The sequence below is a fragment of the Salmo salar genome, chromosome ssa14 (assembly GCF_905237065.1).
Source record: "Salmo salar chromosome ssa14, Ssal_v3.1, whole genome shotgun sequence".
In the NCBI taxonomy this organism is placed as follows: domain Eukaryota; kingdom Metazoa; phylum Chordata; class Actinopteri; order Salmoniformes; family Salmonidae; genus Salmo; species Salmo salar.
This window is the reverse complement of record NC_059455.1, coordinates 65,721,108-65,845,685: the sequence shown is the minus strand read 5'-3', so window position 1 is coordinate 65,845,685 and position 124,578 is coordinate 65,721,108. Positions and strand designations below refer to the sequence as shown.

Below are 124,578 nucleotides of genomic sequence, written 5' to 3'. Positions count from 1 at the left end.
AGGTATTACAGCTGTTGAATATCTGCCTTTCAGCAGCTTTCAGTAAATCACTAATAACATTTTAATGTATGTTTTTGCAATCGATGATGGTTCACTTCCAACTCTCCCTGGAACATAATTAAATACATGAGGGGGTTCTTGCTCAATCTAAACACACACAGATCAGTCAAATGACACCTAGCATGTTGATTTATATAGGGGCCGATTCAGACTTAGGAAATGTACGCCTTTCCTACGCACCTCTCAGTATTTGGTATTCAGACGACCTTATCCAGTCACATAATGTGCTTTGCAGGTGTGTCTACCTTGCGTGCTCTGATCAATTTCATTCAACCACTGAAAACCCTCCCACTTGCTGGCCAACAGATTTTCTCGTGGAATTTTCATTCAATAGCACATTTATCTTAAGCCATCCCTTTAAATACATTGTACCTTTTAGTAAAAATGTTGTCGACAGGCTCACTAGAATATATTGAGAGAACTGGGTTCATATTATAGGGATCAATGAAAGAAAGCCATCCATCTATATGCATGTTCGTCTCTGTTTCATCAGATTTAAAAATACTCATCTTGTAGATTATTTAGGTTTAGGAAAGTATTTATGAATCATAAAAAACAGGTTTGGAGGGCCTGTTGCGAAAATAAAGAAAACAGTAGTTTGATTCATTCTAAAAATGGCCACATTCAGTTCTTCAACCCATGGTTATGTTGGAAGGTTAGTGTACATAGAATTATAATAGAGAGAATAGTGTACAATAGTAGGCTATACCCGTGTCTATTGCCTGCACTAACCATGGAACTGTGTGATAACACAGCCAAGTATTGCGCCATGCGTCGGGTTGAAACTGTTGCAGCTTGGTCTTCGCTCCATAGCGATTTAATTAGCCTGTCTTTTTTTATATTATCAACTTTTACTAATGATCCTCAGCAACAACCACACAGCCATGACAGCGTTTACAGAGGAAGCAAATTAAAGTAAATGAAACAATGTAATTAAATGTGATGATAGTGTAAACTTTACCAACAGAAAGGAACTAACAGTAAATTGGCAGTTGAATGTGTGTGGTTATTAGGCCTACTGATGGTCAATACTGATAGCAGCTAATATTTAACATAATAGAAATAGTAAACCGAGAAAGTCGGGGTAGCCTATACTGTAATTAAGACATTCGAGAGTACCCATCCCTGCAAGTTTTAAAAGGCCGTACAATTTAAATTCTGCATAATGGCACAGCATTTCATAAACTTTACTGTGGGAAAGTTGATATGCGTCAGTTTGCTGCCATGTGACTGTTTCACATTCGTGTCCAGCAATTATAAGGTCAAATTGATCTTAAACAAGTGTAATTTATATTTACAATTCACTTACCCAAACGGATGACTAATTTATTATCAAGTTGTAAATTACAGTGCATGAAGAATGATGTTATTTCTCTTGGAAAAAGTATTCTGAACAAAAATGTAAATGCAACAATTTCAACGATGTTACTGAATTACAGTTCATACTGTAGGAATTACAGTTCATACTGTAAGGAAATCACTCAACTGAAATAAATTAATTAGACCCTAATCTATGGATTTCACATGACTGGGCAGGGGCACAAGGATATAGGCCCACCCATTTGGGAGCCAGGCCACCCACTGGGGAGCCAAGCCCAGCAAATCTGAATGAATTTTTCCCCACAAAAGGGCTTTATTACACACAGAAATACTCCTCAGTTTCATCAGCTGTCCAAGTGGCTGGTCTCAGACTATCGCGCAGGTGAAGAAGCCAGATGTGGAGGTTCGGGGTTGGCGTGGTTACACGTGGTTGTGAGGCCGGTTGGATGTACTGCCAAATTCTCTAAAACAACATTAGAGGCAGCTTATGGTAGAGAAATTAACATTACATTCTCTGGCAACAGCTCCGGTGGACATTCCTGCAGTAAGCATGCCAATTGCATGCTTCCTCAAAACTTAAGACATCTGTGGCATTGTGTTGTGTGACAAAACTGCACATTTTAGAGTGTTCTTTTATTATCTCCAGCACAAGGTGCACCTGTGTAATGATCATGGTGTTTAAGCATATGCCATATCTGTCAGGTGGATGGATTATCTGGGAAAATGAGAAATGCTCACAAACAGGGATGTAAACAAATTTGTGCACAACATTTGGGAGGAATATGTTTTTTTGTGCTAATTGAACATTTCTGGGAACTTTTATTTAAAATCATGAAACATGGGACCAACACTTTACATGTTTTGTTTATATTTTTGATCAGTATAGATGCTTTTTCCACTTGGAACCGGTAGGTTCACTAGACCTTATTCATGGTTTCCTCGCGTATAAAGGTGGTGGAATTATTAGGGAATTAAGTCAAGGTTAGAATATGCCGTATCTGTAGACACACCTCCGCCACACCTTAATTTATTCGATCTCCACCCCAAACGACTAGCGGGTGAATAGCATGCTATTCTCAGAATACGCATATAGAGAAAAGTGCATAAAAAGGGAATTACATTTAATTTACAACCGCTTAACCTGGCTCGGAATTCCCCCCATATTGATTTGAGGGATGACTTAAATTCATTGTGGAAAAAAAGTGTATTTAATTATGAGTATCATATTTTTGGTTTGACTCCAATTGAAGGAACTTTCTTATGCCATGCTAACTTAATTCTCCATGCAAAGTTGGGGATAAAGCATTTATCTAAAAAAAAAGACAGACGACACACAATTAATCTTCTCCTTTCCCCCTTCTGATAACCAGGCGGCGAATCGCATCTCTGCATGTCTGTCAGACATATCAGTGTGGATGACGGATCACCAGCTCAAGCTGAACCTCGGCAAGACGGAGCTGCTCTTCCTCCCGGGGAAGGACTGCCCGTTCCATGATCTCGCCATCACGGTTGACAACTCCCTTGTGTCCTCCTCCCAGAGTGCTAAGAACCTTGGCGTGATCCTGGACAACACCCTGTCGTTCTCCACTAACATCAAGGCGGTGACCCGATCCTGTAGGTTCATGCTCTACAACATTCGCAGAGTACGACCCTGCCTAACACAGGAAGCGGCGCAGGTCCTAATCCAGGCACTTGTCATCTCCCGTCTGGATTACTGCAACTCGCTGTTGGCTGGGCTCCCTGCCTGTGCCATTAAACCCCTACAACTCATCCAGAACGCCGCAGCCCGTCTGGTGTTCAACCTTCCCAAGTTCTCTCACGTCACCCCGCTCCTCCGCTCTCTCCACTGGCTTCCAGTTGAAGCTCGCATCCGCTACAAGACCATGGTGATTGCCTACGGAGCTGTGAAGGGAACGGCACCTCCATACCTTCAGGCTCTGATCAGGCCCTACACCCAAACAAGGGCACTGCGTTCATCCACCACTGGCCTGCTGGCCCCCCTACCTCTGAGGAAGCACAGTTCCCGCTCAGCCCAGTCAAAACTGTTCGCTGCTCTGGCACCCCAATGGTGGAACAAGCTCCCTCACGACGCCAGGACAGCGGAGTCAATCACCACCTTCCGGAGACACCTGAAACCCCACCTCTTTAAGGAATACCTAGGATAGGATAAAGTAATCCTTCTACCCCCCCCCCTTAAAAGATTTAGATGCACTATTGTAAAGTGGTTGTTCCACTGGATATCATAAGGTGAATGCACCATTTTGTAAGTCGCTCTGGATAAGAGCGTCTGCTAAATGACTTAAATGTAAATGTAAATCTAGGACTTCACTGATTGACACCAGCAAGTGCTATTATGAGCAGTTGGAACCTGTTGGAAGATGGTGTAAACATAAACTACTTTTGAAGAGTAGCATGAAATGCTCTTCCCTAGGGGAAAATGGCATTTTCAAATGAGGTCAAGGAAAATGTATTTCAGGAATTGTAATCAGCTTCCAGTAAGAACACTTTAATAGTGTTGTTGTAAATGGTGTTTGCCCTCTCCACAGAATCCTCATTCCTTGCAGCAGCCATGACCTCAAGCACTTGTCTGGAACAGAAAGGTAAAGAAGGGATTGATATAAAACAAATCTGATATCATCCTGAACAACAACCATACATTCAGTTATCACAGGGTTAATCAAATCAATGCAGCTGGTAATGCTCAGATTAGCATGAATGAATGAATATATCTAGTTAGAGTCATCACAATAACATACTGTATGCCAGGGCTCCCCAATTTTATTTGGCCCACAAACTTTTCTGAAAAAAAAAATGTATTTTTTTGGTAAGACTGTACAAACACCAGGAAATCAGCTCCAAGTGATTTTAATTGAGAAAATCTGTTCCCAATTATTACCACGCATAATAGGGACATGGTCGTATACAAATGTACGTTTTGTACTTCTTGCCGTCAATTTGACATCTTATTTTTAATCATGTTCCGGCCCGCGGTTTTGTGCTTCTTGCCATCAAATTGGCCCGCGGCTGAAGTAGATGCTATCTTTCCCATTTTTTTGTGCGCAACTTCATTGTAAAACGTAATGCCAAATCGAAGACATCCAATGTCCCACAATCCTCGCCGCCGAAGGTGACAGCAAAGACAGTTTAAAAAGTAGTGACATTAAAAAATGGCAGTTTAAAAAGTAGTGACAGAAAAAAATGGCTACTGCTAACCTTACTCACAATCAAAAAGTCTTGAGGCACCTTGAATCATGGTGTATTTTTAGGTAAGCCAAAGTTGTTGTCGTTGGGATGGTGTTCAATGCTCTTATCGACTGCATGGAACCAACTAGAACCTAAATACAATAGCTAACTAGGTAGGTCACCCTGTTTTCCCGTGGGATTAATGTTACACTCGCTCACATGCTATCCAGCTGCTGGACAAACAAAATTAGCTAGTTAGCCAACTAGTTAACTATCTGTTCAAATTGGTGCTCTGTAACGTTACTCTGATCGTGTGTCTAACGTTAGTATACACAACTGAGTGTAGTAGCCTGTTATTGTTGGTACTACCCCTACTTATCTGGTTTACAGCGATAAATACCGCTTCTACGCGTGCATGTGAAGGGCACGCTTCGACAAGGCCATGGATGAGAAGGACATGGTCAAAGCCGCTATGATGCAGGAGAGGATGAAATCTGGTCTAACCAACACCCGCAGCCTTACCTGTTCCCTGACTTTCCAGGAGGAACTTCCTATGAAAGATATTAAATGTACAAGGTAGCTAAATTAGACATCCTAACTAAATTAGGATGTCTATTGTGCGTTGCGGATACATACAACTGATTCTCAAATATACCCCAGAATGTTTTTGCACCAACCTCGGGAAAGTGACGCACATTTTAATTTTCGCCCGAGGATGTTTCTGCATGAGTTTGATAGCCAACGTCCCCATGACATTGCCTACAAGCGTGAACTGCGATTTCTATTGGAGAAGTAGTGTCTTTGTGATCTTCATACTGTACGATCTTTGCTTATAATACTTTTATTTTTTTTAAAGGTAATATCTTCACAAGTGCCTAGTATAGTACCATCCATACTATGATTTCTGCCAAAGGTCTGGACCTTATGGCACAGGAGGTAGTGTGCTTGCTCTAATTACTGGGCTGCTGATTCAATCCTCTTTGCTGTTGACCCTCAAATGCTACAATAGTGAAGCCATGCATTGTCTGTTTCTGATTTTTTTGTATTGTTTTTGCAAGTCCCTGAGTTGTCTAGATCACTGGCATCCCTCAGAGTCGGCCATGTATCCTACTTTGCCAAGAGGGAGCAGTGGAAGAACCTGAGAATAGAGCTGGGACAGAGAGGTAGGCTACAGTCCCTTTTCCATAAATGGAATTCTGTCCATTCTCATATGTTCTTGTGAAAGTAAAATGTTCTGTGCTAAACAAAGCATCAAAGTTAAAGAATGCATGGTTTGATCACTTTTTTTTTTTTAAACATTTACATTTTAGTCATTAAGCAGAAGCTCTTATGCAGTGCGACTTAGTGCATTCATATATCTTTGTATTTGCTGACAAGTACACTCACCAATAACCTACATCCTCCAAAAAGGGCCTGAGTGGGAAGTCTGGGAACGTTTGATTTTATGCAATGTTCTTTCAAGGCATAATCAGGCTCTTGGCATATTTTCTTTTGAAGTTCTTCAATTACTTCCTTCCTGTTGGATTAGAAATATGACAGATTAACAATGTTCATGTTAATTAAATAACCCAATGAATCAATTGAGTATACTCACATCAGACTGCCTTATTAATCAATCTACATGAATTGTTGAAATTTGCACTGTTGGTGGTGTCATCTCGATTCAGGTCCAGGAGCTGCAGGGAGTGACCCTTGCCATTGGGCCCAAGTCGGAGGCCCTACCCCAAGCCCGCAAGGACCGCGACCTGCCCCTCTGTGGTGGCAGTACGTCACCCGCCCCAGGGAGGGCCCCGTCTAAGAGCCCCCGGATGATACTACCTGGTGATAACGCCATAACAGCACATGGCAGCTCACCACAGTACCTTCTACCACACAACAGCATGCAGATTCACCTCCTTGTGAATTACTGTCCCTCTGTAAAGATATTGATATAATGGAGTAGTTTTGGAAGAGGTTGCAGTATGCTTTGTCAGAAGGTATTCCACCCTGCCTGAATTGACAGTAAGTATTTAGTTGTAAAAGCGGGTGACTTTCAAATGTACTGTAGTTGTTATTTTCCTGTACAAGGACATCTGTTTAAATAAATTTGTATAATTATTGGGAAATGCTTAATGTCTCTTGATATGCATTGTGGTGTTACATTTACATTTGAGTCATTTAGCAGACGCTGTTATCCAGAGTGACTTACAGTAGTGAATGCATACATTTTTCTCCGTACTGGTCCCCCGTGGGAATCGAACCCACAACCCTGGCGTTGCAAACACCATGCTCTACCAACTGAGCTACACGGGAGCCTGATGAGTGTCTTGAGCAAGTGATACTGATTTTATGATCTCCATTCATTGTCAGGAAATCGTACTACACCAAAGAAGACATTTAGAAAGCAGAAAATCAAAGATACACTTTTAGAACCTTTTTCAACAGACTTACACTCTGCTACATCTTTATTTTTAGCTGAAACAACTGTTACATAGAAAATGGGAGACAGAATTCAGGAACTGAACAATTATCTTAGAACGCCAGTGGTACAGAAAGAGGTGAACTCTGTCCAAACATGTCTCTAGGTCATCAACAGACTTGCAAGGCTAGAGTACTAAAGTGTATGCCAATCTGTGTCCCAATGCTCCTTTCATTGCCTCTTTTCCCTCGTCAATGAACTTCAAGATGAACAGTTTACATCATATTACTTTTACCTGTCATATATGAGTAGGCTAAGACCTCTTGCATCTGGCCATGAAGGAAAGGAAACTGTTGCAGCCCATTGGGACAAAACCTTGTATTTACAAGGAGTGAGTCTTTTACCATGACCAAAAACAAACTTATTACTTCTAACCATTTAGCATACATAAGATTTGGCAACGTATCGCTACATCAACGGGGGAACTACAGTATATTACAGCTAAGTTTTACATGGACTATCAGACCATTGTATAGAATAATTGAGTCAGGAGCTATACAGGATTTTTAGCGTCATGTGCATATTGTTGCATCGGCCACACTTTAGTTTCCCCTGTTACCTATCTTTAGTTTCCCCTGTCTTGAATGGAAAAATAATCAGACTTCAGTCGTTATGCAGAAAGTACAACTGCTCTTAAATGGGGGAAATGTGTTGGGATAAATAGGTTCAGTATAAAAACGAGCTTTGACACTTATGAGTAAAAAATGTAAAATAACATGCATTACTCTATTTAGTTTAATGGGTTGTCTTGAAATTATGTTTGACAGTACCCCTGCGCTACAACTTACACACCACTAACTAAAGTATGGCGTTCGTGAGAAATAGTGGAAAAAGAACATTTTGGGTGTCTATACATATTAGGCCATGTCATCTTGTGAAATACTTTAGGTAGTCGCAATAGTGAATTCTGACTTCCTTCAGCTGACGGTGCTGAACACAAGCTAACACAAACTCGACTTTGTAACCTTTCCAACTCTTTTTTTTAAACATTTACTAATACTATTAGTTTACCGTGTTCGAATGAGTTGTAGTTACCAGTGATCACCACTAGAATAGCTTTCACAGAGTACTAGTATTTTCACAGCAGGACGAGCACTTTTTACGTTTTCCATTTACATTTGCGTATGAATCCTCTGTATGACATTTAGCACAGCATCACTTGTATTGAAATAAATGATAAATCTCAGCATAATGGGAACTTTCTTCTCTAATTATAGAGAAAAACATGAAATTAAAAAAGATTTCTATTCTATAGCCACCAATCAATGAGTGCTTCCACTGACACCAGAGTTGCATTCAAGGTAGAAACCTGTGCAACATATTACTATTGACAAATTATGTCACACCCGTTGATAACCACTGAGTAGATTGTTAAGGATTGCAGGTCCTTGTGTCCTTTGTTGACTAAGAAGCTTCCTATTGATAGTGGGATGTATTTAAACATATTTGTTCTCATTCTTTTGGAGTCTAATTTATTGGGGTGCAATTAATTGCAGTAGAACATGCCCATTTCTACATTTTTCATTGGTAAAAGAAAATAGCAAATATTTGATCTATTACAGAAAAGTAAAATACCGATTTCCATTGTGGTTATTTTCTTATGTACTCCTTTTCTGCACACAATCTTACCTTGTATGTATTTCTATCTCCATGAATGTTTGTTGTTGTTGCTATACCTTCTATGTGTTTTCACAAAAATTATTAATCCTATTCAGTAAAATAAAGTCATTTAAGTTAATTCAGCTCGAAGCCTTTTGGCACCTTTCATGACAATGTACGGGCAAAAGGAGAAAGTACGAAGAGGAGCATCGAACGCAAAACATACAAACGCATCAAAATATAAATATGTACATACAAATAAAAGATCTGATAATAGTCAAAGCAGTTGTCAGTCCGTTCCCTCCTCCCCTCCTTTCGTGCATATTTTCACGCATCTAGACTCCCACCCTTTTCTTAAACCTATAGGGCGAAGACACTGAGTTACTGTATGTAGCTGATTGAATCTGCTACATTGAGGGGAAGCCCAACCTCGCACTCTAAGCCTCTCACACTATTCGCGGAGCCGACCGGTCGTTGGACGTCGTCTTCTTCAGCTTGACCCCTCGCCGTATGGCCAAGAGCACATCTTCCCCCTCACCGCAGCCAGGCTCCTCCTCCTGAACCTCCGGCAGGGCCTCACGGTCCCACTCTGACAGCCTACTACCAGGCTGAGGTGGGGGAGTGGGTGGATCGGAGGAGGCCTGAGCATCCCAGGGTGCCTTGGGAGACACCAAGCCGTTGTCCCCCGCTGAAGAGAGTGGGCTCAGCGGTCCCCCTCCCTCGCTCTCTCCTCTGAAGAACAACCCGGGGTGCTCGGGAACAGTGGGCGTCTTGACAGGGATCATGGGGGGCTTGATGGGGATGGGGCCCAGACCCAGGCCTCCGGAGGATCGCCGCAGGTTGGGCTTGGAGGAGGGCGTGCGGCGGATGGTGGCCACCCCGGGGGTGACAATACTGCCGGGGGAGGGGGCTGTGGGGGGGATGCCCGCTGTGGAGGCTGGCCGCTTGGCCTGGAACATGCGGCGGTAGGACTGGCTGATGTCACTGTTGCGGGGGATGGTGGAGGACTTGTTGAAGTCGGGCTGGTCCGTCTCCTGGTCACCACCCACGGAGAAGTAGTCGTAGTCGGACACTGGTGGGACGAGATGATATGTGGATGAGGATCATTGTCACTTACACTTTTAACATGCAGTACACTTCAAATACACATTTTTCATCCGTATAGATGCTGATAACAAAATGCCATTAGACAAGAGGTTCAGATCCTGAATTCAAAACATGACTATTACCTACTATTGCTCACTATAATTCAAAGTGAGTGGATCCCTATCAAATATCCCATACATTGACTTTATACTGTATATATTAAGAACTGATGTTGATTACCCCTAACATGAGGTGGGAGACACACACATACACACTACAGTACCTTGTGAGGGTATGGTGTCCTCAGAGCAGCAGGGTGTGGTGTTCTGGGTGCTGTAGCCACTGGAGCACTGCAGGGAGTCCCTGCTGGAGTGCTGGATATCCAGCTGCAACCCGCGGGCCAGAGCCAGGGCCAGTTCCTCATGGGCCTCCGCCTCCTCCTGCTGACACATACATTAAGACATATAGCTTATACATACCTATGCAATATGGGCCCTATTCAGACTTGAGATAAGTTGCCTTAAAGGACAATTCCGCCACTTTTCAACCTCATGTTCATAATCTCCAACACACATGTCTGAAAACAGAGTGTTTCCATGATCTGTGGTTAAAAAGATAAGATGAAAGGTACTAAAAAAAAAATATTCTCTATCATTTTCTAGCCAGAGGGATGGTATTTTCTTGATCCCACGTCAACGCAAATCTCATACTGTTTGAAAATCACTGTCAAATGGTCTAACCTTTAATGATGTCATCGGGTAGAAGTTTTTAACTTCAAACTTAGAAATATGCCATTTTCACATATGTAGACAATGGTATTTTGCAGGAGATAACATAGACTTAAGTAAAAAATAAATTAAAAAAAATGTACAGTAAGTCCATGTTTTATTGACTTAAGTCCATGTTAAATCTACTTATCTCATGTCAGAATCAGACCCTATATAAATTCATATAACAGCAAGCATACAGCAATATACAGAGCATTCGGAAAGTATTCAGAGCCCTTGACTTTTCCACATTTTGTTACGTTACAGCCTTATTAGAGCCACCAAGGCTCTTCCTAGAGCTGGCCGCCCGGCCAAACTGAGCAATCGGGGGAAAGGGCCTTGGTCAGGGAGGTGACCAAGAACCCGATGGTCACTCTGACAGAGCTCCAGAGTTCCTCTATGGAGATGGGAGAACCTTCCAGAAGGACAACCATCACTGCAGCACTCCACCAATCAGGCCTTCATGGTAGAGTGACCAGACATAAGCCACTCCTCAGTAAAAAGCACATGACAACCCGCTTGGAGTTTGCCAAAAGGCACCTAAATATACTCAGACCATGAGAAACAAGATTCTCTGGTCTGATGGAACAAAGATCGAACTCTTTGGCCTGAATGCCAAGCATCACGTCTGGAGGAAACCTGGCACCATCCCTACGGTGAAGCATGGTGGTGGCAGAATCATGCTGTGGGGATGTTTTACAGCGGGAGGGACTGGGAGACTAGTCAGGATTCAGGGAAAGATGAACGGAGAAAAGTACAGAGAAATCCTTGATAAAAACCTGCTCCAGAACGCTAAAGACCTCAGACTGGGGGCGAAGGTTCACCTTCCAACAGGACAATGACACTAAGCACACAGCCAAGACAATGCATGTGTGGCTTCGGGACAAGTCTCTGAATGTCCTTGAGTGGCCCAGCCAGAGCCCGGACTTGAACCCAATCAAACATCTCTGGAGAGACCTGAAAATAGCTGCGCAGCGAGGCTCCCCATCCAACCTGACAGAGCTTGAGAAGATTTGTAGAGAAGAATAGGAGCAACTCCCCAAATACAGGTGTGCCAAGCTTGTAGCTTCATACCCAAGAAGACTCAAGTCTGTAATCGCTGCCAAATGTGCTTCAACAAAGTACTGAGTAAAGGGTCTGAATACTTATGTAAATGTGATATATCCGTGTTTTATTTTTAATACATTTGCAAAAATGTCTAAAATCCTGTTTTTGCTTTGTCATTATGTAGTATTGTGTGTAGATTGATGAGGGAAAAAAACGATATAATCCATTTTAGAATAAGGCTGTAACGCAACAAAATGTGGAAAAAGTCAAGGGGTCTGAAAACTTTATGAATGCACTGTATGTACTAAAAGCATATTTCACACCATACAGACAACTGCATTTAACAGTACAATAGACCTGGGTTAAATACTACATGAATACTATGTAAATATATTTTTTTAACTTAAGCTGTGCTTGATTGAGTTTTTCCTATAGTATACAGTAAATATTTGACATGTATAGGGCCCAGGTCTGTCGTACAATATAAACACATACATGGCATTCTAATGAAACATGGTCATAGAACACAGATTTATATACTGTATACCTCTACATTTGGGGTATTGATATCGGTATCCACATGTTTCTGAAATTATGGGTGTAGCTATATCTTTGTATATTTTACCTTGGCTGTTGTGACTGCATTGGTTCCCTTGGCTCTCTGGGGCTCGTCCCCTGGTGTGGTGGCCTGGGGGCTGCTGGGATTTGGAGTCTCCCTCTTCTCCTTGGTCCTCCTCAGGGTGTTCACCATGGGCTGGTCATAGGGCCCCGGCTTGGCCCAGTCCTGCACAACACAGAGAGACAAAGCTCTTGAGCAAAGCCTACAGAGAATAGCTCTGCTCTGTTGTGTTCATTAAGAAGGAAACTAAAGAAAAAGGACAAACTGATTGTATAGCATTCATGCCTTTATGAATGACATATGACTTTATGCTGTATGACTGACTCCACATATAAATACTAGCATAATGTAACCAGTGTTTGCAATCTCCCTGTGATTTGAAAAGTGTATCAGTGTCTGATCACCCACAGGGGAGACTGGAAGAGGAGAAAAAGAAGGAGGAAGAGGAGGAGGCAGTTGATGACAGAATGGACGCACCTTCCAGGTGGGGACCTTGGAGGAGGGGATCATGCCCGGCCCCAGGGCGCAATAGGGGGGGTAGTCCACCAGGAGGGCAGAACCTGGTCTCGACCATGCCCACACGGGGGAGGTGGGAGAGTAGGAGGATGAGGCGAGGGGGGTGGAGGGGGAGGATGGAGGGAGGTCGGGGTAGACCTCCTGCATGCCCCCGCCTGACAGATAGAGGGCGGTGGAGGGCCCGTGATGTTGATGATCGTGCACGTTTGACAGCTGAATGTGAGTGGAGGACAAAGTGACACAACAATGAGAAATGATAATTCAAAAGGGCGGCTGCTGGGAATGAAACAATAAGGTGAAAATAATGCATACGACTGAAATCAGATGGAATCTAATTATAATATCAAATCATGGTAGCAGGCACCTGTGTCATGTTCAGTAGGCACATTTTGAACCAAAGTGAAACGGAGAAGGTAGGCTACTACCTGAACTTATCCAATAAGAATGCTCCCGTATTTAAGGCCGACTGAACATGACCCTGTTGTCTATGTGACAGGAGTGAGGGAGGTTTGATCAACCAGCAAAACAGTGTATCTAATAATACTGCTCATGTTTTGGGGAGTATGTACGTGTCTGAGTGTCTAAGCGTGTGTGTGTTCACCTGTTCCACCCTAGTGCTGGAGCAGGTCTCCTTAGAGGAGGCAGGTGAGGAGGAGGAGGAGGAGGAGCAGCTGCCCTCACTGACAGGCTGGCAAGTTTCAGAGACGGCCGAGGATGAAGAGCCAGAGGTCTACAGCAAAGCCGTGCAGCAGGACAGAGAGGGACACACACACACACACACAAACACACACACAAATATATAAAGAAGCAGTTCAAAACAGAGCAGCCACGAAGAGACGCGTAAAAAAGACAAGATGCACAGACGGAAGGACAGAGAAAAAAAGAACAGAAGAAAAACATTATGGATTTGCAACCTCGATAAGAAGGAAAACATATTATACTGTATCATATAAAAACTATAAGCACTACAGCAAACCATGAAAGTTATGCATATAAGCGTGACATGTTACACACTAAACAGCTAACAGTATGCAGATGCAGAGATTACTATTATTAATAAAGTCCATTGCATAGTCATAGGTGCTTAGCAATGTTCCCTCCAAGCTGAGCACAGTAGCACCGAGACTGCCGTGCAGCTTGCCCAGGACTGCTGCACAGAAGAAATCTCCGCCCATGGAGAGAAGCACGTGACTGAACTTCACTTAAGTTTTACCCTGTTAGTGAACAGTATCAACGTTTCCCTTTATTAGCCACTTTCAATATAACATACCGAAACAAAATGAACTATGCAAGACTTAGTATGCAAAACAAACTATTCAAGAGATGTTGTTGTAGGCAGAACACATCGGAGTAGGATTCTATTGAATTGACACGCACCACTCAGGCCGTGCTCTACACAGCGCGGTGAGGCATAGTTCCTCTCTAGGTTTCTTCCTAGGTTTTGGCCTTTCTAGGGAGTTTTTCCTAGCCACCGTGCTTCTACACCTGCATTGCTTGCTGTTTGGGGTTTTAGGCTGGGTTTCTGTACAGCACTTTGATATACCAGCTGATGTAAGAAGGGCTATATAAATACATTTGATTTGATAACCAATCAGAGCTGCAGTAGACCTATATGCAAATAGACCATTGCCATACAGTTGAAGTTGGAAGTTAACATACACTTAGGTTGGAGTCATTAACACCAGTTTTTCAACCACTCCACAAATTTCTTGTTAACAAACTATAGTTTTGGCAAGTCGGTTAGGACATCTACTTTGTGCATGACACAAGTCATTTTTCCAACAACTGTTTACAGAGATTATTTCACTTATAATTCACTGTATCACAATTCCAGTGGGTCAGAAGTTTACATACACTAAGTTGACTGTGCCTTTAAACAGCTTGGAAAATTCCAGAAAATTATGTAATGGCTTTAGAAGCTTCTGATAGGCTAATTGACATAATTTGAGCCAATTGGAGGTATATCTGTGGATGTATTTCAAGGCCTACCTTCAAACTCAGTGCCTCTTTGCTTGACATCTTGGGAAAATCAAAAGAAATCAGCCAAGACCTCAGAAAAAAAATTGTAGACCACAAGTCTGGTTCATCCTTGGGAGCAATTTCCAAACATCTGAAGGTACCACGTTCAGCTGTACAAACAATAGTACGCAAGTATAAACACCATGGGACCACGCAGCTGTCATACCGCTCAGGAAGGAGACGTGTTCTGTCTCCTAGAGATGAACGTACTTGGGTGCGAAAAGTGCAAATCAAATCCCAGAGCAACAGCAAAGGACCTTGTGAAGATGCTGGAGGAAACAGGTACAAAAGTATCTATTTCCACAGTAAAACAAGTCCTATATCAACATAACCTGAAAGGCCGCTCAGCAAGGAAGAAGCCACTGCTCCAAAACCGCCAGAAAAAAGCCAGACTACGGTTTGCAACTGCACATGGGGGACAAAGATTGTACTTTTTGGAGAAATGTCTTCTGGTCTGATGAAACAAAAATAGAACGGTTTGGCCATAATGACCATCGTTATGTTTGGAGGAAAAAGGGGGAGGCTTGCAAGCCAAAGAACACCATCCTAACCGTGAAGCACGGGGGGGCAGCATCATGTTGTGGGGGTGCTTTGCTGCAGGAGGGACTGGTGCACTTCACAAAATAGATGGCATCATGAGGCAGGAAAATTATGTGGATATATTGAAGGAACATCTCAAGACATCAGTCAGGAAGTTAAAGCTTGGTCACAAATGTGTCTTCTAAATGGAAAATGACCCCAAGCATACTTCCAAAGTTGTGGCAAAATGGCTTAAGGACAACAAAGTCAAGGTATTGAAGTGGCCATCACAAAGCCCTGACCTCAATCCCATAGAACATTTGTGGGCAGAACTGAAAAAGCGTGTGCGAGCAAGGAGGCCTACAAACCTGACTCAGTTACACCAGCTCTGTCAGGAGGAATGGGTCAAAATTCACCCAATTTATTGTGGGAAGCTTGTGGAAGGCTACCCAAAACGTTTGACCCAAGTTAAACAATTTAAAGGCAATGCTACCAAATACTAATTGAGTGTATGTAAACTTCTGACCCACTGGGAATGTGATGAAAGAAATAAAAGCTGAAAGAAATAATTCTCTCTACTATTATTCTGACATTTCACATTCTTAAAATAAAGTGGTGATCCTAACTGCCCTAAGACACTAGGATTACTAGGATTAAATGTCAAGAATTGTGAAAAACTGAGTTTAAATGTATTTGTCTAAGGTGTATGTAAACTTCTGACTTCCACTGTATACGGATCTGTGCCATTCACTTTGAATTGGACTGTGTTTACAGCATGAGCGGTCGTGAGTAGATGCACTTGTTTTGAGATCAAAGCGAGAGCTGCATGTAGCCACGTGTGCACATTTTGTTCATATCCTTTGCTAGTTAGTGAGTTATTAGCCCAGTTATAGATCATTTGTAGTCAGCAATAGGGGAGTGATTGCTTCCTACAAGCACACAAACATGTACATTTCTTGACAACTTTGAAAAGCAAGTCAGGTAAAGAGCTTCTATTTGTCTTAAAGGGGCAGTGTTGTATTTTGAGACAGTGTCACGCCCTGACCATAGAGAGCCCTTGCTTCTCTATGGTGTAGTAGGTCAGGGCGTGACTAGGGGGTAGTCTTGTTTAATATTTCTATGTTGTGTTCTAGTTTATATTTTCTAGGTTGGTGTTTTCTATGATTCCCGGTTAGAGGCAGCTGGTAAGTATTGTCTCTAATTGGGGATCATATTTAAGTAGCTATTTTTCCCACCTCTGTTTGTGGGATATTGTTTTGTGTTTGTGCACCACGTAGTCACATTTAGTTGTTCATTTATTTGTTTTTGCTTGAAGTTTCACTTTGGAATAAAGATGTGGAACTATACATACGCTGCACCCTGGTCCCGTTCTTACGACAACTGTGACAGATAGGCTTGAATAAACTAAGTAGCCAATAGGCAGAGGGTAGCATAATTTCTCTGATTCTCTGTAATAATGGTATGGAAATAATAATGAATTGTTTTGTAAAGTGGTTTCTTGCTTCAAATACAACAACATTTTCAGTCACCTCCTTGTCTGAAGGACAAATGGATAAACAGGTTAATGTCAAGCCCTGCATGATTTTTTTTCAAAAGTCTCATGAAATGTAAGCCTACATTGAACACCACACATTGGCTGCTACTGTAGGCTGAATGATAGAACAGCCATTTCCATGTTAAAATGTTATAGGATGCATTTTCTCCAGTGTTTTTGATGGTAGGCCACTCTGGTAGGCCTACATTATAATCAAATAGCCACAGTATTCGACTTGGCCACTGTTAAAACTGTCACTTAAAACAACTGCACTTTTCAGCGATTAAAAGCCTTCCACATTAGCACAGCATTTTAATGGTAATTAGAACTACATAGGGCATTGTTTGAGTTGAGCAGCTACAAAGCAGGCATTTCTCCAGCCACCTGAGACCACACAAGCCTTACCTTGTATTCAAGCAACACTGTAGTTATCATACAGGTATACAGTACATAAGGCCTTTACATGATCTATGTACAGTGACTAAACACACTTGGTGTGTGTGTGTGTGTGTGTGTGTGTGTGTGTGTGTGTGTGTGTGTGTGTGTGTGTGTGCGTGCGTGCGTGCGTGCGTGTGCGTGTGCGTGCGTGCGTGTGCGTGCGTGCGTGCGTGTGTGTGTAATCAATCAGACCCAGGTGTCTGTTGGGCTAGCTCCCAGCTGCTCACTCCTGTGGCTCTACTGGTCTAATGTAATGTAATGGGGGTGTGACTGAGGATGACTCATCGAGATCTATCTGCACAGTCTCCCACAGCGACACCACCACTGCTGTCTCTAATGATCCCCGTTACCTAGCAACCTGGGATGATTCTCTCTGACCAGTAACAAAGCCCAGGTGGAGAGAGTGAAGTGTCGGTTGGAATACAATGTCTCTGTTACCGTGTGTGTGTGTGTGTGCATATGTTTCAGTTCATATGTTACTTCTTCAGAGTGGGTTTAGGGTTTCTGTAATATGTCTGTTTGAAGGGTGTAGATAAAGCAGTCATAACACCAAAAGGAGGGCCGAACACACCCCCATTCACATCGACGGGGCTGAAGTGGAACGAGTCGAGAGTTTCAAGTTCCTTGGTGTCGACCTCACCAACAAACTATCATGGTTCAAAAACATCAAGAAAGTCGTGAAGAGAGCACGACAACGCCTATTCCCCCTCAGGAGACTGAAAAGATCCTCAAAATGTTCTACAGCTGCACCATCGAGAGCATCCTGACCGGTTGCGTCACCACCTGGTATGGCAACTGCTCGGCATCCGACCGAAAGGCGCTACAGAAGGTAGTGCGTACGACCCAGTACATCACTGCGGTTAAGCTTCCTGACATCCAGGACCTATATTCTAGGCGGTGTCAGAGGAAGGCCCAAAAAATTGTCAAAGACACTAGTCACCAAAGTCATAGACTGTTCTCTCTGCTATCGCACGACAAGCGGTACCGGAGTGTCAAGTCTAGGTTCAAAAGGCTCCTTAACAGCCATAAGACTGCTGAACAATTAATCAAATGGCCACCTGGACTATTTACATTGACACCCCGCCCCCTTTGTTTTTACACTGCTGCTACTCGCTGTTTAATATCTATGCATAGTCACTTTACCCCTACCTACATGAACAAATTACCTCGACTAACCTGTACCCCCGCACATTGACTCGGTACCCCCTGTATATAGCCTCGTTATTGTTATTTTATTGTGTTACCTAAAAAAAAAATGTATTGAGTAAATATTTTCTTTACTCTATTTCTTGAACTGCATTGTTGGTTAAGGGCTTGTAAGTAAGCATTTCACAGTACGTTCTACACCTGTAGACAAATACAATTTGATTTGAATATGACCAGAGCCATAATTATTGTCACCACAAGTTCCTGTTTTCAGGCTCGTCTCTCTGTAGTACCTGTGGGTTGGTATCAGAGGGCATGGGCGAGGGAGACTTGGACTGGTAGGCATCCTGGGAGATGAAGCCAGAGTCATGGGAGGAGACACTGGAGAGGCGGGCGGGGCCTTGCTGAGGGAGGGCGGAGCTCCGGTAGCGGTAGTGGGAGGTGGGGGAGTGGCAGTGAGATCCGCTGGAGCGAGAGTCGCTGCTGTTGACGCTGTTCAGACTACTGCGAGAGATGAGGGGAGAACACAGTCATTTGGTTACTACGGATATTGGTAACTGGTTCTCAACTGTCTTAACTAAGTAAATAGATAAATAAATATAGATTCAAAACAATATTTACGGCTTTCCGTTTTTTTTTATGGGTTTACAAACCAGCTAAAATGTATCCACCCTTCCAGGAGAGCCAGTGTTTTTCTACTGAAAGACAGTTACTAGGCACATTGCAAACAGCTACAGTTTGAATATGTTACAGTGCCAGCCACAAGCAGCGGTTGCTAACAAGCTTGCCTGGAAAACAAATTGGATGGTCTCTCTGGCCCTAGCGCCTCACACAACAGGCCTCCTCGAAAATCATTGAGACAGTTAACTCGTTCATTTCGGAGAGGCCACTGCGGCCTCACATTTGTAAACATCCCAATTATGGCAATAATGCCAAAGCTGCAGTTCCAGCTCCAATCCATAAGATGACGGAGGAGGACTGATGCTAGGCTGATAGTAGCGACTCCCAGTCGACTCCCAGCTGAGAGGTTTTGGTGTAGTGGTGATTACTGGGCATGCTCACTAACCTGCACATGCTGGACTTCCTGGATGCTGTGGTGCTGGGGGAGGAAGGAGGGGTATGGTAGGACCAGCTGCTCTCAGATCCCTTCAGGTCCAGAATGACCTGGGAGGAAGAACGTCACAACAAGACAATTTATAAACCAAACATCTTGTAAAAAAAAGCAATTGGCAGCCCTATTTGTAGAGGGAAATAGATGTATTTACCATTGTACCTCCAATCATGTGAATCAGTAACACAGAGACACTTACAGTTATCCAGAACACGAGCGTAACATGCAAAAAGAGGACTATTAGCCCTGTCCTGAGGGTGCGGACCAAATCACTGACCTGCTCGCTGGTGGGGGGCAGCTTGTGCGGATCCATGGTCAGAGCCTTCAGGTCGTCAGTGAGGGTCTGCAGGTGAGTGATCTCCCCCAACATGGACATCTCCTCTTCCTGATGAACAAGAAAGGCAGGTTGGTGTAAGGGCCTGTGCTAACTTATAAATGTGGTATACACTTCAAATTTGAGCTTGTTCTCCATCGACTCAATAGTTCTACTTTTAGACTTCAGTGAAGTGAAGCAGGTCATCCCTCTAATGGGATTTTTCTGAATCTCTTTGGAGAGCAATATTCAATGGCAATAGAACAACTTAGAATAGATTACATTAATCACGTTCACAGGTGCAGAGGAGAAGTAAACTGACCAGCATGGACTAGCGCAGATTGTGTATACTTTCAGAATGAACATTTACTAACAAATGCAACATTTGGGTACACATACACCTTCATAAAAAAGAAATCTCCAAATAGTTCACTTTAAAAGGATGAGATGTAGAGGTCGACCGATTATGATTTTTCAACGCCGATACCTATACCGATTATTGGAGGGCCAAAAAAGCCGATGCCAATTAATCGGCCGATTTTTTTATTTATTTATTTGTAATAATGACAATTACAACAATACTGAATGAACACTTATTTTAACTTAATATAAACCATCAATAAAATCAATTTAGCCTCAAATAAATAATGAAACATGTTCAATTTGGTTTAAATAATGCAAAAACAAAGTGTTGGAGAAGAAAGTAAAAGTGCAATATGTGCCATGTAAAAAAGCTAACGTTTAAGTTCCTTACTCAGAACATGAGAACATATGAAAGCTGGTGGTTCCTTTTAACATGAGTCTTCAATATTCCCAGGTAAGAAGTTTTAGGTTGTAGTTATTATAGGAATTATAGGACTATTTCTCTCTATACGATTTGTATTTCATATACCTTTGACTATTGGATGTTCTTATAGGCACTTTAGTATTTGCCAGTGTAACAGTATAGCTTCCGTCCCTCTCCTCGCTCCTACCTGGGCTTGAACCAAGAACACATCGACAAAAGCCACCCTCGAAGCAGCGTTACCCAAATAGAGCAAGGGGAAACAACTACTCCATGTCTCAGAGCGAGTGACGTTTGAAACGCTATTAGCGCGCACCCCGCTAACTAGCTAGCCATTTCACATCGGTTACACCAGCCTAATCTTGGGAGTTGACAGGCTTGAATTCATAAACAGCGCAATGCATTGCGAAGGGCTGCTGGCAAAACGCACGAAAGTGCTATTTTGAATGAATGCTTACCAGCCTGCTGATGCCAACCGTCGCTCAGTCAGACTGCTCTATCAAATCATAGACTTAATTATAACATAATAACACACAGAAATACGAGCCATAGGTCATTAATATTGTCGAATCCGGAAACTATCATCTCGAAAACAAAACGTTATTCCTGTTACATTGCACAACCTTCAATGTTATGTCATAATTACGTAAAATTCTGGCAAATTAGTTCGCAACGAGCCAGGCGGCCCAAACTGTTGCATATACCGTGACTGCGTGCAATGAACGCAAAATGACACAATTTCACCTGGTTAATATTGCCTGCAACCTGGATTTCTTTTAGCTAAATATGCAGGTTTAAAAATATATACTTCTGTGTATTGATTTTAAGAAAGGCATTGATGTTTATGGTTAGGTACAGTCGTGCAACGATTGTGCTTTTTTCGCAAATGCACTTTTGTTAAATCATCCCCCGTTTGGCAAAGTCGGCTGTCTTTGTTAGGAAGAAATAGTCTCACAGTTCGCAACGAGCCAGGCGGCCCAAACTGCTGCATATACCCTGACTCTGTTTGCAAGAGAAGTGACACATTTTCCCTAGTTAAAAGAAATTCATGTTAGAAGGCAATATTAACTAAATATGCAGGTTTAAAAATATATACTTGTATTGATTTTAAGAAAGGCATTGATGTTTATGTTTGGAGCAACGTGTACCTAAGCGATTATATGCAATGCAGGACAGGCTAGATAAACTAGTAATATCATCAACCATGTGTAGTTAACTAGTGATTATGATTGATTGATTGTTTTTATAAGATAAGTTTAATGCTAGCTAGCAACTTACCTTGGCTTCTTACTGCATTCGCGTAACAGGCAGGCTCCTCGTGGAGTGCAATGTAAAGCAGGTGGTTAGAGCGTTGGACTAGTTAACCGTAAGGTTGCAAGATGGAATCCCTGAGCTGACAAGGTAAAAATCTGTCGTTCTGCCCCTGAACAAGGCAGTTTACCCACCATTCCTAGGCCATCATTGAAAATAAGAATGTGTTCTTAACTGACTTGCCTAGTTAAATAAAGGTCCACATTTTTTTTTTATCACCCAAATCGGCATCCAAAAATACCGATTTCCGATTGTTATGAAAACTTGAAATCAGCCCTAATTAATCGGCCATTCCGATTAATCGGTCGACCTCTAATGAGATGGTTGTTTGGACCCTCGAAGTGCACTGTATATTAACTTCTTTGGGACTGGGGGGCAGTATTGAGTAGCTTGGATGAATAAGGTGCCCAGAGTAAACTGCCTGCTACTCAGGCCCAAAAGCTAGAATATGCATATAATTAGTAGATTTGGATAGAAAACACTCTGAAGTTTCTAAAACTGTTTGAATGATGTCTGTGAGTATAAAAGAACTCATATGGCAGGCAAAAATCTGAGAAAAAAATCCAACCAGGAAGTGGGAAATCTGAGGTTTGTAGTTTTTCAAGTGATTGCCTATCCAATATACAGTGTCTATGGGGTCATATTGCACTTCCTAAGGCTTCCACTAGAATGTTGTTTCAGGCTTCTACTGTGAAGGGGGAGAGGATAAGAGCTGTTTGAATCAGGGGTCTGGCAGAATGCCATGAGCTAAGTCCCGCATGTGAGCGCGAGCTGTGTTCCCTTTCATTTCTAAAGACAAAGGAATTGTCCGGTTGGAATATTATTGAAGATTTATGATAAAAACATCCTAAAGATTGATTCTATACATCGTTTGACATGTTTCTACGAACGTTAATGGAACTTTTTAGACTTTTTCGTCGGGACTTAGTGCCAGCGCATTGTGCATTTGGATTACTGGACTAAACGCGCGAACAAAAAGGAGGTATTTGGACATGGTGTGCTTTTATCGAACAAAACAAACATTTATTGTGGAACTGGGATTCCTGGGAGTGCATTCCGATGAAGATCAAAGGTAAGTAAATATTTATAACGCTATTTCTGAGTTTTGTGACAGCGCTCCTTACTTGGAAAATGGCTGTATGGTTTTCTGTGGCTAGGCGCTGACCTAACATAATTGCATGGTGTGCTTTTACCGTAAAACGTTTTTGAAATCTGACACAGCAGTTGCATTAAGGAGAAGTTTATCTTTAATTGTATGTTTAACACTTGTATCTTTTATCAATGTTTATGATGAGTATTTCTGTAATTTGATGTGGCTCTCTGCACTTTCACCGGATGTTTGTTTGAGACAATGCATTTCTGAACATAACGCACCAATTTCAAATGAGGTTTTTGGACATAAAGATGAACTTTATCGAACAAAACACGCATTTATTGTCTAACATGGAGTCCTGGGAGTGCCATCCGGTGAAAATCATCAAAGGTTAGTGATTAATTTTAATGCTATTTCTGTCTTTTGTGACACCTCTCCTTCTTTGGAAAATGGCTGTATGGTTTTCTGTGGCTAGGCGCTGACCTAACATAATCGCAAGGTGTGCTTTCGCCGTAAAGCCTTTTTGAAATCAGACACTGTGGCTGGATTAACAAGAAGTTTATCTTTAAAATGGTGTATAATACTTGTATGTTTGAGGAATTTTAATTATGAGATTTCTGTTGTTTTGAATTTGGCGCCCTGCAATTTCACTGGCTGTTGTCGAGGTGGGACGCTAGCGTCCCACATATCCCAGGGAAGTTAACATCCATAACAAAGACGCTATTGGTTGGAACTCATTTGTTAGAACAACATGATTGGTTAGAATGTGTTGAAATAATTGTGTTCGCAGATTCTACTTCGTTCCTACATATTTTCTTCGGCCCAGCACCCCCTAACAAATGACCTGTGCTTGACTACACAGGCTGTTGGTGGGGACTCACCACAACTGGCCTCAGCATGGAGACGAAGGTGCAGAAGCGGCTCCTCTCCTCCACCAGGGCCTTCCTGACCGCCTGCTTCTCCGTCTCCTCCAGCAGCAGGTACTTATCACTGATGTCCTGCATGGCATTGTCCAGCTGGGGCTGGATGTCCCCCCGGCCTGCGGCGCACACACACACACACACACACACACACACACACACACACACACACACACACACACACACACACACACACACACACACACACACACACCACCTTTGTTATTTTGATCCTAATTTAGGGTTAAGACAAGGTCTATCTGAGTACACAGAAACATAAACTATTTTCAGTCTCAAGCCAGATGTTTATGACAGAAAGAATTCTGAGGTGAAAACAGGACGAAAAGACTCCAATGTCCCTTAAAGATATGTTTTAATTGAATTGTTGTGGTTTGCAGTTGTCACCATCATCCTTAGATATATAGTTATATAGATATAACCATCACCACAGTCCCAACCATCTTTGTAAATACAATTCCAACCAATCCCTTGTACTACTTCACACTTAATCTTTTGATCACTAATTTATATCTATGAGCGCAATCCTCACAGTGCTATCTCAAGCACCAATCAAATCATGCTGTGGAACCGGTTGGTGTTTACATCAGGGTCACACCCTCACAATATTACACAAGCTCAGCATTCCGGAACACACTGAAGAACCACAGCCCTAGGCAAGGTACACGGAGTTAAAGCAGGATCTTGTGTGTGTGTGTGTGTCCCATTGAAGTGCACTTATGTAATTGCAAAACAGTGCATTGTTCTGGGTTTGGACATTTTACCCTCTCAAATCAACCACTTAATTGTATCAAAACTGTCTTTGGTTTTACTGACATTCTAAAATCTAGATGAGTCATATCAATGAATAAAAAAAAGTTTTGGAACTCTCTTTCTTATTGGTCTATTAACTAATGTACAATGCACAATCAAAGTAGATGAAGTATCATGGTGTGCTAAAAGAATACAACTGTTGTCTGAACTGGTAGAGAAACGTTCAGTAATCTCTTGTAGGTTTTAGGGACGTAAACATGCAATTAAAGTTTTACATTTCTCAGAAGAGCCAGTACTAGTTATGTGGTTAAGGCTAGATAGATGGAGGCCCTTCTCATTTTCCAGGGAAAGCACTGCAACGGAATTCCTTAAAGGGACACAGAACCAACATTTGGATCACATTCGGCATGTTGATGCTCTCCATTGCTCTCATTACACTCATAGGAATGCACTGGGGGAGTTTCCCTGCACTATATAATAGGCTAGGGAGACTATTGGACCAGAGTGCTCTGACCACATTTGAGGTTCCTCAGGGGTCAGTTCTCGGTCCTGTTTGTTTTGTCTTATGGGTCAGTTTGAAGGTGGAAATCAAACTATTTTGACGGTCAGGATAATATGGTCTCGTATACAATCATAACAGGCACTTTATGCAACTAAAACAGACTGGTTCATGAGGCAGATGTCTCGTTTTCATTTGTATGGTGAATGCATGCCAGGAAGTACCATTCATAATGTTTTAGCATTCTATCACATTGAATATAACAACATTGGAAACCTCTACAAACATGAATGATATACGTCTAAAATCTACAAATTCTGTAAACAGGTATATCACAATACAAGCTGTAGTTGGTTTCATAACAGGCAGAATATGGTGAGGGTGAGACATAGTGCAGGGGTCAGATCAAAACATTACTCTAAACAACAAGAGGTTGAAAACTGCTCACAAGCCTATTTCATATCAGAGCTGTCAGAGAAGAGGCCCTGATTGTTGGCTGTAACTGTGCGATACAGAAATGGCTCCTTTAAAAGTGGTTTCAGTGGAGATCTACAGGTAACTTCCAAAATAAAGCAAACACTTGAGTAAATGAGGGACATAAAGTATATTGAAAGCAGGTGCTTCCAAACAGGTGTGGTTCCTGAGGTAATTAAGCAAGAGATCTCAGTGACTTTGAAAGAGGGGTCTCAAAGGAGCATAAGGTGTGTGTGTGTGTGTGTGTGTGTGTGTGTGTGTGTGTGTGTGTGTGTGTGTGTGTGTGTGTGTGTGTGTGTGTGTGTGTGTGTGTGTGTGTGTGTGTGTGTGTGTGTGTGTGTATGTGTGCCTGCATGCCCATGTGTGTGTGTTTTGTGTGCGTGGAGCAGGAAATATGTCCGGAATTTTCCAAAGGTCTTCTGGATTTCAATTAGATGTAAACACACCACCACCAAAGTACTGTAGCGTATAAACACTGCTCACTATGTAAGATTGTGAGCGAAGGACGGTGTTGAGAATGTGTGTCTGTGTGTGTGTGTCTCAGTCACCAGATCTCAACCCAATTGAACACTTATGCAATATTCTGGAGCTGCACCTTAGACAGTTTTTCCACTACCATCAACAAAACCCCGAATGATAGAATTTCTCATGAAAGAATGGTGTCGCATCCCTCTAATAGAGTTCCAAACACTTGTATAATCTTTGCCAATGTGCATTGAAGCTGTTCAGGCGGCTTGTGGTGGCCCAACGACCTATTAAGACACTACGTTGGTGTTTCCTTAATTTTGGCAGTTACCTGTATATTGGAGCCAGACAGATAATGAATTCCACAATTATTTAGTGATGCTGCCCCAGTCCTGATCTCCCCTGATGATACAAAATGAAGCTGCAGCGAAAAGCCAAAGGGAGTCAGTGAGGTATATTTGGAAGCAGACCAAACTCATGACACAGTGAGGGTAGTGGGTGGGGGGAAGGGACCTCAGGGGAGACCGGAAGAAGAAGAGAAGCGGGGACGAGGAACTATTTTGGGCATTCAGGAGATTTTTAACCCTTGAGTGAGGAATGTGACCTCACAATATGAAACAGACCAGTAGACAATGTGACAGGGAACGGGGACGAGACCACACACAGGTGGGAAAGGTCAATGGCGGTCAACAGGTCAACAGAGAACCGTGAACCAAAGGCAGCTACAGGGGGCAGCGACTTACCAAACACGTCAGCTGGAAAGAACAGGGGCGTGATCGGATGCAACAATGGTAGTTGGAGTAGAAAGGAAAAATCTCAGTCAGTTTAGACCCAGGAAAAGGAGACCTGTTCTTGAATAGCTACAGGTTGCAGAATTGTCACATATCCTTATTAACTTATGCATTGCAGAATATATTAGACTTTGGCCCAAAATCGTAAAGATATAAGGTCTGTAATAAAATCCAATGGATTGTTATTTGCACAATATAGTCCCTCCTTAAATCCAGACAGATAACTTCCAAAAATAACTGTCTCTTCTGCCTCTCATCCGATAACTATTCTGACCCTTTGCCCTGTCACCTGGGACAGTATGAGATGTGTCTTGGTAGAGTTCAGTATCAACACTTTTGTCTCCTCCCGCCACCACCAAATCGGATTTACCTTTCAAGTCAAAGTCACAGAGAGCCTGGTTCCAGTCATAAGCAGTCCTAACCAGACACCAGGCATCCTCAGTCATCATAAGCAGTCCTAACCAGACACCAGGCATCCTCAGAGTCATCATAAGCAGTCCTAACCAGACACCAGGCATCCTCAGAGTCATCATAAGCAGTCCTAACCAGACACCAGGCATCCTCAGTCATCATAAGCAGTCCTAACCAGACACCAGGCATCCTCAGAGTCATCATAAGCAGTCCAAACCAGACACCAGGCATCCTCAGAGTCATCATAAGCAGTCCAAACCAGACACCAGGCATCCTCAGTCATCATAAGAAGTCCAAACCAGACACCAGGCATCCTCAGTCATCATAAGCAGTCCAAACCAGACACCAGGCATCCTCAGAGTCATCATAAGCAGTCCTAACCAGACACCAGGCATCCTCAGAGTCATCATAAGCAGTCCTAACCAGACACCAGGCATCCTCAGTCATCATAAGAAGTCCAAACCAGACACCAGGCATCCTCAGTCATCATAAGCAGTCCAAACCAGACACCAGGCATCCTCAGAGTCATCATAAGCAGTCCTAACCAGACACCAGGCATCCTCAGAGTCATCATAAGCAGTCCTAACCAGACACCAGGCATCCTCAGTCATCATAAGAAGTCCAAACCAGACACCAGGCATCCTCAGAGTCATCATAAGCAGTCCAAACCAGACACCAGGCATCCTCAGTCATCATAAGCAGTCCTAACCAGACACCAGGCATCCTCAGTCATCATAAGCAGTCCTAACCAGACACCAGGCATCCTCAGTCATCATAAGCAGTCCTAACCAGACACCAGGCATCCTCAGTCATCATAAGCAGTCCTAACCAGACACCAGGCATCCTCAGAGTCATCATAAGCAGTCCTAACCAGACACCAGGCATCCTCAGTCATCATAAGCAGTCCTAACCAGACACCAGGCATCCTCAGTCATCATAAGCAGTCCTAACCAGACACCAGGCATCCTCAGTCATCATAAGCAGTCCTAACCAGACACCAGGCATCCTCAGTCATCATAAGCAGTCCTAACCAGACACCAGGCATCCTCAGTCATCATAAGCAGTCCTAACCAGACACCAGGCATCCTCAGTCATCATAAGCAGTCCTAACCAGACACCAGGCATCCTCAGTCATCATAAGCAGTCCTAACCAGACACCAGGCATCCCCAGAGTCATCATAAGAAGTCCTAACCAGACACCAGGCATCCCCAGTCATCATAAGCAGTCCTAACCAGACACCAGGCATCCCCAGAGTCATCATAAGAAGTCCTAACCAGACACCAGGCATCCCCAGTCATCATAAGCAGTCCTAACCAGACACCAGGCATCCTCAGTCATCATAAGAAGTCCAAACCAGACACCAGGCATCCTCAGAGTCATCATAAGCAGTCCTAACCAGACACCAGGCATCCTCAGTCATCATAAGAAGTCCTAACCAGACACCAGGCATCCTCAGAGTCATCATAAGCAGTCCTAACCAGACACCAGGCATCCTCAGTCATCATAAGCAGTCCTAACCAGACACCAGGCATCCTCAGTCATCATAAGCAGTCCTAACCAGACACCAGGCATCCTCAGTCACCCTACCTTTCTTTGCCTTCTTCTGCAGCTTGAGAGTGTCGGAGGATTTCTTTTTGATCTCCTGACGGGCTTTCTTGTACTCTGCGAAAGGAAGGGAAACACAGTGGACACAACGTGTCGCACATTGCCATTGTCAGTGCTTTGAAGTGCGGCGAACAACCGAAACGAGGGCGACTCCTAAAAAGGAATAACATCTCATTGATCTTTGTTCTGAGGGACTCGCTTTCCGTCGTGACATCAGTATGATAAGTGGTGGCTGGAATCAAACCCTGCAACGAGGGAGTGCTCTTTTTTTTCTCTACGGGGGAGAACTGAACTCCCAGGTTGGGTATTATTGAGCGGAGAGAGGGATTGGGTTTGAAGTGGTTAGCTGAAGCACATAAAAGCACTGTTGAACTACAGACTAAGTAAAGTAATTCCTTTATAACACAAGGGAGTATAAAGTGCGATATCTAGCTAACCAGAGTGCTACTGCAGTAGATGGAGGTGATGAGTGTATGTGAATTATACTGCACGACTGCAGGCAATAATGGGGTGAAGGAGGAGAGTGTAGTGTGGAGAGGTTTGAGAAAGTGTATGTGGTAGAGGTAGTTTACTGTGTGTGTGTGTGTGTGTGTGTGTGTAGCCCCTACCTTTGGCGTGGTCCTTGTCTAGAGTGTTGGCCACTCTCTTCCACTCCTCCATCTGGTCTTGCAGAGGGTTAATCAAGCAGTCGATGAAAATCCTTGGGTGGGGATTACAACTCAAATCAAACAGAGTGGAGAATAACGATCTGAGATAACGTACAAAATACATTTTTGGGGTTGTGTTCCTCTAGGCGTGTGGTGTGTGTAGGCACTGTGTAGGCACTGTAGGCAGTTTAATCTCCTCATTTCACTCTGCTTATCTTACTTCACTCTCTGCACAATATGAGCTAATTGGCGCATTCAGACAGATAGAAGGATGGAATAGAGAGAGAAAAGGCAGAATGGAGAGGCGGAGATGACCGTGACTCACATGGAGAACTGCCTAAGCTTGGCCTCGATGCTCCGGTGCCTCATACACATCCTGGTGAGGGCTGATCCGATGTCTCTGGTGCCGCCTGAAACCAGACCAACAACACAATCTGTCAGACAGAGACTGTTGAAGAGGGATCTCATCTCACGTTATGTTTTATAACGATTTGCTATTCTCTAGACAAATGATTGACGGTTGTTGTCGTTCTTGAACAGGTTCACAAATGTATCCATGAGCAAAATCACAAACATTCAGAGGATGCGTAGAAGTGCTTTCATATTAAACTATGATATCACCATTTATTTCAAGCTTAGTCACTGATAATATGAACATTTATAGCTGATTCCAATGTCAATCGCTTTGTGTTACAGTTTCAAAGAACTGATAGAGAAGTAAGAGTGCAACAGTGAAAACAGTAAGCTAAATATTACAAGTATCTCATATGCTGTATCCCTGAGGACAACATCTATGACTCATAGTGTCCAAATATGTAAATGAACAGGAGAGTTAGTTTCACAGTGGAGGGCTGAAGCAACAGAGGTCCTTTTGACAGGGGTCAAAAGACAGGCAGAGCACGTCACTTAGCTGACATGGTGGTTTCTCAAAATGCTACTACTTTTAACACACCCGTCCCATTTAGCCTGGTCTGTCTAAGTCTAGGACTATCAGGAAGAGCTTGCTGGGGGAAGAGGTAGGACACTGTTCATTGCGTCACTCACTGACACACACACAGAGCCCTAATCACTTAAGTGTGACCGTTCGTGTTTTTTGTGAAAAGCAAACAAAGCCTAGGACCTCACCTCTCCGGATAAAAGGAGGGAGTAGAGGAGGAGGGTGTGAAATGTTGAAAAATTCCTCGCCAGAAGAAAAAGTAATGTCATCTTCGACAAAGCCCCTCTGGTTTCCCTTGACAGTAAAAAAAGCCCCACCTCTTCACGACCCCCCTGTACTGACTGACTAGGACTCAACAGTAGCAGACTAGTAGTAGCTAATAGCTATACAGGCACCATGGGACAGATGGCCACTCTCTCCCCCAGACAGGGACTCCCTCCTGGGTTATTGTTCCACAGACTTCAGGCCTTACCCAGGCTGCTCTATGGGAGAAGGATGTTCTTCAAAAACATCCCATTATAACAAGTGGGTGTGTGATTCAATGGTGCAGTGGACAATGGAACGGCCAGATACACTGTAGCTAATTTATTGCGTTCTGTATTGTATTGCTGCACTTGCTGATGGTCATCATTTCAAACCGTGGGCAATGCAGAAAAGAGCTTGTGCATTTAGTCATTACTGTAAAAGAAATGAGTTTTTCAACAGTATTTTACCCAATTCAGTACATGCTCTTATGATGTTTCTCAAACCAAATCCATTTCATACTCGAAATACATTTCATCGGTGTCACGGGTGTCGTTAGAAATGGAGGACCAAAACGCAGCAGGTATGTGTATACTCATCTTCTTTATTTTACGGGAAAAGAAGGAAAAAACCAAACAAACACGTATACAAAAATAACAAAGCGATGAACGACAAAATAACAGTCTTGAAGGCACCACAGCAATCCAAGAACAATATCCCACAAATACAAGACAAACACACCCAACTAATATAGGACTTCCAATCAAAGGCAACACCAAACTGCTACATTCAATTGGAAGTCCACCCCAATTAACTCAACATAGAAACACACTCACTAGACTTCACATAGAAATACATAAACATAGACCATAACTCAAAACCTGGAAATAATCAATCAAACGCCCTCCTAACTAACACACCACCCTGAACCACATAAAACAAATACCCTCTGCCACGTCCTGACCAAACTACAATAACAATTAACCCTTATACTGGCCAGGACGTGACAATCGGACTGTCACTGATCGCCTAGGAAGTACTGTGATATATTTCAATATCCATAGCTGGGGTTTAAGTCGATGAATTATTAAAATACCATTCATGTCAATTCATCCAACCATGAACTGGTGCTCACAATCATTAGTGGCCATGGTTCACATTCTAAGCTCCGTTCCATATCTTCCTCGTCTATCATTCAGTAGGTTTCTGTGTATTGGTTGTCTGACTGTCGTCACTCTGTTTGCATGACCACTCCATAATCATGCTACTATTGCATTAACAGAACTGTAATAATGTGCTATGGTGTGATATTTCCATATGTTATTGTATGGTGTGGTATTTCTTACCTATATTTCCATCTGCCGAGATTGGCCATGTAAAGCTATTAAAAATGAATGGGGGAGTTACATGTTTTAAGGGGGTTGGGGGTATTGTGTTACTGTAATGAACACAAGGGGAGACAGAGAGCTGGTTACAAGTGCAGGGCGCAGCAGGTGTTTATTGTAAAGGACTACAGGAGGAGGCAGGTAGCTGGGTCCAGGGGCAGGCAGAAGGTCATACACAGGGGGTCCAAAAGGGCAACAGTACAGGCAGGGAAAAGGCTAGTAACGTCGTCCGGGAGATCAGGCAATAGGTAGATAACAGGAAATCCGATAGTACAGGCAGGGAATAGGCAAAATGCGTCGTTAGTGAGGCAGGCAAAAATTATCATACACGGGAGGAGTAAATCACGGGAAAAACAGAGCTCCGAATAGATGTGTCACAAAACAAACAATACCTCACAGTGATGGGGTGCAAAGAACAGAACTAAAGTGTGAGATGATGACATACAGGTGTGTGAACAGGTGATTAGAATTCAGGTGATTGGGATCTGGAGCGTGAGCTGCGTTCAGGGGATCTGGGTGTTTGAGAGTGTGAACTGTGTTCAGAGGATCTACGTGTTTGAGGGTGTGAGTTGGAAGCAGATGTTACAGTTACAGTATTATGTTTAAACCACTTCTGAAGTTTGTAATTTCCACGTTGAAATTTCAGACTTGATTTCCCCTTACGAAAAAATGGATCAACGCCTATAAAAATGTCCATGAATTATAATCCACATAATAATTCAGATTTCTTGTTGCTGCAGGATTATTTTCCTGCTGTAGCAAACTGGCTCAAATTAAGATCCTACATCTGTAAAGTGCTCCTTTAGTTCAACAACTGTCAGGGGGATAATGACCCCTGTTCTATTATGTATCGTCCATGTCTGTGTGTAACATGGACCTCTTTATTTTCAAGTACCCACTGGACATCCAGATCTATAACTGTAAGGTTTTTCTCTTATAGGAGCTTATGCTGCCAAACTCAGAAGTTAGCTGCAGATGGATTAATACAGTTGTATCCTATCCTATCACTCGCTCCGCTGCCATTCAAATCTCTGCATTTCTGTAGAAGCAGTGAAAAGTAATGTTTTTGTAATGTAAGCTCTTCAGTGCCTTGTCAATATGACAGGTCTCCGGCAAAAGGCCAGACAGCAACGAAGGGGAAAATACAATTTTCCACCCCAGGATGCTCGAGGGTTGCCATGGAGACCGTGGCAGTAAACATAAATCTCTCTCCATCTCTCTCTCTCACTCCTTATCTCTCTCTACGTACAGAACAAATGTATCGGACTTCCTCTGCTGAACGGCATCCATCTGTAATAAAGCTCCAGCTCCTCCCTAATACATTATGCCACAGTTACTACAATTCAACTCTTTCTCAACACCGTCCTTCGCTCACAATCTTACATAGTGAGCAGTGTTTATACGCTACAGTACTTTGTTGGTGGTGTGTTTACATCTAATTGAAATCCAGAAGACCTTTGGAAAATTCCGGACATATTTCCTGCTCCACGCACACAAAACACACACACACACACCCCATCTCCTCACATCCCCACCACACACGCAGCCCAAATCTCCTCACATCCCCACCACACACGCACCCCCATCTCCTCACATCCCCACCACACACGCACCTCCATCTCCTCACATCCCCACCACACACGCACCCCCCCATTTCCTCACATCCTCACCACACACACACCCCCCTCATTTCATCACATCCTCACCACACACGCACCTCCATCTCCTCACATCCCCACCACACACGCACCCCCCTCATTTCCTCACATCCTCACCACACACGTACCTCCATCTCCTCACATCCCCACCACACACACCCCCCCATCTCCTCACATCCCCACCACACACGCACCCCCCTCATTTCCTCACATCCCCACCACACACGCAGCCCCCATCTCCTCACATCCCCACCACACACGCACCCCCATCTCCTCACATCCCGACCACACACACACCCCCATCTTCTCACATCCCCACCACACACGCACCTCCATCTCCTCACATCCCCACCACACACGCACCTCCATCTCCTCACATCCCCACCACACACGCACCCCCATCTCCTCACATCCCCACCACACACGCACCTCCATCTCCTCACATCCCCACCACACACGCACCCCCATCTCCTCACATCCCCACCACACGCACCCCCCATCTCCTCACATCCCCACCACACACGCACCCCATCTCCTCACATCCCCACCACACACGCACCTCCATCTCCTCACATCCCCACCACACACGCACCTCCATCTCCTCACATCCCCACCACACACGCACCCCCATCTCCTCACATCCCCACCACACACACACCTCCATCTCCTCACATCCCCACCACACACGCACCTCCATCTCCTCACATCCCCACCACACACGCACCTCCATCTCCTCACATCCCCACCACACACGCACCCCCATCTCCTCACATCCCCACCACACACACACCTCCATCTCCTCACATCCCCACCACACACACACCTCCATCTCCTCACATCCCCACCACACACACACACCTCCATATCCTCACATCCCCACCACACACGCACCCCCATTTCCTCACATCCCCACCACACACGCACCTCCATCTCCTCACATCCCCACCACACACACCCCCCCATCTCCTCACATCCCCACCACACACACACACCCATCTCCTCACATCCCCACCACACACGCACCCCCCATCTCCTCACATCCCCACCACACACGCACCCCCATCTCCTCACATCCCCACCACACACGCACCCCCCCTCATTTCCTCACATCCTCACCACACACACACCCCCATCTCCTCACATCCCCACCACACACACACACCCATCTCCTCACATCCCCACCACACACGCACCCCCCCATCTCCTCACATCCCCACCACACACACACCCCCATCTCCTCACATCCCCACCACACACGCACCCCCATCTCCTCACATCCCCACCACACACACACCCCCCATCTCCTCACATCCTCACCACACACGCACCCCCCATCTCCTCACATCCCCACCACACACACACCCCCCATCTCCTCACATCCTCACCACACACGCACCCCCATCTCCTCACATCCTCACCACACACGCACCTCCATCTCCTCACATCCCCACCACACACGCACCCCCATCTCCTCACATCCCCACCACACACGCACCCCCCATCTCCTCACATCCCCACCACACACGCACCCCCATCTCCTCACATCCCCACCACACACGCACCCCCATCTCCTCACGTCCCCACCACACACGCACCCCCCATCTCCTCACATCCCCACCACACACACACCCCCTCATTTCCTCACATCCTCACCACACACGCACCTCCATCTCCTCACATCCCCACCACACACGCACCCCCCTCATTTCCTCACATCCTCACCACACACGCACCTCCATCTCCTCACATCCCCACCACACACACCCCCCATCTCCTCACATCCCCACCACACACGCACCCCCCTCATTTCCTCACATCCTCACCACACACGCACCTCCATCTCCTCACATCCCCACCACACACACACCCCCATCTCCTCACATCCCCACCACACACGCACCCCCCATTTCCTCACATCCTCACCACACACGCACCCCCCATCTCCTCACATCCCCACCACACACGCACCCCCCATCTCCTCACATCCCCACCACACACGCACCCCCATCTCCTCACATCCCCACCACACACGCACCTCCATCTCCTCACATCCCCACCACACACGCACCCCCCCATTTCCTCACATCCCCACCACACACGCACCCCCCCATTTCCTCACATCCTCACCACACACACACCCCCCTCATTTCCTCACATCCTCACCACACACGCACCTCCATCTCCTCACATCCCCACCACACGCACCCCCCTCATTTCCTCACATCCTCACCACACACGCACCTCCATCTCCTCACATCCCCACCACACACACCCCCCATCTCCTCACATCCCCACCACACACGCACCCCCCTCATTTCCTCACATCCTCACCACACACGCACCTCCATCTCCTCACATCCCCACCACACACGCACCCCCCATCTCCTCACATCCCCACCACACACGCACCCCCCATTTCCTCACATCCTCACCACACACGCACCCCCCATCTCCTCACATCCCCACCACACACGCACCCCCATCTCCTCACATCCCCACCACACACGCACCTCCATCTCCTCACATCCCCACCACACACGCACCCCCCATTTCCTCACATCCCCACCACACACGCACCCCCCCATTTCCTCACATCCTCACCACACACGCACCCCCCCATCTCCTCACATCCCCACCACACACGCACCCCCCCATCTCCTCACATCCCCACCACACACGCACCCCCCATCGCCTCACATCCCCACCAAACACGCACCCCCCATCTCCTCACATCCCCACCACACACGCACCTCCATCTCCTCACATCCCCACCACACACGCACCCCCCCATTTCCTCACATCCTCACCACACACGCACCCCCCCCATCTCCTCACATCCCCACCACACACGCACCCCCCATCGCCTCACATCCCCACCACACACGCACATACTGTCTCCTACTCCTAGTATGTGAAGTCCAGTCCCTACACTGCCAGTCTCGGAAAAATCTCCTGACCCCCAAATCTATAAATAACCTGGTTGGTTGGCGCAGGGGCTCTGGTTGCCAGGATCCCTCCTGAATAGCTGATGTATGGAATAGCACTCCTTATTAATAGCTGTGACATGGGGGCCCTGTAGCATGGTGAGCACTGCATTGCAGCAACACCTTCCCTCTTTCTCACCCTCTCCACACGCCCTCTCTCACCCCCCCCCCTCCCCCTTCCCTTCTCTCACCTTCTGTGAGTTACCTCTTCTCTCCTCCTCTCTCCTCTTCTCTGCTCTCATCCTCTTTGATGCAGGAGGAAGATTGCCTCTGATGTCTCTATCTGTCAGTCTGGTCATTGTAGTATGACAGAGCATTTCAGTAGAAACATATAGACATAGCCTATTCCAATTGAAGACAACTAGTAACTGTCTATGCTGATGTATCACTTGTAGATTACAAATTATTCACTGAATGCTAATAAACTTGATCGACAGACACTAACAACAAACTTAAAATGAAAAGCTTTTTTATGAGCTTTGACGTAAAATATCTACAAGGGTTTGGATCTAGTTGCGGAACAATCGGCCCAGAATAGTTTGAAAGGGACCTACAGAAAGCATGACTCCAATATACAACAAACCAGAAAGGAACCTACGTAGCTAGCTACAGCATAGGCTCTCAGAGTGCTTGAAATATACAGAGCAATGGAAGCTGGTAGCATTTGTGTGAAATGGCACCCTATTTTCTATATAGTGCACTACTTTTGACCACAGCCCTGTGGAAAGTAGTGCACTATATAGGGAATAGGGTGCCATTTAGGATGTAGTTTAGTGCTGCCACGCTGTGCTGACTTTGCAGGCTAGCCAACGCCCTCTGGCCAAACAGGCCACACCTGACACACACGTATTGATCACAGCCCAGTTGGTGGCATTTTAATGACAATCAGCCTGATCGATTCACCTCTTTGTCCAGACCAGAGTCAACAGTTTAGTGTGTTTACCAACCTGTGTCGCCATAATTCTGTCTGGTCTAGACAAGACAGCCAAATGTAGATGTCAATGTATGTTTTTGGCCCAGGGACCACAGTGACCAAAGTTGTTTAGCGTGATAGCTAGCTTACTGTGTCCGTAAAGATACGGAGGTTCAGAACTTTTGTGAAACAGCAGAGTTAAAAGTATATGACAAATCAAAACTGGACGGTCTTCAGAGATAGATGGGAGGGGTTGAGGGTAGCTGAAGGATGGGATTAAAAACAAACAAAAGATAACTATTGTAAAAGGCATTGTGTCCGTAAAATGTATATAGTATGTATAGCCGGAAGTAGAAGCCTAAGTGTTGTTGTCCATTTGTTTACTACAATTAGGGGATGGGTGGTAGGGAGAGGGAAAAAAGAAAAATAATTTAACAAAATCTACATAGTATGTCACAGACTACTATATCAAGATCAGTGGGACAATCAGAGGGAGTGATGCTTTACGGCACATTTTTCTTCTAGCTATTTCGAATGTTGTTCTATCTGCTGTGTATTTCCTTAGGTTACCCTGAAAGCCCATTCAACCACCTGCCTCTATATGTCAGTGCATCAGCCTCTTCCTGAGTAGCTAACAGGGACGGAGCTGTTCTTTCCCTCTCCCACTGACGCTCACACAACGTGACAGGGCATGAGGAATGTGTAGTGTCTCTCGAGGATGCTGTGGTGTGGAGTGTGTGTGTGTGTGTGTGTGTGGCCTGGGATGGGCAAGGCAGGGCCGCAAACAAGCACAGACCGCAGGCATGATGAAGACTCACCACACTGCTACTGGTAGTCAGACGCCCACTCAGGGAAGAAAATACAAACTGGAGATGAGAAACATTCGTGTAGACTGTTTTGTCTGTGGTTTGTTTTGAATGGATTGTTGTTGGTGTAAAAGTGGGAAGGCCCTGATGGGAGGGAAACTGAGACTAAATTAACCCTAGCTCGGTTGAGCACCAGATTTAAGCTACCAACAAACCAGCTTTTCTTGATCGGGAAACACAACACTGCCTATATATCTGCTTAGATACAGCAGTGTCCTACAATGGCCCTTTCATAAGACGGGAGTCTGGGAAGGCAGGCGGAACTGTCCCTGTCCCTCTGTGTTAGCCTGTGTTAACGTGTGACGCTACGCTAGTGCTAGCGCCATCCCAGCCAGAGCCGCGGGGGACTATAGCGGAGGCAGAGAACTGGGACGGGGAATTGGAGCAGATGAGGACATGGCCGAGGCTGAGAGATGGGGCCAGACGGAGCCATAGACCCCATGCTTACAATGGGAATGATGAGGATGGTACAACGATGGTACAACGTGGCAGTGGTTGGATTCAGTGCACCACCATGAAGCTAACTCTTTTAGATTTTATGTGTCTGGGCTTTGACTTTGTTTTTTAAATAGAGGCAATTGTCATGAGGCCTATTGTAGCCAGGGAAATGGATAGAGCACTGTGGTACTAATGCCTTCCTCCACGAAATCGGACATTTTATTAACTTTATTAAGAAAGTAAGGAGTATAAGCCACTGCCTTGAAATAGAGAAAAGTCACCCAAGGTCCGATGTTCTTAGCTAAACAGAACTATTTTTCCAAAAGAAGCTCACATTTGAGGAAAAGGTTGTGGTTAAAGTTTGCGAATTCTACTGCAAAATCGCCAGCGACACCACTATGCTAACAGTCGTGACAACCTGTGAAGTCAACAAAAACACCTAATTGTGATCATGTCACAATTACTGCTGAGGAAGCTCTGATTGGCTGAGAGACGATGGCCAGGTCCAATCATGACAAGGTGGAATATCTGAAAGCTGTCGATATCAAACCCCTCTGACAGTCTTGGATGGTGTTACGTCAGTTCGTTACAGCCGTCAAGGTCATCTTAACTCCTTTTTAAAATTCCTCACCCGTGGTGTTCCTCATCAAAACAGTGAGGGTGGAAACTAATGAACCGCACATTCCGAATAGCTTCAAGGGTGCGGGTACAGTCTTCACATTCCTCCAAGATTCTTTAAATAAAATCCCAAAGAACCCCCTAACCTCCTTCCCTCCCACTCATCCTATCACCCCATTAGCCCAGTTTATAGCCCTGTAGAGCCCTGTCAATCTTCATACCATAGCAGGTGGTGTCTGTATGACTGTGCAGTCTACAAGATAGACTGCAGTGCAGTCTGTATCAGACCTGGGTTCAAATAATATACATATTCTTTCAAATACTTAAGCTGAGCTTGATTGAGCTCACCTGGCACAAGGGAACCAATGGTACTTAGTCCCAAAAGTGCAAAATTGCAAACCCTGCCCGCAGGTTCAATCAAATCCTAAACCTATCTGAAAAGAAAACAAAATATTAGGCTATTTGAACCCAGGTTTTGGTGTCTATGCAACTGTGCAGACTATCAGATTGAAGAAGGCTCTCCCTTCTATATTAGGTACATGGCACCTAGTGGTCCTGTAGCTGCCTGGGACTGGGGGGGGGGGCATGGAGACTGGACTACTACTGACAGCTGAGAGTAGGGGTGGTAGACAGGACGGCTATAGGAATGCAGGCAGACATAAAGCCCTAGAGTAAGGCTAGGGCTGGCTGGGCCAAGGAGTTCGAGAGACATCACAGCATCTTGGTATTTCCTCATAAGGGCTTTTGAGGATGGCTCTATTACTAAGAGACGACTGGGAGTAGGAACGTGCCTCGCAAACTGTGAGGGTAAGACAAACTGTGAGGGCATGGCTTGTGAAAACCAAAGCAGGCCACATGGAAGACTGTGGGACTAATATGAAATTCAACTGATGTTAAGTGCAGCAGTTCGGGTGTGGTTTCAAATAACATTCAGTTTGACAGGATTCAGTTTTATTTTTCTTAACTGCAGTATAACTATGCAGGTCAACCAATCAAGACAACATTATGTATTAATCCAGTACATCCCTCCCATCATTGTATTCCACTCCAGGGATGTATTAATTACGCATCAAATAGAAGAAAACGGACTGAAACAGGGAGGGACTACCTGAACTCGCCCAATAAGACTAGTTTTTGTTTTCTGTTGCAAAACGTTTTGCTACGGTGTGGCCTGATGAATATGACCCAGTTCTTGTCACTAGTCTCTAACCAAAATCAATTCCCTCATTGAAGCAGTAATCTGTAGCTAAAGCCACCAGTGAGGACAGGAAAACACTTTTCCACTGGCAGCCTCAGTCACTACTACCCATTGGCATTACACTCATGGCTCTGTTTCCTGTGTGTGTACTGCAGCTGAATGCTAACAGAATAAGCCCCAGAGTATCCATCACACACACACACACACACACACACACACACACACACACACACACACACACACACACACACACACACACACACACACACACACACACACACACACACACACACACACACACACACACACACACACACACCTCTCTCTCTTCAATCTCTTCATTAGGTTCCCACTCCATTTGTCGTCTTCCAGCCCCCTGCCACAGAGGCCTAGTTCTCTTCTTTTCATCCCTCAGTCTTTGACACACATATCTGGGTCCAGGTCTGGGATTATTCACCGGACTTAATGAGCGACAATGTGACACCGTCTAGTCCTAGTTGCGAGATGACCCGGACCGCGGCTGAAAGACATCTAGGGCTAAAATAAATGTGGTCCTAATCCCCATTTTACTCAAGTCTTTTATGGCCTACCCACATAACCAGGCCAAATCTGAACAAGAAGGGACACCGTTATGATGATACGCCTATGTTGAGCTATAGTCAGATAAAAGTTAAATGGGCAGCAGATGAGAAAACAGAGCCGTGATGAAATGAAGGACAAAATAAAGCGTCTACAACCTTGACGACCAGGGAGTTATGGAGGTTTGAAAGGAGAGCGCTTAAAACGTAGGTTGTTCTTTTTACAACCTAGACAATTCCACTGTACTGTACCTAGCCTTCGTAATCAGCTGTGATTAGCATAGTTATTTGGTGAGGCGCCGCTGCCTTTGTTACCCACCTTATCTCCCCATACGAGGGGCTGGTGCGTGGCGTGCTCATTTTGGGTAGGCGGTTAATTGGTGTGTTTATTCACTTTGAAACGCGAGTGAGGCGGCGAGGGTACCGACGGGACCGCTTCCCGTACCCCACTCGCCTTTAATTAGCTTTCATTTATTGAAAAAACCTTGAGGTAATTCTTAGAGAGGTAGAAATTAAAAGGCCCTCCGACACAATGAAGCCAACAAGCCAACTCGTTTCACGCCAAAAAGTATCCCAATGGAAACAGTTCTATTAGAGGATCCTTTGAATGTGTCACTGTCCTCGTCCTCCTACTTCCCTCCTTCATCCTCTAGTGCAGAAAGATATCATCCTGTCTGTTTCATTAATTCTGTTGGGGCTTTGAAATTAGACAGAGAAGCAGGATGAAGGAGGATGTAGGTCACATCCTGCTATCCAGTGCTCTCTCTCTCTCTCTCTCTCTCTCTCTCTCTCCCAACCAATCAGCACTGATAGATTCCTAATCAGTTCCTGCGCTGTCGTCATGTCTTTGCCCATACACATGCATGTACACATGTGTTTCTGATATGGAAATATCAGGCTGGCGCATCGGGGTTGATCGTGCATCGTGATCGTGCCCTCGGGGTAGCATGGATTTAACGAGGCCCAATTTCCGGAGCGGGACTGAACTCTTCTGGCCGGCTGGCTTCTGGATCCCTGGCTAGCCTCGAAAGCAAAACGCCTACTAAACAAACCAGCCATGAATTCATCATATCAGACCAGAGAGAGACAGAGAGACAGAGAGAGAGAGACAGAGAGACAGAGAGAGAGACAGAGAGACAGAGAGACACAGAGAGACAGAGAGACAGAGAGACAGAGAGAGAGACAGAGAGACAGAGAGACAGAGAGACAGAGAGAGAGAGAGAGAGAGACAGAGAGACAGAGAGAGAGAGACAGAGAGACAGAGAGACAGAGAGAGACAGAGAGAGACAGAGAGACAGAGAGACAGAGAGACAGAGAGACAGAGAGACAGTGAGACAGAGAGACAGAGAGACAGAGAGAGACAGAGAGAGACAGAGAGACAGAGAGACAGAGAGACAGAGAGAGAGACAGAGAGACAGAGAGAGAGACAGAGAGACAGAGAGAGAGAGACAGAGAGACAGAGAGACAGAGAGAGACAGAGAGAGACAGAGAGACAGAGAGACAGAGAGACAGAGAGACAGTGAGACAGAGAGACAGAGAGACAGAGAGACAGAGAGAGACAGAGAGACAGAGCGACAGAGAGACAGAGAGAGACAGAGAGACAGAGAGACAGAGAGACAGAGAGAGAGAGGGGTGTTTGTATTCAAGTTATTTTATGTCTATTAAGAGAATTGGGCCACAGCCAAAGTGTGCGTGGTCTGCATGGTTGAAGCCTGTTGAGGCCATGCTCTATAACACTTTCATAAACAGTAGATACAATTTGGAAATGAAGAACATTGGGAGTATGAAAGTGAAACATCTACGCCCTGATAGGCACGGCTACTCCCAGGATCAAATGAACTCAGTTACTCCTCTTTAGAAGTACCCAATTCATCCTACTACAGTGTTTCTGAAGCAATAGAAAATGTTTCACTATATGTAGTCCCATCAAATAAGAAAACTAAATGCGTACAAAGTAACTCAACTGATTTCTGAATTCCCAGCAACCAGAGAAAGCACTTAATATAATACTAACGCACACGTCTTCATTGACTGTCCCAGAATGTGCACATTGTGAGTCATATTACCATTCCATCATGTTGACCACACAGAGCCTGCTTCAGGCACAGCACCACTCTCTGTTTGGGCCTCCGCTGCCTAACCTATGGCTTTGATCTGACGATAGCATCTAGTATAGCTAATCTATCTATCTAGTATATATTGGATCTAGGGCAATCTGCAGTATCTATAGAATCAAGCTCTCTAGCTAGCTGCCTGAAGGCTTGCAAACGTGAGTGGCGCGGTTTGTGGAACTTGTGTCGGACGAGGTGTGTGTTGTTTGTGCACCAAGTACCACAAAAGCAGTAATGGATGCATTATGATGTACTGTGGTGTGCAACAAAGCACTGAGAAAAGGTTGTCAGACAACCCTACCCCCTTTCCATACAGTAACTGTGTCTCTCCCTGAGGTACTCTCATTTTAAAATGATATGCTGCAGTCTTCTAGGAACATTGTATATTTTGGCTAATGTGAGACAACAACAGTGCATTTATGGAAAAGGTACACCGTGAGAGTTAACACAAACACTACTGAGTTTACTGTAAACTGTCCCAATGCGGGATTCGAATCCCACATCTTCTAAATGGAACATAGTGTTTCTGAGGTAGAAGAGGGTAGCCGTTTTCTTTTACACTCCACCCAAGCACTATGTTCTGTTGCTACCGGCATTGGATAACCGGGCATCCGGTTCATGTTCAATGACAACATGTTTTGGCAAAAAGATAGGTGAAACTGGGAGTCGATCAAGAGATCAGTGACCTATCAACTTTGTTTTGACCTAAATTCAACATTATTTTTTATTTTTAATCCCGCAACTCAAAAGTCACAACCAACGAAACGAGAAGGCCAACAAGTCCACTTGTGCTTTGTGAGTCTTTGTGAGTCAGTCGTGATATGAGTGTGAATTATTGAAGAGCTGTTCAACCTTTACTAGATGCTCTGCTCCCCTGGTGACCACTAAACTGTCCCTGGCATCTCTTCTCCCTGTGGGCTCTCACAGTTGGACTCCACCAGTCGACTGCTGATTTGTGTGACGACATGCTTCAGACAATGAACAATATTGTATAAACAAGTAGAGTAGTATCTCATAACGTGAGCTTCACATTTCATGACAATGACAAGTGCCCTTGGCGATTGTAAGATCTTGTAGAGAGTTGAGAGCATCCTGTCGGGCTGTATCACCGCCTGGTACGGCAACTGCACCCGAGCCACTGCCTGTTCACCCCGCTACCATCCAGAAGGCGAGGTCAGTACAGGTGCATCAAAGCTGGGACCGAGAGTCTGAAAAACAGCTTCTATCTCAAGGCCATCAGACTGTGAAACAAGTCTGCCTACATACAGACTTGAAATCATTTGCCACTTTAATAAATTGATCACTAGTCACTTTAATAATGCTACTTTAATAATGTTTACATATCTTGCATTACTCGTCTCATATGTATATACTGTATTTTATACGATCTATTGCATCTTGCCTATGCCGCCCAGTCATCTCTCATCCATATCTTTATATGTATATATTCTTATTCCATCCCCTTACTTAGATTTGTGTGTATTAGGTAGTTGTTATGGAATTGTTAGATTACTGTTACATATTACTGCACTGTTGGAACTAGAAGCACAAGCATTTCGCTACACTCGCAATAACATCTGCTAACCATGTGTATGTGACAAATAAAATTAGAGTTTTTATTAGATTTTTAGGAGGTTGTTACCATGGAGCTCCTCATACATCTATACCTCTAACCACAGATCAAGGATCAGATTCCCCTACACCAACCTTACCCATTAGGAACCAAAATACAATATCTGACCCTGGACCAGTTCTATAACCAACTTCTACCATCTACTCCATTGTGGCTACAACTACCGGGCTATACTGGGCCTTGGTAACAGACCAACATTTTTACAATTACATTTTAGTCATTTAGCAGATGCTCTTATTCTATCTTAAGATAGCTAAGTGAGACAACCACATCACATTCATAGTAACTACATTTTTATAGTAGATATCAAGAGACGCAAGGTCGGTAAATTATGCTGTTTGATTCACACTAACGAGCAGAGGCAAGCAGGTCTTCATAACTAATTAAACGGGGTGGGGGGGTGATGTGAAGTACATGAAAGAACACAGAGACTCACCTGCTGGGTGATCCTAGTTAATAATTCAAACATGTACTCTGGCTGTACGGTCAGCTGGGGGAGAACATAGCCAAACACGCTACAGGAGAAAGGGCAACGTGGATAGTTGGATGCAGGCGTTCAGCTATTTTCACTATCGGCTTGGTAACAAAAAATTACAGTCGCCGTTTTATTACATAGATTGAGCGTGCTTCGCAAGCTACCCAAATGACACACTGCTTGCATGGGAATTAGATAGCAAAATGTTTGAGGATGCCACAATTGAGGGTGTTGAATGATAACAACTGGATTGGACTAAAACCATGCATGGATGAGAGAGAGAGAAAGTGTGTGTGAGAGAGAGAGAGAGAGAGAGAGAGAGAGAGAGAGAGAGAGAGAGAGAGAGAGAGAGAGAGAGAGAGAGAGAGAGAGAGAGAGAGAGAGAGAGAGAGTGCGAAAGGAGTCGTTATACCACCTTCTTACAGTATATCATATGGTGCCATAAGCTATGGGTTTATGTCAACACTTCTATCTTTCATACAGGCTACCACTGACCACTTCACACATCACAGGCAGTCTGAGAATACTTGCCATTTATGCCTCAGATCCTTCTACTAGCCTAGCCAACCATGTAAATTGCATCATACACATAGCACTGAATCTGCGGGAGGCATTTCATGTATGCATCTAGAGAAGCAGAGCACATTCCCTCCCCTCCAAACATACTGACAGTTGATTAAGTGCACAGTGATGTCAGGAACTCCGCCAGCTGTTGCTATGCTACAGACCACATCAGCCTGCTTGTAATTATATTATTACACACTCAATTAATGCCAGTATAATCTATATGGAGGGGGACAGGTGGGGCTTGTTGCCCTATCAACTCTGCCAGACCACACACATTGGAACACATTCGACTTTCCTTTCTGCATGTCCTTTCCTTTGTGGCTTCCGACATGTGAATGCATGGAATATGATTTTGCCTTGATACAATCACCTATGAAGTCCTTTCAGACCAGTAGGTGTGAAGGATGGGAGATGACATAAGGATGATATTTGAGACTGGTTGGAACAAGTCCTTTCAGATCAGTGGCAGTAGAGGAAAGGAGACAAGGGTAGGAGGACATTTGAGACCGTTCGGGAACAAGTCCTTTCAGATCAGTGGCACTGAAGGAGAAGAGATGAGGTTAGGAGGATATGAGATTGTTGGAACGTGGCCACTGAGTTGAGAGTAGAGTAGATACATAGCAGTCTCGTGTTTCCCAGAGTACCTTATGGGACATGGGTTCAGGGGGGAACGAGCCAGCCATGACACTATAGGGCAGTTTAGGCATGCAACAGGAAGAGACCTGGCCACACCATTGCCACAAACCGACTTTTCAGTGAACTGCAGGGAGAATACACTTTTAGGTCGTGTGCAACGCCTAGGATTTATCCCTCAACAATTACTTCATTATCTAATGGAATCTACTGAGGTTTCTCTAATTGAATAATTTATGGTCTTGTGGCAAACAACTCATGTAAAATTATTCGGAAGAAACATACCCTTTGCTGTAGATGTACGGTGTAGCGGTGGGTGGGTCGGGAGTAGAGCTTCATAGAGCTGCAAAGGTTTGAGGTGAAGCTGTGGGCTTAGAAAGAGGGACTGCAGGGACTATAGGGAGGTTTACTTTGAGGGTGAGCTGCTAGGTTGAATGTTGTTAAAATTGGACAGTGGCCAAAACTGCCAGGTAAGTCTCTGTCTAACAGGCTTAGCTACTAAGGAAAGTAATTTCAGCAAAAGCAACCCAAAAATTGAATTCATTAACAAAATGTGATTTACTAAACTCAGCAAAAAAAGAAATGTCCCTTTTTCAGGACCCTGTCTTTCAAAGATAATTCATAAAAATCCAAATAACTGCACAGATCTTCATTGTAAAGGGTTTAAACACTGTTTCCCATGCTTGTTCAATGAACCAAACAATGAATGAACATGCACCTGTGGAACGGTCGTTAAGACACTAACAGCTTTCAGACGGTAGGCAATTAAGGTCACAGTTATGAAAACTTAGGACACTAAAGAGGCCTTTCTACTGACTCTGAAAAACACCAAAAGAAAGATGCCCAGGGTCCCTGCTCATCTGCGTGAACGTGCCTTAGGCATGCTGCAAGTAGGCATGAGGACGGCAGATGTGGCCAGGGCAATAAATTGCAATGTCCGTACTGTGAGACGCCTAAGACAGTGCTACAGGGAGACAGGAGGGACAGCTGATCGTCCTCACAGTGGCAGACCACGTGTAACAACACCTGCACAGGATTGGTACATCTGAACATCACACCTGCGGGACAGGTACAGGATGGCAACAATAACTGCCCGAGTTACACCAGGAATGCACAATCCCTCCATCAGTGCTCAGACTGTCCACAATAGGCTGAGAGAGGCTGGACTGAGGGCTTGTAGGCCTGTTGTAAGGCAGGTCCTCACCAGACATCACCGGCAACAACGTCGCCTATGGGCACAAACCCTCTGTCGATGGACCAGACAGGAATGGCAAAAAGTGCTCTTCACTGATGAGTCGCGGTTTTGTCTCACCAGGGATGATGGTCGGATTCACGTTTATCGTCGAAGAAATGAGCATTACACCAAGGCCTGTACTCTGGAGCGGAATCGATTTGGAGGTGGAGGGTCTGTCATGGTCTGGGGCGGTGTGTCACAGCATCATCGGACTGAGCTTGTTGTCATTGCAGGCAATCTCAACGCTATGCGTTACAGGGAAGACATCCTCCTCCCTCATGTGGTACCCTTCCTGCAGGCTCATCCTGACATGACCCTCCAGCATGACAATGCCATCAGCCATACTGCTCGTTCTGTGCGTGATTTCCTGCAAGACAGGAATATCAGTGTTCTACCATGGCCAGCGAAGAGCCCGGATCTCAATCCCATTGAGCACATCTGGGACCTGTTGGATCGTGGGGTGAGGGCTAGGGCCATTCCCCCTAGAAATGTCCGGGAACTTGCAGGTGCCTTTGTGGAAGAGTGGGGTAACATCACACAGCAAGAACTGGCAAATCTGGTGCAGTCCATGAGGAGGAGATGCACTGCAGTACTTAATGCAGCTGGTGTTCAGACCAGATACTGACTGTTACTTTTGATTTTGACCCCCCCCCTTTGTTCAGGGACACATTATTCCATTTCTGTTAGTCACATGTCTGTGGAACTTGTTCAGTTTATGTCTCAGTTGTTGAATCTTGTTATGTTCATTCAAATATTTACATGTTAAGTTTGCTGAAAATAAACGCAGTTGACAGTGAGAGGGCGTTTCTTTTTTTGCTGAGTTCAGTATGTGATTTACCTGGTCAAAATTTGCACAGATATTTTCAAAAGGGCCTAAAAAAAATGAACAAAAACAAAGCACAAAGCTAAAACATCAAGTTGCCTCTACTTACATTTTACCTTTAGGTCTCCGGCATTCCCTTAGTAAGCCTTTGATATTATAGTAAACCCTTTGATTAACCCTTTGGACAATAATTGGTTCTACCTTTGCACTAGCACAAACAATTCAACAAATCTACCCCTTTACAGTGAAAATTTGCACTGGAAATCTCTTGAGATTATAACAACGCTTTGTCTTGCGCGATGCAGTAAATTTGATCTCTCTTTTTTGCAGAGATGAGATCATAAAAGCAGAAGCTGCCAAAGGAGTCCATCTGTACAGTTGACGGCACCGAGGCCTTTCCCACTGACTGGCACGCCTGTCCTTCTGTCTGTGTGGGGACCACTCACTGTGCATCCTCCGGTGATCTGCCCACTTGCATGTCCTCCAGGGGACATAAACAAAAAGGCCTTGGCCGGCCACATCAAATCAGCTTATGGGCCGGTGTTGAAACTGTGGGCCACCAATTGATCTAAATAATAACTACATATAATCTGTCTGAAGGTTTTATGTATGTTGTAGTACATTTTACAATCATCAGTTAGGGCATAGCATATGGTTTGATGTGGATATTCACATTTTCATATTCTCAGTAGGCCTTGTTTTTCCAATTACCATTTTTAACGGTTGTCTCTAAACCTAAGGAGGTGGAACTCCATTCCCTTCAAACTGAACCACTGCATGTGACGTTAATGCAAGTCCTGCTGCAACAGTAATTTCTCCACACCCCCTGATCTTATAGTACATATCTTAGTGAATCATCAAACCCTTTCACCTCTGTTACTAAAATTCTAAAAAGTGGCAATAATGGATATTAACTGAAAATGATCTTATCTAGTTTCTTGCAATAGCCCTCTGTGACTTGAAAGAATATTTCTCAAAACTGTGATTCCTAAAAGATGTGTCCCGAGATTTGGTCAACTCTGTCAGATTTGTCTAAAATCCTAAATGAATCAGGAATGAGCAGGGTCAGCTATACCATAAGGACCCCTTATTCATGTCCTCATTACATGTAGTGCAACAAGACCACTCATGGTCTGTAAAGTTCTCTAGCTTTGATAGATTTAAACAAACAATATTGAAATCACCATGGTCACAATCCTAATCTGTCTGCCTGACAGAATATTCATTTTGGTTAAAATATGTTACTTTTAATTACGCTTTAGAGCCACAAAGCAATTCAATTGCTACTGTGTATACCACTTGAATGAAGAAGAAAACAGACATTTTTGTCTCCGTAAAACATAAACTCTGTCAGATTTTTGTCTAACGTCAACTCCGTCAGAGTGCTAAAAGATTTGATAAAATGGTTGTATTTTTATTGGGGATTTTCAAATGAATAATTGGTGAATAATTTCCCATATTTTACAAATGTTTGTATTGAACTTTGATTTTTGGAGTAAAAAATGTCTGTTTTCCGTATCTGTTGTCAACTCTGATGGACTCAAAATATTGTAACCCTGGAGCATTTAAGAGTGTTCAAATATTAATAATAATTATTATTATTATTATTAGGAAGTTGTTCCTTTACATGGTGTGATAAATTATATATTTTGATATACCAAAGTATAAGCTAACATTTTGATAATATTAAGAATAATATTTGTGGGGAAAAAGTTGAGATTGTTCCATCTTTCAAGAATCTCTAAGCTCTAAAACAGCAACATTTTCTCTCAGCCAGGCAAAATGTTTAAAATAGCATGAAATAAGCTATAATACTTCACAGTTTTCCCTCTGCCCCATGGGGGGCTTTGCTCGGACCTTGCAGGGAGTCCTACAAAACTTCGCTACGCCACTGTCTTTGTGCTGTCTTGGCCACTCCTATAGTCTTTTTCACATGTATGAGCTGGCAAGGCAGCACAAACAGATCTGGGACCAGGCTAGCCTTTTTTACCTACATGATCTAAACCTCTCAAAAGGCAACACAGAATGGTTGCTGACATCTGGCGCGGCTGCTGCCACAACACCCCGAGCCATTCAAGAAAGGAATCCTTCCTGGCAGTGGGGCGCCATGGCAACCACACCCACACAGTACATAGCAAATAGGTGGATATAGAAATAGAGCAGGCAGAATGACTGTGTCTCCAGATTTTCATATAAAGACATTAGCAGTGCTGCGTCAGAGGAAGTAGGACAGATTTAGCTGTTGAATGCTTGTTGCATACAAACTGACATTTCAAATGTGAGTGTGCTAGAGTAGCAAACATGTGTTTAATACGTGCTTTTGGAAGTGATGACTGTTCTGTAACTTCTAGTTCTATGGTGCACTTAGCATTCGATTTGAGTGCCAAATGTCCATTAAATAACACAAAGGGCTTATCACATGATCTGGTGCAAGCAATCATCACCTTCACAAACCTCGGTGTTCAGATCCATTGGAAATTGAAATCACATTTCCATCACACTGAACAAGGGCTCATCAACATAAACAAAGTCCTATGTCAGGTGTCATAACACACTTATGTCATACACTGCACTTCATAATGGTCTACTTCTATTGCTTATGCTGCATCCCACTGCTGAGCTGCTAAGTACTCCTGCAGCATGGCTCCAGAGGTGGGACCAGCCCTCCCGATTTCCATACTTGTTGCCATGAGCACCGGTCTGGCTGTGACTAGCTGCTGTGTGGATGGACAGGACAGGAGCCAAGCAGATACGGCCACCCGCTCGTGACGGCCTCTTTGAGACGCAGATAAATATGAAAATGAGGTGGGGGCATAGCGTAGTTTACTAAAGGAGTGTTCATCCTGGATTAAGGATAAAGGATAGAGGTGTGGACTTGAGTAGTGTGACTGTTTAAACTGGTAGTTTAGACAATCTGGGCTGGGCACTGACAATTGTAGGCCTATCCTTTAGGAACCTTATAGTTACTCAAAGGCTGTGTGACTGCGTAAGTGGATAATAGGTAACACGCATTGGAACAAATTACCCTGTAAGACGCATAAGGCACAAATAAAAGGGCACAAAGAAGACAAACATTAGTGGCCCTGTGTGTCCCATAAACAAAGCCGTGACTGGACGTTGTGTTGGGCCCTGACCGTGGTCACCACCCTGACCGTACGTGGTCATAATACGGCCTGTCTCACACCACACCCAGGCAGTCAGACCGAGTAATGAAAAAGGAGGGCAAAGCTCTGCTATTTTAGGTGTACTCCACTTTAGATTGAAAAATGGCCCTCCCTACACAGTCTATCTCCCCTGTCTAGGGACTCGCACACAAAGACAGCCAATGGCTAATCACGGTGCAGTGTGACGCATCTATGGAACCTGCCATAATGACATTTTCATGTCTATATGACAATGCCTGTTGACATGGAGCAAAGACGGACCTATCGTACAACAAAGACATCTGTAAACATACACATGCTGATTACACATTCGGACTACGCTGTGGCAGACAATCTCATTCTTCAACCTACTCTCCTAGGCCAGTGGTTCTCAACTGGTTTTGCCTCGGGACCCAAATTGAACCAGGTTGTCTCAGTCGCGACCCAAAATTCACATCGCAAAAAAGAAATGTCCTAAATGCAATCTGGAAAACAATTCTTTATGCTATATTGATATTATATGACAAGGGAACAACATTCCCACCTCTTTCATTGTCAATAATACAATTTTGCCCATATTCTTGACGAAGAATGTTAATAAACCAAAGACCACAAAATCAACCAAAACAGTGCTGCAAATACAATAGCTCTATTTTGAAAATACTGTGATTGAAGAGAAATTGTTCAGAGATTAAATTATAAAAAAATGTAAATTCAATTTCTACACACTTCCTACCTAGTTTGTCATTTTTACTCAGAAAACCGTGACACATTCAAAACCTTTTCTTGAACCACCAGTTCAGAATCTGTCTCCTAGGCAAAACTATATAATAGATTTACAATAGCCTATTATAAAACTGTTTTTGAAAGAAATCACATAGACAAACTGGATTGAGTTGCTCAGTATAAGAAAATGCTTTTATTTATTACTGGTGGCTATTTCCACTGTGACTCCTCCCTGCGCTGGGTTGATATTCCCATACACCTACACAGTTGAAAGGTATCGTCAGATGTTGACCTTTCATCCTTTGTGTTGAAAGGCCTCCAACTGTGGCCTTTGACTTGTGAGCGTCTGACTGACTAGCTGTGATAATATACAGCAGAGGATAGAAATACGTGGACATGTATAAATAGGGTTATGTAGCTTATGTAGGATTAAACTAAATCTATGGCAGCCAGAACCAATAAACATTATAGGACTGAATAAAGTGAGTGAGGTATTGAAAAGCATGTATTTGGATTGGAAGGGATGAGATCATATTACTGAAGAATCAGAGGGGTTTTAATAATGAAATTATTTATTTTACATATTGATAATATAGGCCAATGCATTTCCTTTGTTATGGCCTAAACTCTTGGTAATCGCTGTGGGTATGAGTCTACATGTTATTGAAACAGCCTTGACTCTGACAGAGAAAGGAGGGAGAAAAAGGAGAGGAGTGGAAAAGGAGGTCACCATTCACACTTCACTCTGTCCATTGTCGTATATCCCACCATACCACTTAAAGTGACAAAAGTCTCCAAAGGAAGTCCATTCTATTCAGGACATGCACTCTCTGTCGACTTCAACTGTAAACCCTCTCTTGGGGTGCTCAGTCTCAACACATAAAAGTGGTCTCAAAAACAAACCTGCACCGTCACAGAAGCGACGACAACCACAGTTCGCGGTTCAACCGCCCAGGAAGGTGCGGTCGTGTTTTTGAACCATCTTCTCGTGTTTACACTGGAAAAACTTCAAGCGTTTGAGGGAACATGACAGTTCTAGGAACCAATTTAAGATGTGACACCCTTCACATTACATGACAACGCTCCACTGACCTACTAGCCCTTAAATTAGCTAAGTGATGAGTGACTGCCTGATTGTGGCTCACTTTGTCACTGTGACAGTCAGTGATCATGACAGGGCTCTGTAGTGGGCAGACAGACCAACCCTGACCTAACCACAAACCACCCCTTCCTGCATGTTACAATCACTCTGTCAACCACATTATAACCCCAATTCCTGCTGATGGAAGCTTGACAGTTCAGATTGTTGAAGGTGAGCCAGTCTACTCCTTAAGAAGACATTCATATAGCATTCGTAAGGCTGTCATAAATGCAATACGCTAACTATTTCCACATAAAAGTGTGTATGGCCAAAATATTCCTCACATCGTCAGCTAGGTAGTATCATGCCTTCAGAAATGATAAGGCAGCTCCAGTTATGTTGACATTTAGCTGTTTGTTGACGAAGACGCTTCCATAGTGTATTAGGATACTGGGTATGTACACTTCAGTTTCCAAGACATGGATATACTGTACATGCATCCATCAATGATGTGGCCAGCTCAGGGTTCAAGTGTGTGCCAGCATGTCAGGTTAGAGGTTAAAAGGTTAACAGGAGGGTGAGTGAGCATGACTATTAGTGGCTATTTGAAATCCAAATGAAAGGCTAAGCAGAGAGCTGGCTAAAGAGGGACATATACATTACTGTGATGTGGATCTTTGGAAATCATTCTAAATGATCAAGACAACCAGACTCTTATACATGTATAGAACATGAAAGACTACAACAGCAACATGGAGAAAACATGATTTCCTCTGGCAATATGTGTCCGTAGCATCACAACCAGCCCCCACAAATACCCCACTGCCATTCGCCCTCCAAACCACACACACTTCATAGCCCCCCGGCTATGAGGCACATCTGCTTACCTCTGCTGCCGGTTGCCAGATCAGCCACTTTCTGAAAGGCGTCCAGGAAGGCGGCTACCGCGACAACTGTTGTCCTGGAAGATGACAGACACAGCTGGTCACCATTCTGATTGTTATTGACAGCAGAACATACCATATGTACAATATAGGCCAACAACCATACAACACTCATATTTACCACGGTTTGAATCACTTCACTAGTTGCCCAATATGCTCAGGGAAAGGGTTAGTAGTCTGGTCATGGTTGGGTCAGTGTTTCCCCTACAATTGTATAGGTGGGGTGGGTCCCTCCATCTAGTTCTGTTGAATCCAACTGGATTCCCCCTTTTTGTATTCACCATCCAACAATATGAAAATGTTAACCTTCAACCATCCCCATATTTACACGATTTCAAACCCCCTTAGGTGGTAACCAAAAGCAACCACACTGCATGGGGGTACAAAAGTGTGGATAAAGGGGTCACGGTAGATTTAACCTAGATTATTGTTGAGGCATTTTTACCTCTATGCCCTTGCATTTCTGCATTTTGAGTTTATCATGCAGCCAGAGAAACAAATCCATTAGTAAATTGTCTGTTCCAGACCTCCTTGAAATTGTATCAAGTAGAGACTGACCTTTGTTGACAAGAAACTAAGCTGAAATTGAATTCAGTAGGTAGGCAAGGTATCATCATCCAATTTGATGTCATAAATCATTTCAGGAAATGCAACTAAGCCACATGTTGCATGATGGTACTCTTTTGTAGAATGTGCAATCGAAAGGTTGCTTTTCTCTCATTCTTAATGAAGTAATGACTAACTTGAGCTCAGAAAAACACAAGGCTAAGTGGAGGCATGCATTCTTAGTTATTTAAAGCAGAGCACGGTAACCTAAAGAGTAGGCTTGTATACTCTACATTCAGATGAGGTATTTAAAAAATAATTTAGGTTTTATTTACACCCAATTAAAATTGTTGATGTAAATGGCAAGTTGTAGAAGGGTCCAGACACTTGTTTTTGAGAAACTAAAAAGGACATATGTGGGTGTTTTTGGAGCATTTATTCATGTTTTTTTCAGAACCCCCGTACTGCACAACGAGGATGAGGAAGTGAATCGCCAAAAAAGGGTCTGGACCCTTCTATTAGATGCCATTTAAAAAATCAAAATTCTCCTTTAAAGCAATGTTAGGAAAACATCCAGACTAGATCGCACACAATTGGAACTGCAGAGTGTTTGGACATCTGCCCTTTGGCACACCGGAACTGACTTCCTTTCACATGTAGTTGGTGCACTGCTACTGTTTTAGATTGCAGAGGTGTTTGTCACGTAAGCACGTACATGCATGGTGCAGTACACAGATGCAAAAAAATGGCTTCACACACAAGATATTGTAGACACACCATTTTTGGGCTCCCGAGTGGCGCAGCGGTCTAAGGCACTGCATCTCAGCGCAAGAGGCGTCACCTATGTCCCTGGTTTGAATCCAGGCTGTATCACATCTGGCTGTGATCGGGAGTCCCATAGGGCGGCGCACAGTTGGCCCAGCGTCGTCCGGGTTTGGCCAGGGTAGGCCGTCATTGTAAATAAGAATTTGTTCTTAATTGCCTTGCCTAGTTAAATAAAGGTTAAATAAAAAAATAACTAATAAAAAATGTACCATGTGGTGAGAAAGAGCTTAAGAATATGCAACTAGAAAACTAGAAAAATGCATGTACTGTTTGTAATATTTTTCTCTACCTGTGGAGAGTAAATGGTAGGATTTCTCAGGAACACTTTTTTCCCACAACACCTCAGCGGGACGACGAAGTAGAGACGTTTTTCCTCGGGTTAACCCAGTGTAACCCTGGGTTATAATAAAAGCTTCTGGAGCGCTGCGCTGATCTAGCGTGCTGAGATAATGACTTTATGATTTGATCATTAATCTAAGTTGATGAAAGGTTAATTTATTTTTTCACTCGCATGACCTTCAGCTGTGACTGTGCACAACTGTAAGCCGGTGCCAAGCCCAATGATCCAGAAACACACTGACAAGACCAGGCTGGGGTGTGTGTGACAATCTTCTAAACAGATAACGAAGAACATTTGAAGAGGGATTGGTTTTCTTATGAGGAGGTTGGGTAAATGGAGTGTGTGTGTGCATGCGTGTGTGTATTTGGAAAAATAGAGACACACAGTATGTGTTTGTTTGTTTGTTTACCTGAGCTGTGATTGTAGCTTCCCGGCCTTGCTGATGAAGTCATCCCACACTGGGTAACTGCTCTGAGGAGATAAAAGGAGAAAGTGTGAGGATGAAGCGTACACACACAAACACACTTAAATGCAACATGTCCGCAAGCGCATATCAGAGCAAATCTCTGATAAAAGAGCAACAATGGGAGAGATCAATAAAGTGAATCCATAGACCCATACTGAGATTGTAGACCCCACTCTCACTGTACGTAAACAATAGCCCGCAGGCATATGATACAGTAAGAATCAAATTGGGTTCAATTCAAAGTCCCAGTACTGCATTGCGGTATCTCTGTTGAGAATGTAGGCTACCATGAGCGAAGTTGAACTACAGTAAACCGAAGAGTTCTAAAAAGTGGAATAGACTTCAAACATCATAAGAAGCCTTCAAGACGCTTCTCTTAGTTTTTCATCATCGCAGAGGTTGACAGTAGGTTAGCCTGCCTGTTTAAAGACCTGTTGGCCTCCAGTTGAAGCGCATAGTCTTCTCTTCCCAGGCCTCTAACATCTAAATGCAGGGCTGTGGTGGTGAAAGGCCAGAGCGGTAGCTAGCCAGCTATGGTCTGGGGGGGCATGTAGAAAACATCTCACCAGGGCAGTCTGGGTCAAGCTAACAAGGCCTCATTACAGCTGGAAGGCTGTGGAGGTCAACAGGTAACGAACGACCTCTATCTGGGGTGACATGCTCGCTGAGTGGGCAAACACACGTGTCTTCTTAGGTGTGTGTATGTGTGTGCGAACGCACGTATGTGTATCCATGACTGATGAAGAGATCTGCACAGGACGACAGGGGTTAAACCACTTAGGTGGGTTAATTCAATTCCAGCTCAATTTCCTCCACTCTTTGAGTAATACATGAACATGGCGAATTTTAGATTCAAGATCAGCATTTCAATTCATTTTCTGAATTATTCAAATAACTGCCCCCAACCCTACTGTTTTAAACATAGAAAACACACCAGGTAATGCTTACTATAGGCCTTTTTACTGTGATCGGACAGGATAGCAACCATGAGTTGATAATGGGGCCGGACAATCAGATTACGGGGCAGTGGGGTTAACCAGATAGAACACCGTCAGACTTGTCGTTGTCAAGGTGATATTTCTTGAGTGATTGATAGTGCCCTAGCCCAACCCCCCGGAGAGGAGTAATACGTGTGACGTCTGCCGTCTCTCAGCGCCCCACTCAGGCCCCTTTTGTTCCTCCACAGCACTAGCCCTCCACTGTGGTTACCGTGACAACAGGACTGAGGCAATGACGCTGCACTTCAATCTCCCTGGCACCCGCCGACATCATTTACATCACTGGGCGAGGAATACCATGAAATATGCACTGCATGAATTCGCCATGCCATCCACTTAATATGGCTTCTACAGTATGTGTTGATTTCCTACTGAGAGATCATCATTTTAGCGTCGCAAATGGCATTTCAGATTCAATGCAATGACTGTATAAACGCAGTGAATTTAAATGCATGCAAACAAAAAGATCAGGCTTTGATTCAGGCACTTCTGATGCATGGTGCTCATCTCAGAAATGAAATGGGTAGAAAGAACATGGCTCCATATTCAACAAGACTTCTCATGGATCAATCAATTTATGGTCATAAACCCTAGAGCTCTGCTTTGTGTCTCTTCTATCCATTTCAGTTCTATAGTTCATCTAGTAATTTCATCCCCCCCCAGTGAGAGGATTATTTTAGCCAGAGTGATTATGATGACCCATCAAATACTGATTAATAAACCAAAGTAGGCCTTCATCCAGTGCTCTCAATAGCATTACCTTCAACCTCGAGCCAACAGATTAATAATGAAATGGTGCTCAAACATGTATACATTGAATGGGTAATAGAGAATAAAACATTTTGAGTTGCTGCCCTCCGGAAAGAGATTAAGGGTCCCCACTGTTCAGTAAGAATAGGAGCAGGGAAAGTTTAATTCCATCAGGCTGCTGAACAGTGGGACATAGGACAGATGTTGACCCAATGCACAGTATGCTGCAGAGACTTTGAATATGTGGAAATGTTCATGTGTGACTTGTGTATTAACGTTCTAGTTTTCCGTATTGCATGTATGTATTTGCATGTGTATTTGCATGCTGACATCAAAAGATGAATTTCCATGTAAATGGACAATAAAGTATATTGTATCGTATCATATTATGGGCTGGTTTCCCAGACACGTTTTAAACCTAGTCCTAGACTAAAAATAGTCCTAGACTCTCCATTGAGTAGCTTATGTATTTTAGTCATGGAATAGGCTTAATTTGTGTCCAGAAACCAGCCCCTATGTTCAGATGACCTAAATGTCAACCTTTATAGAACCTTTATATTCTGACATTATTCAATTAGCACTGAATTCCATGATTTTTGTCATTCATACTGCAGTTTTTATACTCCATTTAAAACACGTTTGGAGCTTAGAAAAAGCATGGAAAATTGGTTCCAGTTTACCAAATGAATGGTAGTATGTCTGCTAACACAAAAAGAGATGTGTTAACAGTATCTAAATTATGTATTAACACTCACACACACACCAACCAGCACGCTGATTCAATTTAAGCACAAATATTGGCGAGCAAATATAGGCACACATAGACAATCCCCACCCACACATGTAAACATGAGCCAGCAGACAAGAGTGTAATTCACGGTGCCCTTTGGAAAAGCCCTCCACCTACGAAAAGAGTTTATTACACAGGTCCAGAGAAACATGTCTGAAATGGCTGTAGAAGGCTATCATGAACGAACATACAGTGGAAAGTATTCAGACACCTTGACTTTTTCTACATTATGTTACATATTCTTATTCTAAAATGGATTCCAAAAAAAATTCCCCTTCAATCTACACACAATACCCCATAAGGACAAAGCAAAAACAGTTTATTTAATTTAGCAAATGTATAAAAAATTTAAAATGTAAATATCACATTTACATAAGTATTCAGACTCTTTACTCTGTACTTTGTTAAAGCACCTTCGGCAGTGATTACAGCCTTGAGTCATCTTAGGTATGACGCTACAAGCTTGGCACACCTGTATTTGGGGAGTTTCTCCCATTCTTCTCTGCAGATCCTCTCAAGCTCTGTCAGGTTGGATGGGGAGCGTCGCTGCACAGCTATTTTCAGGTCTATCCAGAGATGTTAGATCGGGTTCAAGTCCGGGCTCTGGCTGGGGCACTCATGGACATTTAGAGACTTGTCACGAAGCAAATCCTGCATCATCTTAGCTGTGTGCTTAGGGTCGTTGTCCTGTTGGAAGGTGAACCTCACCCCAGTCTGAGGTCCTGAGCGCTCTGGAGCAGGTTTTCATCAAGGGTCTCTCTGTAATTTTCTCTGTTCATCTTTGCCTCAATCCTGACTAGTCTCCCAGTCCCTGCCGCTGAAAAACATCCCCACAGCATGATGCTGCCACCACCATGCTTCACCGTAGGGATGGTGCCAGGTTTCCTCCAGACGTGACACTTGGCATTCAGGCCAAAGAGTTACATCTGGGATTCATTCAGACAAGAGAATCTTGTTTCTCATTGTCTAAGAGTCCTTTAGGTCCCTTTTGGCAAACTCCAAGTGGGCTGTCATGTGCCTTTTACTGAGCTGTGGCTTCCGTCTGGCCACTCTACCATAAAGGCCTGATTGGTGGAGTGCTGCAGAGATGGTTGTCCTTCTGGAAGGTTCTCCCTTTTGCTCAGTTTGGCTGGGCGGCCATCTCTAGGAAGAGTCTTGGTGGTTCCAAACTTCTTCCATTTAAGAAGAATGGAGGCCACTGTGTTCTTGGGGACCTTCAATGCCGCAGACATTTTTTTGGTAACCTTCCACAGATCTGTGCCTCGGCACAATCCTGTCTCGAAGCTCTACTGACAATTCCTTCGACGTCATGGCTTGGTTTTTGCTCTGACATGCACTGTCAACTATGGGACCTTATATAGACAGGTGTGTGCCTTTACAAATCCTGTCCAATCAATTACATTTACAACAGGTGGACTCCAATCAAGTTGTAGAAACATCTCAAGGATGATCAATTGAAACCGGATGCACCTGAGCTCAATTACGAGTCTCATAGCAAAGGGTCTGAATACATATGTAAATAAGGTATTTCTGTTTTTTTTATTATAAATTTGAAATCATTTCTAAAAACCTGTTTTTACTTTGTCATTATGGGGTATTGTGTGTAGATTGATGAGGAAAAACATGACTAATCAATTTTAGAATAGATCTGAATACTTTCCGAATGCACTGTATTTCTGCCTAATGTTAGACAATTGAAAAGCATTTGTTGTCATCAAAATCTACAAAAGTAGCCTATTTCTCAAACGGTCTGCCCTTTATTTCTCAGAAGTCATTTTTTGTTAAATGGACTTGATTACATGGCTTTGCAAAAGTTTCTCAAACCAGATCATGGACATCATGGTTTTCATTTGGTTGGAATCCCAATCTAAAACTCTATTCTCCTACATCAAACATGTATCTACCACAAACCCAAATGGTGGCTCTCTGTTGCACTCAGCAAAACTTCACAGTTCACACCTTTTTGAAGTCATCTGCCACCATTTCCCCGCATTCCGTTATCTGAGGAACAGGTGGGAACAGGTGTGAATAGGCACTCTGCCACTTTGGGGCAGACTGGGGGCACTCTCGGCAATCTGCTTATTATTATTTTTTTTATCACTGATTAATAGGCTAAGCATAGAAAATACAAAGTGTCATGCTTCCTTCTGAGATGACATTGTGACAAAAATATTACTTATTTCATTTCTAACTGTTGACTTTATGAGGAAGCTAAATAAAAGAGATGCGTAGCCTAAATGAGTTCCTGATCTCAACAGTGACACATATTTTCTTGCTTTCCTCAGAACAAGAGTCAATGGGAAACAAACCTTCAGGACATGCATTTACTGCTACTTGCTTGACGTGGATTAGAGCATTCTATTCTAATCCATATCCCGGATCATTTAGCCTTTTATATGCAGCCGCTCAATGTCAATGAATCAGAACACACCCACCATGCGGACGGACCTATATTCTATGCAGTCCCTCAGTGAGCGCAATTTAATAGCTAGCCTAAATGTACAATTAGCAAAGCATGCAGCCTAGGCTGTACACAATCATTTCCCAGACTGCCACTCTTTGAATTTTTATGGTTATCTGCAACATCAAATGTGATTGCATGCCATTTATCTATCACAGTCAATGTCACACCGATTACAGTAGGTGTCAACATAACGGCACGTACTGCCATATCAACAAAACGTATTATTCTATAGAACATAAAAAAGACAAACAATACCATACGAAGTCTAAATAAAAATTAAAATACACAAGTCCCCAAGGTGTTACCTTCATGTCGCCTATCACTGTTTGAAAAAGTCCTCCGAGTGCACTGCATTCTCTTTCAATGACAGTCTCCATTTTCAGCACTGTATGGACTGTTTATCTTGCCAAAACTGTAGTGAAAATGTGTATTCTGTTCTCCAATACTGACTGAAAAAGAAACGCAATGGTAAAGTCTCTTATAATGGCAAATATCCTTTCAAAGACTTGCTGCAGTATCCTGTATGCAGCACTCCCGAACGATGGAAAGCAAAACAGCGGTGAGACATAAACCCCACGTTAGTTTCCACACAGAGATAAATTCCATGTTTTTGCGTTTAAGACCATACTGAAAGAAGAATACAAATATGACACCAGTTGTTTAAAAACATGAGATAAAAACGAAAACAATTCGAGTACTTTCACGGCATAGTCGAGGGTTCATGAAGTTTCTTGCCACAGCTGACATACGAATTGCAAGTGTTTTACCCATGCGCGTGAGCATGCGAACCTTGAGCGCGCGTCCGCGTCGCCCCTCCTTTTGAGGCTAGTAGCCTCCTAGGCTACTGTACTTCCATGCATGGTGGTGAGTGGATCATAATAAAATACAAAGGGTGTGGAAAAAACTAAACAGTTCATTCTTTTTATATCACATCTTATACAGTCAGTAGTCCTTAGATGTCATGTGGGATTTAGATTTCACATGTCATTAACCCATAGTAGGTCTGCCTACATCAGGGATCATGAAATACAGTAGATTAAATCGTGCGCCGATTTTTTCTTCAGCGGATGTTCAGGGGCCGGAACATAATTACAAATAATTTGTAGACTGCAAATTGACCGCAATAAACCCCGACAGATATAATATTTGACTAAAACATAATAATTTCAACCTTGCTTACATTTGTATAAAATCACATAAATTATATCTCTCTGTTATGCGTGGGAATACTTTGGAACAGATTTCCAAAATTAAAATCACTTGGAGCTGATTTGCTGGTGTTTTTACAGTATTTTATGTCCAAGAAAAACAGATATATACTGAACAAAAATATAAACGCAACATGTAAAGTGTTGGGCCCATGTTTCATGAACTGAAATAAAAGATCCCAGAATTTGTTTACCTCTCTGTTAGTGAGCATATATCCTTTACCAAGATTATCTATCCACCTGACAGGTGTGGCATATCAAGAAAGTGATTAAACAGCATGAACATTCATTACACGGTTGCACCTTGTGCTGGGGGCAATAAAAGGCCATTCTATAATGTGCGGTTTTGTCACACAACACAAAGTCACAGATGTCTCAAGATTTGAGGGAGGTTGTATTTGGCATACTGACAGCAGGAATGTCCACTAGAGCCATTGCCAGAGAATGAAATGTTAATTTCTCTACCATAAGCCACCTCCAACATCGTGTTTGCTGTCTCTGGCTGGCCCTTGCTGTCTCTGCCTGGCCGGTTTCCCCTCTTTCCACTGGGATTCTCTGCCTCTACCCCTATTACGGGGGCTGAGTCACTGGCTTACTGGTGTTCTTCCATGCCGTCCCTGGGAGGGGTGCGTCACTTGAGTGGGTTGAGTCACTGACGTGGTCTTCCTGTCTGGGTTGGCGCCCCCCCTTGGGCTGTGCTGTGGCGGAGATCTTTGTGGGCTATACTCGGCCTTGTCCCGGGATGGTATGTTGGTGGTAGGAGATATCCCTCCAGTGGTGTGGAGGCTGTGCTTTGGCAAAGTGGGTGGGGTTATATCCTACCTGTTTGGCTCTGTCCGGGGGTTTCATTGGATGGGGCCACAGTGTCTCCTGACCCCTCCTGTCTCAGCCTCCAGTATTTATGCTGCAGTAGTTTATGTGTCGGGGGGCTAGGGTCAGTCTGTCACATCTGGAGTATTTCTCTTGTCTTTTCCGGTGTCCTGTGTGAATTTAAATATGCTCTCTCTAATTCTCTCTTTCTCTTTCTTTCTTTCTCTCTCTCGGAGGACCTAAGACCTAGGACCATGCCTCAGGACTACCTGGCTTGATGACACCTTGCTGTCCCCAGTTCACCTGGCCGTGCTGCTGCTCCAGTTCCAACTGTTCTGCCTGCAGCTATGGAACCCTGACCTGTTCGCCGGACGTGCTACCTGTCCCAGACCTGCTGTCCCAGACCTGCTGGAACCCTGACCTATTCACCGGATGTGCTACCTGTCCCAGACCTGCTGTTTTCAACTCTCTAGAGACAGCAGGAGCGGTCGAGATACTCTCAAAGATCGGCTATGAAAAAGCCAACTAACACTTACTCTTGTGTTACTGACTTGTTGCACCCTCGACAACTACTATGATTATTATTATTTGACCATGCTGGTCATTTATGAACATTTCAACATCTAGGCCATGTGCTGTTATAATCTCCACCCGGCACAGCCAGAAGAGGACTGGCCACCCCTCATAGCCTGGTTCCTCTCTAGGTTTCTTCCTAGGTTTTGGCCTTTCTAGGGAGTTTTTCCTAGCCACTGTGCTTCTACACCTGCATTGCTTGCTGTTTGGGGTTTTAGGCTGGGTTTCTGTACAGCACTTTGAGATATCAGCTGATGTAAGAAGGGCTACATAAATACATTTGATTTGATTTGATTTGTTTTAGAGAATTTGGCTTTATGTCCAACCAGCAGACCACGTGCAACCACGCTAGTCCACTTCTGGCTTCTTCAACTGCAGTAGAATCTGAGACCAGCCACCCTGACAGCTGATGAAACTGAGGAATACTTCTGTCTGTAATAAAGCCCTTTTGTGGGGAAAAACTAATTCTGATTGGCTGGGCCTGGGCCTGGCTCCACAGTGGGTGGGTCTGGCTCCCAAGTGGGTGGGCCTATGCCCTCCTAGGCCCACCAATGGCTGCGCCCCTTCCAGTCATGTAAAATCCAAAGATTAGGGCCTAATTAATTTATTTCAATTGACTGATATCCTAATATGAACTGTAACTCAGTAAAATCGTTGAAATTGTTGCATGTTGCGTTTATATTTTTGTTCAGTATAAACCAAAATATAAACGCAACATGCAACAATTTCAACGATTTTACTGAGTTACAGTTCAACTGTTTTTTTGGTGGTGGGAGGGGGGGTGGGGGGTCGCAGAAAACTTTGGGGGAACCCTGGCCTACATCATGTCCAACAACTATGTGTATTGTGATTGAACCAGGGACAACTCTGTCAGACAGAGCCATAAACCTCTAGCTATAGTCATCAGCAGGCTAATTTGTCAAACTAGTAGGCTCATTTGAAATATGTGATCACTTATATTTGTAATCAGTGGTGGTTCTAGCTTGCATGGCTCCCTGGACTAATAAATATTAAAAGTAAGAATAAAAAGGAGAATCGAATTATTACACTATTACCCCATTGCTAACAAAAATCACACAAATAAAACTAAATTGCACAAATCCTATATCACACAAATAAACAAATCTAATAACATACTTATAAAGAAGAGAACCTGATTATTACATTATTGCACTTCAAACAAGAAACACACAAACTAAATAGCACAACTAATTACATTACTAATTGCATTAGTACTGTACAAAGTTAGAGGTGCTCTATTTGTTAGATTCCCCCGCTCTCCCTACCTCGGGCTTCCAGTGGGGGGATCTGAGGTCAACCTACCCCCGCCCCCTCCCCATCTCGTACTTCTGAGTGGGATACCTTCCCAGGCAGTAGCCTGCCTAGCTCACAAACTAGAATCAGGGCACCCACTCCGACAAGGTTAATTGACCCACAGTCCCACACAGTAACATGATATCATTGACGTGACGTGCAAATGAGCAATAGAAAACTGATTGCTCAAATGTCACCATTCGGAATATTACTTTTATGTATTTTACAACAAAAAAATGATTCCATTTTTTTTGTCTGTCGCTGTCGCCTATGCCTAAATCCGCCACTGCTTGTAATACTGTAACATAAGCATTGTGAAGCCTAGGAAGCGATGAACTGACTAGGTATCCCCCTTTCCCTTTCCCTATTAATGAATGTTATTCTTGTGAAACTGGAGAGTAAAACAAGTAAAAGATGATGAGCAGATCAACAGGAAAATGTAAGAAGGGATAGCTACAGGTTAGGGACAGGGAGAGAAGGGATAGATACAGGTTAGGAACAGGGAGAGAAGGGATAGATACAGGTTACAGGGACAAGGAGAGAAGGGATAGCTACAAGTTAGGGACAAGGAGAGAAGGGATAGCTACAAGTTAGGAACAAGGAGAGAAGGGATAGATACAGGTTACAGGGACAAGGATAGAAGTGATAGCTACAGGTTAGGGACAGGGAGAGAAGGGACAGCTACAGGTTAGGGACAGGGAGAGAAGGGACAGCTACAGGTTAGGAACAGGGAGAGAAGGGATAGCTACAGGTTAGGGACAAGGAGAGAAGGGATAGCTACAAGTTAGGGACAAGGAGAGAAGGGATAGCTACAGGTTAGGAACAGGGAGAGAAGGGATAGCTACAGGTTAGGAACAGGGAGTGAAGTGATAGCTACAGGTTAGGGACAGGGAGAGAAGGGACAGCTACAGGTTAGGAACAGGGAGAGAAGGGATAGCTACAGGTTAGGGACAAGGAGAGAAGGGATAGCTACAGGTTAGGAACAGGGAGAGAAGGGATAGCTACAGGTTAGGAACAGGGAGAGAAGGGATAGCTACAGGTTAGGAACAGGGAGAGAAGGGACAGCTACAAGTTAGGGACAGAATGGATAGCTACACATTAGGGACAAGGAGAGAAGGAATAGCTACAGGTTAGGAACAGGGAGAGAAGGGATAGCTACAGGTTAGGAACAGGGAGAGAAGGGATAGCTACAGGTTAGGAACAGGGAGAGAAGGGATAGCTACAGGTTAGGAACAGGGAGAGAAGGGATAGCTACAGGTTAGGAACAGGGAGAGAAGGGACAGCTACAAGTTAGGGACAGAATGGATAGCTACACATTAGGGACAAGGAGAGAAGGAATAGCTACAGGTTAGGGATAGGGAGAGAAGGGATAGATACAGGTTACAGGGGCTGAGTCACTGGCTTACTGGTGCTCTTCCATGCCGTCCCAAGGAGGGGTGCGTCACTTGAGTGGGTTGAGTCACTGACGTGGTCTTCCTGTCTGGGTTGGCGCCCCCCCTTGGGTTGTGCCGTGGCGGAGATCTTTGTGGGCTATACTCGGCCTTGTCTCAGGATGGTAAGTTGGTGGTTGAAGTTATCCCTCTAGTGGTGTGGGGGCTGTGCTTTGGCAAAGTGGGTGGGGTTATATCCTGCCTGTTTGGCCCTGTCCGGCGGTATCATCGAACGGGGCTACAGTGTCCCCTGACCAATTTATGAACATTTGAACATCTTGGCCATGTTCTGTTATAATCTCCACCCAGCACAGCCAGAAGAGGACTGGCCACCCCTCATAGTCTGGTTCATCTCTAGGTTTCTTCCTAGGTTTTGGCCTTTCTAGGGAGTTTTTCCTAGCCACCGTGCTTCTACACCTGCATTGCTTGCTGTTTGGGGTTTTAGGCTGGATTTCTGTACAGCACTTTGATATATCAGCGGATGTAAGAAGGGCTATATAAATACATTTGATTTGATTTTTAGGGACAGCTTTAGGGACAGCTTTTAGGGATAGCTAGCTACAGGTTAGGGATAGGGAGAGAAAGTATGTATATAAATAGAATTCCATCTCCTTTCTAGCCATAATTCTTTGTCATAGTAAATTGACACAAAGCTAAACCAAGTACCATTAACATAATACAGTGGTAAGCCAAAATGGGCAATGTTTTCACTATCCTATCTTTTTATGTTCAAATGAACTGTACTGTACAACCAATGCAGCTATGGCCACCTAGTGGTTATTCTAGTAACACTATCTCCATCAAGTTTCAAGTTTTATTAGTTGCACTGTATGTACAAGATACACATGGTATACACGCACTGTCCAATGAAATGCTTCCTTGCAGGGGGGATTGGCAGGCAAGTGTTTAAATTGTGCAATATTTAGCAATAATAATATGATTCTGGTAGAGTTGTGATGTGTATGTAGCACGAATGTGTTTGTGTGTGTGTGTGTTTGCGAGAGTGAGTGCATGTGTGCTAACGTGCGGAGAGTGCCATGTTGCCATGACATCAATGGGATGAGGATCAGTGGTTAAACTGAGCCAGAGCTACCCAGAGCCAACCTCCTGTACCACATGTCAAAGGGAAAGCCAGGTAGAGCTGATCTTCAGCACCAAAGAGAAAAGTAGGGTACAAAGTAGGTTAGAGTAAGATAAACCAGGGTTAGAGTTGGGTTGGGGTTGAGGGTTAAGGTTGAACTGGGGTGTGAACATGAAGCTAGGGTTTGGGTTGTGATTGAGGAAAGGGTTGTAGTTGTGGTTGAGGCTAGGATTAGGGTTGAACTGAAATGTGGACATGAAGCTAGGGTTAGGGTTGTAGTTGAGGCTAGGGTTAGGGTTGAACTGGGATGTGGACATGAAGCTAGGGTTAGGGTTGTAGTTGAGGCTAGGGTTGAACTGGGATGTGGACATGAAGCTAGGGTTAGGGTTGTAGTTGAGGCTAGGGTTAGGGTTGAACCGGGATGTGGACATGAAGCTAGAGTTAAGGTAAAGGTTTGGATTCTGGTTGTAATTGGTTATGAATGAGGGCAGCTACGAATTGTAGTGTACCACAGACTACCACAAGAGGTCCTCACATGATTGCAAAAATGGCATAGGCTACAAGAGCTACTGTATTTTCATCACAATCAATCACATTAGGCATGAAATATTGACAATAAAAACACATTGAGACTGAGATATCAGATTTTTGGGGGATCTAATTGAATGTAGCTTGTTCCCTTAGGAATATGTCATTTAATAAAATTAACACTTGTGGAAAATCTCACACCATCCACATAGTAGTCTGCTATTTACTGCATCTCATCCTCAAGGCCTGTTGAATGTTCTATGACTTGAAAATAACATATTTAATTTCTTACTGGAGGTCCCATGTTTCATACCATCAAGCCAGATGTAATAACATTTACTACATTTTATATCTGATGATACTTTCACTCCCAGCTTTTAAAAAGTATTATTAGTACATACAGGTACTATAACTATAGTGTATGACTCAGACAGATAACTAAACTTATCTGACAGCAGGAAATGTGTCATCAATGTACACTCAAGCTATCCCCTTGGAAGTCAGTATCCCAACATAGGGTTCTGTTCATTAACACACTGTAGTATAAATGTTTTGCAACATGAAACATTTGTTATTGGACAAGTGTGAATGTTTTTGGAGCATCTTCGCATACAAACAGGACCCTGGCAATAGGTCAACAACCACAGAGAATCGAAAGGCACATCATTAGCACCAGGCGATCAGCGAGTATTACATAGTCTTTAATTTAGCCATCAGACTCCACCAGCACTATTTCTTATTATGTGGCGCAGCTGCAGAGCCCCCAAACGGCACCCCTATATTGGCATCCCCCTCTTTCCTCCCAACTCCAAATCCGTGCTAATAATCCTCCCATCATCCCTTGGTACAGACATCTTGATTAGAGGCTGTCTTCATTTCCTCTGGCTGTTCTGTGTTGGCACAGGCTTCTCTGATGCATTGGAGAATGGCTTAGTCCGAAGGGGAGGCTGGCAAAACCAAAAGAGGCCCTGGATTGGCACCTTAAACACAGAGCCGGTGGAGTTAATGACAAAGAGCACACAGCGTCATTACGGCCAGTTCCGGCTGGGCTGGATGAAATAACAGGAATCAGGTGGTTGTATGGGCCAGTGGTGGAAAAAGTACCCAATTTTCATACTTGAGTAAAAGTAAAGATACCTTAATAGAAAATCTAGTCTAAAAGTATTTGTTTTTAAATATACTTATTAAGTATTAAAAGTAAATGTAATTGCAAAAATATACTTAAGTATCAAAAGTCAAAATAAAAAGTCTAAATCATTTCACATTCCTTATACAGTACTAAGCAAACAAGATGGCACGATTGTTAAAAAAAATGGATAGACAGGGGCACGTTCCAACACTGACATACTTTACAAACTAAGCTACTTTTGGGTGTCAGGGAAAATGTACGGAGTAAAAACTACGTTATTGTCTTTAGGAATGTAGTAAAGTAAAAGTAAAAGTGGTTAAAAATATAAATAGTCAAGTACAGATACCCAAAAAAACTTTTACTTAAGTACTTTACACCACTGGTATGGGGGAACCCACCTGTAACGGCAACTGGGGAGAGCCCCCACAGCAACTTGCCCAAGCCTCCCCCATTTCTCCTTCACCCAAATCCAGATAGCTGATGCTCTGAAAGAGCTGCAAAATCTGGACCCCTACAAATCAGCTGGGCTAGACAATCTGGACCCTCTCTAAAACTATCCGCCGCAATTGTTGCAACCCCTACTACTAGCCTGTTCAACCTCTCTTTCGTATCGTCTGAGATCCCTAAAGATTGGAATGCTGCCGCGGTCTTCCCCCTCTTCAAAGGGGGAGACACTCTAGACACAAACTGTTACAGACCTATATCTATCCTACCCTGCCTTTCCAAGGTCTTCGAAAGCCAAGTTAACAAACAGATCACCGACCATTTCGAATTCCACCGTATCTTCTCCGCTATGCAACCTGGTTTCCGAGCTGGTCATAGGTGCACCTCAGCCACGCTCAAGGTCCTAAACAATATCATAACCACCATCGATAAAAGACAATACTGTGCAGCCGTATTCATCGACCTGGCCAAAGCTTTCGACTCTGTTAATCACTGCACTCTTATCAGCAGACTCAACAGACTTGGTTTCTCAAATGACTGCCTCGCCTGGTTCACCAACTACGTCTCAGACAGAGTTCAGTGTGTCAAATCGGAGGGCCTGTTGTCCGGACCTCTGGCAGTCTCTATGGGGGTGCCACAGGGTTCAATTCTTGGGCCCACTCTTTTCTCTGTATACATCAATGATGTCGCTCTTGCTGCTGGTGATTCTCTGATCCACCTCTACACAGACGACACCATTCTGTATACTTCTGGCCCTTCTTTGGACACTGTGTTAACTAATCTCCAGATGAGCTTCAATGCCATACAACTCTCCCTCCGTGGCCTCCAACTGCTCTTAAATGCAAGTAAAACTAAATGCATGCTCTTCAACCGATCGCTGCCCGCACCTGCCTGCCCCTCGAGCATCACTACTCTGGACGGTTCTGACTTAGAATATGTGGACAACTTCAAATACCCAAGTGTCTGGTTAGAGTGTAAACTCCCCTTCCAGACTCACATTAAGCATCTCCAATTCAAAATTAAATGTAGAATCGGCTTCCTATTTCGCAACAAAGCCTCCTTCACTCATGCTGCCAAACATACCCTCGTAAAACTGACTATCTTACCGATCCTTGACTTCGGCGATGTCATTTAAAAAATACCCGCCAACACTCTACTCAGCAAATTGGATGCAGTCTATCACAGTGCCATCCATATTGTCACCAAAGCCCCATATACTACCCACCACTGTGACCTGTATGCTCTCGTTGGCTGGCCCTCGTTTCATATTCGTCGCCAAACTCACTGGCTCCAGGAAATCTATAAGTCTTTGCTAGGTAAAGCCCCGCCTTATCTCAGCTCACTAGTCACCATAGCAGCACCCAGCCGTAGCATGCGCTCCAGCAGGGATATTTCACTGGTCACCCCCAAAGCCAACTCCTCGTTTGGCCGCCTTTCCTTCCAGTTCTCTGCTGCCAATGACTGAAACGAATTGCACAAATCACTGAAGCTGGAGACTCATATCTCCCTCACTAACTTTAAGCGTCAGCTGTCAGAGCAGCGTACAGATCATTGCACCTATACATAGCCCATCTGTAAACAGCCCAAGTCGGAAGTTTACATACACCTTAGCCAAATACATATAATCTCAATTTTTCACAACTCCTGCCATTTAATCCTAGTAAATATTCCCTGTCTTTGGTCAGTTAGGATCACCACTTTATTTTAAGAATGTGACATTTCAGAATAATAGTAGCGAGAATGATTTATTTCAGCATTTATTTCTTTCATCACATTCCCAGTGGATCAGAAATTTACATACACTCAATTAGTATTTGGTAGCATTGCCTTTAAATTGTTTTACTTGGGTCAAACGTTTCGGGTAGTCTTCCACAAGCTTCCCACAATAAATTGGGTGAATTTTGGCCCATTCCTCCTTTTGTCCCCATGTGCAGTTGCAAACCGTAGTCTGGCTTTTTTATGGCGGTTTTGGAGCAGTGGCTTCTTCCTTGCTGAGCAGCCTTTCAGGTTATGTTGATATAGGACTTGTTTTACTGTGGATATAGATACTTTTGTACCCGTTTCCTCCAGCATCTTCACAAGGTCCTTTGCTGTTGTTCTGGGATTGATTTGCACTTTTTTCACCAAAGTACGTTCATCTCTAGAAAACAGAACCCGTCTACTTCCTGAGCGGAATGACGGCTGCGTGGTACCATGGTGTTTATACTTGCGTACTATTGTTTGTACAGATGATCGCGGTACCTTCAGGCATTTGGAAATTGCTCCCAAGGATGAACCAGACTTGTGGAGGTCTTCTTCAGAAAATGGGCGTGGCTTCACAACGTTTTTAGATTTGAAGACAATTGCGGAAAATATGCAGCCGAAGTCCAACGAGAGCGGATACAAATTTGTTGCTTTAACTAATTATGACAAATGATAAGAAATTGTTGAACAATGTAATAAAGTAATGACTTTTCAAATAAGTTACGTTACACGTTATGTTGCCTGACAATTTGTTAGCTATGCTATCCTAACGAACTGCATAGCATATCATTACAGTAATATGTACCGCACCGAGGTAAAGACAGTTTCAGGTTGGATATTCGACGGATATTCGCCTGTTGTTTTCCTTACGTCCGCCAACAGCAGTTCGGAACCGTCAACATGGTGAAATATCAAATTTTTCACATTTCAATAGTTCTTTAACTTAAGGTATAGGGGGCAGTATTTTCACGGCCGGATGAAAAACGTACCCAGATTAATCTGATTACTACTCTGGCCCAGAAACTAGAATATGCATATTATTAGTAGATTTGGATAGAAAACACTCTGAAGTTTCTAAAACTGTTTGAATGGTGTCTGTGAGTATAACAGAACTCATATGGCAGGCAAAAACCTGAGAAGAATTCAACCAGGAAGTGGAGGATCTGAGAATTGTAGTTCTTTCTAATCTCTTTCAAAACTACAGTATCTGTGGGGTCACGTTGAACTTCCTAAGGCTTCCATTGGCTGTCAAAAGCCTTCAGAAAGTTCTTTCAGCATTCTCCTCTCACTGGGAAGATAATAGGAGCTCAGTCACTGAGCGGACTGCCTATGGACAAAGGGATTGGATATGCGCGGTCCTGCGAGCGCGCTGTTCCTTTTTCTCCTTGAATGAATACGCTATTGTCCGGTTGGAATATTATCGCATTTCTACGTAAAAAATACCATAAAGATTGATTTTAAACAACGTTTGACATGCTTCTAAGAACGGTAATGGAACATTTTGACTTTTCGTCTCTGGTACCTCGCTCGTGCGTTATGTCTTTGGATAGTGCTCTGAACGCACGGACAAAACGGAGGTATTTGGACATAAATATGGATTATTTCGAACAAAAACAACATTTCTTGTGGAAGTAGCAGTCCTGGGAGTGCATTCTGACGAAGATCAGCAAAGGTAAGAGAATATTTATAATACTAATTCTGAGTTTAGGTGACCCCGAACTTGGCGGGTGTCTGTATAGCTTGCTGTGATGGCGAGCTATGTACTCAGAATATTGAAAAATGTGCTTTCTCCGTAAAGCTATTTTAAAATCTGACACAGCGGTTGCATCCAGGATTAGTCTATCTATAATTCTTTAAATAATTGTTACATATTTTGTCAACGTTTATGATGAGTATTTTTGTAAATTGATGTGCACATTCACCGGATGTTTTGGTGGGAATACATTTTCTGAACATCACACGCCAATGTAAAATGCTGTTTTTGGATATAAATATGAACTTTATCGAACAAAACATACATCTATTGTGTATAACATGATGTCCTAGGAGTGTCATCTGATGAAGATCGTCAAAGGTTAGTGCTTCATTTAGCTGTGTTTTGGGTTTTTGTGACATATATCCTTGCTTGGAAAATGGCTGTGTGGTTATTTTTGTCTATGTACTCTAACATAATCTAATGTTTTGCTTTCGCTGTAAAGCATTTTTGAAATCGGACAATGTGGTTGGATTAAGGAGAGGTGTATCTTTAAAATGGTGTAAAATAGTTGTATGTTTGAGAAATTTGAATTATGACATTTTGTTGTTTTGAATTTGCCGCCCTGATATTTCACTGGCTGTGTCCCGCAGGGTTAGGGTTAGCGTCCCACGTAGCCCATAGAAGTTAACTATTACTCCTAAAACTTTCAAAACTGGTTCTAGCTAACCCGATGGCATAGACACACATTACACACTTGTTCTGCATCGATTTACATCTCGCACTATTTTAAATTATTTATTAACATTTTTGAATTTCAATAGCTCCTTGGTCATGTGAACTACTGACTTCAAACAAAGTTCAGAATGTACACTCAGTGGGCCTACACATTGCACACCCTTTAGTTGGTCCATTTTCATCTCGCACGTTTTTACATGAATTTTTCAAACTTTCAAATTTCAATAGCTCCTTGGTCATGTGACCTACTGGACTCAAACAAGGTTCAGAATGTCCACTGACTACCCTTCTATATTGCACACCCTTTAGTTTGTCCATTTTCATCACACACGATTTTACATGAATTTTGTAAACATTCTAATTTCAATAGCTATTTGGTAATGTGACCTATTGGACTCAAACAAGGTTCAGAATTTCCACTGACTACCCGTCTATATTGCACACCCTTAGTTTGTCTGTTTTCATCTCACACAATTTGACATTAATTTTTCAAACTTTCAAATCTCAAAAGCTCCTTGGTAATGTGACCTACTGACCTCAAACTACTTTCAGAAAGTCCACGAACTGGCGATGACGGGCGCCGCGAGGCATCCAGTGTGTTAACGCGACCTATCCCGGAGAAGCTGGCGGGACCCCTGGGGTAAAGTTCTCTTTTCTTTGTGATCGGCAGGGAATGGAATGGGTTCGCCCCGAGAGAGGGGCCCAAGCCATCGAATATCCACCTGAAACTGTCTTTACCTTGGTATGTAACAGCAGGGTATGTTAGCTACCTACTGTAATGTTAGTTGACTACTAGTACAACAAACTTCCCAGTATATTTACTAACTAACTACCCAACGTTTATTGACTTGATTGTCATTCATAGTTTAGCTAAGTGGTATAGTCGTTCAGGTCCGTTTGTAAATTCGCTCTGGGCTATCAACTCCAATTTCAGAGCACTCTCGTCTGACTGCCAGAGGCAGAGTGCGAATAATTGATGGATTTACAAACACTCAACACCTGTTGAATGTGACCGGTGTCAGTATATGTCGGCAAAAAAAGCATCATTAAACTACCTAACCAGCTCTGCTTGGGTGAGTAAAATGATCAGAGTGAGGTGTTCTCTCATGTGTCTGGAAGTAGCTATCAAGTTAGTCAGTTAGTTTGGGTGTTTGACAGCCGTTGTGAGGTCAGAACGCTCGGATCAACCCTAATTCTCGGCCCGAGCCTCCAGTTTGCCCTCTGAACGCTCCGAGAGCGAAACGCTCTGAATTTACGAATGGACAATCTGACAACGCCCTGAATTGACAACACCCAGAGCGCACTCTGGCACTCCAGATTGAATTTACGAACACACCCGAAGTCTGGCTAGTAATTTGTTATGCTAATAAACTAGCAAGAGGTTGTATAGCAACAGCATCAACTTCGGGTAGAAGGCGAAGCGCTAGTATGCTCAACTGAAAGGATACTGTTCGTTTACAGTATACTAAAATGAACTAATAGTATGTAGTATATACTCATTAAGTATGTAATATACAGTATGGGTATTGAAACACAGCTATACTGTGGTCAGGAATTTGAAGGCACAGCAAGTGACACAATAATGACTCGACTGCTGTCCTCTAATTTTCCTGTTCGTGAGCTGCTGTTAGGTTAGAGACACTTCACTTGCCTTAGTCAGGCAGGCATCTGGTGGGGCTTTTAGCAATGACATCAGCCTCCAACTAGACAACAGTGACAGTGCACTATGAGCCTTGCTTCACAGAATAACACAGCGCCCAATGGACTTATGAAAAGCATTTAACGCCATTCTGGTCTACTTTCTATCAACCATATTTGCTTTGCATATCTCTTTAATGGGTGCTTTGAGTTGCTGTTCAATCTGTTTCCATAGCATTTTGGCTGTTGTGCTTTTGAAAAGCTCTGGTTACCAAGCATTAAAGCAATGAAACTCTGAAAATCCATTATTGCGCGAAAGGACTGAGATCATGGAGAATGGAAGCCCAGACATCATCATGTGTCAATATTTTCCTTTGTGCCCAAGGCTCACAGCATTGTCTGCTCTGATACAATGGGTATACACCAGACATGTACTATTAAATCAAGTTGTGGTTATGTAAATAGTGATGATTAGTTCAATAATAGAACTGCATTAGCTTGTGTTTGCAGACTGTTGTTACAGACTGTTGTTACAGACTGGAGAAACATGCAGATGCCCAGGGACACAGAGATTGTTGTTCATAATATTATACTGTATTGCATTACATGTTACATGTTTACTTTGATAGTACATTCTCTACAAATACCATTTAAAGTAGGAGGTGAAATGTCAACTAATTAATGGCACTTATTTTCACCATATTTTTTTGCACATAAAAAACAACACAGTACTGACAAGTAAATGCAGCCATCATGGTAATTAATTCAATACAACCCACAAATATCCCAAAACAACTTAAATCCCCAAATACTTATATCACCACTATATTTTTGCGAGTTATAGGCAGGTGTATGGTGTCTATCTTACCAATCACACACACACACACAACATTCTCAAAAGGTACTCAGAATTGTCATCAACAGATACAGTCAAACAAAATGAAGGATCACAAAACAAATTCCCAAAAAGCCCCAATGGGTCTACTCTATGCAACAACTTCCTTTCAACCAACCATCATGCAATGCTCTTTGGTTGTCTAAAAGCTATGAGCTATTGCATTGCGGCATGCTATCAATGAGTTAGCGGTTAGCCTGTGGTGCTAACTAGGGCAATTAGTACTATTAACTGGAGTATTTCAGGCCGAGGCACAGGGCCAGTTCATTCTTCTGGATCTTTCCATCCCCGTTCATGTCACAGTGGCCCAGCAGGACCTTGCGGAACTTGTCCAGGTCCGTTCCACTAATGGTAGGCTATGTTGGGTATAAAGGAAGCATATTCAAACCATTAGCTCAAGACCAATCACAGCTCAAGCCCTTCACAGTCTCCTACAGTTGGACGTCCTGTTAACTTGACTCAATTCTCTTTGCTTCATCCATATAAATATAAAGTAACATGGTGTCAGAAGTGGGATCCAAACTCATGCCTACATTCGGAGACCATAACTTACAATAATGCAGAATCAATATAGGAGCATCATATATCAAAGTTAATAAGTTAATAACATAAGTACATTGGTAGATTAAGGTATAGCAAAACATCCTTTTTTTACCGTGACCAGTTCCATCATGTCTTTGACAAAGCCATCCACCTCCGGACCCTCCAAAGCACCCGTCTTACTCTGTTAACCATAACAACAAAAATTGCTGACTTCAGAAAAAGAGATGAAGACGACCACCTGATGTGCCCTGGGAGATTATAAAGAGGACAGAATCTAAATTCTGATTAATGGGATAATGTAAAACTATATCACACATTCACAATCATGCAGCACGGAGGAGCATGACACTGCAACAGGACCGCCACTTCAGTTAATAATGGTATTAGAAGCTCAATGATGAAATACATTCCTGGCACTATATATTTAATAGGCATTACGTTCTGTGAACACATCTTTGTACTGATCCAGTGGCGTAGCTAGATATTCATTGGTGGGTGGGCCTGTAAAAAAAAAAAGCTGCTAACTTCCTGCAGTTTTACATATTTTGCGATGGGGCAAAGAGAAGAATTTTAGTTTAACAGCTAATCTCATGCTATTCTACACATTTTGCCAGAGGGCTGGATTATGAGCTGTCTTGTTTGCTAAATGAACAAATGAAATAGGCAGTGGCATGGTGCATATAGCCATAAAAGCACAGTGGCATATGCTTCAATGCAGTCATATTCATTGCTTATTGGGGGTGTGGCATTCAATTAGTTATTTTTGGCAACCCATCCAGTGAGAGTGAATATCATTCCAGGTCATCTAGCCTGTAATATTTAATCAAAGCTGACTAACCCAGTGACTGCTTGCAATGAATTCTATCTGATGGTGTTTGCATGTTTAGGTAAAAAGACAAATTGGAACACTGACAAGTAAAGAACATAAACAATTATAAACAAAAACATTTTTTTTTTTTTTTGTTGCTCAATCTGAGTGGATAGGCTTGGTTCCCCAGGCCCACCCGTGCCCACGCCCCTGTACTGGTCCACATCCAATACAGCTCTGTGTTCTAGCCCATTTATACTGACATTCTATTTTTTTATAAGTAAGGCCAATGAAGCATCAGTAAAATCACAACAAATCATCATCGTCTTCCCTGTAGCTCAGTTGGTAGAGCATGGTGTTTGCAACGCCAGCATGGTGTGTGCAACGCCAGGCTTGTGGGTTCGATTCCCACGGGGCCAGTACAAAAACAAACAAAAAAAAGCATGAAATGAAATGTATGTATTCACTACTGTAAGTCGCTCTGGATAAGAGCGTCTGCTAAATGACTAAAATGTAAATGTAAAATAAGCAACACCGTAATTTTATTTAATATGCTTATCACCATCAACCTTACAATCCCAATTGAATTTGAAGACAATTATGTTGTGGCTAAACGTATAATCACTTACAACATCATAGTGGGCAAATATCTTCTCAAAGTCCCTCTTCCGGTCTTCTTGACTGCAAGCCTGAAACAGAGTGGTACCGCAACACCCACAATTTTGTTCCTCTAATTCAAGCCAATGATGACTACAGTAAGTAATTGAAGATGGAGTGTGTATTGACAATGTCTTAAGTCTTATCTGACTGCAAGTTATCAGCAAAATTCATCAACAAATGTTATACTTACATTCATGTCAAACTTCAGCAAGAAGTTCTCTTTCAGCGCAAGGATTCTGGGAGAAGGAAAACAGTTAGGCACAATAAGAGCCACCTAGCAATGTAGGAGAACAATTGCTAAATAATTAGTACCTGGCTAGGTCATTCAAATCCAGCCTGCCATCATTGTTTTTGTCAAACATCTTCATCTGTTGGGAAAATAAACAGAATAAAGCATCAGAATCATTAGATAGTTTGTCAAAGTACATACACATCAGAATCACCTTTATTCGGCAAGAACATTTACACATACTCACAGTGGTGACACATCATTCAGGGCAGGTGGGGCAGTGTTTAGTCTGTTTTGCATGTTATTGTTTTGGCATTAATATGTCACATATCAGTTTGCAAACTATAAAATAATAATAATAATAATAATAATAATAAACAATAATTGACTTAATACAGCTGCATACAAAATGCTTTCTTAAGTAAGGCAGCTCCAAAATGCAGGTGTTTCAGCCTAGCTCAGTGCTTTCTGTGGTGGTGGGACAGCCAGCGGAAAATATGGAGCATTGGGTTGGTAATGTTCTCTAGTTGCATCATGATTGGTTCAGTGTTCTGTCACTCATGGAGACACTACATAACCGCAAAATCTACTGGTAGAGCTCGAAAATTCAATCCTCTTGGGTCCTGCCATAGACTTACATTAGAAGTGCCCATCCAAAAAGGCTCAAGATCATTGGCCACAGATTGTGGGTTGTGGGTTGGGTTGTGCCGTGGCGGAGATCTTTGTGGGCTATACTCGGCCTTGTCTCAGGATGGTAAGTTGGTGGTTGAAGATATCCCTCTAGTGGTGTGGGGGCTGTGCTTTGGTAAAGTGGGTGGGGTTATATCCTTCCTGTTTGGCCCTGTCCGGGGGTATCATCGGATGGGGCCACAGTGTCTCCTGACCCCTCCTGTCTCAGTCTCCAGTATTTATGCTGCAGTAGTTTATGTGTTGGGGGCTAGGGTCAGTCTGTTATATCTGGAGTATCTCTCCTGTCTTATCCGGTGTCCTGTGTGAATTTAAGTATGCTCTCTCAAATTGTATCTTTCTCTCTCTCTCTCGGAGGACCTGAGCCCTATGACCATGCCTCAGGACTACCTGACATGATGACTCCTTGCTGTCCCCAGTCCACCTGGCCGTGCTGCTGCTCCAGTTTCAACTGTTCTGCCTGCGGCTATGGAACCCTGACCTGTTCACCGGACGTGCTACCTGTCCCAGACCTGCTGTTTTCAACTCTCTAGAGACAGCAGGAGTGGTAGAGATACTCTCAATGATCGGCTATGAAAAGCCAACTGACATTTACTCTTGAGGTGCTGACTTGTTGCACCCTCGACAACTGTGATTATTATTATTTGACCATGCTGGTCATTTATGAACATTTGAACATCTTGGCCATGTTCTGTTATAATCTCCACCCGGCACAGCCAGAAGAGGACTGGCCACCCCTCATAGCCTGGTTCATCTCTAGGTTTCTTCCTAGGTTTTGGCCTTTCTAGGGAGTTTTTCCTAGCCACCGTGCTTCTACACCTGCATTGCTTGCTGTTTGGGGTTTTAGGTTGGGTTTCTGTACAGCACTTTAAAGAAGGGCTATATAAATAAATTTGATTCGAAAATTTGATAAAATGACGTCAAATCACGTTTTGTCTACAGTAGCTTTGATTGGACTGATCATGTCAACATCATACTTTCAAAATCTTCATGAATCATGTCGACAATCTACTGGCAAATCCTTTTCAATCCTTGTCATATGAAGAGAAATTATAAATAAAATGTATCGGTGCTCATCGGCCATTGGACAAACATTACACAACAAGTTGGAAATCACAAATTCAACAATGAGTGCTAAGGCGCCACTGCAGCCACGGGTTCAATCTCAGGCTGTGTCACAGCCAGCCTTAACCGCACATTTGGCCCAGCGTCGTCCGTTAGGGGAGGGTTTGGCCGGCCGGGATGCACTTGTCTCATTTTACTCTAGCGACTCCATGAGGCGGGCCGGGCTCCTGCAAGCTGACCTCGGTCATCAGGTCAAGTGTTTCCTCCGACACATTGGTGCGGCTGGTTTCCGGGTTAAGCAGGCAGTGTGTCAAGAAGAGGTGCGGCTTGACACTCGAACTTTGCCGAGTCCGTAGGGGAGTTGCAGTGATGAGACATGATCGTAACTACTTATTGGATATCACGAAAAGAGGGGTAACGACATGGGCCAGAAAAGTTTGAATACATTGTCCATGCTTTCAATGCAGCATGAATTCAGCCGCGTTCAAAACAACTGGAAACTCGGAACTAGGAAATCTCAGACATCAGGTAGTTCAAGACAACTGGGAACTAGCTGTGACTGGGAAAACACAGAAAATAATTAAAATGGTCATCCAACTCAGAATTCGGAATGTCGGGCTTCTTTCTGGAGGCCACAAGATAGACCGCCGCGCCACCTTCCTGTTCATGTGAGCACAGCACAACAAAGTGACTCCAAAAATGTCTTGTATGCTGCTGCATAAATTACGTAATATGCCAGGGAGCTATGTATACTGTAGCCAAGAAAGTAACACTAAGTGTATGTTGTGTAGTAAGCTGTCAGCCCATGTGCCTCACCCTAATAATTTGGTCCCGTCCCTCCCTCATAACTTAGCATACTGTTCTGACTTGGTGTACAGACAATGAGAATACTGTAAGAATGGCCCATGTTCTGAATTCTGTCGCTGTACATTTCAAAAGTGCTGAACGAATAGTTATATTGACAACGTTCATCCTAGCTCGCTCATTGCCTCTTATCCGCTCGTCATCCCCTTATGCCATAGTTTGTACATCTCAATTGTCAGTAAAAACCACATTTGTTTAAGCAAGTCAGCCACAGTATGTTTTTTTAACAGGCAGGAAAATGAGGCTGAATGAACTGTTTCGCTGCCAGACAAGCAGTGGTAAGGTGTTGGGACAGCTTTATGTGGGCACCGTTTGTCACCGTTATAGTGCAATGAATGTATTGTTTAGTGTTGTGGCTTTGCTGGCATGCATCCCACTTTTCTTATTTTTTTTGCCCCACCAAGATTTACATGCTAAAATCGCCACTGCATACTCTGAATTTTACTTGGTGATAATTTGACTTGGTGACATGTCATGTGTAACACTACAACAATACCAAAGAGAACCTAATTCAAATGATGCCAGTGTATTTCCTATGTTGTGCACAGCGTATTTTACTCAACATTGATATATAAAAACGCACGCGCGCACACACACAGTAATTCATTAAATGGTCCACAATTAATGACAATGGCTAAACAGTAAAAATGATTTCACTTCTGAATATCTTTAAAGAGCTGATCACAGTACCATCCAATTACTAATACTATAGAGGGGAGTGAATACCAAGGGTATTACCGCCAATTACATACTTCAATGAGAAATAATCCCTTTAGTGCACTCCTTATTACATTGAATGGCATAGTAGCATTACTATGTATAGCTCTCCCCCAATCATCCAAACTGAATTGCCCATTGAACAGGGTATCATATACTCATTTAAGAGACAACAGATAACCATCTCCTACATCCTTTTGATTATTTTCAACCTCTTCAAAGGCAATCTGTGATGAGACAACTGTGTTTGGGTCACACACACACACACACACGAGAGGAAGACGATTGGCTGTAACGTTGACTACTTTTAACACTTCTTGACCAAGAGCCCTCAAATGGAGACATAGAGTAAAGGAGCTGGGGCTTGTTGTTACCAAGGTGTCGGTGTACTCCTCCAGTTTGTTGGGGGAGATGGTCTTCTTGTGCTGGAGGAACAGGTCCTGCAGGAAACCCTGTTAGGAGGACACAGAGGAAGACAGCCAACTCGATGATCTGGGCCCATATTTATCAAGTGTCTCAGAGTAGGAGTGCTGATCTAAGATCAGATTTCTATCTTGATCTAGGATCCATTTATTATAATCTAAAACTGATCCAAGATCAGTACTCCTACTACTCTCATACACTTGATAAACATGGGCCTTGGTCTCGAGTGAAAAAAAGGTGGTCTCTTAATGTGACGTCCCAGGTCAAATAAAGGAGAAATACATACATAATAAAAAAGGCATAGACTGCAAATCTGTAGGCAACCGCTCTTGTCCCGCCCCCTGGATCCCTTGTCCCCAGAGCTGAAGATCTGAATCACATTTTGTTCATGTGTTTCTTTACCTCTACTTTACACACAAATGTTGGTTGGAACCCTCCCTTCACATTTCTCACTGTCAACCGTCCATGCAGCATCTGCCAACCATTTGATCTCAATAGGTTTCATGGGGATATGCATTAGATCTTGAGTTATACAGTGTTGTTTTGTACTAGCCTTCAGTTTTGAATAATGTACAGTGAGTGCATTTTAGAGCAGATGGTGTTAAACTGTAGCATACCTGTGCTTAGTTTCAATTAAAGCGCATACACTGTGTACAAAACATTAAGAACATCTTCCTAATATTGAGTTGCACACCCCCCCTTTTGCCCTCAAAACAGCCTCAATTTGTTGGGACATGGACTATACAAGGTGTCAAAAGCATTCCACAGGGATGCTTGCCCATGTTGACTCCAATGCTTCCCACAGCTGTGTCAAGTTGGCTGGAGGTCCTTTGGGTGGTAGACCATTCTTGATACACACGGGAAACTGTTGATTATAAAAAACCCTGCAGCGTTGCAGCTCTTGACACAAACCGATTCACCTGGCACCTACTACCATACCCCGTTCAAAGCCACTTAAATCTTCGCCCGTTCAAAGCCATCTTAAATCAAAGCCAAAAGTATCATTCACACTCTGAACTGCACACATATACACAACCTGTCTCAAATCTTAAAAATCCTTCTTTAACCTGTCTCCTCCTGTCTTTAACCTGTCTCCTCCCCTTCATCTACACAGATTGAAGTGGATTCAACAAGTGACATCAATAAGGGATCATAGCTTTCACCTGGATTCACCTGGTCAGTCTATGTCATGGAAAGAGCAGGTGTTCTTAATGTTTTGTACTGTACACTCAGTATATTTTGCCTGGTGGCGCACAATTGAGTTTTGGCCACATGAGAGAAAAATGCGACAATCATCCTAAAATCTCTAACTTCATATGGATCAGTGGGATGCTAGCGTCCCACCTCGACAACTTCCGGTAAAATTGCAGAGCGCCAAATTCAAATTAAATTACTATAAATATTTAACTTTCATGAAATAACAAGTGCAATACATCAAAATAAAGCTTAACTTGTTGTTAATCCAGCCAAGGTGTCGGATTTCAAAAAGGCTTTTCGGCGAAAGCAAACCATGCGATTATCTGGGGACAGCGCTCAGCACACAAAACATTACAAACAGTTAGCAGCCAAGTAGATAAGTCACGAAAGTCAGAAATAGCAATAAAATGAATCACTTACCTTTGATGATCTTCACATGGTTGCACTCACAAGACTCCACGTTACACAATAAATGTTTGTTTTGTTCGATAAAGTCCCTCTTTATATCCAAAAACCTCAATTTTGTTGGTGCGTTTTGTTCAGTAATCCAATGGCTCAAATTCGATCACAACGGGCAGGCGAAAATTCCAAATAGTATCCGTAAAGTTCGTAGAAACATGTCAAACGATGTTTATAATCAATCCTCAGGTTGTTTTTAGCCTAAATAATCGATAATATTTCAACCGGACAATAGCGTCGTCAATATAAAAGAAAAACAAGAAAGGCGCGCTCTCGGTCGTGCGCAGTAACCAGCTCTGGGGACATTGATTCAGCTTTGATCTAACTTTATTAAACGAGCAGAGCGGAGATTATGTGCAAAGTAGAGAATCCTGCACATGTGCAGAAGCATTGGACCTTTAGCTGTCAGGAAGAGGGAGGAGTCCGGAGAAGTCGGTTCCTAAGCCACTCCGAACAAAGAAAAGGGGAGAAAAGTGTGCCATAACACTTATGTTCCACATTCTGAATCAAAGTGTTCATAAATAGTATAATGTACTGTACATCCTGTACAATTCCTCTTCAGTAAAAGTACTGTTGGTGAACTATAAACCATCAAGTGTTTGGAAATTCGAAGAAAAGTACTTCTGTCTTGCCTTGTAGGGTTGGGTGATATTTGGGGACACTTCCACGATATGTTACTCCAAATATCGCGACATCCGATATAATCATTTCGCGCCGTTAATGACTACATCATTCCAGACAGTGCAATTCTTTTGCTTATTTACAATATTATAGCCGCATTCTAATTAATTCTTCTTAGCATGGCAAAACAATAAGGCTTATTTCATTCATTTAGACTTAATTTTCAACATATTAATACAGCCTGATAAAACTGCACTGTTTTGATTTGAAAAGTTCAAATAGAGTATAGCCTTACACATCATGATATATTGTTTTGCACGTCATGATAATGTAAAATATCACAATATTCGATTTAATCATACATCAGCCCTACCCTATTGATCTGTCCACATAAGAGGATAATGGGCATCCTTCCAAAAGACCCTTAAAGCAACATGTGTCAACAGAGACCTAGAGCAACTATGTAAACAAGAACAACTCTGGCCACTCATTGATTCTTACTTAGAAAGTAGACAACAACTAGCTAAGACAATGTCTCTGAGCGGGCCATGGCAGTGGTCTCACTGAAAGCATGGAAATTAGTAGAAGGGCATTCTTTGATGTACCTTGAGCTCTATAGCTGATATGTATCCACTGCTGTCAGCATCATAGTTTCTCCAGATCTGTTGGGGGAGTGAGAGGCACATTTAGCTTTGATGAAAGTGCTCAAGAGAATATAGGACACACTACCCAACCAATAATAGGATTGTATTTTTGTTGTGCATATATGTCAATCACTATGTGATCTTTGATCTTACCCTCATGAACTCCACACTGTTGTCCAATGGTGTCTCTCTGCGGAACAGTAGGAGGAAGTTCTCCTCCTCCGGTAGCATCATGGTGGCCAACTGGAACATTTACGTTCAAATTAGTTAACAAATCACAGGCAGGCATTATTCAATCCCTGATGGCTAATTTTGTGTAAAATAAACTAAATCTTGTGTATTTTCTTCCTACAATTTAAGGGGTAAGTGTTCCCTCAGCTTCAACAGGCATAATTCCTCTTTCAACATAAAATGTATGGAAATACAGTCTATGGACAAAGAAAACTAAGTGTCAAAGCCGAAATGAGTTGCAAAATTAGAAGCAATTTAATATGACATAAACTCATTATAATTAATTGCAAGACATACAAAGATGAAGCAAGGCGATAACATGATGCAAATAACAGAGCAATTAGGTAGTTTCAAGGCTGCTTCACACAAAAAGGTGCTGTTAGGACATTTTGATCAATCCAATTACCCCCCCCTCTCGCTGGGTTGTAAGTATACTTAATAATACATGACCTATAGACAAATAAAAGGGGAAGAAGGTATGTATGAATAAATACAAGTAAACATACCTCTTGGATTTGCAGGCGACCATCCGCTGTGGTGTCATAAGCTGACATGAACCTTTCTTTCACGCTTCTAATTTTGTCATCTGTTATTTCATCCTTTAGGAACAACACAGTGACATTCGAACACATTCCACATATGGGCTCGCCAATTAATTAGTTGCACTTGTTTGAGTATTTCATTCAGTGTTACCTGTACAATATCACTTTGACAGAATTCATGTCATTTCGGTGAAAGACAAAATGTGGACTAATGATTGGATTCAGAGGTTATCTAATATTGACATCGCTTGAATGCCCCCAACAAAACAGAGCAAAGTAGGTCTAATTAGGATATTCCAGGATGTTAGTAGCCAAAGCTTACTGTAGTTATTTTTAGGAATCTGTACACAGTATGCATTGGGTATGACAAGGAAAAGGAACCGTGGAGTCCTACAATTGCCTACTTACACTCATCCCAAGTTTTTTCATCATGTGTCGAAAAAAGTCGTCCAATTCCTTTCCTTCAATATAACCATTATCTAAAAACAAATACATGTATAACATAAGATGAATTAAACCCTATTTCTGTATTGTTATCTCCACGACATGGTGTAAAGTTCAGATTGAGTTTGCGCATGGATTTTCGATTAAAACATTGCCGATATACGTACACAGATTAAATATCAATAGTAATTAAAAGACAACATAGAGTTCTAATTATTCAAGAGTAAGATCTTACCGTCCACATCGAAATGTTGCCAAATTTGTAGGAAGCCCACAGCATCCAGGTTGTCAAAAGCATTGTCCATGGTGCCTCGTGCCCAATACACCGGCGCAAATCCAAAATGTTAACGTTGTGAAAATAAATATTGAAGTTTTGACTGTGTGGATTTGAAATAAGAGATTGATGAGGTTTTCTATACTATTGATTGTTTCCTTCGCTGTAGTTCAGTCTAAACTCCACCAGATGCAAACGATGGAGACCAACGTAACTACGACATTCGTAGGTGCGCAATAGGGGTTACCCCCCCAGAAATTGGAGACAACGTCCGCAAGGAAAGCATGGTAAAATGAATACAATTAAATGGTTAGTTATATTAGGCAATACGATGCAAGTTAATGCATGTCTACGTGGCAGTATACCAGTACACATGATTTATTGGTACAAATATTCAAATGCAGGAGTATTGACAACTACATTAAAGGTTTTTGTTACAAAGCATTGTTTTTTAATTTTTATGTATTTAGCACAAATCAATTTAACCAATAAAACTGTAAACCATCACCAAGCCCCACAATAAATGTATTTCCTATAAATCATGATAAATCAATGTTATATTATGCCTGTCATTAATAAAGGTTTACTAGATCAAATGTGCCCATGGTACAATGTAAATCCGACACACACACTACCAGTCAAAATTTGACACACCTACTCATTCAAGGGTTCTTTATTTTTACTATTTTCTACATTGTAATAATGAAGACATCAAAACTATGAAATAACACATATGGAATCATGTAACCAAAAAAAAGTGTTTAACAAATCAAAATATATTTTATATTTGAGATTCTTCAAAGTAACCACCTTTTGCCTTGACAGCTTTGCACACACTTGGCATTCTCTCAACCAGATTCACGAGGTAGTCACCTGGAATGCATTTCAATAAACAGGTGTGCCTTGTTAAAAGGTCATTTGTGGAATTTCCTTCTTAATGCATTTGTGCCGATCAGTTGTGTCAGGTATACAGAAGATGGTCTTTTACCAAATAGGGCTAAGTTCATATTATGTCAAGAACAGTTCAAATAAGCAAAGAGAAACGACAGCCCATCATTACTTTAAGACAAGAAGGTCAGAACTTTTAAAGTTTCTTCAAGTTGCAGTCGCAAAAACCATCAAGCGCTATGATAAAACTGGCTCTCATGAGGACCGCCACAGGAAAGGAAGACCCAGAGTTACCTCTGCTGCAGAGGATAAGTTCATTAGAGTTACCAGCCTCAGAAATTGCAGCCCAACTAAATTATTCAGAGTTCAAGCAAGACACATCTCAACATTAACTGTTTAGAGGAGACTGCGTGAATCAGGCCTTCATGGTCGAATTGCTGCAAAGAAACCCCTACTAAAGGACACCAATATGAAGAAGAGACTTGCTTGAGCCAAGAAACATGAACATTAGACCAATGGAAATCTGTCCTTTGGTCTGATGAGTCCAAAAAAATAGATTTTTGGTTCCAACTTCTGTGTCTTTGTGAGACGCAGAGTAGGTGAATGGATGATCTCCACATGTGTGGTTCCCAACATGAAGCATAGAGGTGGTGTGATGGTGCTTTGCTGGTGACACTGATTTATTTAGAATTCAAGGCACACTTAACCAGCATGGCTACCACAGCCTTCTGCAGAGATACACCATCCCATCTGGTTTGCGCTGTGGGACTATCACTTGTTTTCCAACAGGGCAATGACCCAACACACCTCCAGGCTGTGTAAGAGCTATTTGACCAAGAACGAGAGTGATGGAGTGTTGCATCAGATGACCTGGCCTCCCAAAGAAATCAGCCAACCTCAACCCAATTGAGATGATTTGGGATGAGTTGGACCGCAGAGTGAAGGAAAAGCAGCCAACAAGTGCTCATCATATGTGGGAACTCCTTCAAGACTGTTGGAAAAGCATTCCAGGTGAAGCTGGTTAAGAGAATGCCAAGAGTGTGCAAAGCTGTCATCACGGCAAAGGGTGGCTACTTTGTGTTTAACACTTTTTTGGTTACTACACGATTCCATGTGTCATTTCATAGTTTGGATGTCTTCACTATTATTCTACAATATAGAAAATAGTAAAAATAAAGAAAAACCCTGGAATAAGTAGGTGTGTCCAAACGTTTGACTGGTACTGTACATACATACATACATACATACATACATACATACATACATACATACATACATACATGTGGAGTTCCCTTCAAATTAGTGGATTTAGGCTATTTCAGCCACACCGTTGTGGACAGGTGTATAAAATCGAGCACACCGCCATGCAATCTCCATAGCGAACATTGGCAGTAGAATGGCCTTACTGGAGAGATGTGACTTTCAACGTGGCACCATCATAGGACTCTTCGGTCATAGGATTCCACCTTTCCAACAAGTCAGTTAGTCAAATTTCTGTCCTGCTGGAGCGGCTCCGGTCAACTGTAAGTGCTGTTATTGTGAAGTGGAAACGTCTAGGTGAAACAACGGCTCAGCCACAAAGTGGTAGGCCACACAAGCTCACAGAACAGGACTGCCTAAGCGTGTAAAAATATAGTCTGTCCTCGGTCGCAACACTCAATACCGAGTTCCAAACTGCTTCTGGAAGCAACATCAGCACAATAACTGTTCGTCGGGAGCATCATGAAATGGGTTTCCATGGCCGAGCTGCCGCACACAAGCCTAAGATCACCATGAGCAATGGCAAGTGTCGGCTGGAGTGATGTAAAGCTTGCCGCCATTGGACTCCGGAGCAGTGGAAACGCATTCTCTGGAGTGATGAATCACGCTTCACTATCTGTCAGTCCAATGGATACATCTGGGATTGGCAGATGCCTGGAGAACACTTCCTGCCCCAATGCATAGTACCACCTGTAAAGTTTTGAGGAGTAGGAATAATGGTCTGGGGCTGTCTTTCATGGTTCAGGCTAGGACCCTTAGTTCCAGTGGAGGGAATTCTTAATGCTACAGCATACAATGACATTCTAAATTATTGTGTGCTTTCAACCTTGTGGCAAGGCCCTTTCCTGTTTCAGCATGACAATGCCCCCGTGCACAAAGCGAGGTCCAAACAGAAATGGTTTGTCGAGATCGGTGTGGAAGAACTTGACTATCGAACACCTTTGGGATGAATTGGAACGCTGACTGCGAGCCAGGCCTAATCGCCCCACATCAGTGCCTGACCACACTAATGCTTTTGTGGCTGAATGGAATCAAGTCCCCACAGCAATGTTCCAACATCTAGTGGAAAGCCTTCCCAGAAGAGTGGAGGCTGTTATAGCAGCAAAGGGAGGACCAACTCCATATTAATGCCCATGATTTTGGAATGAGATGTTTCATTGAGCAGGTATCCACATACTTTTGGTCATGTAGTGTACTTTTCAACACATCCATGTCTCTTTCAGTGTGTTAATACATAAATACATAACATGCAAATTAGACATAGGAACACAGCAGTGCTTATTGGTTGATTGAATAAGCCAATCAACGGTCTTTGTTTAGAGTAAGAGAATTCAGAGTAAGGTATTGGCATGGTTTTGTCCATAAGCTTTTTTTTGTTCTTTGCTCTTTGGCTGCATTACAATTCTCCACACTTGGACACTACATGGAACACTTTGGAGAAAGTAGAGAATCTAGATGTAGCTTTTCTTTCTACACTGGGATGTCGTCATGGTGTCCTCCTCCATGTTGTCAGGCCTGAGATCCTGTCTTTGGTCCATGTCAGGGGTAGGAGGGAAGTCCTCTTCGGTGTTGTCTTTTTCAAACACCCCAGGGCTTTGGCAGTGGACAAGGTCCACCATGGATGAAGGTCTCACTGCAAGAGAGTGGTGTGTGAGCTGATATGGTACTAAACAATGAGGAAGCTACAACTGGTGGCCTACAACCATAACTACTGGTAGAGACTACAAACAAAGTCACAGCTGTGTGAGTACTAATAAACCAACACAAATAGCTACTGGAGAAACCCCTACAACTACTATTACCCTCGAACAGCCAGTAACACTGCCTGTTATTCAAAAGGTACGGCCACTTTTGGACCTGCCAAAACTTACTTTACTACTATTAGTTGATACACCCAACACTACAACACTGTACATGTCTTAAGTAAAAAAAAATAGAGCTGAAGGTAATAGGTCTAACCAGATGCAGGGAGGGACTTGGTGCGTTCTCGACCTTCTACTTCCTGTACCACAGAAGTGGAGCGCTTCAGGGAGGACCACTGTTTCCCACCAATAGCAGACCTGTCCATCTCTTGGTCCAAGTCAAATGTGCTGGAGTCTCCTGTGAGTTCAACTGATGGAGAGAGTGATGAGGGTGAAAGTTGATTTTATGCTTCAATCATACCAGGTGTCTATTCAATTCTATCAAACTCACATAGTGACTATTTCTAAATCATACAATGTTCTCAGTGAATTGAAATAAATCCCTTTGTCTTTACATGAAGCAAAACAGCTTTGTTTATTCGATTTACTCTCAATATCAACACTTTGGACTGTGGTGAGCTGTTCCTAAATCAATTCTTCTGGATGGAGGGCACACGGGTAATAGATAAACCGACCATTAATGTGGCTACTCTCCTCCTCCCTCTCATAGTCTGAGGGCGCTCTCTTCAGGCGAGGGGCGGGCAGTGGTCCTTTTGGGGATACGTTTCCTAGACAGGAGTCATCTGAGGGTGAAAAATAGACAAAATAAAGAATGGTTACAGACAATAGGACAAATTAAGATAAAATCACAATAAAACTAACTAATCTTCATCTATTTTTGCTTCTGGCGCCCTTATTTGCCATCTGAGTATCACTATCAATAAAGTATACTTAGTCATGTGCCTACCTGGGCAGTGGCTGCTGCTGGCGCGAGGGCTCAGGGGTCCCAAAGTGTGTGGTCCCATGTGGGGCTTGATGCTCTGGGGTGCTGGGGGTCTGGGTGTAACACTGGTGGGTTTAGACCTGGGCGCTATCGACGACAAGTCTATCAACGATGTTGGACCCTTTAGCTTTCCTACAGAGACATATAACAAAGAATACCCATATTGGACACAGCAACAGTGTGGATGGTTCGTAGAGCTTCTACAAGGGACTGTCTAAACAAAATGTTACCTAGCGCTCTATTTTAATTAAACATTTTGTTCACTTTTATTGTACCACATGGCAGCTGGCAAGCTGAACGGCAAGACAGACGTTGCAGCATAATTAAGTTGAGCCATCCTTCTGTACAAAGATATCGCTAAATGTCATTCAAAAAATCTAATTATCTGATTGGGATATAGAGGCCAACTCACCTTGTTTATCATCTGCCTTGTCTGAAGAGTCAGACTGTAAAAAGAACAAACAAATGTCTTTCAGTATGGCCAATGTCTTTAGTCCTAAACCTGATTTCAGAGGCACAATTGTGTTTTCCACTGCATGGTTCTGTATTCAACAGTCTGAACCAAGCTGAGACATGGATGTTCCATATAAAGCCACTATAGGGCGGCACCTTCACAGTTATCCACTCATGACAATCTGTAGCTTTCCAAATGACTGGTAGATCTCCAGTTGAAGACAGGAAATAGTGTAACTTTAAAAACAACAAACGTATTACTATCTCCCTGCTTATTCCTTACTATCTTGGACTTTTTCAGAACAGGTTGTGTGTTTCCCTGCAAGAAGATCATTATTCAGTAGTTCAATGAGGCTAAGGCAGGGTTTCCAAAACTCGATTCTCGGGACTCCAAGGGGTTCACGTTGCCCTCGCACTACACATCTGATTCAAATAATCAACTAATGAACAACCTTTGCTCATTTGAAACAGCTGTGTAGTGTTAAGCCAAAAACCAAAACGTGCATCGAGTTTGGGAAACGCTGTGCTAAGGGGTGCTACTGGCTCATACACTTAACAGAGTCAAAAGGAGCTAAATCTGGTCAGTTTACCCACCTTATGAGCGACTATTTTCTCATGCATTTTTCTCATCTCCGCCAGGAGGTCCATTCCCATTATGGGGCCCATTACGGGGACCCCAAAGTGCCGGCCACCATGAGGACTACCCTTACTGTCACTCTCGGAGTGCTGTTCCTCAGTGGGTTCAGGGGTTGGCGGCTTTTGTGAGTGGCCAGGGGAGATTTCAGAGTGGACCCACAACGGAGCCTTGGGGGACAGGGGTTCCTCTGTCACAGTGCTGACGGTCGCTGAAGCCGGGGTGGGGATGGCAGCTGCTCCATGGCTCTTCTCGGACTTCGAGGTGCGAGACTTGATGAGGTTAAGGAAGCCGCTTTTCCGGGATTCCCGTTTCTTCTCCGACCCCTCCTGGATGTTGGAGGAGCCCCTCAGGGTGGGTCGTCTGGAAATGTTAGAGAATGCTTTTGCTGAACAGTACACACTCACAACTTCTATAATTAACAACTTCTAAATACGGAAATTAAACAGGTGCAGGTAAACTGCCAAAATAAAGCAAACACTTGAGTAAATGAGGAAAACAAAGTATATTGAAAGCAGGTGCATCCATACAGGTGTGGCTCCTGAGTTAATTAAGCAATTATTATCCCATCATGCTTAGGGTCATGTATAAAAATGCCTAGTTGCCCATTATTTTGGCTACCATAGCTAGAGATCTCAGCGACTTTGAAAGAGGGGCCTCAAATGAGCATAGGGTATTTAAAGGGTGTGTGTGTCTCAGTCACCAGATCTCAACCCAATTGAACACTTATGGGGACAGCAGGTATCCTAGTGGTTATAGCGTCGGGCCAGTTACCCAAAGGTTGCTGGATTGAATCCCAGAGCTGACAAAAGGAAAAATCTGTCATTCTGCCCCCGAATAAGGCATTTAACCCACTGTCCCCGGTAGGCCGTCTTTGTAAATAAGAATTTGTTCTTAACTGACTTGCATAGTTAAATAAAGGTTAAATAAAATTTCAAAAAATGATGCAAGATTGTGGAGCGGTGCCTGAGAGGGTTTTGCGCCACCATCAACAACTCCAATAGAGTTCCAGACACTTGTAGAATCTATGCCAATGTTCACTGAAGCTGTTCTGGCCCAATGCCTTAAGACACTTTGGTGTTTCCTTTATTTTGGCATTTACCCGTAGCTAGTTAGCCTGCAAACAATCTAGCCATTGATAGCTTACTGCTGCATGCTTTAACACAAACATGGAGTTAGTTAAATCTTATGGAAACTAGAATAATTTATGCTAAAATGTCAAGTAATGTCATTTACTTTTTGGGAAGAGTTCAGCATAATAGGAATTAAAACTCACTTAAAACTAAGTTTGGTGATTTTCTTGTAGAAGAACTCATCAACACCCTCATCCACTTTCCCCAGGAGGTCATTCTGCTCCACTTCTGGTGGTGGAGAGGTGCAGATTGGTTCCCGCTGAAAACCCCCAAAATATTTAGGCCTACATCACCCAATACAGAATAGTAGGTGGACATAGAAACAGGCCCAAAAGAGTGGAAGAGGGAGAAAGAGAGGGAGAATGTGAGAGAGGGGGCAGGTGGAAGCCTCTTACTGGTGCTCGGCTAGGTTTGGTCCTCTTTTTCGGTTTGGGGCGGAGCTTGGTGTGGTGCTCTAGCTTTTGGACCTCCATAGTGGGCAGCTCACCAAAGTACGTCGGCTTCTTGTCCAATGGGGGAGGAGGGGGCGGATCCTCCTCATATATAGGCACTTCTTCCAGGGCCTTGTCCAAGTCAAACTCCATTTCTGATGAACAACCAACCATCAATAGACGAGGCAAAACCAAACCTCTCTCAATCCAAGTTGCGGAAATATTACATTACTACTGTACTGTAATGTAAATGTATTTGACCAGATCTACTGTACCTGGGGTGTAGAACATAAACTCACCAAAGGCCACAGATACAGGCCGCAGCATCCTGCAGAGAATGCTCTTCCTCTTGGACTTGGGTGTCATCCGCAGGTCACAAACACAGTCGAGAAAAAAAAACAGTCAGCCAGTGAGTCATGCTTCAGTACAGCAGATAGGGATCACAAAACTTCACAGGGACTCGTCTTAGTTACCACACAGGTGTCCATCTCCTCCAGCCTCTCAGCATGGTGAGGACTCTGCTCCTGGGTCTGGGCCTCAGGCTGGAGGACCGTCTCCTCCAGCACCTCCATCTTGTTGGGATCTTGGTGGAGAAGAGGTTGAGGTTTCCTGTTCAGGTGTTCTGCCTGGGGTGGGAAGGGAGGAAAAGGCATACACGGTCAGTGTTTCTTCACCAGTATGCTTTGATGTGGTGCAGAACTGCCCTAATCAGGATTACAAGTAATTTAAGCAAAAATGTATTATTGTGTCTCTCTGTGTGTAAGTGTGCATGCGTGCATGTGTGTGTGTGCGCGTGCGTGCGTGCATGTGTGTGTGTGCGCGTGCGTGCATGTGTGTGTGTGTGTGTGTGTGTGTGTGTGTGTGTGTGTGTGCGCAGAAGAGAAATAATCTATTTTAGTATACAGTACTAACCAGAGTGTTTTGGGAACGAGACAGAGATTCCAAGATCTCATCCACGATACGGTCTGAGAGGAAGGACGCCATACTGAGCTTCACTTCACTATGTGACAGAGAGGAGAACATGAGCCAGATACTACCTCTCTACTACCTGCACTGTATCAAGACTGGGCTGCATATATTTACAGACTATGTTACAGTAGTTTTCTGAGAGTGACGTTTACGTACATTGCAAGGTTATCAGCTAAGGCTATGTGACATAAGCATAATTATTTCACTAGGTCTATGATGTCATACACAGATCAGATCACAAGGAACTGATTCAGTTTGAATTCACATTAACTGATACCATCTACACTTAAAATTATTTACTGATTAGGTTTCAAAAGGGCTCCTCCAATCCAGCCCCCCAGTGATTATCTGGTGAAGGTCACTTGTGATGGGCACAAAGGAGGCAATGCGTAGTCTGGGTTCAGCAGGACTTCCATTGGACCAGACCCCAGCATGAATCTTGTTGTTAGTCACTCTGTATAAGAACATCTGCTAGCGATCTTGACCAGGCCCTGTGGTGATCACCTGATCTTGTTGATGATGTCGACTCCTGACTGTTCCAGTAGTGTGGTGGTGATGAAGCTATGTGGGACGGTCATCCTGCCTGCACCACCCTTCATCAGCTCCTGGTGCAGGTTGCTCCGCTTCATCACATGGGGACAGAGGCCCTCAGCGGTGTCAACCATAGACTGCAACAACGTCTGGGAGTGGGAGAGAGAGAGAGAGAAAAGCAGCAAGTTAATTGCGCTAGCTTGTTATGTTATCTTGATATTCCATTAAAAAATTTTTTTTAAGAAATTACCAGGAAGGGCTAATTGAGATATGAAATCTCTTTTTCAAAAGAGTCCTGGCCAAGATAGGCAGCACCAAGTCATTACACAATTACAGAAAGACAACATGAAAAACTACAAGTAATCTAGTAAAAAAAACATAGAATTAACAAGAGTATAACAAAATCATAAAACAGCAAATTAAAAACATTGACAGGTTAGGGAATCAGTCTCAAAATCCTTCATCAGGATTCACAGTTGCTGCAAGGATATGGGCAGTGTCTCAGGTTGCATAGTTTTGTTCAAGCCCAATCACACACCTGATTCAACTACTCAATTAATCATCAAGCACATGACCAGGTGGGCACTTGTGCAGAACAAAAACATCCAACTTCGAGGACTGGACTATGATATTCACTAAGATAAATCAACACCCAAAATATCTGTCTCGAAAAATAAAATAAATGTTTCATTTACTACTGTGTTGACTGTTGCGTACCTGTAGCTGCCCATCCATGACCCTGGCCATCTCTCCTGCCATGGACTCTAGCTTGTCCTGAATGGGGCCGCCCATGCCACCAGGAGATCCCCTCACATGGTACAGATTGGGCAGCAGCTAGATAGATGAGCAGGGTATGGAAGGAGGGGCAGACAGAGAAAGAGAAAAAAAGAGGGGAAGAGGCAAAAATAAAAACATTTGAGTTTGAGGCGCTCTTTTTCTAAATGTTATTTAACCAGGATGTCCCATGTAGAGTTTGAGGTTAATGTTAACCCTGTCATTTTTGTCTCTCTTAGATCAAAGTTTGAAATCCACGCTCTATCACTTCTGCGTTCATACTGTATGTTCTACCGATTCTATAACAACAATATGTCTGGTTCTCAGCTCACTCTTTTGGAGTTCCTGGCGTCCTTCATGAGGTTCTTGGCCACCTTCATGTCCTCCTGGATGACGTCGGTCTCTGTATACCTCAGGGAGTTCAGGTGGTCCTGCACCTTCACACAGATCATGTCCATCATCTGGCAGGAGGGGTCAGAGGTCATAATGTAATGGTTTATGGTCATTCAACACTTAATGTATTATGTAACTTTAAATTTCTCCAGTGGAAACTCAATGAACTACTAACATTTATCCAAAAAGTGCCGAGACAAATTTAAGAAAATGATAATAATAAGATTGTGGGAGCTGTACTCTTAGATTTCAGTGCAGCCTTTGATATTATTGACCATAACCTTTTGTTAACTTGTCTGAGCTAGGGGGCAGTATTTTCACGGCCGGATGAAAAACGTTCCCAATTTAAACAGGTTCCTACTCTGGCCCAGAAACTAGAATATGCATATTATTAGTAGATTTGGATAGAAAACACAGAAGTTTCTAAAACTGTTTGAATGGTGTCTGAGTATAACAGAACTCATATGGCAGGCAAAAACCTGAGAAAAATACAACCAGGAAATTAAAAATCTGGTGCCTGTAGGTTTTTCAAGTCATTGCCAATCGAACACAGTGACTAAGGATTCATTTTGCACTTCCTAAGACTTCCACTAGATGTCAACAGTCTTTAGAAAGTTGTTTCAGGCGTCTATGATGAACAGAGACCGAATGAGAAGGTTGGGAAGTTGGTGACCCAGGGAAGGATGTCAGTTCATTGGCACACGTTCACGCGAGAGGTAGCTCTGTTCCAAAACGTTTTTCAAGTCTGGTTGGAATATTACTGAATCTTCACGTTCTAAAGGCCCTAAAGATTGATGCTATACAACGTTTGACATGTTTGAACGAACGTAAATAGATATTTTTTTTCAACTTTTCGTCGTGACATTTTCCTCGCGTGTCCTACATTTTGAGTAGCTTACTGAACGCGCAAACAACATGGAGTTATTTGGACATAAATTATGAACTTTATCGAACAAAACAACATTTGTTGTGGACCTGGGATTCCTGGAAGTGCCTTCTGATGAATATTATTAAAGGTAAGTAAATATTTCTAATGCTATTCATGCATTTAGATGACTCCAAAATGGCGGCTATCTGTATTGCGTAGTGTATTTTTCTGAGCACAGTACTCAGATTATTGCAAAGTGTGCTTTCCCAGTAAAGTTATTTTGAAATCTGTCAATGCGGTTGCATTCAGGAGATGTTAGTCTATAATTCTTTGAATAACAGTTTAATATTTTATCAACGTTTATGACGAGTATTTTTGTAAATTGTAGTACTGATTCACCGGCAGGTTTGGGGGAAATACATTTTCTGAACGTCACGCGCCAATGTAAAATGCTGTTTTTGGATATAAATATGAACTTGATAGAACAAAAAATGCATGTATTGTCTAACATAATGTCCTAGGAGTGTCATCTGATGAAGATTGCCAAAGGTTAGTGCATAATTTTAGCTGGTTTTCTGCTTTTGGTGACGCCTGTCCTTGCATTGAAAATGGCTGTGTGTAATTTTTTGTCTATGTACTGTCCTAACATAATCTAACTTTATGCTTTCGCCATAAAGCCTTTTTGAAAATGGACAACGTGGTTGGATTAAGGAGATGTTTATCTTTCAAATGGTGTAAAATAGTTGATTGTTTGAGAAATTGAAATTAGATTTTTGCTATCTTGTGACGCAATCCTGTTACCGGGATGAGAACGGGAAGGGGTTCCCATAGAGGTTAAGAAAAACGTACGTGTTATGGCTTTTTCACCTCTGCCATTTTGTGTATTCAAAGCTATCTAATAGAACTCAAAGGGTTTTCTTTAATAGAAGCTTCTCTAATGTCAAACATGTAAAGTGTGGTGTACTGCATGGCAGCTCTCTAGGCAGCTCTCTAGGCCTTCTACTCTTTTCTATTTTTACCAATGACCTGCCACTGGCATTAAAACAAAGCATGTGTGTCCATGTATGCTGATGACTTAACCACACACGCATCAGCAACCACAGCTAATGAATTGACTGAAACCCTTAACAAAGAGTTTGTTTTGGAATGGGTGGCCAGTAATAAACTGGTCCTGAACATCTCTAAAACTAAGAGCATTGTATTTGGTACAAATCATTCCTTAAGTTCTAGACCTCAGCTGAATCTGGTAATGAATGGTGTGGCTGTTGAACAAGTTTAGGAGACTAAATTACTTTGTGTTACTTTAGATTGTAAACTGTCATGGTCAAAGCATATAGATTCAATGGAAGGGGAGAGGTCTGGCCGTAATAAAGAGATGCTCTGCTTTTTTGACACCACACTCCAAAAAGCAAGTTCGGCAGGCTCTAGTTTTGTCTAATTTTGATTATTGTCCAGTCGTGTGGTCTAGTGCTGCAAGGAAAGACCTAGTTAATCTGCAGCTGGTCCAGAACAGAGCGGCACGTTTTGTGCTTCATTGTAATCAGAGGGCTGATATAAATACTATGCATGCCAGTCTCTCTTGGCTAAGAGTTGTGGAGAGACTAATGTTTCTTATAAAAAGTGATGCAGCCAATGTATTGAAAGTCCCAAATTGTTTGCATAGTCAACTTACACACAGCTCTGACACACACACTTATCCCACCAGACATGCCACCAGGGGTCTTTTCACAGTCCCCAAATCCAGAACAAATTCAAGAACGCATTCAGTATTATTTCGAGCCCTTGTTGCATGAAACTTCCATCCATCTTATCTTGCTCAAATAAACAGCAAACATGGTTTCAAAAAACAGATAAAGCAACACTTCACGGCACAACGCCTCTCCTCTATTTGACCTAGATAGTTTGTGTGTATGAATTGATATGTAGGCTGTGTGCCTTTTTAAATAACGTATGTAGTTCTGTCCTTGAGCTGTTCTTGTCTATTGATGCTCTGTATTATGTTTTGTGTGGACCCCAGGAAGAGTAGCTGCTGCTTTTGCAACAGCTGATGGGGATTCAAATATAATACCAAAGTTACATATCAAACATTTAAACAGAGGGGTCACCTGTTGTGTGGTTGTCGTGACAATGCCTTGCTGGAGCCGGTAAGCTTGCTCTTGGAGGTATTTTCGAGTCTCGTGGTTCCTTAGGAGATACTGCTCCATCTGCAGGGGAATTGATTTGTAGAGATTAATAAAAAAAATAGTATATATATTTTTTTAATTCATGTAGATGGAAATGTGACCATTTATGCATTCAACACTGCTATCGATGCCTTCTTATCAATGACAATTGACATCAATTCTGTCATCAGTTAATATCCACCATGCAGACAAATGTGAACTTTGACCTTTAGTAGGGCGTCCTCTGTTTTCTCAGGGCTGGCCTTGAGGGCCTGGGCAGCATCGATGATGGGGATAGGCATGAAGCGAATGGTGTGGTTCCTGAAAGAAAGAGAGAGGGTAACAGTACTGTATATGTAACTAAGTGTATGCCTACTCACATATCCTAACCAAAACATCCATGGGAAGATGTGCAGAGGAGTACAGATAAATATAAATTGTGACACACACACACACACACACACACACACACAGATACATACTTTTCTAAAGCAGCTGCCACATCCTGGAGGCCTTGTAGGCTGACATTGTTTTTGTCCCACATAACTGTCCTATACAAACGCATAAGAGATGACAATAAAGAACAATAGAATATAGTAGAATCCATATTATGCAGTATTGGAACTTGGCACAGTTGACCCTTGTGGACCTCTTCTTGAGTCTTGACTTCTTACCGGAGCTTGGTGTTGATCTGTAGGGCCTTGGCCAGCATCTTGGCCCCCATGTCTCCCATGCCGTTGCCACTGATGTCCACCCGGATCAGGCTGGTGTTGCTGCCCAGAGCGTTCAGCACGATGGACAGATCTCCCTTCAGCTTGGAGTCGGCCAGGGAGAGGGACGTCAGGGGCTAAGTGACAAAGAAGTTAGTTGAACAATGGTAATGAATGGTTTAGACACATTTTTATGCTAAGCTGTTATGGCTAAGTATCACCATAAGAGTCGACTCACCGATTCCTCCTCCTGTATCATGTGCACCAGGTTGTCCAAGACTTGAGACAAATTTCTGTGGGAAGACATGCACACTTCGTTACATTCCAGACAGAGAGGACGATACAAACAGGAGGATATTAAGTGACAAGCTAATACATTTATTATTATTTTTTAATTCCAAGGTAAGTAAGTCTCGTACTTGGACTTGATGTTATTGAAGTTCTTGCCCAGTGAGAGGTGGCGGATGGAGCGATTTTTGGCCAGCCACACCAAGAGAGTGGTCAGGTCTGAATCCAAACCTGAGCATCGCATTTAACACAATATCAAGTAAAACAATCAAGGTACATTCACAATCAATGTACATACAGTGTCTACTCAGGCCTCACCGTTGTCTGAGATGTCCAGGCTGGAGATGTTGGGAATCTCAGCTATGCAGCCCTCCAGAATCTGAGAGCCTCCAGATCTTAGCTGAAGTAACACAAACAAAACATTAAGAGAAAGGATAGCAAGTGTATTTTGGTGATGTATTTGATTGTCATTCAGGGTACACAAGTAAATAAAGCTAAGTAATTCAAAATCAGAATATTCAGAGCATCAGCCCAAATAATAAAGGGGTGTCAAGACAACATTTTATTTTAGAATTTTATTTCAGAGTAGACGTCCCCTTTAATTTCTCCCTCAGGAGATTCAGGTAACTGCGCCAGGGCCAAGGCAGTAGTTCAGCATCTTACCTCAGAGCTGCTGAGATCCAGTGATACTTCACTGAGATTAGGATTGCAGCCAAGACCTAGTAAAAGTGCTCTGAGGAGAAAAAAACGAATTCAAACCCAACGGTTTATTTTCTATTCAGTTAAATCATCAAAGCAGACTGCAGGAATTAAATAATTGGTGTGATTAGATTGCTTTCTTGTTCACTGAAACTTTAAGTAATGTTACTACACTACTTACTTTTTCCTTTTTAAAATGAAGCAAAAATAAATGTATATAACATAAAATAAAAATCTAAATAACTAATGACATCCTGTCTAAAAGATACGTCACTAACCATTTATAGACATGCACATTTTCCGCAGGAATATTCTACAATTTTCTAGATCATATTTTCATTCTTGGTGTAATACAGTTAAATGGAGCAAATGGCAAAAATGGAGCAGACTGCAAGCTCACTTGAGTGCCTCCAGGGGGAGCTTGGTTCCAGACAGGTTGACACTGCTCAGCGCCAGCGCAGTGCCAAAGAACTGCTTGAAGGAATGCGGGACATCTTTACTTCTCCTGTGGGTTAAAAAGAATGCCAGCACACTTGGGTTATTTGTTCTGAAGTTCTCAGGTGTTCTCTCTTTGACAAACTGAGCATTAAATGACACATGGACATTGAAGACAACGGCAACTATTGAGTGACAGGCTTATTTTAGCATAAGCAAGTGATTTTGCTGTTGTATGGCTCACCTGTGAGAGAAAACGCTCTTCGACATGTTGAGCACTGAGAGGTGCCTGAGAGAACCTCGTAGAAGTGAAGTGCAGACCTGGAAGACAGGTGTTGAGCATCTGAATAACATGGACTAGTCAAGTGATATCACAGCTTTTATCCAAGCTCACAGTCTAGGGAACTACGGAGAGTATTTTACGAAATGGACTGGCCATTTGCATAGCAACAAATATAACAACAAGATCCATAAATATAACTATATAAAAAGCAAAATAAATATTTTTTAAATTGATAAGTGATATCAAAAGCAGACGGCACGCTACTTATAAACAGTGCTCACATGATATCCAAATATGACATGTTCACTGTCATTACATACTATCATTTTTTGTTGTACTTTTTCTCTCCAATTTTGTGATATCCAATTGGTAGTTACAGTCTTGACCCATTGCTGCAACTCCCGTACGGACTCGGGAGAGGCAAAGGTCAAATGCCATGAGTCTTACGAAACACGACCCCGCCAAGCCGCACTGCTTCTTGACACACTGCTCGCTTAACCCGGAAGCCAGTCGCACCAATGTGTCAGAGGAAAAAAACTGTACAACTGGCAAACAAAGTCAGCATGCATGCACCCGGCCCACCACAAGGAGTCGCTAGAGCGCGATGGGACAAGGACATCCCGGCCAGCCAAACCCTCCCCTAACCCGGACGACACTGGGCCAATTGTGCGCCGCCTCATGGGTATCCCGGTCGCAGTCAGCTGCGACACAGCCTGGGATCAGACCCAGGTCTGTAGTGACGCCTCTAGCACTGAGACGCAGTGCCTTAGACCACTGCGCCACTCAGGAGGCCAATTGCATATTATTACAATTAAACTAATCTACTTAATATAGAATATTGATTCGGTTTAGAATAGCTTTGTAATGTGCCCATTAAAAGGGTTAAAGTCCAATTGTCCAATCATTGCCTAGCTATAGCAGTGTGAATTCTTCTTAGGATTGGATGAGGGTTCACTCACTTGGTCCAGACAGCAGTCACTGCTGGACAGATCCAGAGTTACTAGACTGTTATGTTGACCCAGGAAATTGTACAGATTCTGTGAAAAGAGTCAGAGAAATGATGAAGAAAACAAACATAAAATACTGAGTACAATGAAGGGGAATTAGGACTAGGTCTTTCACTTAATATTTCAAATTCTATTTCACACCATTTCTGTGGCCTGTGTGAAAAATACATGAAAGCCAGGACAGAACATTTAAGATTTTGATTATGTTGCCAATACAACACTGATCTAAGATCAGTTCTGCACTCCCTCCCCTTATGATTAAGAGTGGCGTGTTAGCCGATCCTAGAACTGTGCTTAGCTACTTCTACCAGGAGATGTACATACTGAGAGGTCGTCTCCTCGGAGTGAGTTCCCACAGAGGTCCAGGTGTGTGAGGGTAGTGGGGACAGCAGGGTTGGCACTCAGCGCCTGGGCAAGACTGTTAACCCCTGACAACACATACACAGGAAGTTCAGAGGAAATGACATACCACATGATATTTGTCCAGGAAATTGGTTATGAATTTCAATACCCTTTTGCGATATGGAGGTCTTTGAAAGGTTCAGATGCTTGAGACCCATTGGGAGTTTGGCCAGCTGTGCACTGAGAGCAGATACGCCTAGAAAAAAATAAAGTGCATTACAAACTTATGAACAGACTTAAACCTCTCATGAACTTGAAGCTTCGAGACACGTTTGGCCATTGAGACGATCCATGCCAATGTAGGACAGAATACTAGAAGCTAGAATTCTAGATCTGTGCAGTATCCTATATATCTAAATCATTGAATATCATTTAAAAAAAATGAAAGCAGGGAGTTTGTCGTACCCTTGTCCTCCAGGGAGTTGTTTGTGAGGTTGAGGGTGTGAAGTGCAGAGGCAGGGTTGCAGGTCAGAGCGTTGGCTAGCTTCTGCGCAAAATCACTGAAAAAAATCAAGAAAGACAAGGCTCTACATAATCCCAAAAACATTCCTCACCCCAGGACACCGGTGCCTATCTGGGAGAATAAAGAAAAACAACATGCTTACGTGTCGGCATGAATCGCCTTCATCAGAGCCTATTGTTTGTTTGTCCCGTCAATAAATGTATCAGACTGACGCAGAAACAGAGTGCTCTTTATTCTTCCGGATAGTCACCAGTTGAAGTACCCAGGGGAAATGAGTGTTTTGGGGATTTTCATGTCCCTCAGTCGAGCACCCGATTCCCCATCTTTCGTTTGGGCTGGGCTGAAGCTCAATTGGATATACTTTTCCCCACAGCTCTACATAAGTTCTCAGGATTTTCTACGTGAAGTATATTTCTGATAATAGTGAGAGTCATGTGTTTAACTAGTGTGTGAGCTTGCTCCCTTAGCTTCCCATTGAACAGCATGCATGGAAGGTGGCTGTGTTCGAGAGCATGATCCATTCTGAAACTGTGTGTGTGCATTTTGTGTTTGCACCCGCATCTGTGTGTGTGTGTGTGTGTGCTGGATAAAATAAAAGCCAATATAGCTTATTACCAGTGCTTAGTGCTCACCTTCTGAGACCTGCATTCTCTAAAACCAGCTCCTCTAAGCGACTGGAGCGGGCCACAACTCGCAGAATTTGTTCACACACATCTGTGGACTGCAAGCAAACACTTCAGTGTGAAAAGTAACAAGCTCAGGCTTGTGTAAACACAGATGAATAACTTACTGTACAAAAACGTAAAACCTTTAAATGCATAAACACACACAAGAACGCAAACACATTCACCAAAACACACACACGCACACAGTGTGTGAGCAAACACACTATGACTAAGTATCAGCAGCAGTCACACCATCCCTGACTAATAAGCGCTTGTTGACATCTCATCCTCATGCCTCCTCTCTGCCTGCCACCACCAGAACACACACTCCTTTATACACACACAGCTGTCCTCTTCCTGCTGTGGACAGAGTACCCTTTACAATGCGTGTTCAGCCACTCTCAGAGGATAGAGGAAGTTACATAATAAAGAATGGTTTCAATACAAAATAAGCACTTAATGAAAGTCTTACAATGCATTTTAACTGCATCCTAATTAGTGCTGAGCTATTAGTGTTTGAGGTCATTTCGGTATGATTATTAAACATTTAGAGTTTTCGATTTCAATCATTTTTTAAAACAGACGCACGACAGTATGCATTATGTGCGTTGAATGCTGTAACACAGAATAAAACAATTGATAAAAGTCCCATGACGGTAGTGACTGTCCATTACTGCTTATCACTTATTAACCATCAGTTATCACTTTACTTTAATCAAATATTTAATTTGTTATGTATATTACATTTGTTTTATTTGATGACTATTATTTAATTCCAAGTCATCATCTCATCTCTATAGAGCTGCTGTCTGACAAAATCCCCATTTTAGTAGTTCTTCAAAAACTGAACAACAAAAAATGCAACATGTAAAGTGTTGGTCACATAAAAGATCCATAACATTTTCAATATGCACCAAAAGTTCTTCCATATTTTGTGAAAAATTTGTTTACATCCTTGTTAGTGAGCATTTCTCCTTTGCCAAGATAATCCATCCACCTGACAGGCATGGCATACCAAGAAGCTGATTAAACAGCATGATCATTACACAGGTTGCACCATCTGCTGGGGATAATAAAAGGCCACTCTAAAAATGTGCAGTTTTGCCACTTTTATGACTGCTGAATACAAACCATCAAATCACTGAGATCAGGTATTTTCCGGTAGAGATCCCTTGTGAAGAAACCATTTCTCTATTCTTCTGTTTCTTCTCCCTCTCCATGTCTACCCCATACTAACCTAACATAGCAGGCGTAAAAGAAACCCCAAAACAGCCCCACACAGACCAGAGTAGTTCATTATCACGTTTTCTGTGCGAAACTATGTAGAATATTGGCCTGTTAAAAACTACAACTCCCTTCTACATCGCACAGTTTGGGCTTGATCTGATTTATCTCTAGAGAAACTTAGCAACAAAAAAAAAAACAGAACAAAATGGAATTCAAATAATTGAACCGACGTTGGTCAATTAGTTTCAAAAAATTATAATAACCGTAATTTCAGTTAATCGCCCAGCACTAATCACAACATATATACCTACAGTACAGGCTTAATGTAAAGTGTTACCACAATTTACTTAACTTCCACCTCTCTTCAAGAGTGGCATGATGCTTGTTTCTCCAATTTATTTACCTCGGTTAAACTGTACGATGGCAAATAGTTTTTCCCTTCATAAGTGTAACAGAAAATGGAAAATGGTCACCAGCATGGTTCAGAATTAAATGTACCAGTTTGAAGTCCTTTGTGGAGAGCTTGGTGAACCATTGGTTATACTCCAGGACCACAATGATGGCCACCAAATCTCTGGAGAAGTAAATAGCATCGATTATAAAAAACAGAATGGTATAAAAGACACTGTTGTTCACGCAATGTGTACATTTGACAGCAGTGAAATAAGGAAGTGAAGTTACCGGTTATCAAGATGTACAAAATCCTGCAGGTTCAGTTCTCTGGTGTCCTGGGTCTGATAGATTGTGTCCACATCCTGTTGGGCAACAAACTGTTATGAAGAGTGATCAGATGAATTGCAATTAATTGCAAAGTCCCTCTTTGCCATGCAAATGAACTGAATCCTCCCAAAAACATTTCCACTCCATTTCAACCATGCCACAAAAGGACCAGCTGACATCATGTCAGTCATTCTCTTGTTAACACAGGTGTGAGTGTTGACGAGGACAAGGCTGGAGATCACTCTGTCATGCTGATTGAGTTCGAGTAACAGACTGGAAGCTTCAAAAGGAGGGTGGTGCTTGGAATCATTGTTCTTCCCATGTCAACGATGGTTACCGGCAAGGAAACACGTGCCGTCATCATTGCTTTGCACAAAACGGGTTTCACAGGCAAAGATATTGCTGCCAGAAAGATTGCACCTAAATCATCAAGAACTTCAAGGAGAGCGGTTCAATTGTTGTGAAGAAGGCTTCAGGGCGCCCAAGAAAGTCCAGCAAGCGCCAGGACCGTCTCCTAAAGTTGATTCAGCTGCGGGATCGGGGCACCACCAGTACAGAGCTTGCTCAGGAATGGCAGCAGGCAGGTGTGAGTGCATCTGCACGCACAGTGAGGCGAAGACTTTTGGAGGATGGCCTGGTGTCATGAAGGGCAGCAAAGAAGCCACTTCTCTCCAGGAAAAACATCAGGGACAGACTGATATTCTGCAAAAGGTACAGGGATTGGACTGCTGAGGACTGGGGTAAAGTCATTTTCTCTGATGAATCCCCTTTCTGATTGTTTGGGGCATCCGGAAAAAAGCTTGTCCGGAGAAGACAAGGTGAGCGCTACCATCAGTCCTGTGTCATGCCAACAGTAAAGCATCCTGAGACCATTCATGTATGGGGTTGCTTCTCAGCCAAGGGAGTGGGCTCACTCACAATTTTGCCTAAGAACACAGCCATGAATAAAGAATGGTACCAACACATCCTCTGAGAGCAACTTCTCCCAACCATCCAGAAACAGTTTGGTGACGAACAATGCCTTTTCCAGCATGACGGACCACCTTGCCATAAGTGATAACTAAGTGGCTCGGGGAACAAAACATCGATATTTTGGGTCCATGGCCAGGAAACTCCCCAGACCTTAATCCCATTGAGAACTTGTGGTCAATCCTCAAAAGGCAGGTGGACAAACAAAAACTCACAAATTCTGACAAACTCCAAGCATTGAGTATGCAAGAATGGTCTGCCATCAGTCAGGATGTGGCCCAGAAGTTAATTGACAGCATGCCAGGGCAGATTGCAGAGGTCTTGAAAAAGAAGGGTCAACACCGCAAATATTGACTCTTTGCATCAACTTCATGTAATTGTCAATAAAAGCCTTTGACACTTATGAAATGCTTGTAATTATACTTCAGTATTCCATAGTAACATCTGACAAAAAATAGCTAGACACTGAAGCAGCAAACTTTGTGAAAATGTATATTTTTGTAATTCTCAAAACTTTTGGCCACAACTGTAAAGCCAGGTCAGCATACATGTATTTCAAGAAGGACAATGTTAGAAACTTTAGAACAGATGCCTATCAACATGAACAGGATAGTCAGGCTACTGGACCTCCATAAACTGCCCCCGTTACACTATGATCAATTAGCAATATTAAATGAAAACGGAAGGAGACAAATCTACTAACCCACTGCACCTCCTCTCTGAATGGCAGACCCAGCTGGTCACAGAGACACCAGTACATGTGGGAGAAACCACCTACGAGAGAATGAGAGAGGTGAATACAGAAAGTCAACTATGTCATAGTTGGGATTTTTGTGAAATATGTTCTTTATTATAACGTTACCACATGGCCCTAGGTCTGTGGTGGCCTGGTCCTCCCATAGAGACTGTAGGACGGCCATCCTCTCAGGAGGCTTCAGGGTCAACTTCTTCATCACCTTCCTTTCACAGTGCAGGGGACACACCACAAACTGTCACTTTACCATGTCGACTTCTGTCACTCTATCATGTCAGCCCAGAGGACAAAAACACACACTGTCACTTTATCATGTTGGACATGAGTAAAGTGAGAGTGGGTGACAGTCTGAGGAAGTGAATGAGTACACAAGCGAGTGAATGAGTACACAAGTGAATGAATGAGTGACTCACTAATGTAAGTGTTTGTATGAGTAAAAGAATAATGAAGTGACAATAGAGAAAGTAACAAAGAGAGAGTGACAAAGTAGAGGGGACCTACGCTGGGGAGAGACCTGGACAGATTCTGTGTAGACAGCTCCCAATGTGGGCCACCACCTCATCCACATCCTCCACAGAGCCAAGCTTCAGGGACAGCTGGCCTCGGTCATACTCCAACAACAACTGTAGGGGGCGCAACACAGTGTCAACTGATACCGTCTGTCTGTAACAGGTTTGGTTTCAACAGAAGTTGTTTAATAGTCAGGACTATCTTACCTGAGTGGGCTTGTTACTAGTGATCCCCTGTATATCTAGGTAATTGAAGGTCTGTTCAATCTGAAACCACAACAAAAATCTGCACAATACTCGAGCAGAAATTAAAAAGGTATGGAATCAAAATGTTGGAAAACACATTGATAAAAATCTAAACATGTGAGGCACAAGGACACGTGTCCACTTTCTCTTTCACAGCTATAAGGCCAACACTGACAAAAACAGAGACACAAAGTCATAAACAAGCACTGAGATACACAACATGACCAAAAGTATGTGGACATCTCATTCCAAAATCATGGCCATTAATATGGAGTTGGTCCCCCCTTTGCTGCTATAACAGCCTCCACCGTTCTGGGAAGGCTTTTCCACTAGATGTTGGAACAATGGAAGCAAGTCCCCGCAGCATTTAGCCACAAGAGCATTACTGAGGTAGGGCACTGATGTCGGGTGATTAGGCCTGGCTCACAGTCAGTGTTCAAATTCATCCCAAAGGGGTTCAATGGCGTTGAGGTCAGGGCTCTGTGCAGGCCTGTCAAGTTCTTCTACACTGATCTCGACAAACCATTTCTGTATGGACCTCAGCTTTGTGCACGGGGGCATTGTCATGCTGAAACAGGAAAGGGCGTTCCCCAAGCTGTTGCCACAAAGTTGGAAGCACAGAATCGTCTAGTAAGTCATTTTATGTTGTAGCATTAAGATTTCCCTTCACTGGAACTAGGTGGCCTAACAGCCCCAGACCATTATTTCTCCTCCACCAAACTTTACAGTTGGCACTATGCATTGGGGCAGATTCTCCTGGCATCCGCCAAACCCAGATTCGTCCATCGGGCTGCCAGATGGTGAAGCATGATTCATCACTCCAGAGAACACGTTCCCACTGCTCCAGAGTCCAATGGCGGCGAGCGTTACACCACACCAGCCATCGCTTGGCATTGCGCATGGTGATCTTAGGCTTGTGTGTGGCTGCTCGGCCTTGGAAACCCATTTCATGAAGCTCCCGAAAAACAGTTCTTCTGCTGACGTTGCTTCCAGAGGCAGTTTGGACGGTGTCATGTTGAAAGTCACTGAGCACTTCAGTAAGGCTATTCTACTGCCAATGTTTGTCTATGGTGATTGCATGGCTGTGTGCTCAATTTTATACACATCAGCAATGGGTGTGGCTGAAATAGCCGAATCCACTAATTTGAAGGGGTGTCCACATACTTTTGTATATACAGTGAGGGGAAAAAAGTATTTGATCCCATTTACATTTACGTCATTTAGCAGACGCTCTTATCCAGAGCGACTTACAAATTGGTGCATTCACCTTATGATATCCAGTGGAACAACCACTTTACAATAGTACATCTATATCTTTTTTTGGGGGGGGGGGTTAGAATGATTACTATATCCTATCCCAGGTATGAATGAACATCTGAATGATTCAGAGGACAACTGGGTGAAAGTGATCCCCTGCTGATTTTGTACGTTTGCCCACTGACAAAGAAATGATCAGTCTATAATTTTAATGGTAGGTTTATTTGAACAGTGAGAGACAGAATAACAAAAAAAATCCATAAAAACACATCAAAAATGTTATAAATTGATTTGCATTTTAATGAGGGAAATAAGTATTTGACCCCTCTGCAAAACATGAGTTAGTACTTGGTGACAAAACCCTTGTTGGCAATCAGAGTTCAGACGTTTCTTGTAGTTGGACACCAGGTTTGCACACATCTCAGGAGGGATTTTGTCCCACTCCTCTTTGTAGATCTTCTCCAAGTCATTAATGTTTCGAGGCTGACGTTTGGCAACTCGAACCTTCAGATCCCTCCACAGATTTTCTAAGGGATTAAAGTCTGGAGACTGGCTAGGCCACTCCAGGACCTTAATGTGCTTTTTCTTGAGCCACTCCTTTGTTGCCTTGGCCGTGTGTTTTGGGTCATTGTCATGCTGGAATACCCATCCACGACCCATTTTCAATGCCCTGGCTGAGGGAAGGAGGTTCTCACCTAAGATTTGACAGTACATGGCCGCGTCCATCGTCCCTTTGATGCGGTGAAGTTGTCCTGTCCCATTAGCAGAAAAACACCCCCAAAGCATAATGTTTCGATGGTGTTCTTGGGGTCATAGGCAGCATTCCTCCTCCTCCAAACACGGCGAGTTGAGTTGATGCCAAAGAGCTCCATTTTGGTCACATCTGACCACAACACTTTCACCCAGTTGTCCTCTGAATCATTCAGATGTTCATTGGCAAACTTCAGACGGGCATGTATATGTGCTTTCTTGAGCAGGGGGACCTTGCGGGCGCTGCAGGATTTCAGTCCTTCACGGCGTAGTGTGTTACCAATTGTTTTCTTGGTGACTATGGTCCCAGCTGCCTTGAGATCATTGACAAGATCCTCCCGTGTAGTTCTGGGCTGATTCCTCACCGTTCTCATGATCATTGCAACTCCACGAGGTGAGATCTTGCATGGAGCCCCAGGCTGAGGGAGATTGACAGTTCTTTTGTGTTTCTTCCATTTGCGAATAATCGCACCAACTGTTGTCACCTTCTCACCAAGCTGCTTGGCGATGGTCTTGTAGCCCATTCCAGCCTTGTGTAGGTCTACAATCTTGTCCCTGACATCCTTGGAGAGCTCTTTGGTCTTGGCCATGGTGAAGAGTTTGGAATCTGATTGATTGATTGCTTCTGTGGACAGGTGTCTTTTATACAGGTAACAAGCTGCGATTAGGAGCACTCCCTTTAAGAGTGTGCTCTAATCTCAGCTCGTTACCTGTATAAAAGACACCTGGGAGCCAGAAATCTTTCTGATTGAGAAGGGGTCAAATACTTATTTCCCTCATTAAAATGCAAATCATTTTATAAGATTTGTTGACATGCGTTTTTCTGGATTTTTTTGTTGTTATTCTGTCTCTCACTGTTCAAATAAACCTACCATTAAAAATATAGACTGACCATTTCTTTGTCAGTGGGCAAACGTACAAAATCAGCAGGGGATCAAATACTTTTTCCCCCTCACTGTATAGTTTAGATGGACAAACCCCAATATGCCACACACACACACACACACCTGGCAGGATGACAGGAGAGAGTGAGAGAGAGAGAGAAGGAAAGGAGGAGGTCAAACTAATCCAGAGCTGCTATCTTTCTGATGCTAGAGGCCCAGGCTGAAGGAGGAAAGAAACTCCCTCTCCAGCTGTTAAATCCCTCCAATGTCTTTGCTCAGCACACAAAACTCCAAGGGCGAGATTTACTCCCAGGAACAACTGAGCCTCTGTCGTACACAGAGCGTATAATAATCCAAACACCATCATACAATGACTTCTTTCCAGGATACAAGAAAACTAAATGCTAAAACTTTAGCCTGCAGCTATAATGCTTTATGTATAACTTGTAATAAGCATGTAGCCTGGTGTTACCAAAAATCACCTCCTCAGGGTTTTTACCTTTCCAGAGGTTACGAGTAGAAGACTAAAATACACCCGAAAGAGGAATTAGCATGAATATTTGTAGGGCTCTGCAAATAGTGTAACTTTTCTTTAAGTGCATGGGTTTTAATGACTAGCAATTGAAGAAGTACAGTAGCTTCAGAAAGTATTCACACCCCTTGACTTTTTCCACCTTTTGTTGTTACGCTGCCTGAATTGAAAATTGATTACATTTAGATTTGTCAATGGCCTACACACAATACCCCATAATGTCAAAGTGGAATCATGTTTTTAGAAATTGTTACAAATGAATTAAAAATGAAAAGCTGAAATGTCTTGAGTCAGTAAGTATTCAACCCCTTTGTTATGGCAAGCCTAAATAAGTTCAGGAGTAAACATTTGCTTAACTAGTCACATAAGATGCACGGACTCACGGTGTGCAATTATAATGTTTTACAAGATTGAATGACTACATCATCTCTGTACCCCTCACATACAGATAATTGTAAGGTAACTCAGTTAAGCAGTGAATTTCAAAACACAGATTCAACCACAAAGACCAGGGAGGTTTCCAATGCCTCACAAAGAAGAGCACCTATTGGTAGATCGGTAAAAAAAAAAGCCTACATTGAATATCTCTTTGAGCATGGTGAAGTTATTAATTACACTTTGGATGGTGTATCAATACACCCAGTCTCTACAAATATACAGGCGTCCTTCCAGACTCAGTTGCCCGGGAGGAAGGAAACCGCTCCGGATTCCACCATGAGGCCAATGATGACTTTAAAACAGTTAAGACTTTAATAGCTGTGATAGGAGAAAACTGAGGATGGATCACAACACTGTAACTACTCCACAATACTAACCTAATTCACATAGTGAAAAGAAAGATGTCTGTACAGCAATGGTCTCCAAAGCATTTCTACTTGATCGCAAAACATTTCTGTAAAAACCCGCTGTTGGCGGTAGGAGAAGTGTTTAAATTTAACCATTTCATGTGTCTGAACTATCTTCATAGACGCCCCGGAAAGCCCCCTATGTTTGTGCAACTTAGCATTGTGCCAAGTGTATGTATATTTTCTCTTTTAAATCACTGCTTTCAAACAGTATCCCATGAATAGACAGCACTAAAAAAAGAGCAAATAATCAGAACACTATTTAAATACATGCACACTCAGCTGTGCCTCGCAAGTAATACAACAACTGATCTATTACCAGTGTGGTCATATTATAGCCTACCCCTAAATATATATGTTTTTAAATGGCCTGAACAACAATGCATTGGCACGGCATTTCATGCAAAGCTAATGTGGTGATAATGTATTGGTCCTATAGCCCACTGCACAAACCTCATTGCTACAGTACTGTTTTTAATAGGTTAATGTTGCATAGGCTTACGCTTTTTAATTCATGCTCCCCAAAAAAATCTGAGTGGTAGATCTTGGCTTGCATTTTGATCAGAAAGTGAACTTGCCTCAGAAAAGGTTGGTGACCATTACCGTGCAGAATAAAAAATAAATACGTGGCAAAGAAATTAACTTTATGTCCTGAATACAAAGCAATATGTTTGGGTCAAATCCAACATGTCACTGAGTACCACTTCATATTTTCAAGCATGGTGGTGGCTGCATCATGTTATGGGTATGCTTGTCATCGACAAGGACTAGGGAGTTTTTTTATGATAAAAATAGACAGAATAGAGCTAAGCACAGGCAAAATCCAAGAGGAAAACCTGGTTCAGTCTGCTTTCCAACAGACACTGGGAGACAAATTCACCTTTGAGCAGGTCAATAACAGTACTGCTTACCAAGATGACATGGAATGTTCCTGAGTGGCCTAGTTACAGTTTGGATTTAAACCAGCTTTAAAATCTATGGCAAGACTTGAAAATGGCTGTCTACCAATGATCAACAAGTAACTTGGCAGAGCTTGAAGAATTGTTTTAAGAATTATGTGCAAATATTGTACAATCCAGTTGTGCAAAGCTCTTAGAGACTTATCCAGAAAGACTCACAGCTGTAATTGCTGCCAAAGGTGATCCTAACATGTATTGACTCAGGGGTTTGAATACTTATCTAATCAAGATAGTGTTTTATTTTTCATAAATTCTTTACAAATGTTAGATTTTTTCATTCACTTTACCAAGAAAGTTGTGTAGATCGTTGACAAAAAACTATTTTAATCCCACTTTGTAGACAACAAAATGTGGAAAAAGTCAAGGGGTGTGAATACTTTCTGAAGGCACTGTATTTGTAATTAATCGCATTCATGAAATGCACAGTCCAAAGATTGCAGTGAAGTAGTTGCAGTTACTGGTATTTGTTAACCAGTACATTAGCGCCCGGCACAAGTGAGCAGGTCCCACCATATGCCATGACATCTGATATGTTTTCCCACAATGCAGCTGTGAACACAGCCTGTGGGAAAGAAAAACAGTCGATGCTTTCTGAAAAACCTCAAACCTTAAGGGAGAGAGAGTCAAAAAAGTTCAACAGAAATAGGGGAGAGATCTGCAGAGACTTGCTCCTTGGGCCAGCAACCGTACCAGAGAGAATTCCAGAAGCGCTCCTCCAAAACAAGCAAGAGCACGCTCGGAGATAGACTAACCAAACATTCCCAAGGAGGACCATCTGGGATGACTGGGGGCGGGAGGAAGACAGTCAGTCTAATTGAATTTCCTCAATTCATCCAGACAGAAGTCCTCCCACTCACTCAAACCTCTACTTACTATGTGTCGTAATGGAGTGAATTCCCTGTCTGTCATCATTACATAGTACATAAAAGGGAGTTGCAGCGATTTCAACTTCACAAGAACTTAATTGGCCTTGAGTAATATTGATGTTAACTCTCGTAGCACTATGCACAGATGTAGCACCATGCAGTACACTAGTAAACTAATGTTTAAACTTCTGTGGGACGCAGCTATTTGAGACATCGGAAGATCAGGATAAACAGTAACACACATTCAAACACTCACAGTGTCTCACATGTGCATGTACGCCGTCTCACCTCGCACACACGGCACACTTCTCCTTACCTTGGTGGGGACCCTTGCAGTAAGCAGAAAGACCCGATGGGATGCCAAAGCCTGTAGGAGAGCGAGACAGATCAGAGAGACGTAACGCAAGTCAACAACTGTACAACTAGAACTGGACAGAGTTACAGTACTAAGCCTTTCCACCAGCGGTTTGCAGCTGTTATTGTCTAGAAGGAATTTAAATATCAACTGTAGAGCCAACTGAAAGAGACCTGGAGTTGGGACATACGTAAAGAACATGGTCTCTTGTTTTTACTATAGTTTCTGTGTGTTAAACCCTTCTATTCTTAAAAACACTGGAGCAAACTCAATTGAAATCACACTGTGGTAGCCAACTCATTTCTAGAGACATGCAAAAGTACCATGCGACAGGTGAATACACAGTTATAGTCAAAAGGAGAAAGAGAGAACTGTCTGTGGATCAGATAGCTGTGGTATGTTGGTTTTTGGAGTGAAGTCACTCAAGGCCAAATATGAGCATGGATAGTGGCTTAGTGAGCCAATGGCTGGGTGTGAGGCAGGAGACCCCACCCCTCTCTGCTCTGGACAATCTGTTTCAGATTTGTATTTTATTTTCAAGTATCTCAGGTGTAAAAAGAGGGGGAGGGGTATTGCATGTTCACACACACACACACACACGTAGATTTCACAATCCCATAATAATTATTGCAGGTAAGACCCACTTATCCATTGTGTCTTAAAAAATAAAGACAGCTCAACCAAATTTTGACCACTGAGTTTGGCGGATGAATTTACAATCCCAATTCTAGCAAGGCCTAGGAATGTGCCAATGTGGTGGGCTGTGTTAATCAGTGTCTGATGCGCTCAGTCAGTGTCCTGTGGGGAAGTTCTGTGTCAAGTCAAGACAGTGAACATACATGCACCAAATTGTGGAACTTTACAAAGAAAATAAGCCCCCGGAGCCTACACCGTGTCCAACAGGCCCCCGGAGCCTACACCGTGTCCAACAGGCCCCCGGAGCCTACACCGTGTCCAACAGGCCCCCGGAGCCTACACCGTGTCCAACAGGCCCCCGGAGCCTACACCGTGTCCAACAGGCCCCCGGAGCCTACACCGTGTCCAACAGGCCCCGTTCCACAGGCCCCCGGAGCCTACACCGTGTCCAACAGGCCCCCAGAGCCTACACCGTGTCCAATAGGACCCCGGAGCCTACACCGTGTCCAATAGGCCCCCAGAGCCTACAATGTGCCCATTTCACACTGAACTCTAAGAAAGGACAACTTTCCAGAAAATGATATGCCTTCAAATGTGAAAATGGCAGAGTTTCATGAGTTGAGGATGCATATTTAGAGTAACGAGTCAGTTATATCCTCATTATACTACGTGTTTAAAATCAGTTGCCAACATTTGTCCTTTTTATTAACTAGGAAACACATAGGTGTCAGCTGCACATGTTCTACAATTAAAACGGAACCTTGTTTTTGTCTGTTTACTCGAGGGTGGTGCAGCAAACATTAGCATGCCAAGAGTGTCCAAGAAGCTTAGTTTTTTAAATCCACATACACTGTTATACATTGTCTGCTGAGTAATATTCCACACACACGGGGTTTAGAGACATGCAGTTACATGAAACATGATAGGCCCATATCCAATAGTAGGCCTACTCCCACACCGCTTTATCCATTGTTCTTCCTCTTACACAATAATACACTGAGACTAGGGGCTCAAATGTGTTTTGAAAGTTGGGTCTGATGCTTTTCATGTCTTTGCTGGCCCACGGCTTAGAGGAAGGGGTTAAAGGATGATGAAGTATGAGGGGAGACTGAATAGTGTCTGTATAGAGGGCTGTGTTCATTAGGGTATGCAATGGAAAACGATTTACAACGGAAAATGAAAAAGAGTGTTTCTTATTCTGTAAGTGTTCTTGGGTATTTTGAAAGGCGCAAATAAAATGTATTAGTCTGTTTTCTTCCATCCGATGCCTAATGAACACAGCCCAGGGCTTAGGGTTAAAGAAGATCAGCTTGCAACACCTTAAAAAGAATTTTGTTTGGAAAGAGCCCGAAGCGTCTCTGGTCTTCCTTGGGTTTGATGGAGGCAACTGATATTCCAATTGAAACACAATAAGTTTTGGCTATCTTTTGAAAGTGCTCTGAAGTTGCTAACAAAAATTAGACAGTTGTGGAGGTTCATCCTGTAACATTTAAAATGTAACATTTAACCATCAAAATCCAATATTCTGCATACAAAGTAACAAGAATATTACACCACAGACAAAATTGTTTCAGGTTGTCAATACATTGATTTCAGTCTGTCAAGTCCACAGAAAGTGGTGAGGTTGTGTTTCAAACGTTCTATGGTCAAACAGTCGACTGCAGGCCTGCTGTTATGTGAATGAGGCACAGGAACAAGGTTTTGCTGAGAAACATGGAAACCTTGAGAGAATGAGGAAAATTACAAACACTGGGGTGCTCAGAATGACAAGTTGATGTTCTCCTACATAGAAGGGTTGTGTTGTGTCTGCACATGTAACGCTACATTTAGAGAACTGCACAATGAGAAACCAATTATATGGGGGCCTAGAATAAAGGCCTGATGTCTTACCAGCACTCGGTTCTCCAGTTTGTCACCTTTGACCTCCAGTTTCAACCTCTTCTTCAGGGTGAGCTTGATCTTCCTACCCACGGCATCTCTCAGACTCTCTAGGAGGAACAATTGGAAGATTGATACGATCATGCTATCGTTTCCTCTACTGCATGTTCAGGGCTAGGCTTATCGGAGGCCTTTATAAAATCCAAAATAACTCATGCTTGGCCTGGGAAATCATGAATAACAGAAGCAGAAATGCTTTTTGATAGGAAAACAACCCAACTTAGGATTCACTTTGCCTGCATTGAGCTGTTTTTTTAACAGTGGACCTAATGTCAGTTTCGTAACCACTACACTCAAAAAGAAACTCATAAGTATTGAAAATACCACACAGTCCATAGACAGTGGGTTTCCCCCAGGCCATATGGCAGTGCTAGGGAGGTTAGCAATTCAACATTGGTGCACTTTTTTGTCCCATGTAATAGCAGTCAGAGTAATATTATTGCTTAATTTTGTACCAAACACAGCTTTAACCAGCGTCGGCCTCTTACAGGTTTCATGACTCCGTTGTCAAATTTATATTAAGAGGGAAGTCAGACGCCAACCAGGAAACCAGCTGAGGGAAGGACTGATCTGTTTTGGTGAGGCACCTAAAACATTTTGTAGTCTTGTTTTTCTTCAGGGAATCCTGGCAAGAGTGGGGGAAACTCTTGATTACATCACTCTCTGGACATGAGGTCATCAACTCAGATCAGAACATTTACAGACAGGGAGATTTCCCAACATGGCCCAGACTGCCATGTTTGGACTTCTATTTATGTATCCACAGTTCTCTGAAACTAATGTCTGAAAACAGTTTTTTGCAGTTGTTTTCGTGATGGTTCCATAACTTGATTAGTGTCCATTCTCAAAAGAAAAATGCAACATTTTGAAAGACCTGTGAGGATAACTGAGGAAGAAATCTCATATGGCTGTCTGGGCTTGTTGTATGTCCTGTGCTCTGCGTAGTATGACAATGGTTTATCCATACATTGGTCTATCCTAGAGGAGGCATATGTCATCCCAATGGTGTCATCACACTCTGAGGGAATTTCTCAAGAGATGAGAAGAACAGCTCCAGTTCTTCTCTCCAACTTTGTGTACAAATGTATGTGGCAATCAGGTGGAACTCGAAAACTTGAGAAAACAGCTGACATAGCATGTTTATCCCCCCCCATAGTCGTTAAGAAATTTACAATGAACCATTTCAATGCAAGAGTAGTAACGTTAATTTTAGGCCAAATAAATTACATTACTGTTAAAGTTTCTTACCCAGCAACTCGTTAGGAAACCCCGTATCATCTTCAGACATGTTTAAGAATTAGGAGAGCTGTGTGGAGTTAAAAAAGCACAACGACAAAGAATAAACACGACATGGATTAAAATGTAAAGTTATCCACCGACGAGTAGCCTAGTCCAGTTTCTTGAGTACCTGGGGTCGTTTTGCTTACTTTCTCCATTCATCCTCCAGTGCGTCAGAGCAATGTACCTTTTGGAGCTCAAACGCCGAAATTAACGAATAAAATGACATGAGAAAATTGAAGACAACGTTGCATGCTTGGACTAGCCTACTCTGCGAGTCTGTTGCAAAAATAATCACATACTTTCAGTCAACTCGTGAATGATCCCTCCCTTCTCAACAAAAGGTAGGCTACTCACCGAAGTCAAGTAGGGAAAATGTGACACCTGGTGGCAGGGCCGGCCCGCTCATTATTTCTCTTATTAAACCTTTATTTCACCAGGAAGGGCTCATTGAGAGTTAAAATCTCCTTTTCAAGAGAGTCCTGGCCAAGATAGGCAGCACCAAGTCATTACAAAAATTACAGACAAACAACATGAAATCTAATCTAGTAAAAAAAACATAGAATTCACAAGAGTATAACAGAATCAAAAACTGCAAATTAAAAACATTGACAGGTCAGGGAATCAGTCTCAAGATCATTCATCAGTGATTTAAAAATACCAATTGGGACAAGTTATTCCAGTTTAAAAGTATTTTGTAAGGCGTTCCAAGACGATGGCGCAGAGTACATAAAAGCCCTTTTACCAAATTCAGTTCGGACATTTGGAACAGTTAGCAGGATAAAGTCCTGCGAACGAAGAGAGTACCCACCACATTTCTGAACAATAAAAATGCCCAAATAAAAAGGTAGTAAACCCAAAATGTCTTTGTAAATGTCTTTGTACCAGTGACTGAGCCTACGAGTGACTAGAGAAGGCCAGCCAACCCTGGTATACAAAGTGCAGGAGGCGGATGCCTATTGCGGCAGATTGACGAGGGCGGCATTTTCTGAGCTACTGTCCAAGGCGCACCTCCAACAACACAAAATCTCACATAATACTGCCCCAAACAATGACCATTTCTCTGTCAACCATTGGAATATGGGATTTTTAGGTGACTGCTAATGCCGCCCTGTGATAAGCTTTGTCAAAGGCAGGGATGCAAAATATGAATCTTGTCCATTCCCCGCGCGCCTCTCCAGGGTGCTGTTGGAGAGATGAATCGCTGCGGCACTCCACCAACATTATGTCAAAAAAAATTCCTCCAACATAAATCATGTAGTAGAAACAGTATGTGGCCTTTTCTGCAGCCTACAAGCTGGATATAAAATGTATGACAGTGTAATGAGATGGAAAGTTTTTACATCGTGCATGTTTCTCCGATCAAATATCCTAACCTAAATGGCGCCCAATCAAATACAAAATGCGCTGACATGTTAACAAACCAAATATCCTAAAAACAGGACAGGTCAAAGTAAAATGGACAACGTGGAATGGACAATCAGGCTACAACTGCTACCCGGGAGTTTAATCCAGTGGGCTAAATTGTCATGATCAGTGTTTCAAGTTTGTATCCTGATCATAACGAAAAATAAAATACTTATGCATTTCCCGCTGTGCATTGCAAATAGGCTCAGGATAACTCCTGATAAAGTTGGGTAGCTGATATTCTAAGTTTAAATAGACAAATGTATTAATTACAGGAATCAGGACAAATAAAGCCAATGCAACAGGAAGTGTTAAAAACAGTGGGCCTACCACATATTATTTAACTAGGCATGTCAATAAAGAAAAAAATCCTTATTTACAATGATGGACTACTCCAGACTACACTGGGCCTGCTCTATGGGACTCCCAATCATAGCCAGATGTGATACAGCCTGGAATCAAACCAGGGACTGTAGTGATGCCTCTTGCACTGAGATGCAGTGCCTTAGACCGCTGCACAACTTGGGAGCCCACATGGATGGGCATTCATAAAATTGCATTTCAGGTGACACTGTAGGCTATTCTTCAGTAAGCAAGGGACAAGACTGACGCCTTTTGGACATCTTTTTTTGAGGCAGACGTCTATGTTTAGTTAAGATTTGGACAGGTCTGGACCAGCCTTGATTTGGCCAAAACATAGATGTCTAGAAATGATGTAGTTTCAACTTTAATTCAGAACCTAATATGAACCTGATTTCAACATCTGGAAAATAAGTATTTTAGACGTCTTTTCAACGTCATTTTGCTTACTGGGACTTCTAGTAGGGGCAGCAATTTTTTTGGTCTAGCCTAGGGTGGCAGAATGGCCAGGTCCTGCCTGGTGGCATTATGCAACATCTTTCTGACTCTGTGCAGGTAAAGAACCACTAAAGAGTAGGCCTAGGCTACCATAAGTACAGCAAAGTCGTTACAGTAGGTTAATACAACTGCTGATTACTACTTCAACAAATACAATTAATGGTTTCCTAAGTTTAGTTATTAAGACGGTAATAATTCTCAAATCACAATATATATGTCATATGCAGCCAACATTTTAATGCGTCTTCGAAGTTGTAGTTGCTAACTTCAAGGCTACAGTTGCTGACTAAAGCTCAACAGAACGTTTGCCTCTTGGAGTGCTTTGAGCCAAAACTTGTCCCCTAAACGGACAGAAATATTGTCCAGATATGACCTCATTGAATAGAAAGGGGCACACCTTCCCACACATATGAGCAAAAGCATATTGTTTTCCTAAAAGTAAGGATTTGTCTGTTTTTATGAGATAAAAAAACGATTAATATTATAACCAAACAACATCCAAGCCAAATGTTGACATAAGTAAATACAGTAAATACACTTCCATAGTGTATCTAAAGGAAGGTCCTTGGGGGAATTCCATGCCAGCATAGCCCGAATATATACTGCTCAAAAAAATAAAGGGAACACTTAAACAACACAATGTAACTCCAAGTCAATCACACTTCTGTGAAATCAAAGTGTCCACTTAGGAAGCAACACTGATTGACAATAAATTTCACATGCTGTTGTGCAAATGGAATAGACAACAGGTGGAAATTATAGGCAATTAGCAAGACACCCCCAATAAAGGAGTGGTTCTGCAGGTGGGGACCACAGACCACTTCTCAGTTCCAATGCTTCCTGGCTGATGTTTTGGTCACTTTTGAATGCTGGCGGTGCTTTCACTTTAGTGGTAGCATGAGACGGAGTCTACAACCCACACAAGTGGCTCAGGTAGTGCAGCTCATCCAGGATGGCACATCAATGCGAGCTGTGGCAAGAAGGTTTGCTGTGTCTGTCAGCGTAGTGTCCAGAGCATGGAGGCGCTACCAGAAGACAGGCCAGTACATCAGGAGTCGTGGAGGAGGCCGTAGGAGGGCAACAACCCAGCAGCAGGACCACTACCTCCGCCTTTGTGCAAGGAGGAGCACTGCCAGAGCCCTGCAAAATGACCTCCTCCAGGCCACAAATGTGCATGTGTGCTCAAACGGTCAGAAACAGACTCCATGAGGGTGGTATGAGGGCCCAACGTCCACAGGTGGGGGTTGTGCTTACAGCCCAACACCGTGCAGGATGTTTGGCATTTGCCAGAGAACACCAAGATTGGCAAATTCGCCACTGGCGCCCTGTGCTCTTCACAGATGAAAGCAGGTTCACACTGAGCACATGTGACAGACGTGACCGTCTGGAGACGCCGTGGAGAACGTTCTGCTGCCTGCAACATCCTCCAGCATGACCGGTTTGGCGCTGGGTCAGTCATGGTGTGGGGTGGCATTTCTTTGGGGGGCCGCACAGCCCTCCATGTGCTCGCCAGAGGTAGCCTGACTGCCATTAGGTACCGAGATGAGATCCTCAGACCCCTTGTGAGACCATATGCTGGTGCGGTTGGCCCTGGGTTCCTCCTAATGCAAGACAATGCTAGACCTCATGTGGCTGGAGTGTGTCAGCAGTTCCTGCAAGAGGAAGGCATTGATGCTATGGACTGGCCCGCCCGTTCCCCAGACCTGAATCCAATTGAGCACATCTGGGACATCATGTCTCGCTCCATCCACCAACGCCACGTTGCACCACAGACTGTCCAGGAGTTGGCGGATGCTTTAGTCCAGGTCTGGGAGGAGATCCCTCAGGAGACCATCCGCCACCTCATCAGGAGCATGCCCAGACGTTGAAGGGAGGTCATACAGGCATGTGGAGGCCACACACACTACTGAGCCTCATTTTGACTTGTTTTAAGGACATTACATCAAAGT

At 43.1% G+C, this 124,578-nt stretch overlaps 3 protein-coding genes and 1 pseudogene across 15 annotated transcripts; 1 reads left to right on the top strand and 3 right to left on the bottom strand.

Annotated features, from left to right (window-relative positions):
* The first annotated feature begins 4,301 nt into the window (after positions 1-4,301).
* Positions 4,302-6,656, top strand: LOC123726634 (NADH dehydrogenase [ubiquinone] 1 beta subcomplex subunit 9-like; annotated as a pseudogene).
* Positions 6,657-6,972: 316 nt separating this feature from the next.
* On the bottom strand, positions 6,973-62,675 carry LOC106569924 (protein MTSS 1). Of its 8 annotated transcripts, none has more exons than XM_014141663.2 (15): positions 62,180-62,675; positions 56,816-56,877; positions 54,639-54,712; positions 29,833-29,917; positions 29,469-29,560; positions 28,843-28,917; positions 23,805-23,962; positions 19,700-19,807; positions 19,378-19,475; positions 18,605-18,815; positions 13,257-13,385; positions 12,617-12,868; positions 12,146-12,304; positions 9,990-10,149; positions 6,973-9,692 (listed from the first exon to the last, which is right to left on the bottom strand). In XM_014141663.2, the coding sequence occupies exons 1-15, from the start codon at positions 62,249-62,251 to the stop codon at positions 9,067-9,069; spliced, it is 2,361 nt and encodes a 786-aa protein (XP_013997138.1). In that variant the 5' UTR covers positions 62,252-62,675; the 3' UTR covers positions 6,973-9,066. The 8 variants fall into 8 exon arrangements, with proteins under 8 accessions (XP_013997138.1, XP_013997139.1, XP_013997140.1 ...); XM_014141664.2 differs by having other exon boundaries at positions 9,990-10,146; XM_014141665.2 differs by lacking the exon at positions 13,257-13,385.
* A 14,100-nt stretch (positions 62,676-76,775) lies between these two features.
* On the bottom strand, positions 76,776-87,771 carry LOC106569925 (secretagogin). The gene is made up of 11 exons (XM_014141670.2): positions 87,468-87,771; positions 87,197-87,267; positions 86,753-86,845; positions 86,169-86,258; positions 85,977-86,033; positions 83,046-83,123; positions 79,422-79,477; positions 79,300-79,345; positions 79,079-79,138; positions 77,754-77,822; positions 76,776-77,454 (listed from the first exon to the last, which is right to left on the bottom strand). Exons 1-11 carry the CDS (start codon positions 87,535-87,537, stop codon positions 77,326-77,328), a joined length of 819 nt encoding a protein of 272 aa, XP_013997145.1. The 5' UTR covers positions 87,538-87,771; the 3' UTR covers positions 76,776-77,325.
* Positions 87,772-91,031: 3,260 nt separating this feature from the next.
* On the bottom strand, positions 91,032-120,696 carry LOC106569926 (F-actin-uncapping protein LRRC16A). 6 transcript variants are annotated; one of them, XM_045694695.1, is made up of 39 exons: positions 120,495-120,696; positions 120,335-120,392; positions 119,039-119,136; positions 116,474-116,524; positions 110,026-110,085; positions 109,811-109,932; positions 109,418-109,515; positions 109,259-109,329; positions 107,548-107,621; positions 107,365-107,440; positions 105,607-105,695; positions 104,917-105,011; positions 104,621-104,707; positions 104,434-104,537; positions 104,062-104,139; positions 103,064-103,140; positions 102,785-102,889; positions 102,349-102,418; positions 102,004-102,085; positions 101,817-101,916; positions 101,636-101,690; positions 101,362-101,534; positions 101,170-101,238; positions 100,915-101,008; positions 100,631-100,729; positions 97,597-97,725; positions 97,208-97,324; positions 96,464-96,639; positions 95,903-95,990; positions 95,464-95,616; positions 95,266-95,356; positions 94,955-95,145; positions 94,703-94,818; positions 93,387-93,789; positions 92,752-92,785; positions 92,304-92,471; positions 92,032-92,139; positions 91,614-91,766; positions 91,032-91,287 (listed from the first exon to the last, which is right to left on the bottom strand). In XM_045694695.1, the coding sequence occupies exons 2-39, from the start codon at positions 120,372-120,374 to the stop codon at positions 91,106-91,108; spliced, it is 4,176 nt and encodes a 1,391-aa protein (XP_045550651.1). In that variant the 5' UTR covers positions 120,375-120,392; positions 120,495-120,696; the 3' UTR covers positions 91,032-91,105. The 6 variants fall into 6 exon arrangements, with proteins under 6 accessions (XP_045550651.1, XP_045550650.1, XP_045550649.1 ...); XM_045694694.1 differs by having other exon boundaries at positions 120,514-120,696; XM_045694693.1 differs by having other exon boundaries at positions 120,335-120,696.
* Positions 120,697-124,578: the final 3,882 nt, after the last annotated feature.

Coding starts and splice junctions, on each gene's coding strand:
- LOC106569924 (XM_014141663.2), bottom strand. CDS start 62,251: ATGGAGACTGTCATTGAAAGAGAATGCAGTGCACTCGGAGGACTTTTT. Junction 29,561..29,832: donor AAGCTTAGGCAGTTCTCCAT/GTGAGTCACGGT, acceptor TCCCCACCCAAG/GATTTTCATCGACTGCTTGA. Junction 19,476..19,699: donor TGCCCCCCACCAGCGAGCAG/GTCAGTGATTTG, acceptor TCTTCCTCCCAG/GTCATTCTGGACCTGAAGGG.
- LOC106569926 (XM_045694693.1), bottom strand. CDS start 120,374: ATGTCTGAAGATGATACGGGGTTTCCTAACGAGTTGCTGG. Junction 105,012..105,606: donor GAGAATGCAGGTCTCAGAAG/GTGAGCACTAAG, acceptor GATTTTTTTCAG/TGATTTTGCGCAGAAGCTAG. Junction 101,535..101,635: donor TGATACAGGAGGAGGAATCG/GTGAGTCGACTC, acceptor TTTGTCACTTAG/CCCCTGACGTCCCTCTCCCT.
- LOC106569925 (XM_014141670.2), bottom strand. CDS start 87,537: ATGGACAATGCTTTTGACAACCTGGATGCTGTGGGCTTCCTACAAATT. Junction 87,268..87,467: donor GCAACATTTCGATGTGGACG/GTAAGATCTTAC, acceptor ATTTGTTTTTAG/ATAATGGTTATATTGAAGGA. Junction 79,346..79,421: donor GATTTGAATGACCTAGCCAG/GTACTAATTATT, acceptor TCCTTCTCCCAG/AATCCTTGCGCTGAAAGAGA.